The sequence below is a fragment of the Rhipicephalus microplus genome, chromosome 7, assembly GCF_043290135.1.
Source record: "Rhipicephalus microplus isolate Deutch F79 chromosome 7, USDA_Rmic, whole genome shotgun sequence".
NCBI lineage: Eukaryota > Metazoa > Arthropoda > Arachnida > Ixodida > Ixodidae > Rhipicephalus > Rhipicephalus microplus.
Genome location: NC_134706.1, coordinates 20,631,874 through 20,763,270, shown reverse-complemented (window position 1 = coordinate 20,763,270; position 131,397 = coordinate 20,631,874). Strand labels below are relative to the sequence as shown.

General features: G+C 46.7%; 4 protein-coding genes across 5 annotated transcripts; 1 reads left to right on the top strand and 3 right to left on the bottom strand.

The window, feature by feature from the left end:
- Nucleotides 1-30,878: 30,878 nt before the first annotated feature.
- Nucleotides 30,879-34,387, bottom strand: LOC142767324 (uncharacterized). The gene is made up of 2 exons (XM_075868809.1): nt 33,649-34,387; nt 30,879-32,889 (listed from the first exon to the last, which is right to left on the bottom strand). The coding sequence occupies exons 1-2, from the start codon at nt 34,125-34,127 to the stop codon at nt 31,296-31,298; spliced, it is 2,073 nt and encodes a 690-aa protein (XP_075724924.1). The 5' UTR covers nt 34,128-34,387; the 3' UTR covers nt 30,879-31,295.
- A 6,796-nt stretch (nt 34,388-41,183) lies between these two features.
- Nucleotides 41,184-48,028, bottom strand: LOC142766834 (uncharacterized). The gene is made up of 2 exons (XM_075868058.1): nt 47,467-48,028; nt 41,184-42,948 (listed from the first exon to the last, which is right to left on the bottom strand). The coding sequence occupies exons 1-2, from the start codon at nt 47,934-47,936 to the stop codon at nt 41,355-41,357; spliced, it is 2,064 nt and encodes a 687-aa protein (XP_075724173.1). The 5' UTR covers nt 47,937-48,028; the 3' UTR covers nt 41,184-41,354.
- Nucleotides 48,029-54,967: 6,939 nt separating this feature from the next.
- Nucleotides 54,968-76,667, top strand: LOC119179349 (protein disulfide-isomerase). 2 transcript variants are annotated; one of them, XM_075868808.1, is made up of 7 exons: nt 54,968-55,188; nt 58,584-59,044; nt 61,764-61,868; nt 67,290-67,415; nt 69,015-69,452; nt 73,246-73,329; nt 75,366-76,667. In XM_075868808.1, the coding sequence occupies exons 1-7, from the start codon at nt 55,041-55,043 to the stop codon at nt 75,519-75,521; spliced, it is 1,518 nt and encodes a 505-aa protein (XP_075724923.1). In that variant the 5' UTR covers nt 54,968-55,040; the 3' UTR covers nt 75,522-76,667. The 2 variants fall into 2 exon arrangements, with proteins under 2 accessions (XP_075724923.1, XP_075724922.1); XM_075868807.1 differs by having other exon boundaries at nt 54,969-55,188; nt 68,952-69,452.
- A 23,106-nt stretch (nt 76,668-99,773) lies between these two features.
- On the bottom strand, nt 99,774-108,662 carry LOC142766833 (uncharacterized). Its single transcript, XM_075868057.1, has 4 exons — nt 108,472-108,662; nt 106,887-106,946; nt 104,931-105,021; nt 99,774-100,430 (listed from the first exon to the last, which is right to left on the bottom strand). The coding sequence occupies exons 1-4, from the start codon at nt 108,656-108,658 to the stop codon at nt 100,103-100,105; spliced, it is 666 nt and encodes a 221-aa protein (XP_075724172.1). The 5' UTR covers nt 108,659-108,662; the 3' UTR covers nt 99,774-100,102.
- Between the last annotated feature and the right edge of the window lie 22,735 nt (nt 108,663-131,397).

The following is a 131,397-nucleotide window of genomic DNA, read 5'->3' as shown; positions in this document are numbered from 1 at the left end:
ACTGGACCATTCCGTATCGTTCGCCAAGTGACAGACGTCACGTACGAGATTGTTCCAACCGATCCAACAAAGTCATCGTCAGCTCCGAGCGACACCATTCACGTGGCTCGGCTAAAGCCCTATTACCCCCCTTCGACATCATCTGCGTAAATTTAGCACCGGGACGGTGCTTCTACCGCCGGGGGTTATGATACAAAATGCGGCTAAACACGGCTGCAAGAAAGAGGAGGACGAAGTGGGTTTTTTTTTCGTTGGATGCTGGTCTGACGCATATATATATATATCTGACGCATATATATATATATATATATATATATATATATATATATATATATATATATATATATATATATATATCGCACCAAGTGACGGCCGTACGTAGGAGCTGTTATCAGCACAGTGACACGGAAGTATGGTCCCGGAATTGCCATTGGCGGTACCGAAACTCCCCGTGGTACTAGCGCCGCCTGTACGAGCCCAGTGTTCCTAGGACGGCTAGGCAGTCGGAAGGTTTTCTAGAAAACCCACAGAAGGAGTGATATCAGGAGTGATAAGTCAATCACCCGTGCCGCTTGCGCATGAAAAAGGAAGAGAACGGGGACTGCAAAAGTTTCGCGTCTCGCTTGATGCGCGCATGCGCTTGCAATTAACGTGCCGGAAGTCGCCAAATATTTAGCTTCTCCTTCGCTAGGAGGCGATGCGAATGTTTGTGATGTGAAGGCTGCACGATCAGGACGTCATGGTCAACGTTAGTAGAATAAACGCTAGTAACGTTGCGTCAGGATATAGTGTACCGCAATAGTCAGGGCCTCTCCTTTGTTTTCTTTTCTCCACGGCGCCACGTGCTTCCGCGGTGATTCCGGGGTTTGTGGCGCTGTTTCCAGCTGGCGCTGCAATCCACAGGTTTTCGCGAAATTGGTCATGTGCACTGCCGCGTTTCAGAAAGCAGTTTCGCAACTGATATGATTCATCTACTATCGTGAGCAATATGAGCTCGAACACCCGAGCAAAAGACAAATAGCCTCAAAACTAAGATAACGTGATATGTGGATGGCACTGCCGTAACTGGATGAGAAAAGAGGGCTGCTCTTCTACTGTTAGTTGTCATTCCCTTTTCGTTAGTATTACGGGCAAATGTCAGCTGATTGCATGAAATATACTGCTAGCGATGATAACGCGAAGAAAAATGCACGGAAAAACAACATAAGTGAGACACGTGTATGAAAATGCGCAGAAAATACCACCTGCAATAAAACAGGCACAGCATCACGGCAGCATACGTCACAGTCGATATTGAAGCAGCGATGCATAGCCTGATGGGTTATTGGGCGAGAGTGTGTGCATTATGTCAGTTCACAGTCGCTGCTCGCAGCCACTAACGCGCTATGAGCCGCTGTTTTCAGTAACGATACTGAAGAGGGAGTGTCGACAGATTCCAAGAGTGCGCCACCCTTTCCACTTTGCTTCCAACAACGGCCGATGCGAATCAGCCAATGTAGGGTGCGAGGGTATTGGCCACGCACTCACATGTTTGCACTCATATTGCTCACGATAGTACTTTGCAGCCAACTAGCTCAGCTGTGTCATTATAGCTGTTATTTGTTTAAATATGAGCATTCTTACCGAACTTCAGTGACTTTGAGTGCATCTATCTATCTATCTGTCTATCTATCTATATATCTATCTATCTATCTATCTATCTATCTATCTATCTATCCAGCCGCCTGCGATTGTGTGCGGTCCAGACCATATCGGTAATGGAATTTATACTAAAATCAATATGGCATAACATGCCTTCATAACTAACATGAATTACTTGTCGTATTAAAATCAGGACTAAGTTGTCGTGAACATAATTAGTATTTACTCATCATGTACGGTGAGCCCCAGCCGCTGTTTTCTGAACTTGATCTATTAAAAAAATTGGCGTGATGAGACATTTCTGCTTACCGACATAAATTACAGGTGGTGCACCATGCAAATTATGACGTGCACATCAAGCATACCATGATTTAAATGCCATGATCATAATACGCTAAAAGCCGTTACGCTTGGTTGATATACTCGGAATTTTGCATTTCACCACATGGCTGTGTCACAAACATAACTAACAATGGTTCGTACGGAAATCATGACATGTCATGCGCACCGTGACTTGCATGCCGCGCTCATGCATTCTCGTGGCCGTTTCGCTAGCCTAATATAGAACAAATGTGATATTGCGCGATGTGACTCACGAGCATAAACTACAAGTTGTAATAGAAAAAATCATGACATGTCATGTGCAGCATAATTCGTAACTGCTAACGACCATCATTCGCCACTCACTGAAGTACAATCAGATGTGCCTCAAGGTTCAGTGTTGGGACCTTTAATATTTCTTGTATAAATTAATGATCTAACTTCTTCAATAACTTCTAACATACATCTGTTCGCAGATGACTGTGTTATTTACCGCGAAATTACCAATGTTGATGATACTAAAACACTTCAACCTGACCTAAATATAGCTAGTTGGTGTAATATCTGATTGATGGAACTTAATATTAAGAAATGTAAGATAATGCACGTATTAAGTACACACTCGAACCATAATACCTACCACCTAAACAACGTTTTCTTAGATTCTGTCTTGTCTTATAAATATCTTGGCGTGCACATCACAAATAACTTAAGTTGGACAACTCATGTAGAGTACGTGATTAAGAATGCCAATCGCATGCCCGGCTACTTACGACGTAACTTCTCCAAAGCACCCTCTTCCTTGAAACTAATACTCTATAAGTCTCTCATACGCCCTAAACTCGAGTACGCATCTGCCATATGGGATCTCAGTCATGGTAATCTCATCATCTCCCTTTGAACTAGTACAAAATAAATCTACTAGGTCCGTCCTCTCTAACTACAACCGCACTGCAAGTATGACTTCAATGAAAAATAATTTATCACTGATTCCATTGGCTCACCGACAAAACGTCACCCGTCTTTCACTGTTTCATAAAATTTTTTATCACCCTACACTTCATAACGACCTGATACTCCAGCCCCTGTACATCTGAAACCGTGTTGATCATCGCAATAAGGTAGGAATCGCAGCATGTCACATTAGGTCTTTCTTTCAGTCATTTATTCCCCGCACATCTCATGATTGGAACCACCTTCCCTCGAATGTCGCAACCATCACTGACTTCAAACTTTTTCACGAAACATTAGCTAACATTGTATAACCAAGAAAATGTTACCTATGCTTATTGCTTCTGTTTTTGTATATTTGGAAATAACTATTTTTGTACATTCTGCAGAAACGTGGATATTATCTGTCTTTCATTGTATTCTTTTATTTGTATTTATTGCACTGTTTTATTTCTATTTTTATGTATTTATACACTCCCCTTTTTAATGCCTTTTTGGCCCTGAGGGTTATATAAATAAATAAATAAATAAATAAATAAATAAATAAATTGCATGACATACTCATGGCACGCTTGCGGCCAGTTCGCAAACTTGATATACACTAAATTTGGTATTGCGTGGCATGTCCTAGTGGCAAATATAAATGACAGATCGTAGAATGAAAATCACGAAATCCATGTCATGTACAACATGATTTACGCGCCAGGCTCATTGGGCGATTACGGCTGTTTCGCTAACTTTATATACAAATTCGGTATTGCACGACGTGACTGTATGACAAGCATATATGACAAGTGGTAATATCAAAAATTATGACATCTCATGTGCAGCTTCATTTGCGTGCCACGCTCATGGTGCGCTTGGGCCCGTTTCGCTAGCTTGACACGCACCAAAATTGTTCTTGTGTGACATGGCTGAATGGTGAACATAAGTGGCTGATGGTAACGAGAAAAGCATGACATGCATGTAATGTACAGCGTCTCGTGGGTGGGTGGGTGAGTGAGTTAGTAAGTGAGTGAGTGAGTGAGTGAGGAATGTAGAGAGGGAGGGAGGGAGGGAGGGAGGGAGTGGAATGAGTGTGTGGAGTGAGCTTACAATAGCATGATTTAGCAGCAGTCGTAGTAAAACGCAATATACTAGGCCATCAGATGGGGGCAAAGTGATTCTTAAACGAGAGAAAGAAAAAAAAAAAGCCCCGTAACTGTCTGCACCATAGTACGACAAATCAACAGTAGCTCACGTGGGATGAAGGTAAGGAAAGATAAAAAAGAATAGGGAGGATTAAAAGGTATAGGGATAGAGAGAGGGGACGGGACAGAGATACCGACATACGGAAGTAAGAACAAAGGAAACATGGACACGGTCGCAGTAGTCCGAGGACGGGGCACCACTCAGCGAGAGCTCTTGTAGACGTCAGGAGATGGCACAGGGCGAGCCAGTCGGCCAGAGCTGCGCTGTCGTCGGATATCGCGGGAGCACAACCGTTCGGCACAAAATCCAACGAGCGAGAGCCATCATTATGCAATAAAGTGACATTTCATAGCATTTATATGTATTTACGGAACTGCACACTCTCTATTTCTTTATCTGTACTACTGTGATGGAACTTTATTCGTGATTTCTGAACTTACACATTTCTTGCAGATCTACGACGAAATATGTAAGTAAAACGTGCTCCGGAATGCGTACTCCAAACTCAATAAAAATGAGAAAGAGCGGGAACCACAGGACAAAAAAAAAACAACACGCATCTTGATCCGTCTCAGCTTTAGGGGCGAAGCTCCTTAGAGGCTAGCCTTGTTCGCGTCAGTGTCCGAAACGCTACACGAAACCGAAGTTGGGCGTCTTCACAAAGAGAAACGTCAACACATGCGTATGTGCGCATCAGTGAAGTAAATGGCATCACCGTGCATTATCACCTGTGCCATCAATTCGTCCGCTAATTCATGCATTCGTTTGTCTATCCATCCATCCGCCCGTCCGTCCTCTATACTAATTGGTAACTGTAACGTTGTCATTAGTCAATATAGACCTTGGACATACCTACCTTCCTCCACTTGTCATCAATCACTAGTGGAGATGCGTGGATTTTAAGTTTGAAGCATTTATTAGCGAACTTCAGCGACTTTGTGCGTATCTATCTATCTATCTATCTATCTATCTATCTATCTATCTATCTATCTATCTATCTATCTATCTATCTATCTATCTAGCCGCCTCGTACGTTTAGCTCTACTAGCCGTTCCGATGATGGTATCGATACCAAAATTGGTGCGGCATAATATGACTGTATGACGAGTAGATCTGATTAGTCATAACATGAAAGTCATGAGGTGCGTGTCATGAATTTCTTGATTTACATTTTCGATTTTGCTGCACTTGGGGCGGTTTCGCTCACATGACACATTGTATGGTATGACATGACTGCGTGGCGAACATAAGTGACAGACTCTAACGTGGAAATCATGACATGCATGTCATGTAGGTTATGACTATACAGGCCACGCTCATGGTGCGCTCGTGTTCGTTTCCCTAATTTCACATATACCTTATTTGGTACTACTTGACGTAAACAGATTACGAAGGTATATCACTGGCGCAAATATGATAATCATGAGCTGCGTGGAGATGATGATATGTCGGCTTCACCGTCTAAAAACTACCATATCATTGTGATAGACGCCGTAGTGGAGGACTCTGGAAATGTCTACCCCCTGGGGTTCCTTGACGTGCACCCAAATCTGAGCAAATGGGCCTACAGAAATTTCACCTTCATTTAAAATGCAGTTGCCGCAGCCAGGATTCGATCTCGCCACCCGCGTGTTAGCAGCCGAGTACCTTAGCCAATAGACCAGCGCGGCGGGGCGATGCGTGTCTTGTAAGAACACGACTACATGCCACGCTCTTGATGCGCTCACGGTCGTTCCGCTAGCTTCGCTTATACCAAATTTGGTGTAACTGGACGTCAATATGTGAAAAAAGTATATGACTGGTGCAAACATGATAATCATGGCGTGCGTCTAATATAAGAACATGTAAACATACTACGCTCATGGCGGTTTCACTAGCTCCACATAAACCCAATTAGGTATCACGGGACGTCGCAAAAGGCCGTCAGTCTATAGACCTTCCGGACCCCACGTGGGAGTAGCTGGGTGAAGCGAGGCAACCTCAGCGTCTGCACTGGACCATAATAAAGTTGTTCTCACTCACTGAGTCACTCACGTGACGCAGATGGACGACGAAGGTACTGACACGTCCAATAATAATAATAGGTATGATATGCGTGTGTCATGTAAAACATGGCAAAATTCTACGCTCATAGCGTGGTCACGGTGGTTTCGCTAGCTCCACGTATGCCAAAATTGGTTTCACGTGACATGAATAGACAACGAAAATAAAGACACGTCCAAAGATGTTAATCATGACATTGAAGTCATGTACGGCCTAATTTAAGCCCCCCTCTTGAAGTTGTGCTGATTTGAAAGTGATCTATCAACCTTCCTCATTCTTGCATGCTTCGCATATCATCGATTCCCACTGTGCCTGGGATCTGTCAATTCTTTTTTCTGTTTTTCGTTCACGCTGTTTCTCGTTTCCTTGAGCATGTGCCTACCGGCACAAATAAGCACTGCAGTGGCGTTCACCATACACTCCCAAGAAAAAATATGTGTTTTCGTGTGAGCATTATGTGCGTACGCGGATATTGATTTATTGATTACACCTAGAAGTCATTCTCACACCCTATAACAATTTGTTTCTATACGCTGAGAACTGTCCTTGAAATGAGTGAAGTACGGCTGTTCTGCAGTCAACAGATTACACTCGTTTTATTTTTATCAGTCAACTTATGTATTTGTTCATGTTTATTTCATGTTCCATCTATTCTTACTCCACTTTCAAATTCGGGTCGGCCTTTGTGTGCCTTCGCTTGGGATTTATCTATATGCTGTCTTTACTTAAGCTGTGCTCGGAATAAGTCCACCTGTGCGTTCATTCAATAAGCTAGAAGTTGATCTTTACGTGGGCTGTGCATAAGCTAAGTAAGCGTGCGTCTTTGCCTCGGCTAAAGCTTCATAACCAAAGTCGTCACAGATGCGTATACATCGGCTGAGTTGGCCTGTCGCTCCAGTTAAGCTTTACACAAGCTACGTTTACACTCAGGCTGTGACTGGCTAAGTCAACATGTGCCTTCACCTACGTTTTACCTAGGCTGTGCTCGGTTAGGCTATACCAGCACCTCCTCTGTTGGCTATACTTAACTTGATTCGGCATGTGCTTTCACTTGGGCTAAAGCTGCACTCTCTTACTGCCGGCCTGCTCCTGCACATGTCAATGGTGCATTGGCTAAATCTTCGCTTACGTTTACGCTTCTCTGGCTAAGTCGGCTTGTACGGATACGTTTATCTTCATTTATCAAGGAATTAAGCAAAGCAGCCAACAAGAAGCCAAGCTTGCACAAGCCTGCAGACATTGTCCTCGGTGCAGCCCCAATAAAACACGAAAGTTTTTACGGAAGCCAAATGAGGAAAGTGCTACGTACATTCCATCGGTGAAAATATTCGATTTGTCCAAGCTTATGATCTATATATACTGGTGATTAATAACTTCTTGAGTTTCGAGCGCCTAAACAGCTGTAAGATGACGAGGGAAGCCATAGGACAGATTACGGGATAACTTTGACTGACTGGGCTTCCACAGTGCAAGAGCGGGTGTCCTTGCACTACGTCCCCGCCGAGATGGTGCCGTCGTATCTGATAATAGTACCGATGACCTCGAAAGAAGCGCCATAGCGTACCTGCTAAGGCAACCACGGTTGGCAAATTTACTGAGACTATCTTCGCCGCAGAAGGGAATCCGTGAGCTTGTCTCATGCAGTTGTATTATGCATGTCATGTTTCACCCATTAGCCCTCATTTCTGAGCCGGCGCACGGCCAGTTTTTTACCTTCATTGTATGCGTTTGTAAGCGCCGTAAAAATTAAAAAAAAAGCTTCCAAGCTCCTGTTAAGAATAGCTCATTCACGTTGATGATGATCACTTCTTTATGTGACTAAGCTATTGTAACAGCTGCAGTTCCTGAGTGCCACGTAAGGGCAACCGAAGCATTCACAAACGGTTTTCCAAATATATGGCACTGATGTTTTCTTCTTCACTAATCGTGGTTCAAGGGTTCCAGAGAAATAACGCCGCGAGTAATGCTTTTTTAGTTTTTTTTTATGTGTTGACTTCCCGGCGTCTGGCAGCACCCGTCCTTATCAACGCTGAAAGCAACGGACATGTTGTCATCTCTTTTTTGCAGCTGCGCAAGCTATCTGATTTGATTGGCAGAGTGCTGTTCCCTTTCCTTTAGAGCTGTATTATCGGCCTAAAAGGCCGCCACATAAGCGGGGGGAGTCGTCTACCGGGCCACGGAGACACACCCATGCCACTCAGTTATTGCTTCTTTGCCGCTTAATTTTTGACAATTTTCAGTCCTTTGAAAAGCACAAGTTCGCTCCAATAAACCTCATTCAACGAAAGGCCAATGCGTCATTCTTGGTCGCGTGACAATATAAAATTAGGGGCGGGAAAGAATGAAAAAGCAGCAGATCACAGTTACAAGTTGCGTGCAAGTCGCATTTAGCTTTCACTCATCTTCAACGTGGTCCCCACGCTCGCCCGGCAGAACAACACGTCGCTGAGCAGAAATACTTGTAACACCGGAAGCACCGACATCATCATCATCATCATCATCATCATCATCATCATCATCATCATCAGCCTGACTACGTCCACTGCTGGACAAAGGCCTCTCCCATGTTCCGCCAGTTAACCCGGTCCTGTGCTTGCTGCTGCCAATTTATACCCGCAAACTTTTTAATCTCATCTGCCCACCTAACCTTCTGTCTCCCCTTAACCCGCTTGCCTTCTCTGGGAATATAGTTAGTTACCCTTAACGACCAGCGGTTATCCTGTCTACGTGCTACATGCCCGGCCCATGTCCATTTCTTCTTCTTGATTTCAGCTATGATATCCTTAACCCCCGTTTGTTCCCTAATCCACTCTGCTCTCTTCTTGTAACGACGTAGAAGGAGGCGATAGAACTTCTGAGTGTGCGTTTCGTGCGCTATAAGTTGTTTGTGGTGCATGCGTGACAAACAAATTCAAATCGACCCAGGTGTGAGCATTCGTAAACCTGCTACGCATGTATCCCTGTTCTAAAGTGGAACTCTTCGTTCCACGTACAGGGATGTTTTCGCTCCTTTATACGCTGTTCATATCGCACGGCCACTACCTCTTTGAAGACAGCCAGATGTCCGACTGCAGATTCCTGCCTCCCACTGTATTGTATAAGCCAGCCGACGCTTCGGGATACATGTACGACCTGGTGAGCATGTTCAGCATGAAAGGACTAGCGGCTGTAAAGGCAACGGGTGTCAAGGCATGCTGACAGTGTTGCCGTCCCCGCAATAGTGAAGGATCTTCACTGATTACTGCCACTCTCAAAGGCTGTACCCCAATGCCGGAAGTTATTCGAGAGAACAAAGGAAGTATAACACCCCATGTCTTAGACGCCTCTTTGGTTACACAAGCAGCTTATGCAGCGTCAAAACAAAATCGTCACTCTGTAGATAAGAGGTCCCTTAAGCGCGTCTAACAACTGCTGCAATGCATACACCAGTGGTTCTCTCTAAATTGCAGGAGCACGTCTTGAAGGCTATATTTCAAGTAACATACTAGATTAGGTGCCAAGTTACAGCTATGACCAATCGCTGACTTCAGCAGCTCATGGCGCGTCAACATCTAACCAACGTTACTACAATGAGTTACTGACTGTTTTGACCACAAGCGTGCCTGGGGTTCTCTATCAGAGGAGGGGGGCCGCAGGTTTGTTGCAGTGATTATATTTGGGTTCTTGATTATATGTCCTGTACCATCCAGCGGTAATGCCGTATAGCGAAACAGGCACTTCAGAAATAAATAAATAATTAAATACTGTCCATAAGAAATTTCGCGTCACTGCCGAATTGCGCACACTTCGCGAACGCTCTTGTACAACAGTGCATGCTGAAATTCTGAAGTGCACTATTTCCGTCCAGAGTGAGGCGACGTCGGCACTGCGGAAGGTTCAAATCGCCGGTGGTTCATCCGACTGGCTCATCTCGGTCGGCATGAAGGGTCGCTGGACAACTTCCGTTGACGCCGCGACCACGCTGAGCATCGGGTCCCGGTGCAAGTACGATGTGCACGCCGTCCCCTTCGGCTACTACGCTCAGGTAAGCCACCCATTTACTACGTCCTCGATTGCTATAACAGCTGATAAGAAGCGCCATTTCAGTGGAAAAGCAGAAACGAAAATCAGCGCCCCACGTCGCTGAATTTAGTTACCTCATTTGGTTGCGTCACTGCATATGGCTGTGGCACCAGCCGATGTTGTGGCGTAGCTAGGCTGGGTAGTGATGCAGGAGCCAGGTGGCCAATGTAATAAGAGCCCCGAAGCAGCATGGCCTATAGATGTGACTTCGTAGGAAGTATAGCAAATGGGGATACTGCAAGGTGGCAAGTGAAATACGGCCACTAATCAAGTCTCATGATGATCTCATGTTTCGGTACCACGTACGGGTTTGTTGTTCACTAAGCTGTACAACTCATCCGACAACTACTTGGACTCCAACTCAGGGAGCAAGGAAGCCCTATGAGGTTCCGAAACGTCAGATCATCATTGTACTTGGTTAGTGACCGTGTTTCAAGTCATCCAATGTCTAAGCAGATAAACATTTGTCGAACTATTTAGTACATGGCAAGGCAGCAATGTTCATGCCGATCGTTCTATGTATAGCCACTTCGTGTGTCGGCTCACTTCGTCGTAGGGCACATTACATTCCCTTTTTTTAACATTTCAATGAGCGCCTAAACGCAATAGTATAGAAAGCTAGGCGAGTTGCAGACGAAAAACGAAAGGCGAGAAGACAGTTTTGCTTCTCGCCTTACGTTTTAACACGAACGTGTTCTATACCGTGGTCCACCACGGCCCCGCTGACGTACTTCCGTCACGGAAGTGACGTTGAAAATGTATAATATTAAATCGCAAAGAAAAAACTTGAAAGCAAGCATCTTGCGCGTGGATTCGAACCAGCGACCTCTCGGATTCTCAGCGCGGCACCAATTACTACGCCAGAAAGCGATTGCTGTCTAGGATGTTAATGGAAAGCCACCTATATACACCATATACCGTATTGATGGTCTCAGAGCTTGGAAACTTTAGCGCGTTTTCGTTGTCAGTGGCTGAACGGCGCGACAGCCTCACTTTGGGCGCGCTCTAAAGGTCATCGCCTCCACGAAGCGCCACCTACATGGAGCGTCGTCTCTCCTGCGCGCTTATCAGACTTGTAATTTGGGAGTGGACGAACGTCACTTCGCACGCTGCCGCGACTACATGGAGCGTCGTCTCTCCTGCGCGCTTATCAGACTTGTAATTTGGGAGTGGACGAACGTCACTTCGCACGCTGCCGCGACTACAAACGAAAGGAGCGTTCTTCGGATACACGACGAAGTAATAATTGTGACATTTGTTCGCGCTTGTCCCGTGTCTTGCGCGCTCGCTTCGTGCGTCTTTCTTTCGGTATGAACAGTGGTTAGTACTTTTAGTTCTGAAGTCACATCTTGACGCGTATGTGGAATCTTTTTTTTTTTCACGAACGATTCTCGATTGAAACCACTGCTTGGTGGTCAGCGTTGAATGGAAAGTTTGAAAGAGCGCTTTAAAAATATAATATTCTACCCAATATTGTGAATGTACGCACGTTCACAAATACGTCCTCTACTTATTTCAAATTGCAAGCTATACCAACGCCACAATGGCGCCGATCTGTTTTTTTTTTATGGCCTACAGTTTTGTTTACATTATACTTCTTTGCACTTAGTTTCTGTGTCATGAGCCAAGTCACTGTAACCATGCTACCCGCTCCGTCATCACTATGATGGAGAAGAGTACTTCCAAATAAACAAAAATAACCAAAAATGTTTGTCTCTCTCTCATATAGTGTCAAAATATTTTTGACTACTTCCCTGGATTGCAGGTCTGCCGGGATGCCTCTCTCAGACCTCGCCTCCGGTACAACAACGACTACTACGCGATGGAGACTGGTGACGCGAGGAGGCACCGCATGTTTGTATACGACAACGAGGAGGGTATTTGTAAGAAAGTAAGCACCCTTCACGCTTGAATTTAGTGTCGCGCTCACAGCACTGTACATTCTTTTCAAACCCGGAGGACGATCTCCTGCACTTGGGGGGGGGGGGGGTATATAGTTACGGCCAAAGTAAAATACGTTTACTGTCGCCTGACCGTGTGTGCCATCACGCACGCAGGTTTGAAACTAGAATGTGCCCTTCAGTCATATCACTTGCTTTTGGTCTAAAGGTTGGGAAAGGTGATGCAGGATATGTTCTAAATTTACATCTTCGAACTTCGCAACTGGTGTTCGTTCGTATCTTTACATCGTCCGCTATGGCCAGCAATCAAATTCCCGTCCTCGAGCTGACCAATGAGACATCGTCAGCGTAGCAATATTGCCATATACGCCAGTTGGAAGGTCATGAATCATCCCTGGTGTTTGGGGAAAAAATCACTATATCCATGCACTCCGTACAGACAGTTTACCAGAGAAGCTGAAGAGTGTGGCCACAGGTGGTTGCACACGTCACAACCGAAGCGAAAGTGCCACTCGACAAAGTACCATCGAAAGCGTTCGTCGGCGCCGACGAAAGCTCTCCCCTTATTGCCACGCTGACACTGCTATGCCTGCAACACTGCTCTTTCGTCTCGCCGTTGTCGCTTGCAATTGGCTAGGAAGGCTGCCAGATCTTAGGTGCGTGATTGGTGCATATGCATCCCCACCCAGACCTCTTACACTTGTGCATGGACTGCTGCATCGGCCCAGCGGACATAAATTATGTCACGTATCAAGTGTCGGTGCTATTCTTGAAAATTTGTCTATTGTTCAGGTGTTCCTATTATGCGTGTTCTCAAGTGTATGTTGTTATTTAAAACTCCTACGTGTGGGCTCAGCGGCACGGCTGCGAAGGAATGAACGACGTAACTGACGGCGCAGCCAATGGAGGCCACAATCGTTTCTCGTGGTGAATGGTTTTTCGTTTTGCCTTTATATTGTCACGTCACTCCAGGGAGTGTCGACAAGGTTTATTGACGTCTCAGCAACAGGGCTCTAACCAAGCGCGTCGGTTGGGCTTGTTTGCCAGAGCGAGGCCCACGTGCACTTCTTTCTTCTCTGTGGTGTGAGCCTTCACCTTGGCATACGACCCACTACTAGAAGTAGGTGGCAATATTCCTCCTCAACAAAAAAAAAAGAGCGGCGTCCCGATGCTGTAAAGTTATTGCAAAAAAAACCAAAACAAAGTATATTAAACAATGAAAAAGGGCACCAATAATCAAATGTTAGGCGCGATAAGTTCACCAATGATGAGGCAATCATCGGAGCACAAATGAAAAAAAAAACACAGGAAAAGTGGTCTTTTAGGAACGCGCAAAATAAGGCTTCATGCGCACCACGTGAACTATGTCAGAGGTCGGTTGTTTTTGCTGTACCCATCGTGACGACGTTGCGTCCGGAACCACTTCGTAGTTTACGTCGCTCACGTGGCGTAATACTTTATACGGACCGAAGTATCTGCTGAGCAACTTTTCGGAGAGGCCACGGCGTCGAACAGGGGTCCAAACCCAAACTTGGTCTCCCGGACTGTAAGATACGTCATTGTGACGCATAATGTAAAGTCGTGCATCGACCTGTTGCTGCTGACCAATGTGTAGCCGTGCGAGCTGTCGAGTTTCCTCGGCACGCTCTGCAAATTCTTCTGCGTCAGTTGTTAATTGATCGGCGTCTTCACAAGGAAGCATCGCATCTAGCATCGTCTGAACCTCGCGGCCGTAGAGAAGTCGAAACGGTGTAAATCGGGTTGTTTCTTGAACGGCGGTGTTATAAGCGAACGTCACATCAGGCAAAATGCGATCCCATGTTTTGTGTTGGACGTCGATGTACATGGAGATCATGTTTGTGACTGTCTTATTTAGTCGCTTGGTTAAGCCGTTGCTGTGCGGATGGTAAGCAGTCGTCGTTCGATGCCTAGTGTTACTTAGTCGAAAAACTTCATCTATAAGCTGTGCAGTGAACGCTGTTCCTCTGTCGGTTATCACTGTAGATGGAGCACCGTGGCACAGAACAATGTGGCACATGAAGAACTGTGCTACCTCAGAAGCCGTGGCTCGTGGTATCGCCTGTGTCTCAGCATAGCGGGTCAAATAGTCAGTTGCAACAATGACCCATTTGTTGCCGTCGGACGATAAAGGAAATGGGCCAAGAATGTCCATGCCGACTTGGTAAAATGGCTTGTGGGTGGATCATTTGGCTGAAGTAATCCAGCCGGCTTGCTTGGTGGAGACTTTCGACGCTGGCATTCACGACAGCTTTTAACGTACTGCTTCACGCTTGCCAAAAGTCCGGGCCAGTAGTACGCCTTACTTACTCTGGCGAGCGTTCGCGAGTAACCTAGATGACCAGATGTGGGCTCGTCATGACACGCAGAGAAAACTTCGTCCCGCATGTCCTTCGGAACGACGAGGAGGTAAGCGCGGCTCGTAGAACGGGCGTTTTTTTTTTGTACAGGACATTATCTCGGAGGAAGAAAGACGTCATGACGCGAGATAGATGGGGAGGTATAACGGCGCTGTGACCCTCTGATAGTCGATGAGCGGTCTAATCTCTTCATCCTCTCGCTGGCGTCTGCTCAGGTCAGATGAGCTAAATGCGCCCAGGAAACCGTCATCGTCCTCTTCTTCTTGATTGACTAAAGGTGCACGTGACGGCGTATCAGCGTCTTCATGCTTCCGTCCAGACTTATATACGATGGTCACATCAAATTCCTGTAGACGCAAGCTCCATCGGGCCAGTGGTCCAGAGGGATCACGAATGTTTACCAACCAGCAGAGGGCATGGTGGTCCGTCACCACTTTGAATGGACGACCATAGAGGTACGGGCGAAACTTGGTGATCGCCCACACTACTGCGAGACACTCTTTCTCTGTGGTCGTGTAATTCACCTCAGTACGGGACAGTGAGTGGCTGGCATAGGCTATGACTCGTTCTTTGCCGTGTTGATGCTGGACGAGTACTGTGCTGAGGCCGATGTTAATGGCATCAGTGTGCACCTCTGTGTCAGCATCATCGTCAAAGTGCGCAAGAACAGGGGCTGATTGCATCCGCTATCGTAGCTCGGCAAAAGCAGCCTGTTGCTCAGTAGCCTATACAAACGGTGTGTCGTCGCGTGTAAGGCGAGTCAAGGGTTCCGCTATCTTCGAAAACCCTCTAATAAATCGTCGATAGTAGGCGCACAAGCCCAGAAAGCGCCGAACAGTCTTTTTGTTTGTAGGATGCGGAAACGCGGCTACAGCGGCAAGTTTGTCGGGGTCGGGTCGGACTCCTTTGTCGTTGACTACATGGTCAAGGAATTTGAGCTCTTCATAACCAAATTGACACTTCTGTGGTTTGAGTGTAAGATCTGCTGATTGAATAGCCTGTAGCACACTCCTGAAGTGGTGAAGATGTTGCTGGAAGGTTTCAGAAAAAATGACAACATCATCAAGGTATACGAGACAAGTTTGCCACTTCAGACCAGTAAGCACAGTGTCCATCATTCGTTGGAAGGTTGCGGGCGCTGAGCACAAACCAAAAGGAAGAACTCGAAATTCATACAGGCCATCAGGGGCCGTTTTCTCGCGGTCTCGCTCGTCAACCTCAATCTGCCAGTACCTGCTTTTTAAATCCAAAAAGGAAAAATAGTGGGCGCGGCGTAATCTGTCTAACGAGTCGTCGATGCGTGGCAGCGGGTACACGTCCTTTTTAGTCACGCTGTTCAGCTTCCGGTAATCGACGCAAAAACGTAGCGTTCCGTCTTTCTTCTTGACTAGGACGACCGGGGAGGACCACGCACTGTTGGAAGGCTCGATGATGCCGTCATCAAGCATTTCTCGAACTTGCGTACGAATGGCTTCTTGTTCCTTCGCTGACACACGGTAAGGCTGTTTGTGTACTGGGCGGGCGTCGTCGTAAGTGATGATTCTGTGCCTAGTGATCGAAGTCTGGCGCACCTTAAAGGAAGCAGCGAAGCATGACTTGAATTCAAGCAAGAGTTTTTGCAGTGCTGTCTGGTTTTCTGGTGTGAGGTTAGAATTATTATCGATATTGTTTAGAGACGTATCGGCGGCCTCCACTGCATCCGACGAGAAGCAGATGGGAACGGTTCCTAATTCATCTGCAAACACTAACGGAGTGCCACGGAAAAGATGTCGGTGTTCGTTGCTGAAATTTGTAACGAGCAGTTGAGATCGGCCATCGCGTAGCTGTATGATACTCCTAGCTACACAAACACTTTGAGTCAGCAGGTGTTCAAAATTACTTTCTGCAATCGCTTCACCATTTCGCAATCCACAGCATGTGACGTCGACAATAACACTGGCACTTGAAGGAAGCGTTATACTTTCAGCAGAAACACGAAGAACGTCGGTACGTTGTTGGTCGTCCTGCTTGTCGATTGCTTGGTCGGCTGAGAAGGTGATACGATTCTCTTGAAGATCAATGATAGCTCCATACTCCTGCAGGAATTCAACACCAAGAATAACGTCGCATGAACATTCACGGAGCACAAGGAAACTTCCTACAAAAGTATAACCGCAGACCCGAACTCTACTCATGCAGGTTCCAAGCGGAGAGACGGTGTGGCCACCAGCCGTTCGAATCACGGAGCCATGCGAGGGCGTGACTACCTTCTTTAGTAGTCTAGTCATTTTCCCGTTTAGTATCGAATAGTCAGCCCCGGTATCAACTAAAGCACCTACTGCATAGCCGTCTATCAGCACCGGTATATCCAGAGAAAGCCGCACATATCGCTCAGTCTAATCTACACCCTTTACTGTTAGCGTCGATCGGAGGTCTTCAGCACGTCCACTGCCAGCGACGGCGCCTCCAAGGGTCGCTTGCGTTAGTTTTCCCGTCGGGGACTGGAGGACCGTGCGCCAGTATGGCGCTGTGGCGAAGATGAAAAGCGCCTCGGCGACGGTGAGCGCGACTGCCGTCCAGAAGGCGGTGGCATGCGCTGTTGAGCCAGGTAGTCCTCAATATCCCGGGGTCGCTGGCCATACCGAGGAGGCGCTGAATATACTGAAAAGCCGCGCAGCCCGAGGCGCCGGTATGGACACTGGCGGTACAAATGGTCCGCTTCACCGCAGTGGAAGCACAAAGGTCGGCGATCAGGAGTGCGCCAAACATCAGATTCCCGAAGCGAAGCACGTCTGTCGTCAAGGTAGTGTGCTGGTTGTTCCGCAAGATGCACAGGGCTGGCGTAAACGAGGGGTGGGGGCATGCGTGTGTTCTCGTAGTACCGAAGAGGCTGCGCCGACTGAAGTGAAACCGTAGGAGGTGCCTGAAGAAACAGCGGGGAAGAGGAAGCTGGACGCTTCAAGGCTTTCGCATAGGTCGCACGGTAATAGTCAGCCGGGGCGGGTGTGGCGTTATTCAGACTCACAAGGTCACGAAGGGCACGATGCAGCTCGTTCTTGACGATGCTTGCAATGGAACTCGCCGTAGGTAGTGGTGGTGTGGCAGCCTTTTGCAGCTCCTCGCGTACTATGGAGCGGATAAGGTCGCGCAGACACTCGGTGTTGCTCCCAATGGTCGTGAGAACTTGAGCAGTGGACGTGTTCACTTGCCGCTAATACAGGGTGGATCGATGCTGAAGCATCTTTTCCATCGTGACAGCTTCGGACAAAAACTCGGCGACCGTGTTCGGAGGGCTCCGTACACGGCCAGCGAAAAGCTGCTCCTTAACTCCCCGCATCAGTTGACGCACCTTCTTTTCTTCTGTCATACTCTGATCAGCCCGTCGGAACAGGCGCGTCATATCTTCCACATAGGTCATGACAGTTTCATTGGGCATCTGGATGCGGGCCTGGATCGCTCGCTCCGCTCGTTCGTGGCGATCAGCACTTCTGTAAGTATCCAACAGCCGGCGGCGGAATTCGGGCCACGATGTGATCTGTTCCTCGTGATTCATGTACCAGGTACGTGCTCCATCCTCCAAATAGAAGTACACACGTCGTAGTTTGGCCACGTCGTTCTAGTCGTTCAAAGCAGCCACGCGCTCGAAGTCGACCAACCAGTCCTCGGCGTCTTCGAGCTCGGTGCCATGAAATGGTGTCGGAACCTGTGGACTTTCGAGAGTGTACCGAGTCACCATGGGGTTTGGCGTACCTGTTAAAGTGGTTTGAACGGACGTGCTCATCATACTGGTGTAAACTGTAGGGTCAGCTTCGGGTGGCAATCCCCTGATCATGCGGCTTGTCCGATGAACGGGAGTGTTGACTCGCACTGGGCTTGTGGTGCCGCTTCCAGGAGGGGTCTGAAACATCCGTGAGGGGCCTACCCAGCACCTCCACCAATTGTAACGTCACTCCAGGGGGTGTCGACAAGGTTTATTGGCGTCTCAGCAACAGGCTCTAACCAAGCGCGTTGGTTGGGCTTGTTTGCCAGAGCGGGGGCCCACGCGCACTTCTTTCTTCTCTGTGGTGTGAGCCTTTACCTTGGCATACGACCCACTACTAGAAGTAGGTGGCAATATGTACTATTAGTGCTCTGAAAATTAATGAAAAAGAACATGCAGAATGAGAATAAGGATGAAGGGAATGCATGGACGTTAACCTGGGCTGAGCTCTGCCCTGTTGTCACACCTGTCCCGTTTATTAGGGAGGCGATCGCCGGGCTAATTCCAAGAGCCGAAGTATCGGCCCCCCGAACCGCACCACGAAAGCGTGGACAATTTAGAAGTGGTCCTTATTGGTGCGCCAGCGGACGCCGGCTGTGGCCCAAAGAACAAGACAGAGCCGAGAGTTGATAAACAAACAAAATTATATTCTCATTAACGGCAGATCAAAAACAATACACACGTATGCACACTCCACAATAGTTACATACAATACGTCACCAAACAGACAATGTACTACACAGTACAATCAACCACACTTGAAACAACGGACACAGACAACAATACGCACTACGATGCAGTCACATGCATTGAACAACCAAGACACTTAAGGACTAAAGAGATAGAAAACCTATTCAGTCCAAAGTCCTTGGAACAAAAGTCTGAATGATACTCTTCCGAGAATCACTCACTCAAAGTCCAGCGTTGTTGTCGTTCCGCAGCTCTCTGAAGTTTCTCTTCCAGGAAACCTCCCGTCTTCAATTGGCCACTCTTCAAACTTCAACTTCTTCGCCGGAACCCGTCGGCTTCACACACGCAGCTGTTGCCCGCGTCTTCGCTCGATAGCGGTAAACCCACGCTCTTGCCTGTAGCTCGAGCCGTCCCTACGGACCAAAAACGTCGCCGACTACACGGCGGACTCTCTACGCACTCTGGCGCTCACTTCCGTCTCCTCCTGTTCTGTCACTACGGGCAGACCCTTCGCCGACTACACGGCGGAATTCCTACGCGCTCTGGCATTAACTTCCGTCACCTCCTGCTTTCTCGTCTCGGCCGCTCGATTAAATACCTTCCGCGCCACTTTCCAGAATTTTCTCGTCCTTTCGTCGGCGCGATACGCAGCGAAGGCTGGAGAGAGGCGAGACGGTTTGTCAGCCCTCCGCGTCGGGTGACTCAGCTCGGCGTAGCCACGCCTCCCTCGTTCTGGAAATTTCTAGCGCTTGCCCGGCCGCCGCTGTGGGGTGAGGAGGTTCGTCTGCGAAGCCGTGCTTCTGCGGGGAGAGCGCGCGCCCGGGAGCCTTGGATGTTTGCTTTCTTTTTTTTTTTCTTTTTACCTCGCGGCGTTTCTACCGCCCGTTGTCGCAAGGATTTGGCGGCGCGCTCTCTTTTTTAGCGCTCGTTCTGTGACACTGCCCCCCACTTTAAGAATATTATCTCATAATATTCAAAACCACACAAACGAGCGCGAACAGTCACCACACATTCTCACAGACTGTAACACAATCCGTCGCTCATGACACTTCACATTCACAATATATCACTCAATACAATCGTACATTGTAGTTCAATTCCACAACACATGAAATATAGCCACAGGTACATGCCTACAACACTTCATCACACATTCTAAACAATACAACCGTACAAAGTTCTGTCTATCCAACAATTATATAACACTATACATCACACCATCGCACAGAACACTGACTCACTCGACATACACTTGAGACACAGGATAACAAGAACAATAACACAACATATGGCACTCAGCCCTGCCCAACACATTCTGATTCGACCTCAGCACTTATCCTGAATACTTCGAACAGCGCTTGCGCCCCTTTTTGCGGTGCTCGCTCGATCTCTTCTTGTGCTTCCACGTTCTTTTTCGGCGAGCCCTTTCCAACGACGATATCTGGGGCGTCGTCTCAGCCATCGTTGTCTCTTCCGACACCGTTAACGCGTCATTACATTCGACGGGTCCTGTCTGTTTATTTACCCGCTTGATAATGCCTCTACATTTCGCCCGGCTGGCCAACCCCGTCTCCTTTGCACTGTCGGTCGGTTGAGGTCGTGCCGACGTAAGTCCGATTGCTCGACCCGTGAACTTATTCGACACGATCGTCTTCTCCTTCGCTGTCTCTTGCGCCGCGGCTTCGCCTTGGGCTCTAGTGAGATCCGTCACGGGATGCTCCTCCACTGTATCTCGCGGCCGCTGTGTTGGCGAGGGCTCTATCTTCGGGTCTTCTCCCAAACATTCTGGATCACTTGGCCCTCGCACCCCGTCGATGTTTCCGATGACAAGGTCATACAGGGGGGTCTTCATGCATAAGGCAGTAACCTTCCCGCTGAAGTACGGGGTTTCAACCTCAATTTCTGCTTCGGGAAGCATCCGGACCGTACGGTCAATTAGGCAAACCGGTTTCGTTCTGCCTGTCAACTCTCTTTCCCGTACCAAATTTCTCCTCACGATAACCGTGGAGCTACCGGTGTCTCTTAGAACCGTAATCTTCTTGCCTGCAATCTTTCCAGGAAGCGTTGGCATTCCCTTCGTAACACCGGTTGGCTGTTTTGACATTACAGCCCCCACAATAGGAATTTTCTCCCCATTCTTCAACTCTACGAATCCATCAGTGACGGCATTATTATCAGATTTCGGTGCTGCTTGCACACAGGATACCTGGTGAGTTTGACTCACTCCGTTCCGACATGCATCTGCTTTGTGCCCAGTCTGACCACACTTAAAACATTTTACTGCCGTAGGGCTCGTAAAGATCGTTCGACAGTTTTTCGCGCGATGACCCACTCGGTTGCACAGAAAACATCGCGGAATGCTCTCTGGTGCACGCTTCTTTTCTTCGGCAGCCAATTTCTTCGAATCATCGGGACAATCCTTCTTGACCTTGGCCAAATTAGTTCCTCCTTGCGCTTCTAAGAATTGATCAGCCAATTCAAGCATTCCTTCAAATGACTCCGCCTTCCTCTCTTTCAAATACAGCGACAGGCTTGGGTGGCAACTAGTAAGAAATTGTTCTTTAATTAACAGCTCTCTAAGCTCATCGTACTCCTGTGCTGTCCCTGAAAGTTCAATCCATCTGTCGAAATAATGGCAAAGTCGGGCGGCATACTGCGTAGCCGTCTCACCATCAGCTGGCTTTCCTGTCCTAAATCTGTCCCGGAATCCTTCCACGGTAAATCTAAATCGCTTCAGCAAAGCAGCTTTCACCTTTGCATAGTTGGCTGCATCGGTCGGCGTCAGCCTACCGTACACACTGAGCGCTTCACCACTTAAGCAAGTACTCAAAGCAGTTGCCCATTGATGTTCCGGCCAATTCTGGCTCTTCGCAATCGTCTCAAATCGGTGGAGGTACGCGTCTAGGTCGTCCTTCCTTTCATCAAACGCTACGAGCAGCTTGCTTGGGTTCAAGCGGAAGCCGTGATCCTCTCGTTCGCTGCTTTCAACTCTAGCTTGGACCGGAGTTTCACTTCGCTGTTGCAAACGGAGCCGCTCGAGTTCTATCTCGTGCTGTCGCTGCCGTTCCCTTTCCTCTCTTTCTTCTTTCGCCCTCTCAGCTGCCAGTCTTTCTTTCTCCAGCTCCAACTTCAATTGCAGCTCTCTTTCTTCTTTCAGCTGTCGCTCTTTTGCTTCTCTTTCTTCTCTCGCCCTTTCAGCTGCCAGCTTTTCTCTCTCCAACTCAGCTTCTTTTTCCGCTTTGGCTCTTTCGACCGCCAACCTCTCTTTTTCCAGCTCGGCTGCTTTTTCTTCTTTTTCCCTCTGGGTGACCCACTTCCGTAGTTCGGCGCCAGAAAGACCCATCTTTTCACCAAGAGCAACTAACTTTTCGAGATCCATGGTGTCTCGCAAATAAAACCTTGCCGCGTGCAAAAAGTATCTGCCTAGATCAGTCTATCGGAGCACTCCCCTGCACTCGTTAACGAGAACACTGAACAACACACCAAGTCGTTCCGATAGCACTATCAACAACTCGAGGCTCTTTCTCACTACTTTGGACACACTGTGCACCAAAAGGTCCTGTCGCGGACGCCAGATTAATTGTCACACCTGTCCCGTTTATTAGGGAGGCGATCGCCGGGCTAATTCCAAGAGCCGAAGTATCGGCCCCCCGAACCGCACCACGAAAGCGTGGACAATTTAGAAGTGGTCCTTATTGGTGCGCCAGCGGACGCCGGCTGTGGCCCAAAGAACAAGACAGAGCCGAGAGTTGATAAACAAACAAAATTATATTCTCATTAACGGCAGATCAAAAACAATACACACGTATGCACACTCCACAATAGTTACATACAATACGTCACCAAACAGACAATGTACTACACAGTACAATCAACCACACTTGAAACAACGGACACAGACAACAATACGCACTACGATGCAGTCACATGCATTGAACAACCAAGACACTTAAGGACTAAAGAGATAGAAAACCTATTCAGTCCAAAGTCCTTGGAACAAAAGTCTGAATGATACTCTTCCGAGAATCACTCACTCAAAGTCCAGCGTTGTTGTCGTTCCGCAGCTCTCTGAAGTTTCTCTTCCAGGAAACCTCCCGTCTTCAATTGGCCACTCTTCAAACTTCAACTTCTTCGCCGGAACCCGTCGGCTTCACACACGCAGCTGTTGCCCGCGTCTTCGCTCGATAGCGGTAAACCCACGCTCTTGCCTGTAGCTCGAGCCGTCCCTACGGACCAAAAACGTCGCCGACTACACGGCGGACTCTCTACGCACTCTGGCGCTCACTTCCGTCTCCTCCTGTTCTGTCACTACGGGCAGACCCTTCGCCGACTACACGGCGGAATTCCTACGCGCTCTGGCATTAACTTCCGTCACCTCCTGCTTTCTCGTCTCGGCCGCTCGATTAAATACCTTCCGCGCCACTTTCCAGAATTTTCTCGTCCTTTCGTCGGCGCGATACGCAGCGAAGGCTGGAGAGAGGCGAGACGGTTTGTCAGCCCTCCGCGTCGGGTGACTCAGCTCGGCGTAGCCACGCCTCCCTCGTTCTGGAAATTTCTAGCGCTTGCCCGGCCGCCGCTGTGGGGTGAGGAGGTTCGTCTGCGAAGCCGTGCTTCTGCGGGGAGAGCGCGCGCCCGGGAGCCTTGGATGTTTGCTTTCTTTTTTTTTTCTTTTTACCTCGCGGCGTTTCTACCGCCCGTTGTCGCAAGGATTTGGCGGCGCGCTCTCTTTTTTAGCGCTCGTTCTGTGACACCTGTGCTTGCGAAAGCGAAGATAATTTAGAGAAGCAAAGAAAAGTCCCTGTTGCAGCTGATGCAAAAATTCCGTGTTTTACATCACAGACGGTGAATCAGTTCGGTGTCTAGAAATAGCACAAGTGATTTCATTGCTCTTTAAAACTCTGATAAAATTCAAATGGTACTACAGCGTATGTGCTTTATTCCAGGTGATTCAGAGCAGCACAGAAATGAAGCCTTTCTTTTGCATAAGTCTGGTAATAACACAAGGGGCACTGAATATTCTCTTCGACAGTGTTCATTTCTACGTCTGCGGTTCCTACTGGCCTTTCCAGCGAGTATTATACGGTATTTTGCCGTCTGTAACAGGGTGTAGCATTAAAAAACGCCAAATTATTAGAGAATAAATTGGCCTGAAGAAGAACATAGTCTTTTTTTCAACAAACATGGCCTGCAACGGATATATGATAGACCTATAGAGGTCTTTTCGAGTGCCAGACACTGCATTTGTATTAAAAGGTCATTGTAAAAGAATTCGAAGTCCGCTTGAAAAGCTTTATTGTTGAACAAATAGTTCATAAAGACCTGCAGTAAGGTGCGCATTTGGCTGGTTGGTTCATAATTTCCAGCAGAAAGAGAGAGGATAAGTCTTGTACCGACTGCAGTGGAGCTGGCGGCACTACGCAGTTCGCTTAGGAGTCAACTGGAGTGACCACGAAAATGGGGCATATTCACCGACCCCAAGTCAGCCCTGTAGTGCCCGTCGTCGGGTATGCGTCTGTCACACCTGTCCCGTTTATTAGGGAGGCGATCGCCGGGCTAATTCCAAGAGCCGAAGTATCGGCCCCCCGAACCGCACCACGAAAGCGTGGACAATTTAGAAGTGGTCCTTATTGGTGCGCCAGCGGACGCCGGCTGTGGCCCAAAGAACAAGACAGAGCCGAGAGATGATAAACAAACAAAATTATATTCTCATTAACGGCAGATCAAAAACAATACACACGTATGCACACTCCACAATAGTTACATACAATACGTCACCAAACAGACAATGTACTACACAGTACAATCAACCACACTTGAAACAACGGACACAGACAACAATACGCACTACGATGCAGTCACATGCATTGAACAACCAAGACACTTAAGGACTAAAGAGATAGAAAACCTATTCAGTCCAAAGTCCTTGGAACAAAAGTCTGAATGATACTCTTCCGAGAATCACTCACTCAAAGTCCAGCGTTGTTGTCGTTCCGCAGCTCTCTGGAGTTTCTCTTCCAGGAAACCTCCCGTCTTCAATTGGCCACTCTTCAAACTTCAACTTCTTCGCCGGAACCCGTCGGCTTCACACACGCAGCTGTTGCCCGCGTCTTCGCTCGATAGCGGTAAACCCACGCTCTTGCCTGTAGCTCGAGCCGTCCCTACGGACCAAAACTTCGCCGACTACACGGCGGACTCTCTACGCACTCTGGCGCTCACTTCCGTCTCCTCCTGTTCTGTCACTACGGGCAGAACCTTCGCCGACTCCACGGCGGAATTCCTACGCGCTCTGGCGTTAACTTCCGTCACCTCCTGCTTTCTCGTCTCGGCCGCTCGATTAAATACCTTCCGCGCCACTTTCCAGAATTTTCTCGTCCTTTCGTCGGCGCGATACGCAGCGAAGGCTGGAGAGAGGCGAGACGGTTTGTCAGCCCTCCGCGTCGGGTGACTCAGCTCGGCGTAGCCACGCCTCCTTCGTTCTGGAAATTTCTAGCGCTTGCCCGGCCGCCGCTGTGGGGTGAGGAGGTTCGTCTGCGAAGCCGTGCTTCTGCGGGGAGAGCGCGCGCCCGGGAGCCTTGGATGTTTGCTTTCTTTTTTTTTCTTTTTACCTCGCGGCGTTTCTACCGCCCGTTGTCGCAAGGATTTGGCGGCGCGCTCTCTTTTTAGCGCTCGTTCTGTGACACTGCCCCCCACTTTAAGAATATTATCTCATAATATTCAAAACCACACAAACGAGCGCGGAAAGTCACCACACACTCTCACAGACTGTAACACCATCAGTCGCTCATAACACTTCACATTCACAATAGATCACGCAATACAATCTTACATTGTAGTTCAATTCCACAACACATGAAATATAGCCACAGGTACATGCCTACAACACTTCATCACACATTCCAAACAATACAAACGTACAAAGTTCTGTCGATACAACAATTATACAACACTTTACATCACACCATCGCACAGAACACTGACTCACTCGACATACACTTGAGACACAGGATAACAAGAACATTAACACAACATATGTCACTCAGCCCTGCCGAACACATTCTGATTCCCCCTCAGCTCCTATCTTGAGTACTTCGAACAGCGCTTGCGCCCCTTTTTGCGGTGCTCGCTCGATCTCTTCTTGTGTTTCCACGTTCCTTTTCGGCGAGCCCTTTCCAACGACGATATCTGAGGCGTCGTCTCAGCCATCGTTGTCTCTTCCGACACCGTTAACGCGTCATTACATTCGACGGGTCCTGTCTGTTTATTTACCCGCTTGAAAATGCCTCTACATTTTGCCCGGCTGGCCAACTCCGTCTCCTTTACACTGTCAGTCGGTTGAGGTCGTGCCGACGTACGTCCGGTTGCTCGGCCCGTGAACTGATTCGACACGATCGTCTTCTCCTTCGCTGTCTCTTGCGCCGCAGCTTCACCTTGGGCTCTAGTGAGCTCCGTCACGGGATGTTCCTCCACTGTATCTCGCGGCCGCTGTGTTGGCGAGGGCTCTATCTTCGGGTCTTCTCCCAAACATTCTGGATCACTTGGCCCTCGCGCCCCGTCGATGTTTCCGATGACAAGGTCATACAGGGGGGTCGTCATGCATAACGCAGTAACCTTCCCGCTGAAGTACGGGGTTTCAACCTCAATTTCTGCTTCGGGAAGCATACGGACCGTACGGTCAATTAGGCAAACCGGTTTCGTTCTGCCTGTCAACTCTCTTTCCCGTACCAAATTTCTCCTCACGATAACCGTGGAGCTACGGGTGTCTCTTAGAACCGTAATCTTCTTGCCTGCAATCTTTCCAGGAAGCGTTGGCATTCCCTTCGTAACACCGGTTGGCTGTTTTGACATTACAGCCCCCACAATAGGAATTTTCTCCCCATTCTTCAACTCTACGAATCCATCAGTGACGGCATTATTATCAGATTTCGGTGCTGCTTGCACACAGGATACCTGGTGAGTTTGACTCACTCCGTTCCGACATGCATCTGCTTTGTGCCCAGTCTGACCACACTTAAAACATTTCACTACCGTAGGGCTCGTAAAGATCGTTCGACAGTTTTTCGCGCGATGACCCACTCGGTTACACAGAAAACATCGCTGCATGCTCTCTGGTGCTCGCTTCTTTTCTTCAGGAGCCAATTTCTTCGAATCATCGGGACAATCTTTCTTGACCTTGGCCAAATTAGTGCCACCTTGCGCTTCCAAGAATTGATCAGCTAATTCAAGCATGTCTTCGAGTGACTTAGCTCTCCTCTCTTTCAAGTACAGCGACAGGCTTGGGTGGCAACTAGTAAGAAATTGTTCTCTAATTAGGAGCTCTCTAAGCTCATCGTACTCCTGTGCTGTCCCTGAAAGTTCAATCCATCTGTCGAAATAATGGCTAAGTCGGGCGGCATACTGCGTAGCCGTCTCACCATCAGCTGGCTTTCCTGTCCGAAATCTGTCCCGGAACCCTTCCACAGTGAATCTAAATCGCTTCAACAAAGCAGCTTTCACCTTTGCATAGTTGGCTGCATCGGTCGGCGTCAGCCTACCGTACACACTGAGCGCTTCACCACTCAAGCAAGTACTCAAAGCAGTTGCCCATTGATGTTCCGGCCAATTCTGGCTCTTCGCAATCGTCTCAAATCGGTGGAGGTACGCGTCTAGGTCGTCCTTCCTTTCATCAAACGCTACGAGCAGCTTGCTTGGGTTCAAGCGGAAGCCGTGATCCTCTCGTTCGCTGCTTTCCACTCTAGCTTGGACCGGAGTTTCACTTCGCTGTTGCAAACGGAGCCGCTCGAGTTCTATCTCGTGCTGTCGCTGCCGTTCCCTTTCCTCTCTTTCTTCTTTCGCCCTTTCAGCTGCCAACCTCTCTCTCTCCAGCTCGGCTGCTTTTTCTTCTTTTTCCCTCTGGGTGACCCACTTCCGTAGTTCGGCGCCAGAAAGACCCATCTTTTCACCAAGAGCAACTAACTTTTCGAGATCCATGGTGTCTCGCAAATAAAACCTTGCCGCGTGCAAAAAGTATCTGCCTAGATCAGTCTATCGGAGCACTCCCCTGCACTCGTTAACGAGAACACTGAACAACACACCAAGTCGTTCCGATAGCACTATCAACAACTCGAGGCTCTTTCTCACTACTTTGGACACACTGTGCACCAAAAGGTCCTGTCGCGGACGCCAGATTAATTGTCACACCTGTCCCGTTTATTAGGGAGGCGATCGCCGGGCTAATTCCAAGAGCCGAAGTATCGGCCCCCCGAACCGCACCACGAAAGCGTGGACAATTTAGAAGTGGTCCTTATTGGTGCGCCAGCGGACGCCGGCTGTGGCCCAAAGAACAAGACAGAGCCGAGAGATGATAAACAAACAAAATTATATTCTCATTAACGGCAGATCAAAAACAATACACACGTATGCACACTCCACAATAGTTACATACAATACGTCACCAAACAGACAATGTACTACACAGTACAATCAACCACACTTGAAACAACGGACACAGACAACAATACGCACTACGATGCAGTCACATGCATTGAACAACCAAGACACTTAAGGACTAAAGAGATAGAAAACCTATTCAGTCCAAAGTCCTTGGAACAAAAGCCTGAATGATACTCTTCCGAGAATCACTCACTCAAAGTCCAGCGTTGTTGTCGTTCCGCAGCTCTCTGGAGTTTCTCTTCCAGGAAACCTCCCGTCTTCAATTGGCCACTCTTCAAACTTCAACTTCTTCGCCGGAACCCGTCGGCTTCACACACGCAGCTGTTGCCCGCGTCTTCGCTCGATAGCGGTAAACCCACGCTCTTGCCTGTAGCTCGAGCCGTCCCTACGGACCAAAACTTCGCCGACTACACGGCGGACTCTCTACGCACTCTGGCGCTCACTTCCGTCTCCTCCTGTTCTGTCACTACGGGCAGAACCTTCGCCGACTCCACGGCGGAATTCCTACGCGCTCTGGCGTTAACTTCCGTCACCTCCTGCTTTCTCGTCTCGGCCGCTCGATTAAATACCTTCCGCGCCACTTTCCAGAATTTTCTCGTCCTTTCGTCGGCGCGATACGCAGCGAAGGCTGGAGAGAGGCGAGACGGTTTGTCAGCCCTCCGCGTCGGGTGACTCAGCTCGGCGTAGCCACGCCTCCTTCGTTCTGGAAATTTCTAGCGCTTGCCCGGCCGCCGCTGTGGGGTGAGGAGGTTCGTCTGCGAAGCCGTGCTTCTGCGGGGAGAGCGCGCGCCCGGGAGCCTTGGATGTTTGCTTTCTTTTTTTTTCTTTTTACCTCGCGGCGTTTCTACCGCCCGTTGTCGCAAGGATTTGGCGGCGCGCTCTCTTTTTAGCGCTCGTTCTGTGACAGCGTCGTAGTATTGGGAATAAGAAAACCTCATCATCGATTGGAAGACAAAGGGCATGACATCATTTTCCAGTGGCTTCTAGGCCACAGTGGCATCGATGGCAACGAACATGCCGATAATTCTGCCAGGAATACTCATGACACTGGTGTACAGAAATGCATTCCTAAATTTCTAGTAGCAAACGGGACCAAAAAGGCCACAAACCATGGCGCTAACAAAAAAAAGTACTACGTTGCGTGGCACAGTTGCGTGGTATATTTGTGAAGCGAGTGGCAACAATACCACCGCTACCTGCTGGGTTCTATTCGAAGTCGTTCTTGGTAGTTGCACTTTATTGTCACAGCAATCAATCAATGAACGCATAGGAGACCACCTCACATGCGGAAACGAAGTTCAATATACTTTCTTTTGGGTCATGATTTCGCAATCTGTGTAATGCTTCGATTTCGCGTAAAGGTTTCAGCTCTGCGCTATCAGGCAGAATTCGTCCTCCTTACCTTATCGTTGCAGACACAAAATGAGGTCTTAACGACTGATAATCGCGACAAAAATATCACTAACTTGACGTCACAAATCTTATTTCTTCTATATTCTTCATAGGTACTTCCTTGCACTTTCAAAAATATCGCCTGAAATGTCCACGCATGAGCAACCATATTATGTATTGGATACACTATCTGTAGCGGTGTGCCTTTAACACGCAACACACTAGTGAGGCTCATTGTGCGTACGAATCTATAAGCGAACCAGACTGATAATGATTGCGATGCGCGAATTTGCCCTCTTCGATTTCGCAGATTGTTGGGAAAACTCGCAGCATGTTGAGAAAACTGTATTAAGCACTGCTATTTCAAGCGGTCAACGCTCACACGATATTAAAAATATTGCAACAGTGCACATCACAGATTAAACCATGGCGTTGCTTATACATTTGGCATAAAAGCATCCATGATGCATTTAGCTTAAAAGCATCCTCGTAAGTTTACTGTGGTTGAGTAAATCTAATTGCTAAAAGCAGTGTTGACTCTCATGCAAGTGTTCTAGCCAAAACTGTGGCAATATCATGAACTGCGCACACTCCGAATGAAAATGCGCACGTCCGTTATTCAGCCATGCAGTTTCGAGTTAGGATTTATGATAACGGTATTATATTATTCACAATACGTCGAGAAGCGATGTCGTCATTCGAAATGAGGCATGGCGCAGCTACGCGGGTTTGTTCAGACACAGCCTTTATAGGTTACATCGAATTATCCACAACTATTTAAGCAAGCTAAATCACCCTATAAGTTGCAAGGCTGCCAATACAATTTGAAAACGGTTAATGTTTTATTATATGCTCAAACTACGCCGCATTTCTAGTTTAAGTGCTCCTCCACTCAACCAGAATGAATAATGCACTGATCTACATCGGAAGAGCCAGCACAAAGCGTCCATTAATTTTAAGCGATACGCACGGCTCCAGCGCTAAATTTCCGTGCAAATATTTGGTATCGAAGCATAACGAAGTACGCCAACGACTCGTAAAAGTTTGATAAGTATTGACTGCTTTCAGGGCCGTTTGAGGTGCAGCAGCAAAGCCTCGTAACCCATAGATTGTATTCTACGTAGTATGACACCGAAGCACTTCGATTGGAAAACTTAGTTTATTTCGAAGATGCACTGAAGACCTCAGGTATCGTCAAATATAAAAACGTCTTTTCGCGTATAAAAACATTAAAGAAACGTGAATGATGATGAACACAAACTGCAGTTAATAAAGGAGGCGCCTACAAATACAATAATATAATTAAAATGAGGCAGTCGTGGCACATCTTATGACAAATTAACATTTACAGTAGCCTACAGCAACAGGCTCAATTTATTCTTGGCTCAGTAACTGCGACAGTGCGCGCAACAAACCGCCTAAGTATAGAGACAACTGATGAAGTAATGTCTATATAATATCAGAGAATATTACTGCCCTCATCGTCTTTTTAAAGTTGCTAAAAACATGATTTCGATGCTAAAAGTCCCATGAAGCTATCAAGACTCGTAAAGATCTTCAAAGGTTGTCCGTGCTTGCGGCGTCCTCCATTAGTTCCTCGGTTTTCTTCGTGAGGGCGTTAGTGCCGGAGAGGACTACGAAGGAAGCTTCGCAACGCGGCGAGGAGTCCTTGCCCATGACGAAATGAGCCGCACGCGTCAGCATACCCGTGTTGAGTCCAATGGTGTTTTCAATGTAGAACCACTCGTCTCCGAAGCAGCCCGTGGATGTGGGGAGACGCACGCAAGTGATGGTGTCGTTCACGGTGAACGTGAAGGCGAGTAGCCGAAGGAACATGTCGTTTTCGGCCCAATTCCAGGACGCGAAGGCGATTTCGCATAAGCTCTCGCTGGCCGCCACCCCGGACACGCAGAACGCCAAGTTTTGATCACCCAGACCAAGCCCGTTCAGGCGCAGCGCTCGGATGGCCGAATTCTTGAAGATAGCCTCGAGGAGGACGCTGAAGGGTTGCTCTTCCGAGTGAAAAGTGCCGGTCAGATCTGGCTGGCCACATCCCCTCAGCGAAAGCTCTCTCAGAGAGTCGGCGGTACTCAGGCAGTTGCACAGCGCGCGAAGCGCGGGGATGTCCAGCAGGGTGTCCTGCGTCAAGTGGAGGTCGAGATCGGTGACTCGGTACAAGGAGCACGCGAGGCGAACAGCGATCGAAAATACCCTCGGAGTACGCTCGGTGAAAGATCTGATCACCACTTTAGACAGCGCTTCCGGATATTCTCGAAGATCAGTGAGCGCCGAAGAGTCGACGACGTGCACGCCTTCTATGCGGACTCGCCCGCTCATTGCGGTTTCCTTGATTACTCGGCAAACCGCCTTAAGTTTTTCCTGTGAAACGCGACTCAGCGAGATTGTCTTGAGTGGTTCGATGTCAATCGCAGTGTTCAGGAGAGGCCGCAGGTGTTCCGCTTCAAGGCCCTGGCTACTCAATGCTAAAAACGAAAGCTGCACAGGCTTAGTGCGGTCGAACACCTGAACCCAACGACAGCTGTTGGGCTCGAGACCAGGGTGACCCGACTGTTCTCCGTCTATAGCTTCAGCGTCACGTGGCAATTCTACTGGCGACTTGAGTCTCCAGGGGCACTCACGTATGTCCAGACTTTGAAGGCATCCATTGCTTGCTGTCACGAGGGCAGCGAAGAGGCAGGCACACTGGGCGCTCAACAGGAAGCCACTTAGTCTGAGCTTCTGGAGATTACTGCGAACACAGAGTGGTAGGATGATGCTCTTGATGTCTTTCAAAGTGCTTTCGGGACACATGTCAACACCGTCCACGCTCAACGAGGTGAGTTGTGTGCTGCTGGCCAGAAAGTATGAGAATCTGGCGATTCCGCTTGGCACATACGAATGTAGAACGCTGCCGTGCAGAGACAATTTCTCGATGGTTTTGTTGCGTCGGAGAGCGGTCACCAGGCGATTCCCACTCGCGTCGTCGAAAATCAGTCGAGGCATCGTCAGAGTCGTCAGACGTGTGGTGGCCACCAGAAGCGTACAGACCACGTCCACCAGGACCGACGCCTCCGCGGCACTGCAGGACACGGCCAGCTCGCCAAGGTTCACCATGGCGGCGACGGCTGCGAACAGTTCCTCTCGGATGCTCCTGTGCAGAGAAAGGTGGGCAAATGGGGGCCAAATCGGTTCATGTGAAAATTAACACACTCATCGGATCCAATTCTTGACAAAATCAACGCAAAAATTATCAAGCTGCTTGAAACAGAAACGAGAGCTGCGCATGTGCGCACAATGTCTCGCTAGACTGTGGGTAACGCTAAACGGTAACAGGTGGCTTTTCCAACACTGAAAAGTTACGCCTCCAAAACCTTCAGTCCATCAAATCGGTGGTAGTCTTGCTTGAAAAAAAATTCATAGGCCTACGCAGCAATGACGAAATGGTGGGGTAGATTGCTTGACGATAAAGGAGACAAAACAGACCGACAAAATAGAAATTGAAAAGAAAACATCGGCTTGGTTTTCATGTTAGCCAACCATACTGGGGTCGTGAGCAATATTGCAAATATAGGTGGAAGTGTCAAGATGCCGCAACTGAAGAGAATTTGGTGTGGAAGGAAGAAGGAGTTGGACGAGCGTCATTGCAGAGCTGCCAGAACGCTCCAGAAATTTCAGCCGCCATAGGTTTTTTAACACGAACCTAAATCTTAGGGCACGCGCCAGTGGGGTGTTGTCCTTATCGAAGTGCCGCGACCGCCATTCTATCCCGCAACCGTCGGTTCAGCAGTCCACCACCGCAATGGCTAGATGATCGTGTCGGCTTGCAGCTTCCACGATGTAGCAGCTGCGATTCGCTCCCCCGACAAGACTCTCGATAACTTCACAATGGTTCGACCAAAAGCGTGCTCACCTGTAGTCGCAGAAAAGGCTACCCAGAGTCAGCGTCCGTAGGCTCACGTTTTTCCGGAGTGCCGAGACGACGAACTCTCGGTATTCGCCCAGTCCGCTGCCCTCTATGAGATTGTGGTCCAGGTGTAGGCCCTCCACGCAGTTGTGCTGCACCAGCAGAATGCGGAACAGAATCCGGGCAAGGTGGCTGCGCGCTCGATGCGGGCGGCCACCACCGCCCCTGTAGAAGACATGCACAAGACATAGTCTTCCGGGAACACGAAGTTCTCGAAGCTGCAAGCCAACGTGCCAGAGGACGTAATTCCATTGCGGCAGATTGTCGAAGACGTGACATACAGATGTGGGACCACTGCCACCGTCTTCACCACCACCACCACCATCGTTCCCGCTGCAAGGAACATTCAGACCGAGTCCCGGAAAGCGTCGGTTAAGTTTCTCGAAATCCAGTTCTCGCACCACGGTTTGTAATTGACAGTTCATGGCTTGTTTCCAAAATAGCAGGCAGCCTTTGTAGTGCAGAGACGTAGTCGAGACGTTTTAGAAGACCCCTGAATCACTCCGAATTCAAAGGAGAGAGTAGCCTCTTTCTCGCCTTCACTTCCACTTCGACCGATACCATCTCCTCCTCGCCATTTATTTTGATAGAACAGTTGGACAATGATGATGTTCAGCTTGTCGTGATTTAGCTTTCTTTAGCTACGTGCGGTAATCTTCGCTTGCGTAATCGAAAACGCAAAAAAAACACGAAGTGAAGTCTGTTGTGACGCGAGGCAAGGCAGAAGGCAATTCACACCCGAAATCTGTCGTATACAGGACCAACCAAACGCTTCTCTTCTTGTGACGTCACGTGAACAGACTGCTCGCGTCATTTATTCTGCCGAAATGACAAGAAAGACTGTATAGTATCACACCCCTGTGCTGTGTCTTCAATGGTTGTTTAGGGGCCCTTTACCAGCATAAACCAGACCACACTATTTCACTATAGTATTTATCTTGCATGCGTATTTCCTTCTAGAGTGTGATAGCGGACACGAACATGCCCAGCTATAAGTATCGACGACAGAAGTAATGCTACGCCCGATCGCTTCATTACTACGCAATCGCTGCTGTTAAGAGCAAAAGCGGCGGATCGCTCCTGAAACCTTTCCCGTCGTAAACCGAAAAACTTGCACTCTTCTCTAAAATATCGCGAAAGGAAATTGTGCTTACTCGGCCATTACCGATAAGGTACTTTTATTTTCTTTCGACTTAAGCCTTGCCTTAAGTATGACTGCTGGTGTCGTTATGGGGTGTGATTACTGCTACTGTCTAGAATTCATTCGTTAAAACTTGCGCAATTCATACCTATGTTACGCAGGAAAATTAACGGTGGTTACGACCAGCCATTGTTATGCGCGTGGAACCGTGGTCAGTTCCAACCATGGTTCACCGATTTCACACAGTGCAAAAGCGTCCTCAGTTAAGGCGGCCAACACCACCTGGTGTACAATAAGCTGAGGCATCAATCAGCTGATCGCCGTTCCATGCACAAATGTGTCACTTATTTCTTGCATAATGTTCTTCAACCGTCCAATTATGCAAATACATACAAATATATGCACTCAACTCAGCTGTTATCGCCACGTACACCTTTCCTTTGAGTGACGGGCTCCGCAGATCACGCAAATGATTTTCCGGTAGCCCATACCAGGCTTTCTGTGATTGTTGCCGTTCAGTTCGTCCGTTTTTCACGCACGTTCGCCGGCATATATGCGCTGATCTCTCAAGGGCGCCACCATTTCCTCGGTCAACTGCCTCGCCGAGGGTGCCAATCTCGGTTTCTTGCAACCATGGTCATTGCCACTGCCGTGCTTTCAAGTACCGTGTAGCACAGGCTGATCGCGGTTAACGTAATCGTGGTTGAGTTAACCGTGTGTTAGGCTGTCTGAGTAGCGAGGGTATTATTGCCTCATTGGTATTGCAGCTGCATTTCAGGCCCGCTAATCATTGTCGCAAGATTAACACGGGTAATATTTCCGGCGCTCCTTATACATCTCGTATGGCTTCACATAAAAATTATGAATAATAATCCATATATTCGACGCCTTCTGTAAATCAGTGTGCGCCAAGCTTACGTAAGCATGCGTATGAAAATATTGATTGATATGTGGGCTTTAACGTCCAAAAACCACGATATGATTATGAGAGACGCCATAGTGGAGTGCTTCGGAACTTTCGACCCCCTGGGGTTCTTTAACGTGCACCCAAATCTGACCACATGGGCATACAGCATTTCCGCTCCCACCGGAAATGCAGCCGCCGCAGCCGAGATTTGATCCCGCGACCTGTGGGTCAGCAGCCGAGTACCTTAGCCACTAGACCACCGCGGCGGGGCCCGCGTATGAAAATAGTGTGTGAAAAATAAAGACGTCCCACGGATAACAATTCAAAACGCCAATTAATATAAAGGATATTGCGAGACGTCTCAATACAGAAATTGCGATATTCTTGTCAGGCAAGTCCTAGACGGATAATCTCTGCGTTTATTGGACTCCTGGGTTATTTAGCGCATAAGAAAACCTGACTTACCTGCTAATCTATAGTGGGAGTTGTGTCATGGCATATAGCCAAGTGACAGGGTGGTGACCTTTCAGTGCTTATGACAAAGTTGAAGGTGAAGGGCCAGAATTGACGAGCAGAGTCTTTACATCTCTTCTTCAAGAACCTGATATGAACTTTGCTACTACAAATAATCAGGTAAGCAGTTTCAGATAAACATATACTAGAGAGCATATATTCCGAATGCTTTCAGAAGGCCTACAGTGCTTTATCTCTACCATAGAGTTTCCGGAAATATTTAATACACTACAGAGTGGCACAGCGATCGTACAGCCACAATGGGGAAAATGGGTATATACGTAAAGTTGTTTGGCCTTCGTGCTCACGCCTTCAAACGCACTTGTGGCTTTTCTTGTTGCCATGTTTCGGGCTTTCCTTGAGATAAAGCAATAGCAATGGGTCCATTCGTTTCACCTGCACTTCGTGAACCGGTTAACGGAGGCGCTGCACTTTGGCATTCGTTTCACGAGTTGTACATGGCGGCAACGGCACCGCATGTATTAGTTTCGAAAAAGTGCAGCTGTCGTGCAAGGCCAGTTCACGAATTCCCTGCACCTGCTCGTGAGGTAATGCCGACTCCGCGCAGCACAAGATGGCTGCAGCTGCAGCAGACGACACAGCCGATTGATTGCATTCGTGTCTGTTTTAGCGGCGTGCAATATTTACGACAGTGAACATGTTTTGGCAGACACATTCCAATCAACGTAAGCGGCGCCATCTTTTACGAAGCGCAGCCTCGACAACCCTCGAGACAGCCGACATGTAGCATAGGGCTTGCGCGACACTGCACTCTCGTATTCGTTTTCGCATCTCGTTGCTGCTGCACTTGCTGAAACGTGATTTGCACGAAGACAGCACCCAGACGGTACCACCGTGAACTAGTTGTGGAAGTGCAGGCTGAATCGAATGGACCCGATTTGTGAACCCCACGAGCCGATCGGAATTGGCTCGTCTGAAAGAACCAGCGTGGTGAAGCGAGACTGTGCTGAACTTTTTAAATAAGTCAAGCTTTAGCGCCAAAATGTCACACGGGACCGAAAAAAAAAAAGGAAGCTTGGGTAAACCCAAGCACCACTCATCATGCTAATTCAACCTGAAAATTCCTTCGTTGCAGTTCGCCTAGTCTCCGGCTCTAGAATTTCCTCTGCTCTGCTATTTAAGACCCTACGACCTCTACAATGCAACTTTCTTATCGTACAAGTTTGACGAACATTCGGACGTTTTATCATGCCTGGTTGCGGGTAGCACGTCCATTTATTACATCCATGGGTTCTTGGAAGTGCCAAATCTCGGCCATCACTCACCTCCCCCGTATTGCCTTGATCACTCCCATACGATTGTGAAGAGTTTGCAACCGTGCTACGGAAGGACGTAGAAAAAAAGACACGGACACTGCGCTAACTTCAAGCGATTGTTTATTTTCGCTCGAACCAATAAACATATAAACCAAGAAAGCAACAACAGAAACATGGAATGAACATAGTGGCGCCCGTATTATATAGTGGGTGACATGCTTATGCAGAGGAACAGGACACATATGTAAGGGCAAGCGCTGTCTCGTGAATACACGCCCAAGTGACGAGTCTGGCAAGAGTCCCTCTGCTCTACCTCTGCGTTCAATAAACCTCACCTGGACCTCTAAAGTGCCGTGACAATAAGCATATCGCTCAGCCTAACACGTGTGGAGGGCAATATTGTAACATGGCAAAGAATTATTAGCGTGACAAAGCAAGATGTTGCCCCGCTGCTTTTCAGAAGCGAGAGGGAAGGCTGGCTAACGGACATTTCTTCTAATTTTACATTGGTGGCAAACTTACGTTCGGGATACTTATGTGCCACATTCACGAAATAAATGAAACTGGGTTGTCGATGGATTACACATTCCATTACTAGACACAGCCAAACGAAACCAGCATACAACGTAGCTTAGGAAGGTATAGGAAACAATATTTGTACGTTTTAACTGAAGCCTAATAACTGTGACACAAATTGAAAGCGACTATTGTCAATGAAATATCAACTTCCTGCAGGTAACATCCGATGATGCGCCACCGCGGTGTTCTAGTGGCTAAAGTACTCGGCTGCTAACCCGCAGGTCGCGGGATGGAATTCCGGCGGCGGCGGCGGCTGCATTTCCGATGAAGGCGGAAATGTTGTAGGCCCGTGTGCTCAGATTTGGACACACCTTAAAGAACCCCAGGTGGTCAAAATTTCCGGAGCCCTTCACTACGGCGTCTCTCATAATCATATGGTGCTTTTGGGACGTCAAACCCCACATATCAATCAATCAACATGCGATGCTCTAACAGTGAATCTACAGTAGCGGCCGCGTTTGGTCCAGTTTTCCACGATACGCAGAGTACTGCAGTGAAATGCTGCGATTGAAGTTATAATAATCTCTTGTTTTACGTCCCAAAAGCTCGATATTATTATGAAAGATGCCTCATAGTGAAGGGAACCAGAAATTTTGACCATCTGCTGTTCTTAAACGTGCAGTTACATCGCACAGTACAGAGGTCTCAGTTGCGAATTTGTTGGCCACACAGTCGTTCTCAAGGGCGTTTTTGCATTACGCTCACTACAAGACGTGTGTGCTCGGCTGCGAAACGAGCCCGCCTCATTGAGTGCGGCGCCGCAAGACATTCCAGCCACTGAGCTACCGCAATGGGCGTAGCACACGATCGTTAGGAAGTGCCTCTGCAACTTTCGTCGGATATACACAGTAAGAAATCATCACATAGCAAACGGGTGACACAACAAAGTGCGTAGCTTCCAATTCAGCGTAAACAAGGGTGCATAGCAAGGCTTTAAAAAGAAAGAAAAGGAAATGCAGGCCGAGAGCCATGTCAGCTGCGCAACTCGGCGTACTTATTGAAATATTTGTTTTTATGTGACATTCCGGCGTCGTCAAATTTAAGACTTTGACGTAGACAGAGGAAGGGAACAAATAATGGTAGCTAGCGTGACCAACTATGTCAACGACCTAAAGAAGTAAGAAACTAGCAAACACTAAAAAAATAACTTCGCTCTTTTACACTAACTTCAGGTCAATAAGATAAAAAAATTTTGTTATATTTCGCTTACCTAACCAGCTTCAAGCAAAAATAAACAGCGAAAATAAGTTTTTATTGAATCTTTCGATGGCTTCCCCCCCCCCCTAATGGCAAAGCCATGCTGCACAGCGATGCACAGCTACACACAACTACGTCCGCTGGCGCATTTCTGTAGAGCGCGCGAACAAGCCGGCTTTGCTCCGTGTGGTGGCATGTTGTGGCGGTTGCGGGCCCTCACGGTATGTGCGCAGGAGCATGCGTGCAGGGCCTAACAGACGTTATAATCTGGTCAGATTGCTTGATACCGTAAAGGACGTTCGCAAGCATCGCTCTTATTTTGCGGGCCGTGCGGATCACCAGTGGACAGCTCTTCGTGTGACTGCATATATCGTAACGGCCATAAAGCGCGCATCGTTTGCTCTGAAAGTGCCAGGTTCGTATATTCTCAGCCCCGATGCGTCCTTCTTTTGAATCGAGCTGCCGCATGCACCGTTGATATTGATTTATATGTGGGGTTTAACGTCCCAAAACCACCATATGATTATGAGAGACGCCGTAGTGGAGGGCTCCGGAAATTTCGACCACCTGGGGTTCCTTACCGTGCCCCCAAATCTGAGCACAAGGGCCTACGACATTTCCACCTCTATCAGAAATGCAGCCGCTGCAACCGGGATTTGATCCCGCGACCTGTGAGTCAGCAGCCGAGTACCTTAGCCACTAGATCATTGCGACGGGGCACTGCAAGCACCGTGAGCTCAAGTTCATTTGCTTAAACAAGGACAATTCTCAACGTCCCCACTGGTGTGTATCAGCTCTGCATGTTTATTAGGCTGCGCATATACCGCTGCGCGAACCACACCAGTTACCGAACTCACCAAGCTGCCACGGTCAAAGCGAGGCCGGCTGTCTGGGTGCTCTACAAGACATAAACGAGGCGGCCCACGTATATCGAAGTAATGAAGAACTTTAAGGTAACATGTAAGCTTCAAGGCATGAAAAAAAGTGACACCTTTGCCGCAAAGGCGGAGCAGTGAGCGCCATAGCAACAAATTGGAAGGTCGCGCGCAAAATGGCAAGCAGATCAAAACATGCCCCGTGTTTCTCACGCACAAATGACGCACGAAACGTACTCACAGGTACAGATGTACGCGTATGCGCGTCTCGGTTGTTGCTTCCCTGTGTCTGAAAAGCGCGCCCTATTCGCAAATGGAGGCTGTGCAACGATTACAGTGACCTTTGTGCGCCTCGTAACTACAACAGAATTGTTCCAGTCGAGTCCACCGCTAGCCAAGACGTACGATCCTCTCCACCGGGAGATAAGGGGGCTCCAGAGATTGTCCACTCCCTTCCGCAGGCCAAAGTTGATACGCGCAAGAGATGAGAGCTGCCATGCTCTCTCCCTCTCTGGGCCATCTTTCTGATAATGTTGAAAACACAATAGTTCCCCTCCGAGATGCCTGCCAAAAGCGGTAAGTGGTAGGTATAAAGAGCTTGCCCTTCGAATGTTGAAGGAGGTACCTTTCAGTGACTCAGTAATAAAGGAAAAAAAGATTTCTGTGGCTCATGTGAGAAACGCCTCTCAATCACGACGCGGAAGTCACACGTTCGATTGCGCGCGCTGAAGTCTTTTTATCTGAATTTTTTTCTTTCCTTTTCATATATATAGATACATATACATATATGATGCATCACTACGACGCCGACGCCGGCGGCGAAATCCAGCCGAGTGTCCATATAAATGCTGTCGCAATAAAAATATTTACACCAGCTGCCAGTGGAGACAATTTGACAAGCGGCATTTTCTTCGAGGTCGCAACTGTTCTGGCCTTGAAGTGGTTGCAGTTGAAGCCTTGAGTGAAACAAGACTGTTGATCGAGACGCTGAATCCAGTGGCACTGTGTATTTTTCTTTTTTCATCTCCAGTACATATACAGTGTCGGAGAACATCTCTTCGTCCTACTAAAACCATGCTAACAAGTGTAACTCAGTTTGAAAATTCCTAAAAGACTTTTCAAGCTATATTTTACGTTCAAGCTGTATAAATGTTCTGAGTAGTTCACACTGTGATGCCTCCCTTCGTTAGCTCCTCAAATTTTTTCCTCAAGGCCGGGGCGTCGCACAGAGCCTTGTATGCAGCCTCGCAACGTGGTGACCGGTCACCCAGCAGAAAGTGCGCCGCACACGTAAGGTTTCCTGTGTTGCGGCTGATGACATCATCGATAACGAACCATCGCTCATCATCTACGCTGTTCGAAGGTACCCGGACGTGCAACTTTGTGACGGTGTTGTTCCTGCGGAACTGATCGGCCAAGACTTTGAGGAAAAAGTCATTCTCGGCCAAGTCCCAGGACGCGAAAAATATCTCGGACAGTGTCTTGCCGGTGACGACTTGGTAAGCCAGGAACAACAAGTTGTCTTCGCCGAGACGAATACCACTTAGGCGCAGTGCTCGAAGACTCATGTTCTGGGATATCGCCTGAAGAAGAACGCTGCGAGGAGGGTCTGCTGACTTGAGCGCAAGGTCCAGATCGGGCTGCTTGTAACCAATAAGCGCAAGTTCGCTTAGCCATAAAGAGCTTCTCAAGCACTTGCTCAGCTTGGCAAACGTGGGAATGTCAGACAGGACCTCCTGCGTCAACATAAGCTTGAGCGTAGTCACCTTGTATCGTGAGCACGACAGATGAACCATGTCTCCAAACGCCTTCGGATTCACGCAGCCGACAGAACTGATCGCCATCTTACGCACTACTTCCGGAAACTCCCGAAGCTCCGCTAGCACTGACGAGTCGACGATGTATGTGTCTTCCAGACGTACCCGACCACTCATTCCAGTCTCCCATATGGCTCGGCAAACTTGCACCAGATTGTATCGCGAAACGTCCCTCAGCGAGATGGTCCGGAGATAGTCGATGGTTACGGCGACATTGAGCAGAGCTAGCAGGTCATCCGGCTTGAGTCCCGCGAAGCTGAGTGCGAAAAACGTCAGCTTCACTCGCGCAGTGTGGTCATACGCCTGAACCCAGGGGCACGTTAACTTTTTGAAGACTGCTGCGTCATCAGGTTGTTCGTCGCGAGTAGCTCTATCGACTCGTTGGTGCTCTGATAAGAACCTTGGTATACTCCACCAGCAGCCGCTGACGTCGAGGCTTTGAATTAGACACCCATCTTTTTGAGACACCAATCGCGCAAGCAGAGCCGTACACTCGGCGTTTAGGAGGAAGCCCGTGAGTCGGAGCTGCTCGAGCTCACCGCGAAGGACGAGTGCTTCGACGATACTCTCGATATATGCGCACGTGCCCTCAGGGTCTGAATTTACACCTTCCACACTGAGCGAGGTGAGCTGCCCGCCAGTGGCCAAAAAGTGTGAGAACGCGGGTAGTCTGTACGCAATGTACGAGTGCAGGATGCTAACGTGTACGGAGAGATCTTCGACTGTATCGTTTTCCATGAGAGCGCCTATTAGGCGCATGCTGCTTTCTCCGTCAAAGACAACTTTGGGCATCGAGAGAGTGGCTAGGCACATGGTATCCACGAGGAGCGGACATATGGCGTCTAGCAGGACCTCTGGCTCCACGCTACGGCCCAGGATGACCAGCTCTCTCAGGTTTGTCATTGAGGAAACGGCTGTGAGCACGCCTTCTCGAATGCTCCTGTGGGAAGAAACGTGGCGAATCGTGTCTGAGTGAGCAGGTCAAATAATAAACGGCCTACGTAAAAACTCATTTACAAAAGGTATGCGAAAATCCTCAAGACATATGATGCATGCAACAGAGAAATGAATGATTTAAAGAGCTCCGTGATGTAAGGGCACTGCGGTAGTGGCGGATCCAGACAGGAGGGGCGGTAGGAGCTATCGCCTTCCGCCAGAGCCTGTCAGCACCCCCTCCCCTTCCCTTGAGAGCATGCCGTCCGCCTGCTGTCCCCAGGTAGGAAGAATGAGTGGGGCGACACGTAGCACGCATTAACAGTATTTATGCCATTACACACATTCGTAACAATAAAAACAAAAAAGTAATGACCACGCCCCCCTTTTCAGTGTTAACCCTGTACTGCCGAGTTTCACGAATTGTCGACATTCCGAAAAACTTCGAGGAAGCAAGGCCCGAAATGCGTGTCACCTTTGACGTTGGCTGTCAAGTGCTCACTGGAAAAATAGATCTTACAGCACGAAAAATCTAACACCGTCTCGTCTAAGGTATCATATGCTAGAGCCAATTGTTCTTTAGCTGATGGCGGAGAACACGAACCACGTGCAACAGCTCTGACTTTGTTCTTTCTGGCCTGGGTGACGCAAGCTCTAGCTTTCTTGAATAGTTTTGTTTATTTAGTATTTTCGTTACGAAGAGCTGGCACATGACATGTTACGTGGTTCTGAAGTACGGTTTCTGTTCCGAAATCCTCACTTATAAAGGATTTGCGACATACTTAAAAGTATGCATTAAAGTTGCATTTTAGATTATTTAAGTGCGGAATCATTTAAAGGTTGCTATTTAAAGCTGAAAATGAATAAATTTCTTGTTCTCCAGTTACATATTTCAGACGTTCAAGCATTATTTGAAGCGACTGCCCCGATCACTAAAATTAGTGGCTGGATCCGCCCCTGAAGGGCGGGAAATCAAAACGGCTCTCAATGCTTAGTACTTGAGGAGCCAGGCTTGCTGGTCATCCATTCCTCTCCTGTGACATGATCACGCTTATAGGGTGAAGCACTCTACAGGCTTCACCCTAACAAGGTCAGCAGAGCTGAAACCCTGGTCAAAACTAATAAAGTCACTCTAAAATAACATATTTAAGAAAACTAGCCTAGTAGTAATCTCAATTGTTAACATCAACTCTTAAGTTTTCCAGACATATATGGCGGACTCCGAGAGAGGGCGCCAACATCACCGAGTTTGATTGATTGATATGTGGGGATTAACGTCCAAAAATTACTATATGATTGTGAGAGTCGCCATAGTGGAAGGCTCCGGAAATTTCGACCACCTGGGGTTTTTTAACGTGCACCCTAATCTGATCCCACTGGCCTACGGCATTTCCACTTCCCTCAATCTCACTGAAAGAGCGAATGCCTCTCTTCTTGCGTAGCATGGCGTTGGTGCTGCGCCGGAACAGCGCTGATTCCCTACGTGGAATCTGGTGGGGATAGCAACTGGACAGAACATCGCTGCAGAAAACGCATATCTAAACTGCGACAGCAAACAGGGTGTAGCGGCGAGAGAAGGAGAGACGTGAGATGACGTCGAAGGCGGCCGATGGGGCCGTGCCGATCTCGCCACTTTATTGCAGGCCTGAAGCGGAGCCAGGGTGTTGATAGAGCTCAGCAAAAGGTAGCGCAAACATCCCACACTTTGCGTGTGAATCTGCCTCGCAAAATTATATTTGTACCGGACAAACGCCACAAGAAGCTTACTTCAACCATTGGCGTCATTCAAGTACGCTTCGGTAAACTAAGCAAGGGGAACTCTGCGAACGGCCGTCGCTGGTTTCCAGAGCGACACATGCACTTGGCACTTCGTAGTATAGTCGAATTCCCGTACATATTTTTGAAAGACAAAACCTTTCCTTCGGATACTTTGACGCAGAAATTCTTGTCTGTCACACGATTCATCCGCCCGGTGAAAGTTTAAGCGCTTACTCAACGCAAAGCCACGTTGATCTAGTGGGTGCGTTCATACTAGTGAACATTGTCGATCAAAAAGCGAGTATTACGGGTATCTGATGCACGACATCAACACGTAAGCATTAGGTAGTGTGTTTCTTTAATAGAAAATGCATAGGGGCGTAGTTCTAAAGACCATAGCGTTTCGTATACGCTGTGCTGGCAATGCGACGTCGTGAGCGAAAAATCGGGTGTTCCCTACGCTTCCCTAAGACGACATGATGCAGAGTCAGCGTTCTACGCATGCTTTAGTATCTCGCCTTTACTGCCAGAGGGTGTCCATATATCTCACGTAGTGCCTTTGAACAGAAGACTATCGCATTTCGACAACAGTTTCAGCCAAGCACGCAAACACGCCGCCAATTGTTTGTCCCACAAGATTTATAGCCTTTTATCTCGTGGGCCTTATACCCTGCATTATCGCCACATGCCCGGTAATTTCATATCAAGAATGGCACGTGCCTTTTCAGCGTCGCATAGCCTACTATAGAGATATGATAGAGACGACTACCGAGTCTTCAAGAAAGTAAACACGAGCAAGCCAGATTACGGTGTTTGCTGTAGGATCAAAAAGCACCTTTTTCGCTCATTCGTTTCGCACACTCTATGGAAACTACGTTTCCGAAAGAAAATCAGACTTCAGTCGACTGCTTTGTTTAGGTTGCTTGCACGAAGACAAGTCCCCTCGGCGAAACGTCGCCAGCAACCTAACTACAACCGAACGTTACCACGCGTCTCCTGCATGCGCAAAATGCGTCATTTTGATCATCATTGTATGACTGAAGAGCTAAGAGCGCTCGACTGGGTTGCGACCTAGGCATAAACATAAGCACCACTCACAGCCTCCGCTCCCTCACCTGCAGAGACAACTCGCATAAATGACCTATCCAATCGCATCCGCTCACTTTCATGACGCCAAGCACCTTTCATGTATTTCAGTTAGTACAGGGCCATCTATACTGTTAGGGCGAACATGGTTCAATGTAGCAGCCCTCCGCAGAGTGCCATTGTAGCCGCCACGCATTCAAGTGCAGAGGCACTTGCACACATGAAGACATGGGATACACTTTACGTCGTCTGCTACGTTTGGCAACATTACTCGAGGGCGTCGATCTGCAGCAGGCAGGTGCTGGTCTTACCCGGCTGCGGTACAGCAAGAGCGGCGCGCTCGAGTGCGCCTGCGCCACTTCGATGCGTGGTCACGTCGGATGCACTGGCACTCCGTAGATTGCTGCCATGCTGAGCTGTGTTCATTCTAAAAGTAGGTGCCACTGTGAGCGATTTTCACACACAAACACACACACACGTGTTCCTGACGCAGACTTTTGGTCAAAAAGTGCAACTTCATGCAAAAGTTTTTAACGAAGATACCGGCAACAATGCTCTTTCACAGGTAATACCTTAAAGGTCAATTCCTGCGATTTTCTGACCATGTCAGAATAATGGTGCTTTTATGTTCCTTAGAAACTCTTCTCACGCGCCCAATGACTTAAATGCTCAAAATATTTGAAAATAATTTTAATGACCGAAAAACCGCAATACCTAAACCCAACTGAGTGCGCTTCTACGTCTGACGTAAAAATTTGCCTGACACTGCCGGAACCTGCCCAATTGTACATGATGTCCGCCAGATGGCACTACCTGTCCACGCCGTTCGCGGCGATCGGCTGAAACGCTTCCGCTGTTATGGTGAATATATGGCGAATCGTGTGTGGCTCACAGCGCAACACCACTGCACCCATCGCACACGAAAACTACATGAAAATAGTACTTGCCTTGGGGCCACGGACCACCTAGCGCCATTTTTTTGCCCACTTCTATGACTGGTATACTCACTAGGGGTTGGAACAGAGTTGCTGGGTACTTTTACGTTGCAACCGACTTCAGTAAAACACCCGTTGGCCCAATAATACGGAGCTTTAGAATACCGTTTGCAAGCGCAGCGGGTGTTGCGGACGCCATTTGAGCTTTAGAATAGCGTTTGCCCTGCTGCGAACCGCAACGCACGATCGCAGCGACACCGTAGCCTCGAAACCAGCGCTTGAGGGCGACACGCGAGCCGCCATCACCGCCCGTAGCCTCGAAGCCAGCGCTTGCGGGCTGCCATGACCGCACGCAATTGCGGATTTTTTGCGTGCGGTCCGCGAACGCCGACTCGCGTTACGACGCATGCGCAGTGGCAGCGACCGCACCACAAGGGCTCGCGGTGCGCTATTCTAAAACTCCCTAATCAAGTGCTGATGAAGCACGCACACTTATGCTCACTTGTACAAAATAACAAAAACGCCGACCAAGGTGAAATACACAAAACTTAAAAAGACGTTTCGGCTCCCCACATGGGAGCCTTGTTCACAGTGAAAAACTTGAAAAGGCGTTTCGGCTCCCGTGTGGGGAGCCGAAACGTCTTGTTAAGTTTTGTGTGTTTCTTCTTGGTCGGCGTTTTTTGTTATTTTGCACTATGTTTGTCCCCGACCAGACGGGATTTCGTCGGACTCCTGACTATGCTCACTTGTAGTCGTCGAAGAGGCTGCCGAGCGTCAGCGTCCGTAAGCTCGTGTTTTTCTCAAGCGCCGAGACGACGCACTCCCGGCATTCGCCCAGCCCGCTGCCTTCGACGAGGGTCTCATCCAGGTGAGCACTCTCGAGGCAACTGTGCTTCACCAGCAGGACGTGGAAGAGGATTCGGCCGAAGTGGCTTCGCACTCGCTGCATGCAGCCAGCGCTGCCCCTGTAGACGACCCGCACCAGGGACAGCTTTCCTGGGCAACGTGGTTCTCGTAGCTGCAGGCCGACGTGCCATAGGACGTAATTCCAACGGGACAGATAGTCGAAGATGTGACAGACGGACGTCGGAATACTGCGGTAGTCTTCGCCAACGCCCGTTCCACTGCAAGGAGCGTTGAGGTTTAGTCCCGGGATGCGTCGGTTGAGTTCTTCCAAATCCAGTTCTTGCGCTAGCAGGCGTACCTCGTGGCCCATGTCGTGAAAGGAGGATTATCCGCAGCTGTTCATCAAGGGTTCATGAAAAATACAAGCCGGCAAAGAACCAGCCTGCATCTTTTCTCACTGCCTGCTTGCTTATCTGCCTAAAAGTATTGAAAATCGGGTACCGAGCACTCTTTTGGGGGGTCTTGACGTCACAATAATTACTGATCTATGTCCGACCATTTCACTACCATGCAAAATATCAGCTGTCAACAATCGGGCAATATTTATTATACGAAACATCTTATCGTCGTTTAGGCAAACTGAGTTCTTAGTGGCAGCTTATCGCGATCATGATTTAAACTTACATTTTTTCGCTCATGCGCGCGACTGCAAGTAGTGTCACGGGCCTTCTTATGCTGCCAAATGTCTTGCCCGCGAATGAAAGTATTCCGTATCAGACACCCTGTCTTATCGGGGCAATAACAATAAAAATAGATCGTCCTCTTAGCCTAGCTGGTATGCTGCATTTCAAAGGCTTCTCGTCGCCGAATCTATAGAACAGAACCTATCTTGGCTTCTCGTGTTGTGTGTGCCTTCCGTCAGTCATCTTATGTACTATCGGCGTCAAATTAAACGCGAACAGTGGAATGCGTGACCCGGGCATTAGCTAACGCATAGTGCGCTCTGTCCAGTCATCACCTCTGACAGGTGCCCACGTCCGCTTCAGGCACACTGCGCGATGCCTCTGCAATGCATTTTTTTTTTTTTGCTTGCGTTCTAGCTCTGATTGGGTGGTGGTAGGGGCTGGGCGTGCCGGGCGCTTTCCGCTGTTTCACTTTTAATTTTCTTGTCTTTGTTTTGATTATCAGAACTACAACAGTTGAATATCATAACTAGAACTAGAACAATGGTAAGCGCTTAGAAATGGTCGGCAGAACAAAAGCTCAGCACAAGTACCGAAAAGTGTAGAGGACGGTACATTCTGCAAAAAACAGACTGCTATGATATATCCACAGGCTGGAATTTGCAGCTGTAGGAAACCCGTGCTGTAACATCACACAGGCAAATATCAAGACAGAGGGCCGGTCACTTCAAGTAATACCAAAAGGGGGAAGGAGGTACTCACTCTTTTTTATTGAAATACAGCATAAACGGAGTAGGTGTTGTCACTGCTACTTGGCGATGGCTACCCTTTTCCAACTTTTTTTTTAGCAGTTACTATCAGCATAAGAATCCGTTTACAGCATACTGTTGATTTGTGCACACAGGGATACCATTATTTTTGTTATTGTGATCGCGATTATATGGACACTCTCGAATAGTTATCGCTGTCGGTGTCACCGGTGGAAAGCATTGGTAAATGAAATTAGGACAATCGCTAAGTTGTCATTTGTGATAGACAGTGAAAGATTGTCAGTAGCACGGCTCCTTTTATAACCAGGCCTCATTCACTTAGCTCCAGGAAATCCTAGTTATTCTCACATTTACAATACACCTTCTGCAAAATTCCTGTTATCTGTCGGCCGTCGTGTGCATACTGCCATGACAGAGGCTCAAGCGAGGCACAGTCCGTACAGTCCACGAGTGTTTTCTACGAATACGCAAGGCGCATCGACGTCAGGCTCGTATTGGCTGATAATCCCAAAGCCGACGTACTGCTTCGTTCCTTGCTGCACACAGAGGAACTTATAGCAATGATGAAGGGACAAAGGTAAGCCGTAAGCTTTGCCCCCCCCCCCCCCCCCTTTTTTTAGGCATGTGCTTTGGCTATTGCTCCTGGAACACGCGTTTGCATTCTGCTTTCTAAGCAAGTAAGACGTGCAATAGCATTTGTACTCGTGTTCCCTTAAGCGGATGTACGCTGAAGCAAGACCGTTTTTACGACGTTTTCTCTAGCAACCCTATGACAAGTGAAGGCGACTCTTACGCTTCACGCAAAAGCCACCTTCACTCAACGAGCTTTATCGCATCTAATTGCGCGCGCCTACATTTAGTTGAATGTGCTGATTTGTTCATTAAAAGTGAGGAAGCTTGGGCTATAGTTAGCATGACATGACTATAGTAATAGCGCGAGAACAACACGACGACACAGAGACACGATATTTTCGCGCTCTGCGCAATAAACTCAGTTGGTAGTTAGCGCTCGTGTCCTTCTTGTCTCTGTGTCGTCGTTTTGTTCTCGCGCTATACCTATCGTTGTTCATTCAGTTTCGGTAACGGCACACGCTAAATTAGAAGCAAGTGTGAGTCATTGGTTTATTCTGAGAAAGGAGCCTAGGTGTTGATGCATGTTTGCGTCGTGTTTCGTTACCTCTTCCGGAGTGTGACAAACTGCCGTTTAGCGAAATGACTTGCGCATGACTTCGAACGTTTTTCGAGGATTCGATGTGCTCTGCAAACTCAATGGAATCCAGGCACGTGTAGTTGACCATTCGCGGAAGTCTGCAAGGCGGCTTTCCTGCAAGGTTATTTTCCAACCCAAAGGGGGGAAAAAAGCTCCCTTGCCCAGACTGCTCTTCTTGCTCGCTGTACTCTTACCACTCCTATCTCAGTAAAGGCACGCGAATGCTACAAAATGACTTCTGTTGTTGGTGGTGGGGGTTCGAGGAAGAATGAGACGCCTAATTCCTGCAGCCCATGAGGGAGCACCGCGCAGAGTCTTGGGGATGGGGAATACCTGCGGCCGCCACCTGCAAGCTCCAGGAGCCGCTGCAGGTTTTCACTGACGGATCCGCAATGACAGAAGGCACCACAGCCGCAGCATGTGTCATCCTGTCCAGGGCCAGCAGCAGTCAAAGGCAGCTTCCCTTCCCGGCGAGCTGCACGACTGCGGAGCTGAAGACTTTTCCCCCACCTGCTCTACCCATCCCGTCCACACCAAGGAGGATGCATATCCTCCTTGGTCCACACCTGCCAGCGCTCCGGAGCCTGGTAGAGTTCCTGGAGGAGACGGGAATAGCGGCCTACAGATGAGCACAGACCTGCCGACCCTGCCCCTGCCTTGTTTGCTGCTCCATCCATGACCTTGACATCCTACACACACCCCTCCTCCACCCCATCTATTCTCTTTTACTCGCCTCCCCCTTCCCCCACAAGGCACTGCGCCGTGTCGCCCAAGAGGCTGACCGAAATTAGGTGCCTTCTTCCTCTTTCAAGAATCACTCAACAACAATGACTAGTGGTTGTCCCATCTTGAACGAACCCTCGAGTCGCATGGTGGTCGAGACACCCGTCGTTCGTAAAGAAGATTTTGGATGATTTGTGGGGTTTAACGTCCCGAAACCACCATATGATTATGAGAGACGCCGTAGTGGAGGACTCCGGAAATTTTGACCACCTGGGGTTCTTTAACGTGCACCCAAATCTGAGTACAAGGGCCTACAACATTTCCGCCTCCATCGGAAATGCAGCCGCCACAGCAGGGATTTGATCCCGCGACCTGCGGGTCAGCAGCCGAGTACCTTAGCCACTAGACCACCGTGGCGGGGCACCGTTCGTAAAGAAGGAAATGGGGGAAGGTCAAAACACAATGAGTGAAAAAAGCATTCTCTGAAAGATGCCTTTTGGTTGGAAAACAACCTTGCAGGAAAGTCAGCTTGGAGGTTTGCGCAAATTGTCAATATAGCCGCAATAAAGCTTGTTGCGTGAACATGGCTTCTGCGTGAAGCCTACAAGTCGCCTTCACTTGTGAAACAGCTGCAAGCGAAAACGTTGCGAAAATTGTCTTGCTTCGGCATGCAGCAATTTGAAGGAACAGGAGCGCAATCACATCTTACTTTATTAAAAAGGTGAACGGAAACAAGTGTTTCGGGAGCAGTAGCTGGAGTACATGCTGGAAGCGTCATCAGTTTGAAAAATAACAAGGGGCAAAGTTAACGGCGTATCTTTCTTTCTTCAGCAGTCTGAGTTCTCTGCGTGCAGAAAGAGACAGAGCAATACGCCGGCCTTGCCATTATCATCCAATGCACGCCTTCGAAGCTCGCACACGGTGATAAGAATCTGCAATGCAGTTCGGTGTAGTTCGGGATTCGGTCTCGCAATAGTGATGGGTGCGCCTTCGTGCACTGATACGCTGACGCATTGTGGCGTGCCCATGACCACGTGTTCCTCTGGTACATACATTGTCGGGAATTTGAACATTCTAGCATTATCGCCAGTGGCGACGTAGGTTCCAGAATAATCTGAAAGGTTTCAACGTGGGCGTAATCTTAACAAAACAATCTTCTACAGCCCCGATGCCTCTCTAACACCGTAGGCATGGTTTGCGCTCAACATAGTGTAATGGGGCAATAACAAAACTTGAGGAAAAGAACGTGGCATTATGATTGTGAAACGTATGGTTCCCAGAGAGCAGTATGTCAGTCTTAACAAAGCCATTGTTTCATTCGCTTGTAACATTCTACACCTTCTATGTCATTTTTACAGACTTTAAAAGCTTGGGCTACATGGCCCATTAAATATACGTTCAAACTGCTTTAGGTATTATCAATGGCAAACGTATGCTAATTTGTTTCATCTTATGTCGAATTTCAAAGCAAATTATGTACCCTCTACTGCAATGTCCCTTAATCAGATGGCAGTATATCTAAATAAAAAAAATTCCGTTGGAGCTTTTAATGTTGTGCTTTGGTATGCACGACGGTAAACACACACGCAACTGGAAAACCTACCTAGTGAAATCGCATGCACCAATTTACTCGCACTTCGCTTCTGTCGAAATGCTGCTGGTGTTGAACATTCGACCTTGAAAATCAGGAGTGCAAGTCAACCGCCAACAAACTGCTGCGATGAAATCTACGTCACAGGGGAGCTTTGTTATGTGATAGAATGCAAGGTTTCCCGATAACTAGACCGGTGGTGACGCCATCCTCAACTTCGCAGACTGCTAATTCGCAGTGACGTCACCGTGGGTGTAGCCAAAGAGGATTCAACCTTGTTCAAAAGTTTAAGTTTTGCTTGCGCATATACGCACGCACACATGCGAACGCGCGCACGAGCGTGAAGCATAACTGAATCCCCCCCACCCCCTGTACTGGACGTCACTTATGTTTATTTTGCACATCGTAAAAGTTTTATGGGTAAAGAGGCCTAAGCTGTATTTTCAAAGGACTACAAACATGTCAGTTACAAACTCTCAAAAAATTTGCTTGCACCGGATCATAGGACACTCGATTTTTAGATAAGTAAAATAAACTGTTTGACCCATCTTTACTTGAGCATTACGGGTCTCTATAAACTCAGTTGCGTGTGGATTGTACACCGACAAATACGACTTACAACAATACGTTTTCGAGAACCGACCAGTTGAAAAGCTCAATTCTCTGCAGAACGCCTGGCTAAAAAATTTTCGATTTTTCTCTGTCACCTGCTAGCGTGCATTCTTTGCTGGGGAATATTACTGCGAGGCCAATGAGAAAGCATGTCAGTGAAATCTTGGTGAGCACCAGTACGTGTTTAAACACTTTCGTTTTAAAACAGAGAGAGGCAATGAGATGGTGCTAGTACTGCTCATGTTTTCCCACTATATTACCCACTGTGTAAATAACATAAACGCAGTTGATTTCGTGTGTGACTACTGCCACGTGAATATAAGCTGTTTTAACTGCATAGGTAGACTGCGCTTTTTCATCACCAAAACAAGAGTACTTAAAATGTTATAGCCTGATATGCTTTTCCTGGCTATTAATATTGTTTTATAGCATTAGGTGGGTTAAAAAGCAGTCACCTCAGCTGGAAACCTTGTTTTTCTCGAGCACGCGAAGGCTAATTATTTGTAGACAGTTTTATCTCGTGTTCCCAGTTCAGGCTTCAAACAGCTGGTTAATGCAAACGCACAGTCGCAACAGAAGCCATCACTTCGATACCAAGAACATTACATTTTCTAAAATAGGCCGGCGGACAGTAGCTAATTTTGCGGTTTGCCCTTCAAAAACCCCATACCCTAAAGAAAAAAACGCTTGTTCATTGTTTATCGGCAGATGCGGCAATGCACGTGATTTTTTTTCTCTCCTGTAGATACGAGCGACCATATCTGTATCGCAGTTGCCTTGAAAAAAGCTCTCGGGAGTGATTTCCAGCAGTCGCCCACGCTTTGAAAGTTGAAATATTCTTCGTACTTTCGATATCGGCCTGATCGCGAAAAACTAAGCCACGTGTCGCATTCTTGCAGTTCCAAAACCGGTCACTTGGCTGTGGGCCCGTGAGCTCAGATTTGGGTGCATGTTAAAGAACCCCAGGTGGTCGAAGTTTGCGGAGCCTTCCAATACGGCTTCTCTCGTAATCATATGGTGGTTTGGGGACAGTAAACCTCACATATATATCTAACTGGTCACTTGTGCCATTCCTCTATCGCTGAGACAGCCACAGCGTGCAACGTGAGCTATAAAAAACCACGTTTACACGAGCATAGTGTGGACAGCCATTTTCGACGAAGTCGGCCTGGCTGTCTGCAGTGTTGGTAACAAGCGTGACTCTCCGAAATTCCATGGCTAAGCAAGGACGCTCCAACCCTTTACTGCCGTACGAGTTCACAAAGAAGACTCTCCCTCTTTTTTTTTTTTCTGAAGGAGTGTGCTAGGATCAAGCGCTCGCAACGATCATGGCTGCTGTGCGCACGTCTCCTGCTCCGGTCGCATTGTTTTTTTTAATTTTTTTCTTGTCCCTTCATACCGGGAACATCAGTGTGTCACCACCACGAAACACAAACTCGCGCTCCTGGTGGCAGGTGTGTGAGGGATTCTTTTTTCGTATAAAGGAAAAAGGAAAAAAAAAACAGGCATATTCCTTGTGGGGAGGGGGTGATAAAATGAACAGTGAAAGGAGAAAGAAAAGTAAGATAGAAAAAAAAGAAAAAAAGGCTTCTGATTCGCGAATAGCTGAAGCGCTTGTAACTACTGCGAATGGCTAAAAAAAAGGTTGCAGCGCAGAAACCTACAATAAATACCTTGCGGCACAGCCCAATTCTGCGCGACACCATGATGCATGCTCGTTTCGCGGGAGTCGTCACACTCGTCTCGAAGCGTCATTGGTGCGAATGAAGTCACGTGACCGGGGTGCCGCATTCTTATGGTGGCTTTCTTGTCGTCGCATTGTCATACTCGCGGTGGGTTCTGCGGTGCGCTGCTGACCAGGTTCGCTTGTCGAGTTCGTACGAGGATGTTTTCTCTAAGCTTAATCGGACTAGTGTGCTGCTTAGCAGCGGCCAACTGCATCGAATACGACATTGAGGACCGGGTGCTCGTTCTCAACGACAGCAACTTCGACGTGGCCATCAAGGAGCACAAGCAAGTGTTCGTCATGTTCTGTGAGTATGACGACGCTGCCCTCTCATTCTAACTTGCGTGTCAGCAGAATAGAGTGGAAAGCAACATGCTAGCACTTAGCCGATGCTCTGCGGCGCCTGTCTACAGCACCACTGACAGAAGGCTAAACAAAACGCCCACTTTTGGCGGCATTGCCCATCGCCTAAACGGAGCAGGAGCGCAGTCAAGTGGCATTTGGCCATCGACCACGGCCACATGGCCACAACTCACTATTTCGTTTGCCAGTAGAATGTGCCAAAAAGCGGATTTGCAGTCTTGAATTGTCGGTTGATCATTCTGTAGGCAGACGCCGCAGAGCGTAAGCCGTGAGCCTGCGTGTTTTTGTTTGTTTTTTTTTCATAAGGAAAGCCAGTATAACTGTGTCAGCTTGTGACCGGTCAAGCAAACTACAGAGACAGCTTGAGATTTGCCTTCGTCACACCGTATCAATTCATTGATGGTAGTGTTTTTTTTTATTTTTAAGGCGCAGCTGCGAGGCTTCATCATAGCTTCTAGCTCGACAGTGAAACGCACGGCTGATCTCAACTGGTCACTTAGGTGCTTTGATCGGCGCCTGCAATGCGCTGCTGTAAAAACTCAGCACGGGTGTAACAGCTGTGCCGATTGGGCCAGTATGATACGATTCTTTGCTTCTGGACATAACTGAGCGAAAACCGTTAGATTTGTTAAAATTACCTTAGGCTCTGCCAAAATAGCGAACCCGCCTCAAAATGTTCTCGGTACTGCTAATTTTGGCAAGAAATGCAACATTTTAGCAAAAATTTTAGCAAGAAATGCAGAATGCGCTAATCACCTGCCGTTCGCGCCTCGTCATCCAACGCAATGAAACCACGAAGACCAGAACCCTCACTACTAGTCCATTATGTCATAACCTCACCGAGAATGCGCAGTGAGCCTTAATTCACAAGGTGGCAATATCGCCGCTACATTTTCAAGCTTCGTCCGCACACGCTGTCTAGCTGTCCGTGATTCTGGAAGGTGTTGCGGAAGTCTCGAGACATTCATGTTGCTGCACGAATCTCGGACACGGCAAGTGCAGCGAGTTTTCTAAGCAAGCGGCGAGCGCGCGGGCCCCTAAAATTGCGACCCCGATGCTAACGCAAGAAAGTGTTTAAGTACCTCCGTACTTGCTCCATTTGTTCGCGCTGCAAAGTTGTCATAAGGACACTTACAGTGGCCTTGCTGGCACGCAACACCTACCAGACGACGTTTTAGGAAGAACTCGTTCAACGGCGTTCTTTCGTCCCTCGCTCGTTAGTAAACAGGCCAATTTAGAATGTGTTCATGCACGTTATTGCATAAAAGACTGAAGTTCATACTAATGCCGCAGACAAAGGAACTCTCCATTGATTTTCCGAAAGAACTCCGTTGCAGTTTGAGAATCTACGGTGGTGGAATGTTTACGTCAATCGGAGGTCGTAGTGGCCCCTTTGTAACAGTCGAGGTTGTCGCCATGCGGAATCGTACCATGGCAGTAGTAGTAGCTCTCGGCATTTTTTGTCGCCAGTCATGCAGACTTACTTAGCTAATAAGTTGACTTTTAGATGGTTCAATGAGGTCTGACTGATAACTCTGGTATAGCGTATCAATTCTAGATTGATATACGAACAAACTCTGGATAGAAACGACGAACTTCTTTAAGAGGGTGCTAGGTGTCTACAGTCCGTCAAATTCTCAGAATAAATATCAGTTCCACCCATTTTACAAGGCAGAGTTTATTGAACCAGTGGAACTCATTGCCAGAGATGCCGTATAAACAGTTTCCATAGATTGCGTCCGTGCAACTTGCGCAAACTCGGGACGAAATCCTATGCATACGGCACTAATGCACTCCAAGCTACCTAACTACTCTACAAAAAAGCGTGGTAAAAAAGCATTCAATCAAACATGTTCCAATAATGCTCAATCAAGCATGCTCAAAAACACAGTCCAATAATCTTGCATCACTGCAACACCAAAGGTCCCCTATTTTGGGAAAGGACTTTCTTTTCTCTCGACAAATAGCGGAAGACGAAAGATCACTCATATCAGGCCATCTATCTGTCATTGGCCGATTCGAACAAGGTGCCCTTGTTCACTACAGAGGTCGCCGTGAGAGGCCGTTACTTGTCCACGTGTGCGCGCGCGATCACACTAGGAAAGCCCCTTATTCGAAGAAGTAAAGTACTCAAAATCACGAGGCGCGCGTGACGTCTTTTCTATGCCTGTCATCTTTACCTGCTTAGCTTCCAGCGCTTTCGTTGGGACGAGAGAAGAAAGAATGCCTTCGCAGCGTGCGACAAATCTTTGTAACTCCGCTCGTACTCGAAGGATCCTTAAGTTTTTCCTTGAAATTCCGTCACGAATTTTCACGGCGTTCAGTTCGTGACGGAATAAGATATTTTAGTGCATACATTCCATGGCTAGCTGAAAAAGTGTTTCAGGATTCTTTAGGCATAGCTACAAAAATTCCTACGAAAGCAGAACTCCAGCATGCAAAAGTCGCTAGAAGGGCTACAGGCTTGTCTGTCAAATCGCAGCGTTCTGGGAATGAAAAGGGACATCCTCGTTCAGAGCCTTTCAGATATCAAAATACTGCTTGTAAAATAACTACGTTCTTTTGAGATCAACTAGTGCAGCTATACAAACACTACGGAGGGTAATCTTTCCGTAGCACCGGAAAAACTAGGTCGAAAAAAGTACGTTGTCAGTCTCTGTAACACTTTCCTGTAAAGTGCCATGTTTCTTCACCATTTATTTTTTTATAAAACAGGTGGACAATATCGGCGTTATCAGATTGAGCGTATCAGGGTATCGCGCTTTCCGGCTACGCGCTGTTATCACTAACCATATTGACGTAAAAAGCAAATAACAAAATGATGTTAAATCGGCTGATCGCGATTGATAGCCGTGAAAAACAAAGCAAACAGAGCGTGCGACAGTGCATGACAAGCAAAATGGCAGGAAATTACCTGATATTACTTGCATATGAATGACTCTAGGGCTTGCTTCCTCATGACGTCACGTGAGCAGAATGCTGGCGCCACTAATTTTGCCAGAAAGATGAACACCGGGAGAAAACAGCCAAAACTATCTGGACTAGCATGGGCCTCTTCCTCTTGAGCCCACTTCACCACACTACGACGGGGTTGTTTGCCTTGTCGGTGCTTTCGGGAAAGGGGCAAACTGCGTGACCAAAATGAATTCGCCACGTGCCATTAGTTCGCAGCAATAGTTCTTTCTGAGAAAGTGCGCTTAGTGCCCGTTGTAATCTAATGACGTCACGGGGAAGTGATGAGGCCCTAGCTGGCATGAGGTCTTGGGTTTCGCTAATCTAGCCCGTGTTCGAATGGTGTGCTCTTTCTTTGTTTGAGAAAATGTTCGCCTGCCCTCACAGGCCTCACCTTCGACAAGTGTGAGGCCCTGGCAGCCGATTGTGCCAAGGCTGCTAAGCAGTTAGAGGAGGAAGGCTCGGACATCAAGTTGGCCAAGGTGCATGGCAACTACGAGTCCCAGCTGATTTGGCAGTATAGGCATGTCTTCCCGAGGCTCACGTTTTTCCGCGACGGACAACTTGTCGAGTACAAAGGTAGCTGCACGGTAGAGGAGATGACGCAGTGGGTTCAGAAGACCGAAACCCCGGCTCGGCTACTAACTACCGTAAACGATGCCAGGGCCCTCGTGGACAGCGCGAACGTCACCGTCGTGGGCTTCTTCAAGAACCAGACGAGTGTGGAAGCCAAAGAATTCTTCAAGGCTGCGTATACCATCGAACAGCACCCTTCTGCAATCACTTCGGAGGATGCAGTGTACAAGGAGCTTGGTGCCAGCAAGGACGGAGTCGTGCTCTTCGAAAAGGTCAGTGCTGCGTCAATGCAGCTTGGTAGCACACCACAAGTAAACTTACTGGTTGTGAACAGCGGGAGGCACCGTCAAGAAACTGGGGCGCTTGTAATGAGGTCGCAGCACATAAGTCTTACACCCGCGCATACTAAGTACGTCGTCGACGCATATCGCTGTTTAAAAAGTGATTACTTCTATAGTTTGTGACGACCTTAGAATAAAAAGAAACGTAAAGGGATTGAAAAAAACGCTAACATGTGGCATTTACATTCTCTGTCCTTTCCAATATCTTGAAGCTGTTGCGTCATGAATCGGGACAAAAATCTCTTATGAGAAATCTGTACACAGGGGCTGTGTTGAGCCGATGTGTATAGATTATCTATACACCTCGGCTCAACACAGCCCCTGTGTACAGATTTTTCATGAGAGCTTTTCTGCTCTGTTCTCGGCTCAACACATCTAAAATGTGTTGAGCCGAGAACAGAGCAGCTCTATTCAGGCCGAAAAGGCCGTTTGTCGAAGTGGCCGCTCGACACAACCCCTCATTGTGAATTTTTCGTCGCAAGCTTCCACTTACTACCGTTCTTTTTTTTTCTTTTTCACTAATGTCATAGAGTTTTAGCAAATTACGGAAACACGAAATGGTTCCTTTCCGTATGCGCAGACAATGGTGGCGCATGCGCACTTGTCAGCCGGTTTCGTGTTGCCGCCTTTCCGTAACGTGTTTCTGTAGCTTGCTAACACTCTCTCTATTCGTGATACAATCGAGAACCATCTAGTATCCTATTTCGGAGCCTGTAGAAAACGAAGTGCTGCGCTGTGTCTTTCTTTCCATTCCCCCTTTCTCCCTGTACCACTGTCCGCTCTTAAAATGCGCGTCCTTGCGCAGCCACTTCTTTCTACGACATAAAAGTTAAGTGGAACCAATCAAAGATGCGACATTGAATACATTAAGCCGTTTTATTTAACACGAGAGGTAACCCACACCTGCACTGGCAGCCATTGTGCCGATTTTGTTGTGCTTATTTTTTTAATAAGAAAAAAAATGTTTCTCGGTGCTTCTTGTACGTCACCAGTGGTTATTGGATGCAGTACAAGCTTGTACTCGTGGCGCTTTTGGTCTATACTGACCTAACATTCATATCACGCCGAGGTTCAAAATGATCCCTTGTTTATTATTTGTTCACCACTTAATGGCTTTGCCGTTCAAAGCCATCCAAGATAACGCGCTGTTCATCTTCTTGGGCAAGTCTTATCTATATTTCTTGGGCAGCAACTGTCTATATCGGGGTCTTACGCTGAATTAGCAGAGGTTCATGAGCAATCGAGTGAGTTGGCGCCCTGTCCATTCACGTAGATCTCTGATCAGTGCGACTCGGCTAGGAACGACCAGCAGTCTTCCAGACGCCAGGCCTAACGGCACCGTGCAGTGCCGTTAGGTCTAGCGTCCGGAAGACTGCCTGCACGCAGTATGCGTTTGCTGTGGACGGAGATCAAGGCCTACCTGAAGCACAACCGATGCTCCAAGGGTTTAGCGGACCACCAGAAAACATCTGAGAAATCTTTCGAAACTGCGATAGCCATTCACAGCAGTGGAAGCGGAAGCAGCACGAACCTTTCTCCTTCATCGTGCTCATACTCACGATTAGAAGAAAATTGTACCTTCTCTCAAGTAGAGGAAAGCATGCGTGGATACGAAGCAAAGCTTGTCTGTGGGGGAGGGGGGGGGGGAATCATACTGTTTGCGCATGCGTATTTTCATTTATCGATGGACCACCCGTTTTCTGTGGCCCATAACATCTTTTCAGTCGTACGTCCAAATTACGCTGCTTGAGCAAACGGATGCAGCCGCCAGCAAAAGCTGCTTCGTGTTTGAAAAAATAACCAGCATGCAGTCACTCCAGTTGCGATCGGGCAACACCCCCATTGAAATTGACGGCACGGTCACTCATCCCCTGTCATGGGCGAAAAAAAAAAGTCAATAGGTCGAGCACCGCAGTCCACGCAATATCGACTGCGGTGCGCCTCGCCCCTCGCTGACTATTGAATGCTTAAAACACAGCTGCGTTTTCGCATTCGGTCATTCGCAGCTGTACTTGGAGGGACTAAAACACGTCCCAATGCACGGGCTAATGCTATAGGCAGTTCCACGGTCTTTTAGGCCATTGCGATTCGTTCCTAAATGTAGGCTACCAGCGGCTGTAAACGGGGGCACACTAGTACTTCAGCATGCCTATTCAGTACACTCGTCACCTACAAGAACTCCAAATGGCAAGGACTGTAAATCCCTTCTCGCTTGTACAGCGCCCACTCACTCACCATAGAGACCTACTTGTGCAGTGTGCTTTTAACAGTTTCAGTTGACATTTAAATAAGTGTATACATTTCTGAACCAGATTACAACGTGGGACAAAAAATCCAGCTGCAAATATCCTTGTGTTGGCACCACAACCAAGCCGTCATAGTTGGCATGATGTCTTCAGATGCGACAGCCGTCATCGTGCCTTGTGTTGCATGTTCCCCGGCCACATGTTTGCACATGTTGTGATTTAGCTATACCGTAACTAAACGACCATATGCTGCACGTTCACTCGCAGCAGCTTTGGTACAGACTTCGTTTCGTGCACTACAGTTTCACCCTAATTTAAAGGCAAGGGTTCACTACAAGTGGTGCCTGTTTGTGCACGCTTGTTTGCACCAAAGTGAAGGTTGACTTTCTCTTCTATTCTTGCAGTTTGATGAGGGCAAGAACACTCTCGCATTGAAGCCTACCCGTGACAAGATTCGGTCATTCGTCGCAATGAACAGCCAGCCCCTGGTTGTGGAGTTGACGCGGAAAGTGAGTAGTAAGCCTTTTTCATAACGCTAGTTTGTTCACATGTAGCGGTGGTGACATGAAGTGCGCTGTTTTTTTTTTGTTTGTTTGTTTGTTTCGGTGATCACCATCGCAGGCGCATTTCGTACCTGAGAAAGGTGGATTTTCGTTTTTAATGTCAGTTGATCACTACCTAACTCTACCTCGTCCCAAATTCTCTGGCATTACACAGTTAGAGCTTCGCGTTATCGTGATACCACGTGTTCGAGAAATACCGGTACCTTCTCACCGAATTCCGACAATAGTACACATGCATCTTGGTCCCAAATAATGAACACGCATATCGGACTCTGACTCAAACACTTCTTGGTTATCTCAACTAAAACTCAAATCAAGTTATTCGAGGCAACTCCGGAGGGGACAACAATCTCCACCTCTGGTGGTCTCCCCGTCATGGTGGTGTAGTGGCTAAGGTACTCGGCTGCTGTCCCGCAGGTCGCGGGATCGAATCCCGGCTGCGGCGGCTGCATTTTTCGAAGAAGGTGGAAATTTTGTAGGCCCGTGTGCTCAGATTTAGGTGGATGTTGAACAACCCAAGATGGTCTAAATTTCGGGAGCCCTCCACTACAGCGTCTCTTATATTCATATGGTGGTTTCGGGGCGTTAAACCCCACATATCGATCAATCAATCAATCACCTCTGAAACTCAAAAGCATAATTAAAACGCAATACATGCTTTCGGAGGAGATGACGAGAAGCTGGCGGATAAACAGCGGGATCTGTGCGTGAAAAATGGCATTCGGACATCTACCACATGGTGTGGGCATGTCCCCCAACACCGAATCCTACACCATCCCACCTCAGAGGACAAGGAGGCTGCCCTGCTCGGACCTGGCCAACCAAACGACCATGTTCATGCGCGGCCTAGTAGCAGTTAATGCCAATGATCTCCTATAAGGAGGAGCCAACCGGGCCATGGCCCCCGTTCGCGGCGCCTCCACCTTTTTCAGCAACTCCTACACCCTCTACAACGCGCTTTAGGGGAGTAGTGTTCGGTACCCAAACTGTAACTGCAACGATTGCAGAGCGTATAGATGTGTTTAAAAAGAGGAACAAAAACTGAGAATGCTCGCCAGTATCGGCCCACGCTGCTGTACTCCTACTTGTTTTAGTAATAAAAGTGAATACGTATCAACCAAGCACCAATAGCGAAAATTTTGATATTGCCAATTTGTGTGCACTTATCTTCCAGTCAGGCTTGATGACTTCTGAAATAGGAAGCTGTGTCTAAACAACACTAAGTTATCCGTAATACTGGCTGACTGAAGCTACCTGAACGCGGGAAAGCAATATTTTATACAATAGTTTGCTACAAAAGAAGTGAATAAAACCACATAAATTTTGAATTCACTTCAAAGCGGACATCCAAAACTGCCGCCATTAGTTTTTGTTGCGCTACGTTAACCACGCACATACACTAAATCCTAAAAAAATATAGCGTTTGTTGTGTGGTAAACGCTATGGGTAGACGTGCAGAATACTGCGCATTTTGATCTCGCTCGCTAAGGAGCTAAACTATCAATATTAAGTGTTAATATGTCAATATTAGGCTATCAATATAACACGTGCGTACTGCCACGCAATGTACTTGTGAAGAACCTGCCGTGGAGGAGCAGGGGCTAGCGGGTTCGGCTGCTGTCCCGAAGGTCGTAGTTTCGACCCCCACCGCGGCAGTCGCATTTCGACGGTTGCGAAATGGTAGAAGTCTGTGTGCTCTGTGACGACAGCGCACGTTAAGGAACGCCACATGGGCGAAATTTCTGGAGCCTTCCCCTACGCCATCTTGCAAATTATATCTTGGTTTCGGGACGTAATACCCCAGATATTATGTTCCTCTAAAGCGTGAAGGTCGCCGTCGGAAAACGCTCAATTGGCGTGTGCAAATCTAATAGAATGCAGAGTAACCTCATTGCTTGGCAGGAAAGAGTAAATTTGTGAGCTTATTTTCTTCGCTAGGCACAACATAACGAGAACTAATTGACAATAATGCCAGGGAAAGCATAAGAGATGTTATTATGAGTAATTTTTATATGCATACAGATTCCTCTATTGTCGTCTGGTATGCTTTCCCTCGCATTGTCTTTTCTCAATAATGTTGTCTCATTGCTTTGTTGTACTTAGTGGCACTGTACGAAATGCCTAATCTTCGGAGATCCTGTCAGCGCGTACATTTTTTCTCTCCGAATTATTGAAAGGAACGCAGTCTCTCTCACATTAGTACCACAATAGACTTTATTTTTTTCAGTAACAACGATTTGCCCTGATTCGGTATGCCTATGGAATCACAGCCGTAGCTGATTCCATATGATTCCAAATAATTTGTGGTTGCTATATGACGCCTGCTTGCTTCGACAGCTTAGAATACTTATGTTGAATTCCAATGGCGGAGTCGGAGCAAGTTTTTCTGCTCCTTTCAGAGCAAGTGTCTTCCAATGACAGTGAGAGCAAGAGTCAAAAGTTCCAATGAGAGAGCAGGAGGGGATTCAGAGCGGGAGTCCCTCCATGGAGCAGGAAAAACTGCTCCGCCGAAATCGGTGGAGTGGAGTGGAACTCAGCGTGACGCATTTCCTTTAACACGTTTGCCTGCTTGGGGGCACGGCTGACGCCGCGCCAGCAAGTTGTGTTGATAATGGCGGACGGCATGGACGGCTCGGCTACCTCAGCAAAGCGTGCGGCAATGCTTCTGCTACTCGATAGCGACAGCAGGCATCGTGGACAATAGCTGTTGCACGCTTGGCGTGATATCCATTCCACACAGGTGAATAGCGCTGAACAAGCAAACGAACGATGCGGCGATGCTGGTAAACCACGTGGGAAACAGACAGCGGAAAAGACCACGCGCAAGGTATCCTGGGTAACGCGGCAGCTTCCGCCTTGCTCCAGCAGGGCGGGTTGTGTTCCGATGGCGGATTTGGAGGATTTGCTCTACGCCAGTGTCGAGTGCTCGCTCGTGAAGTCGGTTGGCTGCACCGACTCCGCCATTGAAATTCAACATTAATCCTCGGTGCGTTTCTTCGGTGCGCGTTTCTTTTTGTAAGCCATGTTTAAGTTGATAGTGAGTGCTCTGCGATGTGTGTGTGTGTGGAGAGTGTGCAAGTGAGTGTTAGTGAGATGTCCAAGTTTTACTAAATTTTACTTACATGACGAATTACCAACTGGACAAACTACAAATTCTACAAACGCAGCAATGTCACACACCATGAAAGACAACAGTGGACTATACCTTTAAGCAGCACACGCGCACACACTCAGTCAAAAATCTCCGGCGATTTTTTTACAATGCCAGTATAATGGTGGTTCTTTCGTCAGCCACTCTTCTCACGCGTCCGGTATCTGAAATACTCAGCAAGTTTGAGAATAATTTTTACAAAAAGGCGAAATACCGAAACCCAACCGAGCGCACGGTCTACATATGATGCAACGTTTGATAGGAACCTAAAATCGTATGTGGTTCGAGGTATGCTGGCCTTGCCGGCGCGGTGTATGAAATCTGTAAATACCGTGCCGAGCAGACGCTCTGGCTTCAGCTCGGAGCAGAGGTGAACGTGCCGAGCGTCAACTATCATGTGCGAGACTGATAGTGTATCAGAGCTGTCCGACAGCGACATCTCACGGAGGGCACTGTTATGTGGAAAGCCGTCACAGCAAACACACTGCGTCTTGTCAATGGTTTGTGCAGCCCGCAAAGCAACACCAACTACTACCCATCGCACACTGTTCCACAAGGAACAGAAAATCGCTCGTCAAACCAGCGATACGCCGTCCAAACACCACGAAGGAAGGAAGAACCCCACCGAACGCCGTCGCCTTGTGGCCAGCACAGTAAACGCTGCCGCGACTAAAGTTAGCATGCCATCGGTTGCGTCACTTCCTTTGACGCGCCAAACGGGACAACACATGGCCAGTGTTGCCAATAATTCTGGCAAGCCAAGTGAACAGTTTTGAACCTATTTTTGAAATTCATTTGCAATCAATAAAACAATATCTCAAGCCTGTAATTTAGCATAAATGACTGTAATGGGCACAGGAACGTACCCAGTGAATTTCACCTAGATTCTTTGACCTCAAAAAATTGCCGGAGTTGGCCTTTATTGTGCTGTTTCTCCCTTCTCTCTTCACTCTTTCATCTCTCCTTCCCATGCGCTGGGTAGCGAACCGGCTGCCTACATACTGATTAACATTCCTGACGTTCTTCTCCTCCTATTTTCCTTCCTTGGTTACGACTTGTTCCGCGTAGCCAGTGCGCTCAAGCTTACCTGCTTGTCTGCACATGCTTCTCTTAATCCTATATGACGACGCGTCTTCTTGAAGGCGGCCCTCAAGCAAGAGGAGGCTATTCCATTTTTCACTATTTTGGAGTGGCCTGATAAGTAGTTTAGAATGTCTTTTTTTTTTTTGGATCGTGGCCAATATTCCCAACAGAAATGTTCAGACATCACAAAAATCACCAGATTGAGAAATCTAAATTTTCGATGCTCCGGAACCTCGTGCGTGAACTCAAGGCCCATACCTTCCTGCTTCAGCAGTTTTAAAATTGCATTTATTGTGATCGGACTTCGACTTTCGTGAATAAGGACCAAGTAATCATTTACGTACCAAAAGATCCCAATGTCCTGACCTTCAATACACCGCTTAATAGCCTCGTCTACGCAGCATAAAAAAAACATTGCTTAAAACTGGGGCGATCCTATAGACCTTATAGTACAAACAGCTTGTTTTTGTATAATCCACTTGGCCTCGAAACCAACAAGTTTACGTTAAAGCACGTTAGTTTCAAGGAGATGCCTCAGGAATGCCGCAATTTGCTAACAATATAAATTCATAAATATTTAATTCAATGCATAATTTCACACATGCCGTCAATCGCTTCTGTGGTAAAATAAAATAATACAAATCTTGCACGTCCAAACTTAACGCGGTGTAAGGGCCCGGTTCACATCTCCTTGGGTGATCTACCGTGCCTTCTGGATCAGATATCAAGAAAGAATTTGGGACACCCAGGTTTTTTAAACAATTCTTAAGGCACTTTGAAACAAGCAGCTACCATGAACCTTTCTCCGAAACAATGTTCCGAAACGGCATCCTTTCCTTGTGGGTCTTCACTGTAAAAAAACGTCTCCAACACCAGGCCTTTTTCTTTCTTCACGCTCGAGGCTAATTTTTCTAGACGTCTGTTCTTCAAAAGTTCCATAACTTCTCTTTTGACCCTCGCTAATTTCACATTTACTGTTTTCAAGTTTTTATTGACGGCTGCCAACGCTTTTTCCGAAAACATCTGTCTTTGCCAGCTACTGAGGCCCTAAGGTCGTGGTCTACCAGATAGTCAGCCTAGTGTTTGTGTAGTGACGGCCAGTTGAAGCCATTCGGTTGATTGCGTTATTTCAGAATACCCAGAACTTGCTTAGAGGCCTGATCCAACAGTACAGCCTGCTCTTCTTCACCAAGGACATTGCCAACTTGAAGGAAGTTATGGAGAACTTCAGGGAGGCTGCTGCTGCATTCAGGCTCCAGGTGAGGCATTTTACGCAGTAATTACTTCTGGAAAGGTATCCTACCCAGTTCATTTTCAACCGCATTCTGGTGTTTGTGTAATGATGGCCAGGTAAAGCCGTTCGGTTGATTGCGTGATTCCGGAGTACCGACGACTTGCTTCGACCATCGATGAATGTCGACCACGCTTACAATTTTACAAATATCTGCCGAAATTTTACCAAAAATATTTTATTTTCGATAAATCAATAAAATTGTATGATTGTGTGGCCTTCGCGATTGGTTACGGCGCATTGCCATAGCTAGTCATAGAGGGACAAAAACAGCGTTGTGCTTTATTCCCCCACTAGCTAGGAGAGAACAATATGCACTGGTGTTATCATCAAACTTCAAGTCCAGGTTCTCAATCACTGATCATAATGAAATGGGTGTGTGATAACAGCAGATGTTCACCTATATCGGTTGCACGACGAAATTTTCTGTAACCCCACAAAAAGCACAGAGCTCTATCACACCACTTTTTTTCTTATGTAATTTGTTGACAAGCCCGGACTGCTGGGTGAGTTGGTATTTCATGTTAACTGAATTGGCCGAAAAATGTTTTGGCCAGCAACTGTTTAGGCTGTGATTGCACGGCTGTTGCGAGGAGGATCGAGGGTGAGCCAGGTCAAGCACAGGGTCAAAGAGGTTGACCGCGCCGTCGCTGTGGTGTACGGCACTCCTCCATCTTATGGGAAGCATTACTCTGGACAGATGGGGCGGTGTATCAGTAATATAATTATGAATCACAAAGCTTCTCTAAAGGTATAACCACGCTATAACCTATCATCTTATTGTAGAGAGTGCGGCTGCTCGCCCTTGTTTGGCGATACGGTAGTTGAAGCTAGATTCAGAGACAAAGTAGCGCGGGAAACTGAAGACGCGTATCTCGCCAACAAAACTGGTCATTCATGTGTCGCGCAGCCCTCGGTTATGTTACTTGCCACTGAGGGAGCTTTTCTGGACGCGCATCACTAATACAATATGTCTGCTCGTCTAACCATTTTCTTCCACAACACGTCTTCTCGTAACCGCATATATATGCCCGATTGCTTCAATAAAGTTTCAGTTGCCCGTGTGCGCTTCGTTCAGATGTCTTTCTTTTGTACTTCAATTTTTTTCGCATAACTTAAGATGCAATTTCTTCTTTTGTCTTCATAAAGAAGGTTCGATATCGATTGCAGGTCCCTGTAGTTCCACGCCGTGAAAGCCGCTGGGTAGTGCAGCTGTAAATGGGTGATTGTATTCGATCGGCCTTGTTATATCGAGGTTTAAATTCGGTAAATTTCAAAATCGCCTTTTTTTACTGGCAGTAGGAGAGTGCGTGACCTGCAGGCTCGGGCAATATCATTTCAGGCAATGCCTTGCGTCACATGACTTGTGGTTGGCACAGCCAGAAACGTGCTGCGTGTGGTGTCCCCGTTTCTTCTCCGGTTGATTCCGCCCATCTGTGTAATCTATCCGCGTTTACTGCTATACTGTGCTTTCATACTTTTGACTACTCTCTTCGCGTGGCAGGTTGTCTTCGTGGTCATCGACATTGATCAGGAGAACCTCGAGATCCTCCTCATGTACTTCCAGATCTGGAAGGACGGCGTTCCTGCCCTGCGCTTCGCCAAGCGCGAGGGTGCAGGTGTGACCAGCTTCAAGCCCGACACGAATTCGCTCAAGGTCGAGGACATCAAGACCTTCGTCCAAGGCGTGCTGGACGGCAGCATCAAAGACGACCCCCTGTTGCCGTTTATGCGGGACTCGAACGCTCCTTTCGCCCAGGTGGTCACGCAAAAGAACTTTGACGAGGTCGTCTTCGACAAAACCAAGGACGTCCTTGTGCTATTTTACTCGCCCTGGTGCAACCTCTGTGACCGTCTGGCGCAGATCTACGATTCGTTAGCCCACGAGTACAAGGACCACAAGAGCTTGCTCATCGCGAAGATGGACGCCACGACCAATGAGCTCGAGCACACAGAGGTCCACAGTTTCCCCACCTTGAGGCTGTACAAGAAGCAGACCAATGAGGTTAGTTTCTGGGCAAATGTCTGCTGTCTATATACTGCAGAAGCTACGTGAGGCTATACGTTGAACAGGCAAACTTTTTTAAGGTGACGCACACTAACATAAAAAATATTATGGCAGTGTCCAGGCAGCCTTCATTGTTCATGTGCATGAAATTGGCATTCGGTGGACTAGGAAGACCAAACTTGTTGCTTATAAGATCCTATTACGCTCACAGATTGAATCCGCCTCCTTAATTTTTATTCCGAATCAGGCCTACCCCATACAAAGGGTGTAGTCTGTATTAAATAAGGCTGTTCGCTTCGTCGCAAAAAAACTACTTGCGCACATCAAGCACAACTTGCACCAAATCTTTACTCCATCTACCTCCTCCGGCAAAGTGCAGAATTCGGACACTATTGTCTTTATTTTAAACGCTTCACTAAGAGTCGTCGAGCGATACCTTCAATACCAGTTCAGCTTGTCGTGTATCTGCACGACCTGAGCACCAGTATAAACTTGAACCCATTTTCGCCCGCACCAATCTGTTTTATGACCCGCCACTACTTGTCAGAATTCGTTATTGGAACATTCTGCCTACTGACATTGCACACATTGTCAATCATGACTCTTAACATCATTTGTTACACATAGTCACTACTTTAATACTCTAATCCGATCATTATCAAGACCTGTGTCCGCCCTTGAACGCCAATACTATTTATAAGTGCTGGAATAGACGTTGCTTTTTTTTTGTTGGAATATTAAACAATGGGTAGGGAAAAACAATTAAAATACCTTTGTTTTTTGCTCTTGTTCATCTATCCCCATTTCTTGTTTCACCCCCTACGTAATGTCTTCTGGGCCTATAGGATTTCTCTATAAAATGAAAAAAAGTCCACGGAAATTTAGGCAGTTGTAACCTTACTAAGTTGACAACTCCGCCCACGCAACGCGGTGCTACTGCCCTTTGCTTGCAAAAGTCAACCATGCTAAATCGTTTTGATTCAACTATATCGACTTTTTTTTCTCGATAAACGTGCATACTAAGCACATTTAGAGCTAAAGGTTCGTCTTTACTCTATACAACCCAAAACAATGCTTGGCTGAGCCGCACCATCAGAATTCCCAACGAAATTCGCCATGACTCAAGTTTCTGATCTAAAATAGACAAAAAATTGGGTCTCCATGATTAACTATGACTGAAGCACTCTAGAAGCGCTTGATGCCGCGAAAGGGCCATTAGGTCTTTATATGCAAACTCTCCATGTGAGAGGAAGTGCGATGGCTGTGGGCAAAACGGACAGCCTTTATTTCTAGGGTTTACAATAGCTCATGTCAAGTGTAGTGAAATGTAGTTTTCAAGAGCACGACCTTGTGGCTGTTTGCTAGAACGTTGCCTCCTGCCGCAACAACTTCGGTCAATGCTTGACGAGTCAGAAGCAACATAGCGCCTGTCAAGCCAAAGTTTTCGCACTTTAAATTTGAATGCATTCTGATGTGTCAAGTATTTACAATGTAGGAATAGTCAAGCAGTATCGATTAGTAGTTTTTGTTTCGTGCTCTCACGACGGGAGCGAACTGGTGCCTCACTCGCCATGCACACTTTTCCCCATAGTGTGCCGCGCACCACAGCATAGACTGATCTGGGATTGCTCTACACAGTACTATGTGAAGAACAGAAAAAGCCCTGTTTGTGTTGTGTGCAGTGTTCTGTAACAACTGCCGTGGTGTTTCGTCTGCCGCTTAAGCGTTTGTTGCTGTCTGGAAACAACCGCCGATCAGGGTCACCAGCTAGGTTTAGTTAATGCGCGCCAATTTGCCTAAGTACCTTTTTAGACTGGTGGTTGCAGACAGTCAGCTTGGCTGGTTGGTTTCTTTTTTTATACTTCTTTCCCTTTGCAGATTTGATTAGACTTATCATCTGGTGACATCGCAGTGATGGTGTTTGAGTATATGGTGTCAAACATGTATGGTTGTCAAACTGCGCTTTCAGCTACCGAAATTGTGTTAGGTGATGTGATTCAGTACCCTAAGCAGATGTAACGTTCAATGATGACGACGATAATGTAAGCATAAGAAAACATCAATGTAAACTGCCATTAAAGTATTCACATAAACACTCACATGCTGGGACACAGCGAGAAATATTGCATGAAGCCTCATTCTGCAGATCAGCTATTGTTGAACGTGGTTTCCTTCAAAAGTTGGAAGTGAGCAGGAGCCGAAAGCACTTCGCATCCAGCGTGACCTACCCTCATGGACATTATAGATCAGATATGCCATACGAGTTCAGCACTGAAAAACTATTACACAAGATGCGAAGTTGGCAGCGCAAGCACTAATTAAGAATGGTTGCTGGTGAACACTTTTAATTGCCAGCTTTGGCTATTGTATTTTCGTTTTTAGTGCTTGGTTTAGTATGCCGTACTCTCACCCAGCATTCAATTATTCTTGGATATCTGGTGAACTACTTGTATCCTTTGTTAGGCTTAGGTATGGTATGCGAGGCTCCATGGCTTCATCATGGTGAAAATTGTTATGTGGTATGAATAGGTTTATTCTTGTCCTGAGTATCAGTCCGAGACTGAGAAAGGTGACAATTTGTGCTCGGATACCAGAAACGGCGATTTTGTACGCACTCGGCATACTGCAGCCGTTTTTATTGTTTCAACTTCTATTGATTTCAAGAAAGGTCATGCGAAAAGCATAAAAAGCCACTTTTTTTTCAACCACCCCAACAATACGTCATTATGCAAAAAAAAATTGCTAAAGTTAACCATGTGTAGTGCAACTTCAGCAGTTATCATTTGAAGTGTTAGTCTTGCAAACAATATCTTCATCAAAGGCTGTTGCATTTATTCACCAAAAGTTTTTGCAAAGCGTTCTTTACGCATACGTCGCTAGTTTAAGCTGCTTTTACTGCCCTTGATTCCAGGTGGCTACTTTGGCAAGTTTCTCAGATTTTCTGGCTCCTTTTTTCCTTTCCGACCTGGAAGCTCTCACCAATGCACGTATTCGAATATTCGTGTCGCGCAGGGTACTAAAGCATCTATGAACGGCACAAAATGGCCGTCGCCATCTACACGGAGAGGATGGTAACGAACCGCAGTACTCATCCGAGAGCGGTAAGGCTAACACGTAAGAGAGCCACGGAATTTCATATATAATAGAGAGAGCCGTGGTATTGCTCAAACACTGAAGCAAGCGATGGAGGGAGAAACCGGAAGAGCTGTAATTCACCGCAAGCGCTAACGCAGTAATCCACTGCTCTAGCTGACCAATACACAATTTCACGTGTTTTATTCCAACGCGGAAAAGAAATGAAACCAGCGTTTTATCCCGGCTCGCAATGACGGCTTCCAGAAGCAATTCTTCGGGGTTCAAAAGCAATCGTGTAAGCTTGTATGCAAGCGCTGCCTGCAGGTGCAATGCACTCGACATTGGCGTCACGTTCACGCAACGACAGCACCACCTCAAGCAGGGTGAGTTGAAGACCGCTGTTGACTTGTAACCCAGTAATTGAATATACGCAAACGTGTTCAAATAAGGTTTGCTTGCGCGCTCTTTATACACGCACATGCAGCTAGGACCTCCTCCCCACTTGATTGATGACATTCGCCGCCATATGGAACCCAAAGAAGCGCACTTGTGGATTGTGGAAAATGCATTTTCTTTAACGATACCTATACTTTATGAGAAAAAAAAAAGATTGGTCTCGTTTTCGTATCTGCTCGACTGCGTTGTTGGTGCTTTACTTTCACTGATCTATTCGTCGTCGTTCATTCCGTGCATTATTCTTTCTTCTCCTCTCCAGGTTGTGGAGTACAATGGCGAGCAAACGCGAGAAGGGCTCTCCGATTTCACCGACGCCACGTGCGGCAATTCCCATTCTGCAGAGGTATGTAATATACATGTATATGTGTATATATGGCTCCAAAAACAATCAAGGCTGCTTCAAAGCACCGTAATTCCTGTTTATGTTCCAAAAATTAAAATGTCGCTTCCATCACTGCTCTTGTCCTTGTGGTTGCCAATGCTACAGTGGAAACGAAACATGTTCCCAGAGGCCCTTCAAGCAGTAAATGAAAAAATGGCAGCATATCTACGGGGTGAATGATGGAGTGTGGCCAAGCATCCGTCCGTCCATTCGTTCTTGCTCCCGTCCATCCATGCGTGTGTGTGACCGTCCGTGCGTCCATCGCCTGTTCGTGCGTCCGTCCATGCGTCCATCCGTCCGTGCAGCCATCCGTGCGTCCGTCCATGCATCTGTCTGTGTGTCCGTTCGTCCACCTATTCAACACTGCAAGTACCACAATCTCGCATCTTTTCATCATATATTCCGCATATAGAAGCACCGCCATCCAGCAGACATTCCAAGGACTAAACAAGAGGTGGCACACGCACACTTTCTTACGGCTGGCGCTTCGTGTCTACTTCCCACCTGTAACCACCTCGAGTTCATAGTGTATACTAGTTCACTGTATTTATGGCACTGCGGCGCAACGATAAAACCAACGAGATCAGGCCCAGCGAGTATAACGTAGCAGCCTTTTTTTTTTTTGTCAAGTAGTGCTCAATGTACATGCCTATGACTGCTAATGGCGAATGAGAGACAGGAGAATCCGACTTTTAGTTAACGGGCACGCTGCGAATTTGTTATTGTTCAACAACGCACAGGAGAAATCTCCCGCCGGCACCACCTTGCAGGTGAAAGCCTAAAACATGTTACGTACAACGACGAGGGACGAACGGGTGCTGCTTTAAGGAGCTTCGCCCCTAAAAAGGGGATCGCGGTTTGCTCATTTAAAGGACTAAGTGGCATGCCACACCCATTGCTTCATTTTTCGGAATGACTCCGGGATCTCAAGGTTACTCCTCAAGGAAATAATACTTATTTGAACAAAAGAAAAAAACTGACTTTAACCAGCCTTTCAAAGTATGCAGGCATTTGATTACATGCACAATCAATTTGAAAGCATCACATTTAGAAATTTAGAAAAATCTGCAGCAAACACGGGGTTTGAACCCGCGACCAGTCAGTCAGCGTGCACGTACACTAAACACTACACCACACTACGCTTGCACCGTCTGAAAGGAAACAGGCTTGTGCAGGCACCAATGAGTTGTTTGCACTTGGCATGAACATTCCTGCAGTTACTCCGAAGAACCGCCGCTTTACTCCACGAGGAGGAAAGGAGGACCCCTCTTTGCCGTGCCCTGTGCAATCTTTCGCGCATATTTCGTCTTTTCGAAGATCAAAGAGCCCTTCTCGAGGTGACCACGTACTTCCTCCGGAAATCTTTTAGGGTGTGTGAGTAGGATGCCCGCCCTCTATTGACGACCCCATTCGCTGTATTTTTTTTCCTCCGGGCCTCTGAAGCGAGGCTTTGGCTCCGACTGGCCGGAGCTATATGTGAAGCAGCCGGAGTACTTTTTAGGTGGTGTTTCCCTCCGGCCAACCAGAGTGATTGCTGTTTCCTTGATGATGCTAGCTGTTGTGCTTGTGGTTGCTAGTGCTACACTGTAAAATGATGCTCATGGGTTGAAGTGAAACACCTGTCCTGTAACATCCCCCCCCCCCCTTCGGAGTAGTTTTTACTCTGGCTAGCCGGAACGATTGCGGGGCGCTGCCGGAGTATTTTTCCTGATATTTTCCTCCGGCCGCCAAAGTATTTGCTTTTTTCTCGATAGTGCTAGCTGATGTTCTTGTCGTTCTCGCTTCTGTTTCAACTGTCGACCCTCATTAATTCACTGCGAGATCAACATCGGCGCAGAACTAATGTATGAAAGCAATGATGTGGCGGAGTTTCATTTAAGCCATAATACCATTTAAAAAAATTGGTTTACTGCTCTACGAATTTTTGCTTCTTTCAAGGTCTATAAGTGTTCTTTTTGTTAAGAGTTCATTTTTCAACGTGATAATTTGCTCCGCAGGTTGAAAGTGAAAATGACGAGAATGAGGAAAAAGAAGTGGATGACGCTGTGCACGCTGACGTCTACGATGAAGTGGACGAGGACCGGAACGAAGACGTAGACGAGCTCGCAGATGACGGAAGGGACAATGAACACAAGAAGAGGGATGAACTTTGAGCGGACAGACATTGCTATACACCGAGCCAGCACCCAGTGCTGCGCATTATCACGATATAGGGTGTTCCCCGCACGCACAGAATGGTGCATGTGATAAAATCTCCGGCACCGCTGACGGCCGAATTACCGAAGCAATATTGTCAGCCTCCGCTAGTTAAAGCCGCGTCGAACCCTAATTTTTTTATTTTTAGGTGGAAAGTGATCTCGAGTGCACGCGGAGTTCGAGCCAATGGTGTTCGAGCCAATGGTGTTCGAGCCAATGGTGTCTAAATGACTGTCTGCTTGTAAAGCTGCTATTTTTAATCGCACTTGGTGCAGCGAACATTCCACCAAAACATAATATAAAGGTGCATATTTTCATCGCATAGTGTTGCTCAGCAAAACACAATGTAAAGTTACATATTTTCATTGCATAGTGTTGCTCAGCAAAGCACAATGTAAAGGTGCATATTTTCATTGCATAGTGTTGCTCAGCAAAGCACAATGTAAAGGTGCATATTTTCATTGCATAGTGTTGCTCAGCAAAGCACAATGTAAAGGTGCATATTTTCATTGCATAGTGTTGCTCAGCAAAACACAATGTAAAGGTGCATATTTTCATTGCATAGTGTTGCTCAGCAAAACACAATGTAAAGTTACATATTTTCATTGCATAGTGTTGCTCAGCAAAACACAATGTAAAGTTACATATTTTCATTGCATAGTGTTGCTCAGCAAAACACAATGTAAAGTTACATATTTTCATTGCATAGTGTTGCTCAGCAAAACACAATGTAAAGTTACATATTTTCATTGCATAGTGTTGCTCAGCAAAACACAATGTAAAGTTACATATTTTCATTGCATAGTGTTGCTCAGCAAAACACAATGTAAAGTTACATATTTTCATTGCATAGTGTTGCTCAGCAAAACACAATGTAAAGTTACATATTTTCATTGCATAGTGTTGCTCAGCAAAACACAATGTAAAGTTACATATTTTCATCGCATAGTGTTGCTCAGCAAAACACAATGTAAAGTTACATATTTTCATCGCATAGTGTCACTCGCTATTGATTTTAACATTGTGCTTGTGTCGAACATATCAGTGTGCTGTAATAATCATCACCATATCACCCTGCACCTAATAAATGTCTTACCTGAGCACCAGCGTCCTTGCAATGCTACGATTAAAATTTCGGCGCATTTTAAATCGTGCAAGTTTGGGCATGTTGGCATTTATTTTTCAGTATTTGGCTCGCACACAAGATGAAGACCACGAAAGAACCACTGAAGATCAACTTCATATGGTCCTTACACTACCCAGAGGTCTAGATTCAATTTTGTATAGTGGGGAAGTTCTGTACGTGCGTACAACGACCACAGTACCATGAGATTATTTTTTTTTTTTTTTGAAACGGCGCGGTATAGTGGAGTTAGACAAGTTTAGTTAAACGTGGTGATTACTTCTTTCGCTATTTCCTTCCCTACTTTTCATTCATATCCTCTCCCCAAAGTAATTTGCGCCCTTTCAAATCTCTCGCGGCATACGTCATCGCCGACGCGCTGCACGAAACGGTCTACTTCCGGTGTCTAAGACTCTGTCCCTCTTAACGTTCTATAAAAACGTTGGTCCCTCCATCAACTGTGTGCTTGTTGGTGTAATAAATTCTTTTTGTTTGGTGCGTGGTTCATATTTATTAGCTTTAATTATTAGTAAAATAAACTTGTAACAATGCTTCACGTGGTGCCGAAGGCAAACATTTTCGTTTTTTTTTCTTTTTGACCATACCTTATTAACCATCCGATGGGTGGCGCCACCGTCCCGGCTGGTGCACGTAAACCCCGTAAACGCTATCCCGCTAAACTATAAGCCGTTGTCCGCAACGAACGTTTGCTGTGCAGTAACGACATTCGCTTAACCTGCGCTATCACGTTAGCCATAAGCTGTGTTACGGGCCGCATTAGACAGTTATAGTTTACCGTTAGCGTGATAGCGGAAGTTAAGGGAACGACGTTACCGTGCAGCGAAAGTTCGTTGCGGACAGCGTCGTATAGTTTAGCGGGATAGCGTTTACGTGCCCCAGCTGAAGTGGCGGCGCCACCTATCGGAGGTTTGAAAAGTAAGAACAGTGAAAAGAAAGAGAAAAACAAGAATGTCTGCCTGTTTCAAGTTCATTTTAGTAATACTAAAAGCAAATAAATATGAACCGTGCCCCAAAAGCGCAGGCGCGTATCGGCATGCGCACGCGCAGACGCATATTAGCATGCGCACGCGCACTCATTTGGGAATGCGCATGCGTAGGCGCATTTCGGAATGCGCACGCGCATAGAATGCCGCCGAGATGGCTGACCCCACTCGTTTTAGCGCCATCTGGGAAGGCACCGCTGAAGCTGATAACTGATAAGGGCGCGAACATTATTTGGATGCACTAGAATTGCGCTTTTTAAGGCATTGTGGGGATAGTGTCAGTAGCTGTAAATTCTTCCACCGTGGCTACGCGCACATGCCCAGAGGCATAGCGAACACATAGCTGGATGGTTCACACTACACTATCGCGAAGGCTTGCCGCTGTTCGAGTTACATTTGCCGATAATAGTACATACTGAAAAGAAACAAACAACAAGGCGGGAGGTGTGGACGACACCATCCAATAACAATTGTTCCTAAACGTGCGCATTTTTGTGCCGTAAAACCTTAGAGATAAAAATTTGTGGACCGGGAGAGAAAGAGAGAAACGAGAAAGAAAAGGAAGGCAGGGAGGTTAACCAGATGCTAGTATCCGGTATGCTACCCTATACTGGGTTGGAGAATAGGGGGTTGAAAGAGGACTATAAAAGTGCTATCGCGGTAAAACCACGCTGCATGTGTATACAGTTATGTGGATGAGCGTTGTTTTTTTTTCTTTCTTGTATAGCTGTTTCTGCTCGACTCACTATCCTACCTCGCGATGATTTTTTTTTTTCAGAGCGCAATACCGCGCTCAATGACACTTCACAAACAAAACAATGGCAGTAGCTCCGGTGACGATGACACATTCTCGCCCGCCACCACGGCCCTTGCGTATAACCCATGTGAGGCCAATCCTTGCAGCCGCTAGGGCAGCACGTGGTGTCCCACTCTAACTCCTTGTTACTATATTTTATACCGTTACCCGTGCGGTCCTATATAGTGTGTCGAATAAAGAAGTCCTATCACCACTATACGAGGTTCCCAACACGAAAAATAAACGGGCTATGTCGACCCGACTTTAATTCAGCTTCGCACTAGAGGTACCGAGTATGAACTAATGGTAGAGCTAGACGGCCTCTGTTGTTTCTATCTACCTTTCTATTCCTTTGGTCCTACAGGCGCCCGTGAAGACGCCTGTGGGAGCCGCATGTTGAGTTGGCATTCGTCCTGTTCTTTCGTCCATTCTTTGCTCCTCATCCCGCCCTACGAGGAATACTGCTGCCGGTAATATTAACCTTCCTCCCACGAACAACGTTTGTGGAGAACGGCGTCTGCAGTTCGTCGGTACCAAAATCTGGAATAGATTACCCCAGGATATAAAATCGGCTGTTAACTTTCCTCTGAAAGTAAAAAAAACACTTCCTTGTGATTCCTAATGTGTCTCCGTAACCTCCTTAATAGTAACAAAATCGTTCAATTCTTGTATATAAGTATCACTACGTCCAGTGAAAGTTTACTGCGTAGTTGTTATTACTCATTGCCTTTCTTTTGTATGTGTATAAAAATTACATGTTTCTCAGGTTATCTTACCCAAGTTCGAGTATCTGAATTTATATGTCTGTACAATGCCTAACCTTCTTTACTATATCCGCAATGTTTAGCATCTTGTATCCTGGTTCAATGCCTTGTTCTATTGTTTTGCTACATGTGCTATTGTTGCCTTGTGCTATCGTTTGGATACTGTGCCTTTTCATATCGCATTATTGGACCCTATTCTAGCCTTCGGCTATGGGTCCAAACAGTTTTTTGAGCTATCATGTTGGAATTAAAAATAAAGTGAAATGAAATATTACGACAATCACGCTGACGTCACTGCACTGTTAAAATGTTGGCTGAGGGGCGGCGCTGACGTGTTCACGCGCAGCGTTTCTTCGATAACCACCGCAAATGCCGTGCATGTGTTTCCAACGCAACGCGCGTTCTTGTAGCCGTTTGTATCACCGCTGCTATCACGTGCTCCGCGCTGTCTTCATGCCATGGCCGCCGTAGTGCGACCTCTGAGCAAACTCGTCTGCCCGAGAAGCTCGGGTCATCCCGCATAGCACCCCTATATATCACTTGACGCTGGCGGTGCCGATCTCGGAGGCCATGGAAATATCAGCGTGTTTTTTTTAGCATTTCCAGCGATGGCGCAACGAGCGTGCTCGGTTTAGCGTTCCTCGATGCGCGTAGCCCCATCTGCTGCCAAGGGGGCGCGCGCATCGAGGAACACTAGCTTGGATCCTCGCTGATTGCAACATGGCGCCGCGTGCTCATACGCTCACCTCCCACGCGTGTTTCGCCTCCCCCAACCTCTCAGGGGAGGAGGGAATACGCTCATGCATGTGCGCGGTTATATCGCAGTCGGGGAGAGTCGTACGCCTTCGGCTTTCACCGGAACGATTGAGTGGTCGGCACCGGGCGCACATAGGTCACTTGGTTCATCCATAGAGCCCACGTTTCCGAAACGCGCGCGCTTTTCAGACGCAGTGAGGTAACTGTGCCACTTGCTAGTTCTTTTTCGCCTGTAGCTATGAGAACGTCCCGTGTGTCGTTTTTATTTTTGCGGCGCGTTTAGTGTCGAGTTTTAAACGTTGTTACTTCGCTATCGTACTGTGTGTGTTGTTTTCGTGCGTCCTTTTGTGCGTGACCAGCGCGCTGCACGTTTTATCTGCCTGTCATTCTTCGAGCGATTACAAATTGTTGCTATCGCATTCATTGCTTCGCCCTTGTGGTTTTTCAGAAGAAACTTCGTTACCTCGGTCATAGAATTGGCGCAAATGGCATCTCGGCAACGACGGAGAAGCCTGACGCTGTCCTCAAGGTGCCAGCCCCTGACAACAGCCAGCAGCTGTAGCCGTTCCTGTGAGTCGCCAACTTCAACGGCAAACTCCTTCCTAACCTAGCAAAGGTGGCGCAACCATTCTTGATGTTGCTGCGTTCAAACATCCCACGGCGGTGGGATACGCATTTACGGGAAAAGTTCACCAAGACAAAAGAGCTTGCTAGCTTTGCTACTTATTTTGGCATGCTATGACTCTTGTGAACCATTCCAACTATGATGCGACACATCGCAGTATATTTTAGGAGTGATACTTTCACAAGCTTTAGATAATTGCCGCGCAAAGCCAATCACTTCCTTTTCGCGCACGTTACCGATGCCGAAAAAAATACAGCCGACTTCAGAAATACGCCCTTGCAATACTATTTCGTGCTAAAAAGTTTAATGTCTACGTTTGAGGTCATTCCTTCACATTATAGTTACCAACCGTAAGCCGTTTGAATAAATCTTGGATTGAACAACCGGAATTATGAACATCGCAGCGGCGCGTCTGCGGCGCTATATAGTTGCCACATCATCAGCTTTACGGTATTCGCGTATCTTCAGACGATCAAGTGAGAACGCTGAAAGTGATTTCTGCTCACGTGTCCCACCCTCAATTGTGGAAGACGAGGCTCAATAACGAGAGGGAACGTTTTATTTCTTTGCGGTTGGAACCAATGCCCGATTCAGGCCAAAATATTGCCGGAACCGGGCCATCGAACAACCGCACGCCTTCATTGAAGATGTTGCCTGAAGTCTTACGCTGTAAATAAAGAATACGTAAAGACACACTGTGATGCAGTCACCAGTTTTTTTTTTGTTGTTGTTGTGTTGTATTGTAATCAGCACTAATCCTTGTATGCTTAATCTTTTCACATCAAAACCTATCAACAAGCTCAGCTCACCATATTCTATCTTCCTATTTCTTGTCCACTAGACTCATGAATTTGCAGAACGCAGCTTGCATCCCAATGTGCACATTGCACCTTAATGAATTCAATGACATAACTAGTTCACTGAATGACGTCATTCATAAGTTAATTGACTGCTCCTCAGAAGCGTTGACTGTCTTCACTTCCCTGACACCCTGTACCACATAGGCAGAAGATCACCTCATGGACATCCTCACGGCATTTCCTCGAAAAAGATCGTGCTTCATAGGATCTCTCTCTCTTCCTCGAGTAAGCACTTTCTCAACCCTCAAGCGATGTTGAACAATAATGTTACTTCTGGTAGATTCAATCACAACAATAGTTTCTGAGAAAATTGTGATTGACATTCCATAGTGCACTCGTTTACCTAACGCCCACCATACTGGTCTGAGGGCTATGCGGTCACGCTGATACGAGCCATTACGCGGGTGCTATGGTTGCCGGCAATCTTAACCGTAGCTAGGATAGCGCGACAGCTATGGTACCGGTGGTGAACTTTTTTCTGCTTCATTGCACAGATTTCGTCTACAAGTGGTCGTGCCCTGCTTCTGTGGCGTCAACGATTGTATCTACGTTAACGGCCACCCTAATTACTGTCCCTGCTGCTCAACCCATGCTACAACTATTCTGATGGCACCGTTCCACCTTTTGGGCCGGCCGGATCCTTCTTCGATATCAGCACGTTCTGCTGATTTAAACATCCGCCCATCATCCACGCTTTTCAGTGTCCAGGAAAGGGCGACAGCTATGGGACCAGAAATGAATTTTTTCTGCTTCATTGTGCAGGTTGGTGACCACCCGTCTTTGTACTCGAATCGCTATAGTGATGTATGTCTGCTGCTATTCCCTGGCACGCTGCTGCTACTCCCTGGCACGAGTATTAATCATTACAATACGTTTGGGTGATTTTATGTCCTTCAGTTACTCCTGTGCGGGGACGTTGAACTCAACCTAGGGCCGGACGATAAGGTGCTGTCAGCTATTGCCAGCCTTTCAGCTAAGGTAGACCCTCTCCAAGCTAAACTTTTCGCCGGGCTTATTAAAGTTCAAACCAAACAACCTCTATTTGAGCAGAAAGTAACTGATTTTTCTAGCATACTAGCAACGGTTGAGACAATAGTAGAATCATATCACTCGGGTCACTATGTTCTCGATATTCCACAGGCAGTAAGAAGCGAAACGGATGCTCTTCATTCCAGACTTGACGAGCTGGAAGATCGGCCTCGTAGAGATAATTTCATATTTCTTTTATATTGCCGACAATTGTTGAGATGTTTGACTGCACCCAACTAATAACCGGCCTTATATCTCAAAAACTTGCCCTCAACTTATCGGATGAAGCAAAACAATGTGCGCATTGGCTTGGCGCTTATGTTCCCATTAACTGCCGGCGTGTTATTTTCAATGCCAATCATAAAAAATGAAGGATAACGCTTCTTTTTTTCTTAGAGGAACTAATTCTACCCACATAAAGTGTCAGTGAAGACTTCTCAAGAGCAACGCGACGCTATACCGAAAAAGGGTACATAAATTTCGCAAGAGCTCTTGACAGCCATACTGGTTACGCGTAAATATTACCAAAACTTCTCATGTGTACTGCTGTAGGTGTCCTCAATTCGACCGCACTTTCTGCACTAGTTCAAGAGTGCTGCACTTTCGCCCTCAATTTGTTGAGCGCAGCTCGCGCCACCGGCATTTCTGAACTCGATTTGGCGTCTTGCTCCACGAGTTCATTGGCACTTCAGCACTAGCCTTCTCACGAGTTCTCGTTTCCTGCAAGTAGCGCTAGGTAAATGATGTTGCTGCACTTTTGCACTCAACTTGACCGCTGTGCCAAAACCGATGATGTCGGGCGACACTAACACTAGAGGAACTGGTGCGGCACTTGCACGACACTTTCGTGAACTGTGCGAAGAAAGTGCAGCCAAATCGAGTATACCTTTCCTCTAGCGTTGGTGCAGCAGAGAAACTTGGCAATCCGTGAAATTGAAATACTGCACTGCGGGGGTCGGGTTGCAATATTTATAGTTCGGATCGTACTGATTGCTTAGTTGGTGGTGCGACACTGACTTAGAATCGATTAGCGCATGTGTATTTGTAGTACAGGTATTTTGTTTATTACGTTTCGGTAACGACACACGCTGAATCAGAAGCGAGAGTGCGTCATCGGTTCATTCTGAGAAGAGAGCCACGGTGTTAAACCATGTTTGCTTCGTGTTGTTTAGCTTTTCTTTATGTAGTGTGACAAGCTGCCGTTTAGTGAAATAACTTTCGCATGACTGGCGAACATTTTTCAAAGATTCGATGTGCTCTGTACACTCAATGAAATCCAGGCACGTGCCATTAGCCGCAATAAAGCTTGCTGCGTAAACGTGGCTTCTGCGTGAAGTGTACGAGTCGCCTTCACTTGTTAAACGGATGCCAGTAAAAACGTTGCTAATACTGTATTGCTTCGGCATGCAGCAATTGGGGGAACACGAGTACAAATGCTATAGAACGTCTTACTTGCTTAGAAAGGAGAACGCAAACACGTGTTTTAGGAGCAGTAGACGGAGCACATAGTATACAAACGTCATCAGCTTGAAAAAATACCAAGGGGCGAAGCTATACGGCTTATCTTTCTGCCTTCAGCGTTCTGAGTTCCTCTTTGTATGTAGCAAGGGACGCCGATATACGTCGGCATTTCGATGATCAGCCTACACTCGCCTCACGTCAATGCGCCTTACATATACGTAAACACACATGAACTGTGCGTACTGCACCATGCTCGAGCCTCTAATATGCATGGCGGCATGCATACGACGGCCAACATATTGCACCAATATTGCATAAAATATATAATGAACTTGTCAACTTCATGACTGAATATATGCCGGGTTTTTATGCCCACTTCATTCATGTTTCATGTTCGAGCAAAAGGAAGCTTTTTGATCGACTGGTATACATTAGAAAAAAACCAGATGATTTCTTCTTCCGAAGCTCTTTGATTTAACATCTATTGGAGCCCACCACGGTGGTCTAGTGGCTAAGGTACTCGGCTGCTGACTCGCAGGTCGCGGGATCGAATCCCGGCTGCGGCGGTTGCATTTTCGATGGAGGCAGAAATGTTGTAGGCCCGTGTGCTCAGATTTGAGTGCACGTTAAAGAACCCCAGGCGGTCCCAATTTCCGGAACCCTCCACTATGGCGTCTCTCATAATCATATGTTGGTTTTGGGACGTTAAGCCCCACATATCAATCAATCAATCAACACCTATTGGAAGCACCTACTAAACAAGAACAAAATAATTTTCCGCCAAGAAAAAGTGGTGATGACACCTGGGCGTTGGCACGCGTACTTCGTTGCTGAACACGAGTACGAAAACGTAATTGCGCAAGCTAAAAACTATTCCACAATACCACCCTACCTGCCCTACTGAAAGATAATCCTCGGCAATTTCGGAATGCAGTTCGAGGCAGCAGATCTACAACTTTTCATTTACGCGATAGCAATGGTGATGCTGTTTTTAATCTTGACGGCTAGAATGTGGTGAATGATGTTTTTGTTTCTTGATTTTCTGGAGCTACATCATTTTCCCTGCCTTTTGTCTAGCGCTGCGTGTTCTGGCCTCGGTAAATGAAGGCATTTAATTGACTTAGTTGTGCATGAGTATAGCATTAGTGCCTCTTTTTGGTCAGAAGCTAGTACATAACGATGCTGCTGTTACTAACCAGGAAGGCTCCCCTTGTACTGTAGAGGGTAGCTTGAAGTTCCTGCTTCGAGTGTTGACACTGCAGCTGCTTCAACTTTGCTTAAACACGATGGCTCTATTCCGTTCAGCACAAGATTTCGCGTGGGCCATAAGGAATGGTGGATGCTGGGGGCTGTAGAAGTTATTTTCCAGCGAATTCATAGCTTATCTTGCATTCGAGCATTATTTTACTATACAATCTTCATATATGCACAAGCACAATAGATTCTATACGTCTATATTTTGCCGAAAACTACAAATTGTTCGGTATCACTGTCATGGGCCCATTCAGACAAAAGGAGACGAGCTTTAAAACGTTGTACAGTCGTCGACTTGGTTCGCTTGCGGCTTTGCTGAAACGTGTTGCCTTTTCATGGTCCTGGCACACAGTGACCTTGTAGCTACGACATTGTGCCGATCAGCGCTAGGACGAAAACTATGTACAGTGACTGCATTTAGCAGGAACCAAAATGTAGATACTTGTGTAGTTCCTAATTATGAGCAGATTAGCGACTCCACTCCATTAAACAAAGAGCCCAAGCCCACTATGCATGTCTTCTTGCCTTGGTTTAGGAAACAGACTTAAATTTTACTATTCATACTTCGTAACTACCAGACATGTCTATGCAGAAATGCGAAGTGGTGGCGACACCTGGACCGTGGACTGCAGAACCGAGAATAACTGACGAGGAGACAAAGAGGTGCAGAATCGGCCATCCATCAAGGACCACTGAAACTGCCATCGTTGCCGTGGGCTTCGTTGGTGGAAAGAACTTGACAGGTGATCCCATTATAAACTAAGGTTGTTTCGTACTGGTGGTATGTTGCCACTTGCCGTCGTTTCCTATTACTACCAAACGCTTTAGGTTGCACGATAGTTTAACATCTTATGCAATGCTTGTATCATTACCTTGGCCAAGAAGCTTCCACATCGGCTTGGGTTACTTGCGTAAAAAGTGCATCGCGATGTTCTCTCTGTGGCACTTGTCACTGACAGTCTATAAATGCGTGAACTTTGCCTAACTTCATGCCACCGTTCTGGAGAACAAATTTACAGTAAGTGGAAAAGTGTTCAGATGAATTGCTGCATTATACAACCATTCCGACTATAATAATAATAATAATAATAATAATAATAATAATAATAATAATAATAATAATAATAATAATAATAATCATTCTACGTCTAGGAAGTCTATATTTATTCATAAATTTAATTGGATGATTCGCTCAAATCATATCGTACAGCTGTGGCGGCAAGCATTTTCTAACAAGTGACAAATCTTGAAATTCCTGCCAGAACGTCCTCCGTCAAATGTTTTATTAAACAGTGCACAGCCTTTATGCGAGCATACCTTCTTAAAACAGTAAGCATGAAAAAGCTTGAAGCAACGAGAATGCCTAATTCAGGTCAAAGTTCCTGGTTGTTTTCCTGCCAAGAGTGCACAGAATTAGTGCACGAGTCTCCCAGTGAGGGCCCCGTTGCAGAGCGCTATGTGCAGTCTACCCACCTTCAGTACTTTGCCTATTTCCATCAAACGGGTGCACCACGTCTTGCCATGATTGGCAAGTGGCTGGCTCCTTCTTGCAGCTAGACGTCTGGTGCACGCATTGGATGATCCCGCAGGTTCTTCGTGAATTTCGTCGAGCCCTTGTGCCACCGGCAATGACGTCTCTGGTAGATCGTTGCTCGGCTTACGCGTTTTTCTACCTGCTGAAGCTCACTGCGATTTCTTGATGTACTTTTCACTGTCATCTGTAGTGATTTGTGTGAATGAATTCACATTGAATAGAGATTAGAGGGAAGAAGACAAAGCACAGACTCGCAACTTGGTTCATATTATGCTCAGTCTCACGCAAGAGCACACATGAAAGTTACTAAACATTCATGAAGACTGCGGCTCAAAAGTGCATAAAGTAAGATTTACCTTATGCTTCCGAAAGTGCAAGCAATCTAGTACCGAAAAAAGCATATTTTTTTTGTTATGTCATAGATAGACTTCCCAACTTAGCGCATCTCTCCATGAGTAAAGTTTCATTTATTCTCAGCTCTGTTTCTTTCGTAGACAGATTAGATCTACGTTTGTCAGACCAACACATCAACAAACTGAGTTGAATCAGTGCTTGTCCTCTGCCCTCGGGTGTTTGCTGTGAGCATTTTGGAACACTTGTCACAATTATTACCGATACTCTCCTAAGTTTTCGTACTGTCACAAGAATAGTGATCATGAATCCTCATGCGACACTTTAGGGTTACGCAATCGACAAACTTCGGTATTCAGTCCTCAGTTATTATCATGCTAGTGCGATTTTGATGTGATCACTTTCTTCAGACCGGACTAGGGATGTGCGAATGTTGAAATTTAAGTTTGAAGCAAATGGTGATTCAGTTGAATCATTCAGAGTCAACTTTGAGTTGTCTATATAGCATTTTAATGAAAGATGAGCAAAATTAGCATATTTGTAATGACCGAACTAGCTTGCAGAATGTTCTTTTGAGTTCAAACAAAACATGTGCAAACGTCATTTTTTTTTAGTCCAAAGGGAAGTGGAAACAACCTTGAATAGTAGCAGGGTTAGACTTTCGGTAGAATAAAAGTGATAACCTGTAAATGCATTTTAAAATTTACTATACATGAGCACATAAGCTCAGATAACAAGCTTTTAAACTTGAAAAGTCAATATAAGCAAGAGAGATTGGTTTATTTAATCATAAATTTGGGTTTCGTAGCAGTGTGTATTTATCGTGGATAGATGTACAAGTGATGAAACGCCCCTCTCTTGCATAGAAACGATCTTTACAAAGGTTTAAATTCACCTTCTCTACTCCTTCATTTCGAACACTTTGGATTCGATTAACCACAAATTTGAAATCGAAATTTGAAATGATGTAATACTGGTTTGAGCATCAAAGCTCCCGTATATTCGCGCACGCCTAAACATTACCTGTAGTGGCCATAATCTTAATGACATGGTGAGGTTATCTCACAGTTGTGCATACTGGTGGTATTCAAGAAATTTCGGTGCCCTTTCAGTGGCACTTCACAAGCGTAATGAACGTGGCTCACTTTTTCTTCTACCTTGCCAGTCTTTACATCTTACAGATGCAAGTGGCAATCCCACCATGGTTCGTTGTCATCCAGCCCTTCCTGCAAAAAGTCCCCGGTGGACCATTTCTCAGCAGGAAGTTCTTCATCTCCATACCATCGCCCTATGCGTTCCCATGGACCTTCGCTTCAAGATTAGCAACGACTCGCGTAAACATATGTACTACATTGAGTAACCAAAGCAATCTGCAACAGTTGTTTATAAGTTGAAAAATCTTGTGTTCGGGCCATTTTGGTGTAATTTTGATGTGGAGCACTTTAGCTAGTCAACACTCGTAGAGACATGAGCGCTGGTTACGAGAGTTAGACAACACTAGTAGAGCAGCCGGACTCGTATAGAAATGACATGGTTGTCTACAGTAGCCATGCGTACCACAACTCTTAGTTTTATTCACGATGAAAGTAAGAAATAGCTTAACGGAGCTATAGGTTACGAGACATCACGTTTGTCACGTTTTGTTGGTTGACTACACCACTCAAAACAGTACTGGTAATTCTTTTCTTTTCAATTTAGCAAAGCAGGTATTCAAGTTCGCTCTGCACTTCTATTATTGAGATTGCCTCACCCTTTTGGCAAAAATTTTGGCAAGATATAGTGCTACTAAGTGTACCTTATGACATTCCTTTAATTTTACATTGAATCTAATTCTAACTCTACAATCACACATGCATTTCACTGATATTTTCAGTCAGAGTTCTCAGTCTATTCAGGCTAACTATAAACATCCTTCCTTGCAATGTGCGACAGCTAATATATATAACTGGTGTCACGGTGGCAAGTGGTTATTTTTAACATTGGTAAAACAAGTGCACCATGTCTCTTAATGATTAAAAAGTGCTTTTTTTCTAGCTTGAGAACCTCTGCAGATGGCGCATGCAACTTGCAAGCTCTAGGATCGTTCGTGTACATCATTCAGCCTTTGCTTCGTGAACTTCCTAGGTCAATCGTCCCTCATAAGAGTACTGTATCTCTCTTCCGGGCTTTCGGCACCAACTTGGGCAAGTACTGATTTTCTGGTAACTTCTTTTGCAGGTTTTGTTTGCATACGCCTAAGCATTTGTGAGCATTCATGTGATGAAATTTTCTGCAACATTGGAGACTATAATCTGCTGGAAATAATTCCTGCCAGGTAGTGTTGAAAAAAAGCTGTGGAAGTTTTGTATGGTGCTTGAGCGTGAACTCTCATGGCCTTGCAGTTCGTGTGTGTTCGTCCACGTTACAAGAAAATTAGACAATGCAAACCACCGGGGAAGAATAGGCGAAAGAAAAGAGCGTCATCATTTTGTCCAACTTTTATGTAACATGCACCAACTAGCCTAACAAGTTTTACGAAAGTCCAACTTCACGGTGGGCAAGCTGTGCTACAGTCGAGTCTACTTACAACAATACTTGAGTGCCACGAGCATTTAATTGTTATTACCGGTAATTACTATAAACAGGCTGTACAAAAAAGAAAAAAAATCGCAGCATATCCACGGAGTGAATGATGATGAGAGGGGCCAAGCGTCCGTCAGCCCGTTCGTGTTTCCATCCGTCCGTTCGTTCTTGCTTCCGTCTGACCATCCATGCATCCGACCGTCTGACCTTGCGTCCGTTTGTGAGTCCGTCCGTCCATCTGTCCGTCCTTGCGTCCATCCGTCCGTATGCCCGCGCATCCGTCCATCTTTCCGTTTGGCTGTCCGTCCGTCCGTGCATTCAACTAGTGCAAACTCTAAGTACCGCCATCTAGCATCCTCTGTAGCAAATACCCGCTCTAGAGCGGGTATATGCCACTAGTGGCTACCTGCTAATACTACTACATACTTCGGAGGATGTACAGACCCATGCCTTAAAGGAGCTTCGCCCCTAATTGGAAGATGGCAAGTGGTTGTGAGAAAACTGTAATATCGAATGATATGCCAACAGACGTCACTGACAAGGATGACAAAGCAGCGAATTTTTCGGACATTGTTAGAAATAAGGACGTTTCCATGGGACGGCCACCAGCCACATGGAGCCAATGTGTAACGTCTGAAGTTTCGTACGGGACGCGAAAATCTTTACAAATGTAAATTTTTTTACTGGAACTGAAAGTCCGAAAATGCATTAACAGAAGCCATCACCACCCAAGCGTTGTAGCTGATTTAGAAAGTCAGCCTTGCTGAAGTATTTCATCACTATCCGATATATATATATATATATATATATATATATATATATAGAGAGAGAGAGAGATAAAGATGCAAGGAAAGGCAGGGAGGTTAACCAGACGCACATCCGGTTCGCTACCCTGCACTGGGGAAGGGATAAAGGGGAGAAAGGAGGTTGCAGAGAGATGAGAAGGTACACACACTCACGAGCACACTCGGGGAGCACACACAGTCTACAGGCGGTCGCTCAGGTTTGTTGACTTTAGGTTAAGTAGCAGTGCTTTAGTTGCTTTCTGCGCAACTGAGGCAGACGCCCGAGGTCCTAGTATCTTCTGCACACAAATTGGTCCGGGGTCAAGTTGATTCAAAACCATCCGGAGCTGGCATCGCTGTGTGTCGTAGCAAGCGCAGCTGCACAGGACGTGTTCGATGGTCTCTTCAGCTCCGCAGTAGTCGCATGTAAGAGTGCCTGCCATACCAATGCGAAAAGAGTACACCTTTGTAAATGCAACACCCAACCAAAGGCGGCATAACAGTGTCACATCGGAGCAGGAAAGTTGTGATGGTAGCTTTAGCTTGAGCGAAGGATCCAGTTCATAAAATTGACACCTTTGGAAGCTGGTAAATGACCAGAACGTGCGTGTGAAATAGCTTACTGCGAATCCTAAGGGGTGATAAAGGACGTTGTGGTTGCGGCTAGGGGTTCGGCCACTCGAACTTCTTGTATTCGTCTTTCCTTTCAAGTATTTAGCAGTTCATTAGGTTGGGGCACGAGCACTGAATAGGCAAAATTTATTGTTGCAACTGGTAATGCAGCATGCGGGATATCCTGCAAGGGGATTATTTCGCCATACGAAACATCAAAAGTTCACGGTGAAGCATCTTTTCATTGGTATAGCCGATATATTGATAAAACTAGTATCGTTATAAATTGCTTAGACTGTAATCGATTTTAAAAGCATACGTGTCAGCTGAATGATGTCGATGTGTTTGGGCACCTGTATCTACTGTCACACATATATACGCGCTTTGTCCATAATGAAACAAATCTGGTAAAAAGAATATGTTGTGATATGAATATACAATGAGTATTGGTTTCTTCGCACATGGGTACACCGCAGTCAACAAAATTTCTACGCAAAAATGACTCTCTGAAAGTCGGGTTCATGACTTGTCGAAGCCCGATGGCCCATAATATGGTAGGAACAACATAGAAACTGGTCCAGCACACTTCTTTTGATCACATCATGGCTAAAGCAGCCCTTACGCAGTCCTTATGTGAACCTGGTAAACTTTTTTCTCTTTACAAAGCTGAAGAAAAGCCTGTAAGGGCAGTTTTTACGGAATCTCCATCATGTAACGGTGATAATTTAAATGTGATGAAGACCAGATACCTGTTGGCTTTGTTAGGTATCTCTGATTTGCCCGCGCCATTTGTCGTGAAGGCGGTGAGTGGGGTACTTTTCACAAGAGTGTGGCAGATGGCCTTTGCGCAACATGGCTGCTGAACGATAAACCCCTTTATGCTAGCCTAAAGTAGGAACTCGACAAGGTAAAGTCCGCGATAAGAATAAAGAAGAGATTTTTCAAAGACCTATTTCTTCGTTAGACATGACCAAATCTAAAATATTGGCCAATGAAAGCATAAGAGACATTGTTGTGTAGTAATTGCGAGTTGAATTTATGCGAATCAAATGGGGCCAATTCAAACCCACAACCTTACCGTATCGCAACCGATGCTCTACCAATTGTAGATAGGGAAATCTTGTTCTATTATTCATTCTTAGGCCTAGCAAAAATTTGGCATTCTTAAATAATGTCTTACCGGAACTTGCACTACCCAGCGTATGGTATTTCTTCGCACGACATCTAATGGCAAAATATTGGCATCCTTACAGCTTTTCGACCATCGATGGATGCTACAACCAAACTCGCATTGCCTGCCACGTGCTCCCTTCCTCTCTTGGGTGGGCAAGACAGTCGTCCGGAAAATTCCTGTCCTGTGTCCATGGCGTACCTTCATCCACAAGGATTTACCTTCTGGTTCTTGTCTCTTGCTTGTCTTATGGGGAATGCATAATGCAAGTAGCCCATCACTGTGACCTACTCTTCTGTATTCACTGTTTGCAAGGACTCTTTAGAGTTGCTTCTAGTTGTCATTCCGCTGGTACCACTAGTGCATAACCATTGGCTGACGGACTGGACCTCGCATTGCCCCCGCGGGGCGTGCAAGCGATATATAGAACCACACTTGGCTGCAGCTACTCGTGAAATGCTGTGGAATGTACTTACGGTGATATATTGGATGCGAAGCAGCTCTTCACTATTTTGTGTAACGCTGTCTGTGTCTCCGTGCCAACGAGCCGCCCCGCGCTCTCCTCGTCGCATATGTTAGGGCAGTTTTATGTAGCTCACGCCTTCCGTCGCAGTGCGCGGTGACGTCACTTTCTCCCTACCCTGCCATGCGCTTACCGCGTGCCACGCCTCCCTCGCTTCACCCTCTCCACCGCTTGCAACGTTAGAGCACACATCGAGTGAACACTTGGCTCGTTTATCTGCGATTTAGTTGGTGGTGGTGGTAAACATATAATAAAAACCGAGTGGTTGCCGGGGAAGCCAGCCCCTAGTGGTTCAGATTCATTACAGTACTAGGTGGAGTCCTTAGTCAGGGACCCTATTGGTCGTGGCCGCTGTCCTGGCACGTTGGACCATGGCTTGTTGGGTCTGAAGGTCCTGGCAACCGAGAAGGACCGCCTCTCAGTCCTGTCTAGTTGGATTTAGATTGGGGGGAGCGGGGGTAAAGAAGGATGAAGCTGGCATGTCCATGCCATGCGGTAGGTGTCAGCCACCTCCGCGCAGTACTGACAGAGGCCGGAAAAAGAAGAGTCAAAGTATTTAGGCACTGCCGGTATTTAGGCACAGAAGCTTGTTGGTTAATAGACGGAGAAGAATTCTCTGGTTCGCCTTCTCGAGTCATTTGCAGGACGGAGGAAAGCGGCAGTGGAAGTCCCGGTAATGGGTGATTATCTCTCTATAAAATGGGAGAGGAACGTTCTGTCCTGGAGCACAAGTGGGATTGGTGGGCGAGGCAATGGCCCGGGGAATGAGTGCGCGGGTGGCAGCAGGCGCCACCTCATTGCCTGTGAGGCCCTGATGGCCAGGAGTCCAGATAATTGAACGCGGAGAGGGGTAACCTACTCGCGGACAAGATTTTGGGCAGCTAGGCTGGAAATTCATCCCAGTTGAAAATTTTGGCAAGCTCCTTCGGAGTCTGATAATATAAATTGAGAACTGTCGTGTGATATAGCCAGAGCTATGGCCACCTCTTCAGCATGGATAGCATTGGGTGCGTGGAAGGAGAGACGATGCGCCTGCCTGTCTTGGTGGACCACGGCGGCCGTATACAACCCCCACGGTAAGGGCCGGCAATGTCCGTGTAAAATACAATTTGTTTAAAAGCCGAATTGGCGCCGGGGAGCAAGAGCCCGCGCCTCTCGAAGGCCAGCGTTTGACTCACGTGACATATTGGTGGAGAGGGGTCAAACATGAATCGCGTATTTCCGATGTTCGGGCACTCATACCCGCTCCTCTGTGTGGAATTCATTCCCAATGTGTAGGCGATCTAGGAGTCGTCGCGGGGTCAAATCCCGGCTGCGGCGGCTGCATTTTCGATGGTGAAAATTTCGTAGCCCATTTGCTCATATTTGGGTGCACGTTAAAGCACACCAGCTGGTCGAAATCTCCGGAGACCTCTACAATGTCGTCTTTAAGTCATATACTACTTTTAGGACGTTCAACTCCTCATATTATTATTGGTGGAATCAGAAGCACGTGTTGCTTAGCGCACTTTGCATGTTGATAATTTTTGTCAGATTTGTTTTCTCAAAGCTATTGGTGTTAACCATGTGTTTTTGTCATAAATAGAAATGTAATGAATGTACACTTTTCTTTAGTCTATGTTGATCACTATATAGTTGGACAACCTTTAAAAGACCAGAGGCCTACCCAGATAGCCAAAACATGACAGCCGGTCACCATGGAAACGAAAAAACTGTGACTAAATAGACGACTAAAGTCATTTCCATGCGCTCGGCAGTTTTCGAAAAGAGCGGTCACTGGCTGTCAGGCTATTGAAGTCGGTCTTGAGTGCATGCTCATTGATGCACCGGGCTTGTGTGCATCTGTCTTCAAACAGGAAATACCACTGACTTTTATCCTCTAGTATAAGAGGGTGCAAAATTTCATTTGAAGCCTTTACTAGTGCACCGTTATTCAATGACAATGTTTAGAAAGATATAGGGTTGTATTTAATTGCTTGGTTGCTACTCTGCGCATCTGCTGCTGTACAGCGTTGTATAGCTCCACATTTACCAATTACATTTAGGCCTATATTTTTGTATTTTTTTCTACCTTTAGCTCAAATATATTGTCGCTATATGGTTTGTTCAATTGCGAGTATGTATCCGTATGTAATATATTACCCATTCTAATCCATATTGCTATCACATGTAGCCTTTGCCCAGTAAAATGGGAATTCCCTCGTAACTACCACATTAGTGCCCAGACTGTACTTGCAGCTTCCCAAACTGCATTCTTTGTCAAGGGTGTTTTGTTGCTGTTGTTTCAAAAATAAATTGTGATTGCTGCAGTGTGTTCAAATAAACTGTACACTGTGTTCCATTGTCTTTCTTAATAAGCGCTATCTTGAATTCAAGTGCTCGAGAACTTTACTGGTACTGCAACCGCGATTGTGCAGGCAAGGTGGAAAACAGTTGCCCTGTATGAGTCGTTAATGACATTGTCTGTCAGACATTGTAATGATGCATGGTTGAAATGAAAGTGCATACTCCAGGAATGCAAATCCAAAGCCAAGAATATGGAAACTCTACGAGATGAATGTTCAACACTGGGTGCTTCTGGTCTTGTTTTGACAAGTGGGCTTATCTTCATAGCAAAATTGAAGAGGGGTTTACACAAACCTATTTGTTGCACGTATCTTTCCGGTGATGCGCATTTATTTACTCGTAAAACAAGACTCTCAGGTTGAGCACAAATGTTTGCTTGTCATGTGCATTCCCTTGTGTAGAAATATCCATTTTTTTATTTATTCGAAGTCGTGATTGTTCAATGTCACATACTGAGCTTCAGCGGGTGAGTTATCAACTGAGGATTCAAACACAATCTCGCCACTTGGAATCGACATCTCTGCTGTGTCACAGTAAGCACCGCATAGTGTGGCCTGGTATCACACAATAGTTGTTCGTAAAGCACTGAAAAAGCAACTGCCTTTTCGGACTGGGCTTACCTGAATACTGCCATGTTTGTCATACAGCTCTTCGATGCTGTCTGAAAATGTTACGGAAATGAGCAGTTTGGGTTCCAGAATAAAGTGGAAGGGGGTTCAGGCATTCTTAACTAAAAATCTATGAAGCTTGTTAGGCTTCTTTAGTAGTGTGGAGAGTCGCTAAGAAGCAGTTGAAGTGTCGGAAGTAATGTTTCGTGGGCTGAAATGGGCCATAAATGCAAGCATACATCGCGAAATATACCGAAGAAGCTCTTACAAAGGTAAGTTTGGCCTCGCATTGTTACTGGAAGTTACCAATCAAAAGCTACACCACTCCACCTCTGGAGTAGCTCTGCCTCCCCTTCTTTATCCCCTCTTCCCCTAAGAGCAAACATGTTCAAAACACAGTGCATAGGTTCCCGGCTTGCCTGCCCCTTGAAGGAAATCTGTTGTAGTGGGGGCTGCCATACAGTTAAAAAAATCTTCGCTACACCTTTGTTTTCATTTGCCGATGATTGTTGCTTCACACAAACAAAACAGATACTTCTAAATAACATTTTTTGTCGATATGTGACGTACCATAGCCCTTCGCTGATATACTAAACTTCGACTGTACGCTACTGTAAACAATCTCTGTCAACAAGGCACAGTCAGGCCGTCACCCCGGAGACCTGGTTTAGATTCGCACCTTAACCTAAGCTTTTATTCATTCATCAGCATCTTTCTCGACCTTCCGCCCGCAACCAAAGACGCCGACACCAGAACTTCTGTGAATCAACCTCTGACGTGTTTCATACAATAAATTTCTCTAATTCACTTAGTTTTATGTTCGTGTTACGTGACAAAGCGTCAGAGAACTCAGCTTTCTTTTTTGTTAAGGCGGTGCTGAATATTTTATTTAATTAATACCGATACTAGTACTAGTATAATAATTATAGTAAGTGTCTCCTATGTGACAAAAATGCTGGTGAATAGTAAAGCACAGCTTGGTTGTTGATGCAGCATAGATTCGGCATTGCTATGTTTCAATCATTTAAAAGTGCTCGTTGCATTGCCAATACAACCCATTCATACTCTTCCTACATGCTCACCTCAAGCAGACGCCAAAGTTTGTCCATTGGACAGAATGCCCTGCTTTTAATCACAAGGCCATAGGTTCAAACTCGGCACCATGTCCAGTTTCTGTTTACCCCATTTATTATTTTCGTGCGTGTTTAGTTGCACGTCACAGATGAACAGACGTTCCACTGTAATGTTTACTCTTGATATCACCATAATAATCGATTCTGCAAATACGCGCACAACCGCATCAAAAGTACCTCTAAGGTGCGCTATCTGCTTCCACTCTGGATATCTACGCTACAAAACGACTGACTGCATCACGTCGTTTTCAGTGCAACGAGAGTATACAATAATGAGTTTAATTAAAACATTTCGCCCTACTCCATTGCTCTCAATTGCTGGGCAATGGTGCACATCAAATATGAAAAGAAGAATCTCAGGCGAAGGTTACACTGATGCGTTGGCTTCACTGCTATAGTTGCCCAAAACAGTCGAAGAGGTTTAGGCTATTATCACCTCCAATAAGGCTCAACTTTTGTCTGACATCACACCTCGCAGCGATGGACCAGCTACGCATCCTTTTCGAACTGAAGGTTCCCCTGGTAAGTTGCCTTCAACGCAGTACACGCCCAACACTGCCAAAAAAGGTTAGACCCTTATCACCCCCGATAAAGCTCAACTTTTGTCTGACGTCAAATCATGCAACGATGCGCCATCTATGGGCTCTTCCCGAGTTTAAAGCTCCCCTGGTACGTTGGCTTCACCGCACGAAGGGCCAAACAACGGTCGAAAACGTTTAGCCCCTTATCACCCCCGATAAGGGTAAACTTTTGTCTGACGTCACACCTTGCAACGATGCACCATTTCTGCGCTCTTTCCGAGTTAAAAGTTCCCCTGGCGATTTCACTTCACCGCGCAAATGGCCAGAAACGGTCGAAAATTTCTAGACCCTTATCACCACCGATAAGGTTCAACTTTTGTCTGACATCACATACTTGGAGTGATGCGCCATCTATGAATTGTTTCCGAGTTAAAAGTTCCCCTGGAACGTTGCCTTCACCGCACGAATCAGCAAAAAAGTCTAAAAAGTTTAGGCCCTTATCACCCCCAATAAGGCTCAACTTTTTTCTGACGTTACACCTCCCAACGATACGCCATCTATGCGTATTTTTCGTGTTAAAGTTTCCCTGGTAAGTTGGCTTCATCGCAGTAGACGCCAAAAACCGCCAAAAAACTTTAGGCCCTTATCACCGCCGATAAGGCTACACTTTTTTCTGACGTTACACCTCGCAACGATGTGCCATCTATGCATATTTTCCGAGTTAAAGTTCCCTGGTAAGTTGGCTGCACCGTAGTAGACGCCCAAAACCGCCAAAAAAAGTTTAGGCCCTTATCACCCCGATAAGGCCCAACTTTTGCCTGACGTCACACGTTGCAACGATGCATCATCTATGCACTCCTTCCGAGTTACATGTTCCCCTGGCACGTTGACTTGACCACACGAATGACCAAAAACAGTAAAAAAAGTTGAGCCCCTTATCACCCCCGATAAGCCTAAAGTTTTTTCTGACGTCACACATTGCAGCGATGCGCCATATATAAGCTCTTTCCGATTTAAAAGTTCCCCTGACACTTTCACTTCACCCCACAAATGACCAGAAACGGTCGAAAAATGTTTGGCCCTTATCAGTCCAGATAAGGCTCAACTTTTTTTCATACGTCACACCTTGCAGCGATGTGCCATCTATGTAATCTCTCCGAGTTAAAATTCCCCTGGTACGTTGGCTTCACCGCACGAATGTGCCAAAAAACGGTCGAAAAAGTTTATGCCATTATCACCCCCGGTAAGGCTCAACTTTTGTCTGACGTCACACCTTGCAGCGATGGGCCAGCTACGCATTCTTCACTAGCTGAAAGTTCGCCTGGCAAGTTGTCTTCCCCGCAGTAGATGTTCAAAACAGCCGAAAAATTCAGGCCGTTATCACATCAGATAAGGCTCAACTTTTGTGTGACGTCACATTTCGCAGCGATTAGACTGCGTTTCGAAACCCCGGCACGCATTTCCCCGATTCTGTGAGGATTAGCAGACTGTTGCGCCATCTCGGAGCAACAACGAAAACACAAAATAATTGCATTCAATAAAGGGTTTTCTGATCAACAGGTGGCGCGACAGTCTACACACTCGTAAGGTCAATTTATTGACGGACTTCTCACACTCGCGCCATTTCGGTCAATAACGTGTCGTATTTTCATACATGGAGCCTATGGGTAGTTTCGCAACTCGTATGATCGAATAACTCTGGCAGCAATGGGCCTGCTGGCGATCTTTCCGAGCTAAAAGTTCCTTTATGCGTGAAGGTCACCGCAAAGATGCTGAAAAGCAGTGAACAAGATGAGGCCATTACTGCCATTACTGAGCCGTTTCTAGGATGGGTAGGAGGTAGTTAGGATGTTCTGACACCTCTTCTCTCCGACATGCTGCCATGCTATAACCTTTCGCGTCTGCGGAGGCGTCTAAAATATTTATACGCCTTCACAGGGCCCATCAGCTACAAAAGTTAGCCGTCCTACTATCCCCTCCTCCCGCCTTGCGTCTCAAAGACACTTCTGGGTGCCGCTCTGGGCCCTCATCTGCCAGAATAAGGCTCAACGAAGAAAACGAAACACTTTCATCGGATCGTTGATAATCGAACCCTGTCCGAGAACCGCCGCTTCCTTCGCTCGAAAGCATCTGAAACATATGAATGCGCCCTGCCAGCGAAAAAAATAATGAATTTTACCGCAGCAATGGGATTCGAACCTAGTCCACCACGATCCTAACGGAAGCGTCGTTAAAGCTGAACACCACCGCTTACCTGGCTTGAATTTATCTGAGCGATGTGAATGCATCCTATCAATGAAAAAAAAAAACAAGACAAAACACATCTCAACGTAAAGGGAACACTCATCGAGTCGCATGCAAGCAGCTCATAGGTCGACTTTTTATGGATAGTTGCCGTTTTTTTTTTCTTTATTTACTCATCATCGCCGTAGATAACTTTATGCTCAAGATTGGGTTTTCCCTTGAGTATGACTGCCTTGTGGCCCATAAAGCTTGGTGTCAAGGGAATGTTGTCTTGCTGATCTTGCTGCAGACGTTGTAGCTTGAAGTTGGAGAAGATGAGATCTACGCAAGTTCTCCTGAATGTAGTTGGGCTGTCCATGCACGAAAGGCATTGGGGAGCGTATCGGAACGCCATACGCTGGACCAGCCAGTCGTCGTTGATGATGTCAACGTTGAAGTCCCCGGTGAGTACGAAAAGGTTGTCCTAGAAGGTGGACTCACAGTGCAGCATAGCCTTCTCGATGTACCTTGCCACGACTTGTCGGGAGCGGTACGGAGCAAGGCTGACGCCGGCGCCGACTCACGTTGCCGCGCCTACTTCGACGTTCGCTTGCCAGCGTTGACGTCGTGCTTCGGCTGCGCGAGCCCTCGTGGTTTCCGTGGATTCTGCCAGGCTGCGTTGACGGCGCCCTTCCACCTATCTCGCTCGAAGCCCATCTGAAGCCATCGTGAGAGCCGAACAGTGAACTCTTTCGAAGTACATGTGAAGCCATTGCTGCGAGGTGTCCTTGACCTCCTCCTTGTGTCCTCCTTTGCACGCCCTGTCTTCGGAGAGACAGAAAGGGAGAAAAAAGACTGTAAGGTTATCCAAGTAGCTCAATCAACCACTTTGACAAAAGGTTATCCAAGCTTGTCTTTGTTAGCTTGGCACGGTTAACCCGGGGGGGGGCGGATAATTGGATAAGACAGAACACCAAGAACAAGAAAAAGAAAGAAAGAAAAAAAGAAAGGGAATGAACAGTTAGTAATAACACACGCAAGACGAACTCGCGCTGGTGGTTTACAGACGCTCGGTCACCTTCCGGTAGCTCAGTAGGACTTTTGTATCATTTTTTTATTTAGATTTGGCAAAATATGGGAAGGTAGGCGCTACGTTAGAGCCGGATATCTCAACATCATGGCAGTAATGTACAAGATAAACACTAACATACGAAAAATTAAAAGTAAAAGAAGGATAAGATATTCAGAGGCACTATGTACAAATATACACTATAGAGCGTATAGCGTATGTATTGCGCATCCAAGGAATGTATATGCACCAACTAGCTGAGCTCTAATATTCTGAGCCATAGGTGATCGACACTCTCAGCATGGCTAGGTCAGCTAATATACCCCCTAGGTAAGCGATAATTGCCTCACTACTGCCAATTTGTCGCCTGGTGTTTGGTAAGCCAAATAGTGAAACGAAAAAAAAAAACAATAAAACAGTGTTGTTGCTGCTACGGCAAAGCTTTTGTTGATGAGAGAGGAGGAAAAGCGGAGCTGCTTGTTTGCCATTCACTCGACAAGCGGGTGACTGACATGTCAGCTGCAAGCGGAAACAGCACCACTTGCCTTTTGTTTTTCAGATTGTCTTGCTGTTGCGAACTATCAGCACGTCCACGACACATTTGTTTGGAAATATTTCTCAGTTTAATGCACGCTAGACAAGCGAGCCTTCAAGAATGCCAATTTTCTATGCGTAAGAAAGGAGTAGTCGGAAAGTGTGGTTCATTCCCCCGATTTTATTAGCGACGTATAGCAAACGATAAAACTCTATACGCCACAATAGCACCGAGAAGTTTATCTAGCGCAGTAAATACAAAGGTTCACATTCTGCATCGGTAACATGGACGTGAGAAGTATTTGCAGAGTTCATCGTATGTAGGATATCACGGCAAAGTCTTCACATTCATTGGCTGTTCGTTACACAATTCTCCAGAAAAGACGATTCATAGGAACATGTTCACGTTCGTGAATAATGGACTGATCATGCTGTGCAGATTACCAACACATTGAGCCCTACACTATTAGTTTCCTTTTCTTTTACTAGGAAACTTGCTAAACTAAATAACCTTCTATAGCAAGCGAACTTACCATATAACTCAGCTTATGCTTCTACCGTTAGTTATTGAGCAAATTTCATTTACAATTTAACACGCGGCTTCATTTTTATACACATCACGTAAGCCCTGGTTTAACGCCTTAGCATTGATAACAGGGCATCATTACAGATTTTTACACTATGTACTGCAGTTATTAGTCACAATTTGTAACGCACATGTAGCATACCGGATACCAGCATCTGGTTAACCTCCCTGCCTTCCTTTTTTTCTCGTTTCTCTCTTTTTTCTATTACAGTTAAACATGATTATCACAATCCTACATCAAACATCAAATGTCACCTTGTATACAGAGAAAAATAAAGGCAGTATAGGCAGGTGTAGACGGTTAATCATCAGTTTGGCTAGGGCAGACTGATGCGCAAATGTATCACGTAACGGGCACCCTCTGGATATGAAGAAATGTTCACAAAATTAACTCACATCGACTGCATATAATGAATCAGCCTGGGTAGATACCACAGTGCTAGTCTGTACTGACTGCTTTTCATGACAATTCTCAAATATGCCTTAATCATATCAAGTATTTTCTTTCACGGATCTTGTAAGCGCAGCTTCGTGCGTCATGTTCGATGCGAAGGTCAAATCTGAGCTGTACTATTAGTAATGCAGTTAATTAGTCACTTGACTTTTGAAGACGCCTTAACAAGCCGGTGAAAGCCCCCCCCCCCTCCCAACTTTTCTGCTGCGCTTGCTTTTGACACAGCATGCTTTCTTGGCTTAGTAAATTATTTCTGGCTTTTCCAGAACGAGCTCACTCTTAATTTGATAATAAAATGAAAGTGCTTGTAGCAAGACTGCCGAGTAGTGCTTGTGCAACTTGACAGCATCAAGGACAAGATCTAAAATTTCGTGTATCGCAGCAATGAATTAAGGCGCAACAATGTGAGCTGTGAATATCTGCATAAATACAATAACTTGTACGCTGTTTGCGCAGACACGGAAATTCGCTAAAGTGCCTTGTAAAGATAGCCCATTCACGAGAATACCCAAAGAGATACTGCACTTAAAAAAAATAAGCTCTTAGTAAGACCATTTTGTCCAATATTAAAACTTCTAGAGCTTCCTTTTTGCAGCGGACTTTCTCTCACGGTGTTTTTTTTTTTTGAGGGCCCGATTTATGTCATATATGTGCTGCCTCAGCCGCTATAGTAGCGAAATCGCCAAAGCAGGCCCAAGCGACACTTCCTCCCATGCGCAGGGTAGCAAACCGGCTACCTATAGATTGGTTAACCTCCCTGGCATTCTTTTACTTCTATTTTCCTTCCTTCCGTCCTTTCAGAGCAAAGTATTTCTTTAGGCAGACCGCTGCTTAGCTTAAGTTTCAGCACTGTAGTCACGTGGCACAAATGCGCGGCCACACCTATATGTTCCACAAATCATACTCCATGTCCTTCACTACCTCGAAGAAAAAAACAACAGAAGGCAGCGTCGAACAGGCAAAAATGCCTCCTTCTCAACCATGAGACTTAAGCATGGCTAAAGCTTTGTGGGAACCATGACAATGCCCGATCGCGACTCCTTAGGAATGACTCACAGATACAGTCTGCTGGCCTATTCTCAAGGAATCGCTGCGCAATGCCACCCGCAAAGCAGTACAAAGCATTCTTTTCCGTGATGTCAAGAAGGTCGTCACCTGAGCCCTTGAGAAAAGCGTTTCTGTTATAACAGCCTGTTAAGCTCGAGGCTCACATATAGGGGCAAACGTTCAAGTAGGTACAAATCCACAACTTCGCAATTGCCGCGCTATGACAAGTTTGGCAGTTTCCCAACGAAAGCGTGTTTCAACGCAGCGATAAATTAAAACACATTTGGATGCTCACTGCAGCCATACTTCTGCCTCAAAGTGCCCATAGAATCTCCAGCGAGTCTTGCTGGAGGCGACGAGTCGGGAGGCGAGTAAATTTAAAATTTTTATTTTGATGAAGGTCTTCCCACAGCATAAGGACAGCCTGTATGGTGACTAGCCAGCCACGAATGGTGCGCGGCTGCCAAGGGCTGTCAAATCACCAGCCCGATATCCATTTTATTGCCTCTCCGATAAGCCAGCGGCTCGGTGGTGGCCCTTAGAGCGCAATTTCTTTTACCAGGAGAACTGGCAGTAGCAGTTTTGCGTCGAAGGCAGTCAAATAGCTTGTTCATTTGTTATATGAAATCTGCAGTAGATCTGGCAGCCACGAGTAGCTTACCAAGAGCAATAATGACTGACATTGCTATTAACAGACTCCCCAAGGAGTTGTGCCGCGAACTGGACCTTCATCTAGTTGAAGGTCTTGCTGTATATATGATCTTATGCTATTTTTTTCGTCCATTCCACTTTAAGTGGGTCAGAGTACTCGTAGAGTTCACAAATGTAGCTTCAGTTTGAAGTTTCTGTGCCAATCAAAAGCCTGTGATGGGCTCGAAGGTTACTTCTTGTGCACTTCTATAGGCATGGAGTGTCGAAGAAGAAAAAACCTTTATGCCCATTCCCTACAAAATACGAATTTTCCAGTGTGGTGGCCGATTCATCAAATACTTTATTAGTACTTGGCCCCTGATCGCACTCCACGGCTTTTAGATACAGCTCACATTGTGCAAGCGGCGCTATGAAGGCCAGTAGCAGTCCTTGATCTTTTTGCAGTTTTGGCAACAGTGAACGCCACACGCGTCACGTACGGTCGCGAAATTCCAGAAAGGAGTGCTACAAACGCTACATTTGCCACCGCTGTTGTCCTCTGAGCCATCGTCTGAAAATCCAATGACTACATTTCAATGCCATACTATAAATTTCGTCTCACTGAGATTTATTCAACTGTAATTAACCATACCCGATCTTCTGCTGGCCAATTTATTGCTGCATGCTAAAGAATGTCCAACACATTAGAAATGATTTCGGGAGCCGTTGGAATTTCAGACTCCCACTTTAGAAGCGACCTCGGTGATGGCATAGCCATCACTTTCGAGAGTTGGTAGTAAGAGCATGGCCCATGAAAATACATATTTAAGGCGAATTTTTTTCAACTCTCAAGACCACCTCCTTCCCTTCCTCTTGCAACAATGGAGGGCCACTTGGCTACCCAAGAGTTTGTATAGCTCAGGGCTCACATCATGCTTTAAATTCTCGACTGCTTCCCACACAGTAATCTTTCGGTGACTTTTTATACTAGCTGACTACCAATACCTTTGCGCATCATTCTTTAGCCGCTCGATGACAGCTGTGGTCTCGGGTGAATAGATTGTTCTCTTTGGGCCTCGGTGAGGTGTTGTGGAAGCTGTAAAAAGGAATGCATACCACATAACTTATGTCTGGGTCAGCATAGGAACACAGGACGAGCCCAAGATCCCGTCTATAAGCAAGTATCGTCTACTTTGATGAGAGCATTTCGTTGGCAACAGATGAAGACTAAATATCATTGCTCCATAATATTGATGCATATAATGAAGGTTTGTGACAAGCGTAATTCCTAATTCGTGATTGGTTGCAGTACGTATGAGAATTTTACACTAAATTTGATACAGATAGCTGTAGTTGTCAAAACCAGCGTTTATAATTACAGTGGTTCGTGATAAGGCATGTTACATAAACGACTGCATGAAATGCTATTTTTGGCAAATTTAGTCTGAATAATTTTTCGCTCAGACTTCTCTTCACAAATGCGAGCTATCACATGTGGAACAAATATTGTCATCGTGCCCTTGCACGATGACAATATTTGCTGATGCACTTGCTGATGCAATTATGCTCCTATTATTCCTTGCTAAAAAGTAGAACCCACTGTGTTCGGCTAAAAAAGATCAAAATAACCAAACATGAAGAACAGGCAAACAAAAAAACGCGTGATTTTTTGTTTTTTCTTAGATGGATATTCCTGGGCACGACACACACTGATCTTAACGGCCGCGCACGGAAAGGCCAGATGGTCCAGGTAATGGGTAATCAGGGTTAACCAATGTGTGGCTGGAATCTACAGACAGGAATAACATCGAGTGCTAAACGTTTATGTTTGCTGACAACAATCTATGGCTTGGGGCCACGAAACCATTATGTATACTAACAATCGTTATAACACTTTTTGCTTAGTGCAAGTTACGGAATCTTAAGGTTTGCTCATTGGTGCCACGATAGAAAAACAAAATAAAAAAGAACACACAAGGGCAAGGAGCATTTTATTGAATGGTATGCAGACGAATAAGACCCATACCCATTTATATTTCTGTTTATTAACCTATCAGTGGCACGTATGCACTTGTCCCCGTCTTTTATTTTTTCTGTCTCTGTTAGTGTCAAACAGCGAAGCAAGTGAGTGAGTGAGAACTATTCATCGAAAGGATCAGAGATTAGGGAGGCTAAGCCAAGTAGGCAAGCAAGATGAGCAGCACCATTTCGAACTGATCTGGGTGCCCGCTCTTTTGGATCATCCCTGGCAACGAGAAGCTCACCAACACGATCGAAGAATCGTCGACCGAGCGGTAGACCCCTCAGTGCTAGACGCCCCGGTGCTGGAGCCCTTGGTCACTTACCAAGACATTACCCAGCACTATGGCCTCGAGCGACACACCTATCAAGCCCCCCACGTCAGTCTTCCCAAGTGGTCTGAGATCGCCTGGCGTCGCCTATAGACCAACACCTTTCCGTGCCCTCTCGTTTTTTCCTACATCCACCCTGACGTCAATCCACGCTGCTGCCTCTGCGGTGGTATGGCCTCACTGAACCACGTCCTCTGGGGCTGCCCGGATGACCCCCGGTCACTGACCTCTTCCACCCACCCCCTACCAAGGAACAATGGGAAGTTCTTTACAGCACCGACAGGGACATACAGGCAGCCAAGCAATTACGAAATGGAACCCCATAATCTCGCCCTAATATTTACGCTGGTAAATTATTTGTTATACATATACATGGCCTTCTCAAACAAACTCTGCTGACATTTTTTTACGCAGCACTGTTGAGTACTTTATTTTATTTTAGTAAATAAACAAAATCTTGTTGACTTCATTTGTTATACCCTATTCAACGTTAACCGGAATACATCGGCTCTCCCTCCTGAAGGCCTCCAAGTAGCAAAGATTAAATAATGGTCGCTCTTCGCAGAAAGAAATGCATTCATTAATATTTATCGATATTTCTAGCACTTACCGTAACCAAGGTGCGCCGACGATTTAGAGCAGGTTGAGCTGGCTGTTGTGGGAACACCTTCTGCAAATGCGAGAAAAATTAGCGGGACACCTGGGACACCTTCTGCAAATGCGAGAAAAACAAGTCTCGATTTTCCATCAAATGACGCTTCCAACTCGTGCGGGTCCACCGACATTGTGTATATTTGCATGACTTAAACTTAAATATTCATCTAACAGACGTTAAGTAAAGCATTGCCGCTGTTTTATTAGATGGCTCAAAATAGTGTGGTATTGCCGTTTTTTTTATTTACTTTCGCTTAGCCACAGTTTACTCTGCCCACAAGATGCATTAGGTCTAAATAATTTAAAAGCTGCTGTTGGTCGGCACCAGCACGCCTCCTCCTATAAATTGTATGCTATACAACAAAACTTAGAGATCGTTGCAACGCGGACGCGTGGCTTGGCTTTGTCGTATTAAATTGTTCGCTTTGAATGACCGCGATATGTGCGGAAGACGTGCCGTATAATGAGCGACTACGAGCTATTTCGACCACCGGAGGCATGCGCCAACTTCGCCCTTCTCGAAACGCGATTTCATTCCGTAGTTCGAGAAGGGCTCATGTCCGGTATGTCCGATGCGTAACAATTGCGGGTTGTAGATGTATTGTTTACAGCAAGTATAGTATATTCTAGTACACTGTACAGCAAGGCTTATAGCACTGCGGCTTAGGAACGTGAATGCTGTCGTCAAAAAAAATCACATCTTTCGCTGCGCAAGGAAGGTAGGAAATATTCGCATCGCTATCTACACCAGCAATATAGAACACCGTTTACCACGCATGATCATACGATAAAAAAAAACAAGCGAACACAATTTCCTGGCGCACGTCGAACAAATTTATTGGCGTAACATCCCACCAAACCGTAGCTGGCGACACGAAAAAAAAAAGTACTAAATGCTGTCCACTTTTGCGCGGTACCCCGCATGATAGTTCGACGCAAAGCAAGGATACGCGTCCCCTTCTTTGATGCCCAAAATCAGCAAGCCGGTCAGCGCATAGCTGCCACCTGGGCGACGCTCTTTTGGCTGTGGGGTTCTTGAACCAAGCATGCATGGCTTCCGCCCGGGAGGGTCCTTGAAGATCGGGTATATATCAGTTTTTGTTTAAGTACATAGCGAAGATAGGCAATTGTAAAGTAAATTAAGGCGGTTGCATGAAGCCCAATGTAAAGACACAGCTTGAACTTACGCCCCGCCACGGTGGTCTAGTGGCTAAGGTACTCGGCTGCTGATCTGCAGGTCGCGGGATCGAATCCCGGCTGCGGCGGCTGCATTTTCGATGGAGGCGGAAATGTTGTAGGCCCGTGTGCTCAGATTTGGGTGCGCGTTGGAGAACCTCAGGTGGTCGAAATTCCCAGGGCCCTTCACTACAGCGTCTCTCATAATCATATGGTGGTTTTGGGACGTTAAACCCCACATATCAATCAATCAGCTTGAACCTACGCATAAATATGGAACGTGAATTATGCGTCAGGCAATAAGGTGCGATAATGCATTGCAACGGCACACATATTCGCAAGCAGCAATAAATTGTCTTTCTTACGTTCGCCTATCGGGGATCCTATACTTCCCCTGCAACCTTGGAAACAGCCGTCCACAAGAGCCACGTTTGGGCAGGGTTCGCGCAGGCGATTTCGGCGAAGTGGTCCGAGCAGAGGCGGTAGTGGCCGCCGTACAATTGCTCTCGTGCGAGTACCTCCGGGACAAGCCTTTTGGCGTAATACCGCCATACGTCCACACCTTGAAAACAAAACAAATACCGCCATAGACATTGATAAACAACACGTAAACGCGCCACAAATATGAGAGTGCGAAAAGGAAAAAAAAGTAATATGTCACAGGTTTAAAAGTGAAGCGTAGCTCGATTTTAGCGGAGGTAACACTAACTTTTTTTAACACGTATAAAGCAAGCAGTCACTATCAGGTAAAGGATTTTCGGGGCTCCCTTTTTAAACGTTCAAAAGTGGTAATGCCAATGCAAGGAACTGGTCGTTGTCGGAATTCTCTTAAGCCAAACGAGTTCGTCGAAGAGGCGCATTCAGCGAGCGTACTTTGCGAGATTTCTACGCGAATAAAAACAAATGAAGAGCCGCCCCAAGCAAAACCGATACCGAAGTGAAATTTCCGACTGCGCGTCAGCTGGCATCAAACGGATCACGAGAAACTGTCCACAAGTAGCTTCACAAGCTTACAACATTACTGAAAATTGCGCAGTACCAAACGAAAACTCACAGTAAAGCAGCAAAATGAAAATGTTGGCTTGTCCTGTAGCTGCTTTGATAAGGATGACCGAACAAAACGTGTGCATACTTTCGTCATGCTGGGAAGCGGAAAAATTTCGTTGAGTTGTTTCTTTCGTAGTTGTGGCACCACAAAGCAGCGCAGCATATCTTGCGTCCTTTTCCTAGGTTCGTCAACATTTTAAACGCGGTGGAACTCACTAAGACCGATTTTTTTTTACCTTCAAGACATTCTGAATGTTTCCACACGTGCACAATGAAAACAAACGGCAGGACCAGACAAACGGCACAGTGGTCGAAGAGATAAGAGCAAGAGCGCCGCCCGTCGGGACAACCAATACAGCGCAAGGTCAATCTAAACAGGTCTCGTACGTCGGAAACGCGGTGCAAGAATACTTCAGGTGAGTGAACGACGTGAAGAGAGCGCTTGGCGGGGAGGGACCAATCGTGTTCTCGTTTGCAGCGTTCCGATAGATGGTTCGCCGGACCGTGGTAGGCTGCTGCCAAATTCTTAAAGTCACATGAGCGACGGTTTCTTACCCCCGTATTCACAAACGCTCCTCGACTCGACTTTCACCCTTCATTTGACAGAGTTGAGCGCTGCGCCACAGCTCGGCTCAAAATAACGCTGTATACTTGAGAATCGCAGCAGATTATTGCTGATATGCAGTGACTTGTCGTGCCTACAGACGGCGCTCCCATCGGCTTTCTCAAGTGAAGGTGAAGCGTTGCGTGAAGGCACGTTCTATAATACGGGGGTTAACCTGAAAAAACCGAGTAATCGTGCGATATCAACCACGCGACACGCATAGAGCAGCACCGCGAAAGAGAGGGTGATGAGGGAGGAGGTACACGGTGCGGCGAGGGTGTTGTGGCGACGATAAATGAGCATCGCTACTTTCCCACATCACGGGGCTTTCCTACAACGAGAAGGGGGGAGGGGTAGACGGGGCATAAAGCCCCTCTTTACCTGGGCATAGAGCGCCATCTCCCAGGCTCCTTGCAAAGCAGAGCATTCCCGGGCAACGGATTGTCCCAGCGTTCGCTCACCTAAAGTATTCTTGCGTGCACCGTGGTCAAAACAAAAAGTGGACTGAAACCGATTGCGACAAACGTCAACAACCAGGTGACGATTGAAGCGCGACTATAGATGAGGAAGGACAAACAGCGAAAACAAAAATAATAATTAAATGTTTATTTTCAATAGTTTAAATTACATTTGTTCAAAAATTAGTAGATTACTTTAATAACGTTTACTTTCAATATATTTATTTTATTAGTTAGAAAAAATTTTAGATTATTTTAATAAAGCTTTGGTATGTGGTTGAGCGCGTTTTTTTCGTTGTGTTTTAGTAACAGCGGGAAAATGCAGGTAGTTTGATAACATGGCCCATCAGATTTGGGGGCGTATCCAGGCAATATGTTATCAGAGCTTGTGTTTAGTTCGGCGAGAGCTGTCTCGATCCGTTGAAGCGCCTGTAGCTGTTGCCCTAAGTCCTGAGCCGTTAGGGCACTGGCAATGTCCGTTGGCAGTCTGCCTGGGTGGGCCATTGCTTCTTCTGGATTCAGTTTGCAATCGCACAACGCGTGAGCTAGCGTGGCGGTCGCACTGTTACACACAACACACTTTGCACTCTCGTATAGACGTCGTGGCACATGAAGCGCACGAGTGCAGGCGTGACCATCGAGTTCGTTTGCAGCTGTCTGTAGAGTACCGCCTGTTCTCTGGCGAGCTGCGGGTGTGGGTCCGCCAAACGCGCAGGGACTCGCCTGACGGGAACCCAGGGGCGACAGCCTCGTGGAGAACGTTCGGTTCCCCGGCCTAAACATCGAGACGCAACTTCATGACTACATATAGTGGGGTAGCAAGAGGGGTAAGAGGGCCCTGTGCGGCACCCTTCTACCTCCACCGGTGCTTTAATGAAGTTCACTTCTTTCTCTTGTAGGCTTATGCCACAGGAGCGAAAGAAAGACACGCCTGAACGATAACCGATGCCAGCCCGGAACGTGAGCCGTGGCTTCACGTGCCACGGCCTAGCACCTTCTTTATTTTCTTCTGTCGCCATCGCGCGCTCTCCGGTTAGCGCGCCGCCCGAATGAGGGCGCTACAGGGCCCCCCGTATAGACTGGAAGTCGGAATGTGACATGCCGTTTGTGTTATTCCAACGGAAGATCAGTCGTAGATGAGAGGCTTTCTAGGGCGGTCTCCAGGTACGCCGGCTTGAGTCGGACCAAGCTGACTGTCTCTTCACGGCTGTTCTGAAGTAGAGTGGCAGTTTTGGGGGTGCGGTGAAGGACGCGGAATGGTCCGTCGTAGGCTGGTGTCAAAGGTGGTCTGACCGCGTCGAGGCGCACGAAAACATGTGTTGCAGTGGCCAGATCAGGGTGGACGAATATGGTCTTGTGTTCGGAAGGTTTGGGTGGAGTGGGCCGGAGGTCTTGAACGCAGTCGAGGAGGCGTTGTAGGAATTGCTGTGGCTGGTCTGGTAGCTTCGTTGACGTGAAGAAGTCTCCCGGAAGCCGTAGAGAAGTGCCATACACCAGCTCTGCTGTTGAGCACTGCAGGTCTGCCCGGATGACAGCTCGTAAACCTAAGAGCACCAGTGGCAAGGCATCAACCCAGGTGGCTCTATTGAGGCGGGTAGTCAAGGCGGTCTTCAGTTGTCGGTGAAGGCGTTCCACCATGCCGTTGGCACAGGGATGATAAGCCGTGGTACGGCAATGTCTGGCTCCGAGGATGCGATTAAGGCAAGTAAACAGCGAGGACTCAAACTGACGTCCACGGTCTGTTGTCACGGTGCCAGGACAGCCAAAACGGGATACCCACGTAGAAATGAAAACGCGGGCAACTGTCTCGGCTGTGATATCTTGAATTGGAACAGCCTCTGGCCAGCGTGTGAAGCGATCGACCATGGTCAATATATAACGGTACCCCTGAGACACTGGTAGAGGGCCCACAATGTCTAGATGAACATGGTCGAAACGACAGCCGGGTGGAAGGTAAGGTTGGGGCAGCGTCTTAGTATGACGGGAGACCTTTGTCATCTGGCAGGGCAGGCACATGCGCGTCCAAGCGCGCACATCACCGTTGATTCCGGGCCAGACATAGCGCTGGGTGAGAAGACGCTGAGTAGCCCGAATGCCAGGGTGACAGATGTCGTGTAAGGAGTGGAAAATGGTGCGTCGTAATGAAGCGGGAACGAAAGGACGGGGAAGGTCAGCTGAGACATCGCACCACAAGCGCTCAGATGATAATGTATGAGGCACCAGGCGTAGTCGGAGAGAACGGGGGTTCTCCCGAAAAGCGGCAAGCTCTCTATCATCCTGCTGTGCCGATGAGAATGAGGCCCAGTCGATGGTTGGCGGTGGAGAGTCAACCGCGGCTATACGAGAAAGGGCATCTGCGGCGGTGTTGTCAGCTCCTTTCACGTGGCGGATGTCAGTTGTGAACCCCGATATATAAGCCAGATGGCGGAGTTCACGGGGCACGTACTTGGATGAGTTAGTGCGGAAAACATACGCCAGTGGCTTATGGTCAGTCAGCACGTAAAACGAGCATCCTTCCAGGAAATGCCGAAAGTGCTGTATTGCAGCGTAGATGGCTAGTGATTCCCGGCCATAGACGCTGTAGCGGGTCTCAGCAGGAAGTAGCTTCCGAGAGTAAAACGACAAGGGTCTCCACTCGGAGTTAATGCCCTGCTGCAAGACGGCTCCGACGGCCACGCTGGATGCGTCCACCATCAACCGAGTAGGGGCGTTGCTGCGTGGATGAATGAGAAGCACGGCGTTAGCGACCGCTTGCTTAGCAGCAGCAAAGGCGGCCTGGGCCTCTGACGACCAAGGAATGGCGGAGGACGGGCCGGCGGTCGACCGAAGGAGGTCGGTGAGTGGTCGTAGCAGTTCGGCACAGTGTGGTATGAAGCGCCTGGAAAAATTCACAAGCCCCAGGAATTGGCGTAATTGGCGCAGTGTTGTAGGCTGAGGATAATCCTGAATTGCTTTAACGTGGGACCGGAGAGGGCGTATTCCTTTGGATGATATGTGATGGCCCAAGAACTCGAGCTCAGATGCGCCGAAAGTACACTTAGAGGCGTTCACAACGAGGCCGTACTGCTGAAGACGTTGGAACAGAGCGCGTAGATGGTGCTCATGATCTTCAGGTGTGCGGCTGGCGATGAGGACATCGTCAAGGTACGCAAACACAGTAGGAAGACCCCGTGTGACCTCAGAAATGAACCGCTGGAAAGTTTGAGCCCAATTGCGGAGTCCAAAAGGCATCCGCACGTATTCAAACAACCCAAAGGGCGTCGTGATGGCGGTCTTAGGTATGTCGGCGGGCTCGACAGGAATCTGGTGGTACGCCTTAACAAGGTCCACTTTGCTGAAAATTGTGCAGCCGTCGAGGCGCGATGTAAAATCCTGGATGTGAGGTAGAGGATAGCTGTCGTGGACAGTCTTGGCGTTCAACGCTCGATAGTCCCCACAAGGACGCCAGTCACCAGGATCACGCTTTGGCGCCAAATGCAGCGGGGAAGCCCAAGTGCTTGACGACGGGCGGATAATGCCGAGCTGCAGCATGTGGTCAAACTCCCGTTTAGCAATAGCTTGGCGGTCTCCGAACAGGCGGCCTGGCCGAGCGGCTGCCGGTGGACCCCGGGTGACGATGTGGTGTGTCACCGTATGTTTAGGCGGCTGAGTGAGGTTGCACGGTTTAGTTAACTCCGGGAAACTCGCCAAGATTTTTTCGAACGGTGAGGAAGGTATCAGCATGCGGATGGCCATTGGAGAGATGTCGGACAGGACTCCCGAGATGGAGAGACGAGTCTTACCATCTATGAGGCGGCGCCGCCGCACGCTGACGTCCAAATCAAAGTATGAGAGGAAGCCCGAGCCGATGATCGGTTGAACCACGTCTGCGATGACGAAAACCCACCGGAAAATGCAGCGAAGGCCGAAGTCGAGGGTGAGAGATCGGAGCCCATACGTTGGTATAGACGAGGCGTTGGCAGCACGAAGCACTTGCCCCTGTGACTTTGAACGATCAGCCTTAGTCAGGGGGCACAACGCTAATTTCCGCGCCCGTATCTATAAGGAACCTGGCTCCCGATAGCTGGTCCGTGACCATGAAAAGGCGGCTGGGACGAGAAGGGAGATCACACGCCACTGTCAGTGATCCCGGCAGGCGTTTCCTTGCCACGAACATGGGGGTGTACACTTCGTGGCTCGGTGTCGGAAACGCCGGTGGTACCAGCAGAGGGGTGGAGGGCTGGGACTCCGAGCATCTCGTGTGCGTGGAAGAGCTCGACGACCGGAACGAGGCGAACGAGTCTCCTGCAGGGGGCTCCGGAGTGCGGCAATGGAGGCGGCGAGTTCGTCGATGCGGGCCTCAAGGCGCGAAATCGCTGTGTCTGCTGGTGGTAAGACAGCGTTGACAGATGGGGAGGTCGCTTCATGAACCTGATCGGCGAGCTCCGCCAGGCGGTCGAGATTGACGTCGCCGGCCGCCGCGAGGACGAGGCGGACGTCGTGTTTCCCAAGAAACTGTCGCATTCGGCGCAGTAGTTGGGAGGGGCGCCTGTCGCCAAGGTACCCCTCTGCAAGGAGCTGCTGTAGGCGGACGCGTTCCGAAGGCATGAATCGTTCCAGCACCTTGGTTTTAAGGTGCTGATATGGCGTAGTGTCCGAGGGGTTGGAGAGGACGTCGGAGAGCTCGCTGGCAACGTCAGGAGGAAGGACGGAGGCTACGTGGTAGTAGCGTGTCGTTTCCGAGGCGATGCGGTACAGGGAGAATTGCGCCTCGACCTGATTAAACCAAACTTGCGGGTCCTGTGGCCAGAAAGATGGGAGACGCAGTTGCACGGCCGAGACGTCCTGCGGACGTGAGGCTTGTTCGGTTGAGGGTGCATTCGGGTCAGTCATTGTCTTCGTCCGGGTCACCACTTGTAGGCTTATGCCACAGGAGCGAAAGAAAGACACGCCTGAACGATAACCGATGCCAGCCCGGAACGTGAGCCGTGGCTTCACGTGCCACGGCCTAGCGCCTTCTTTATTTTCTTCTGTCGCCATCGCGCGCTCTCCGGTTTGCGCGCCGCCCGAACGAGGGCGCTACACTCTCTCTAGTTCGGCGTGTCCCATAGAGTTTCCCAATATACACTAGAGGGAACTCTGGCGCGAGTGTCTATGGGAGCTGTCATGCACGGCGCTTCAGCGAGCTTGGGAATGATGGGTAGTACAACACATTTGTCTAAACTTCGTACTTTTGACCTGCTTTTGGCTCCCTGTGTGTTCGTGTGGCTTGAAGCTGTTTTCTCACGAAACAAAAATCAGCAAATCTTCTGCGATTGTGCTTCACCACTTCATTATTTTAGACTTACCTTTCCAAAATTTGGTCACGAAGTTCAAAAGGGTTGAATCTTTCTTTCAAAACGAAATCGAAACACAGCAATAAACAAAGCCACAAGTACGCTTCGCCGCCCGCAAGTACGAAGACTATAGGCAAATGTGTGTACTACCCATCATTCCCATGGTCGCCGAACGATCGCAGCGCCAGAGTGCCCTCTAGTTAATTTTGAGAAACTCTATGGCGTGTGCTTTGGTTCGACGCATTACCAGGTGAACGAGGCATCACTCACTTTTCCGTAGTACCTTCTGACGTTTGCTTATTTTTTATGGGCACTTCATAGCTCAACTAGTCCACAGAGCGCGTAGATAGCCGCTACTGTGACGGCCGACTGCTTTCGCTGGCGCACGGCCGGCGTGCCTTCGCCTTTGGTGACTGTGAACGCGACAGGCTAAGCAGCATGTGGCTCACATGTTGTCGTATTTGCTAGAATTGATGCACAAATACTTTTGCTCCAGATTCTATGGAGGCGCATCAAGGTATTTTAGTTGGGGAAGGAGGAGGAGGGGTGAGGGGCTCCAATCTGCAGTGCGTATATTGTGAAGTACTGACTGCGCTTCGCATAAAGAGTGTCGAGAATCGAAACACGAAAAATCACAGCATATCCGTGGAGTGCACAATGATGAGTGGGGCGAAGCATCCGTCAGTCCATTTGCGCTGCCGTCCGTCCGTGCGTCCGTCTGTGCGACCACCCGTCCGTTCGTGCGTCCGTCCGTCCGTGCACTCGTTTATCCATGCATCCGTCCATACGTTCGTGCGTTCATCCGTCCGTCCGTTCTTCCATGAATATGTCTGTCTCTTCGTCCGTGCGTCTTTCCATTTGTCTGTCCATCTAGTGAACACCAGGTACCGCCATGTCGCATATTTTCATCATATTGAAGTAGCGTCATCCAGCAGACATTCCAGGAACTAAACGAGAGGTGGCATGGCCGGACTAGAGGAGAGGCACATGCGCACTTTCTTACAGCCTGCGCTTCGTGCCTAGTTGCCACCTTTCGCAACCTTCTAGTTCATGGAACTGTGGCCCAACACTCGCTAAACCTTGCTGAAACCAAGGAGGTTACGTCCAGCGAGTTCAACGTGACAACCACATAGTGATCCAAGTGGGTCCTTCTGATACTAGCTTTTTATATATATAGCAGGCATCAAATTCAGGGCAAATGTTCTTTCAGAATAACTCACCTATACTCGCCTCTGTAGGTTATTTAATTAGAAACAACTATCTTTTTATTTATGATTAACGTGCGTGAGTTTCCTACTCAAGTCATATGCTTGCGCGCGTACCGCTCTTCTAGCCCGGCTGTGGAGGCGACTACGTACTACTACGACGCAGTACAACAACAACAACTACTACTACTACTACTACTACTACTACTACTACTACTACTACTACTACTACTACTACTACTACATAGATCGCGGATGCACGATCCATGGCTTAAGGAGCTTCGCCCCTTTAAAAAAAAGAATAAATTAAGCAAGCGACGTTGTGAGGATGTTTCCTTTCACCCCTCTCTGTTTCTGGGCAACGAACCAATTTTCCATCACGCATCGGTATTAAGCTTTTTAGAAGACGCTGGAATATTAAAGGTTATCATTTCAGACACTGGTCGCATATCTTGTTGGAGGGGACGCTGTTGCGCCAGTGCAGATTGCAAACACTCACCCCAATGGCTCTTCAAAGAAATATCTATCATTAAGGTGCGCGTTTTCTTAACCGCACATATTTTACATTCGCTTCGCCCCGCCGCGGTGGTCTAGTGGCTAAGGTACCCGTCTGCTGACCTGCAGGTCGCGGGATACAGTCCCGGCGGCGGCGACTGCGTTTTCGGTGGAGGCGAGAATGCTGTAGGCCCGTGTGCCCAGATTTGCGTGCACGTTAGAGAACCCCAGGTGGTCGAAATTTCCGGAGCCCCAGTCCATACGGCGTCTTTCATGATCATATGGTGGTTTTATAACGTTAAAACCCACACATCGATTTCTTTTCGCTTACCAATCATCGTGACATTATAATAATTTTAATACTTCTACTTGATCTTTTTTACAAGTAAATCTGGCCCAGCAACTAGTTTTACTATTGGGCATTTTTTGTAGTCAAAATAAGCTCTAATGCAACTAACTGTACTTGAAAATTTCATGATAAGACAGATATTGGCCATAGGACTGCAAGTGAACCCTGTATGAAAGACTTCTGGATGTTGACTGTAGTTAAAGTATTCTCTAAAACGACAAACCGCACCTAACTCTTCATGAAGTCACAGATATCGGTCATAATACTGGAACTGAACCCTTCATGGAAGGCAGCCAAAATGTTCTCCAATGCAATAAAACACACCCGACACATCATGATGCAACAGATATTAGTGATCAGATTGGAACCGAACACATTGTGGAACACTTTCGGATGGTATATTTATTTATTTTCAAATACGGCAGCCCAATGTGAGGCTACTGCAAAAGTGGCGTACATATATACAAAATGAAAGGATTTAAACAGTAATATCACAATAAGTGTGCCAAGGTAAACAAATATAACTACCCTTGAGTGCACCCCAGTAAGAATCAGAGAAATAGAACATTATTATAACACAAGTGCCTCCAAAAAGTCAGACACACTGGTATTAGGAATCCAACCAAGTAGATCAATCCAGTGTTTGATAACTTTATTTGAACGTGTTAGAGAGCACTACAAATGACTTCTAAGCTGGATGGTGATTGCAAATCAGTGATGTGTTGAAGGATTCAGCACTTTGCTGGTAGTTTAAAATATCCTTTCACATCTACAAAATGCATCTGACACTTCTTGATGAGACAGACATTGGTTTTGAGATTACAGCCAAGCACTGTGGCTTTCTCATGCCATCAATTGTCAAAATACCCTATAATGCAATAAAGCATGCCAAAAATTTTTGATGGGACAGATACCGATCAAAGTATTGCACCAGAGCACCGTACATAAGTTTTGGCAAGTTTTCCAACAGAGCTAAACTGGATATGATTAAATGCATTCATATATATAATCCAAGTTAATGCATATATAAAATAACTGAACAGAAATGAAGCACTCCTTGGAAACACATACAAATATTCAATGTTCGAACCCATCGAATAACATCTTCAGCTCATTACAGTTTGGAGGAACAGATAAATACATGCACAGTTTTGAAAGGTCTCATAAGTCACATGAGGTACTTTTTGCATTTCTTCTATACAAAGTGCAATACCATACTAGTGCACCTCCATTCATTCTGTGCATATATGTGGGGATCTTCTCTTCCAACTATCGTGTCATCGTGCAGCTGATTTCAAATCAGGTGTTTCTCACAAGGTTTTCAGTTATCTGTCCAGCTGTAAACAAAACGCGTGTTATAGTAAACTGTAAAACGACGGAGAAGCGCCATTGTATGCTTATAGCTATGAGTATCAGAATGAACTATAAATTACGAGTGTGCGTGTTAGAATGCCTCCAAATAACGTATGTGCTACTGAGCGTGGCAGAGAAGCAGAAGAAGCAAGAAGTGAAATAGCAGGTTATACCAGCAGCACTTAATTATGCAACTTTCTTTTTTGATCACCACAGCAACGCACGCTCGAGTTTCTGTCTTGTACGTGAATAAAAATGAGACCGCTGACAACTGAATGTTGCAGCGTTGGTGGTACCCGACACGAAGTCACCTCACACTGCTACCAACCAACGCACGCTTGTTATTAGCTTGACAACACACGAAAACGATTTGCACCGAAGCCAACAAATGTGTCAGCGTCGTACAATCCGCGAATACGCTTCTATAGGTACGTACGTTTTCAGATCACCGAAATGTGTTGGCTAGTGCGAGGTTCGCTTTCAGCGATGATGAATACCGATGTTGAAAAGAAACACACTGCAGATAAAAACTCCTCCGTATGAACTAGGCGATGTTTCGGGCGTCGTATATGGTGTCTATGTTGCGGCAAAAACTACCGTAGAGTTTTTTCAGCCGAGGTTCCTCGCATGTGCTGGTTCATACGAACTAGACGGTAGAGGCCTGCGCTGGATGCAGCTAGATGACACCGCTCTGAATTGCCTCCACGGTAGGCGAGGGCTCACGCTCAAACTTTCGAACCTCCGAAGTCTGTTTACACTTGTTTCTAGCACAGAAAGTCGCAGATCGAAACACAAGAACACCGACATGCTCCTTTCGCTCGGCCGACGATCGCACTCGGGACCGGCGCTAGCATAGCCGGCCGACATTTGCTGTATTTGTCGTCGTCGCTCGAACTCGGCACGAAACCGCGTCACGCTGGTAGCACTCGCAGTCGTTCGTCGTGTCGTTGTCGTTCTAGATTACGAAGCGGTCATTCAAAAACGTTTGGAGTAGTTTCCGTGCTTGCATCCAGCACTTGGCTGTGCCTTCGAAGCGGCGGCCATTAGGCATAACGTTCCGAGGCATCGCGGCCTCTGGTTGGTTGGCGCGCGACCCTTGGTTGGTTGGCGCCGCCGTACGCGTGGTCATGACCTACTACACTCCTGACCTGCCCAGAGAGCACCTCTTCCAGCGCCCACGTTCTAGTTCATACCTTCTGCCGCTAGGGCCGTCACCTACGAGCGGCGTGGCGCTAGTCAGCACCTGCTCGCTGACGTCATCTTCACTCTTTGTGGTCAAATTTTGACCAACAAAGCACTCGTAGTGCGTATTTATGATCCAAAATTTAGAATTATTCAGAAATAATAATACTAAAAGACATTCAGAATTTTTTTGCAATAAAATGCACGCTACCACGCATAGGCTGCCCTACATCGTGTAAATCTACGGGTTCCCACGTTTGTCAACCAGTGTGCTATAAATACTCAAGCGCTCTGAACACCTTGCTTAACCAGCAATGTATGGGAAGAAATAGTCACATATATGCCGCCAGTTCACTACAGAATGCAGGCATTCTTATACCAGCGCCTACAAAACAACCGTAAAGAAACAGACGAACAGGTTATAGGTAGCGCCACCAATGGTGAGCGGTTGAACGAGAGCGGGGACACACGCTCCCATAGGAACCCCGCTATCTGAACAGGTCAGGAGTGTAGTAGGTCATGCGCGTGGTGACGTAGCGTACGCGTGGCAAAAATATCAAGCCCGGCTGACGACCTACTGTACTCCTGACCTGCCCAGCTCGCGGCAGTCTACGGAGCTGCCTGCGCCGGCTCGGATGCCGAACTTCACCGCCTAGGGACGCTCGAGTTACCCCAGCAGAGCGCTGGTGGATGCATGGAAATGCATGGGTTACCGCCGGTTCGAGAAGAGTTTCATCATGCATTGAGTAAATATGGCGGATATCTTTTATCATTTTATTTCATGTGACTGAGAATGTTCTTTTGCATTTTAGTTGACATTTCAGTGCATTATTTTTCCAATAGGACCGAAAACCAGATACAAACACATGTATCAGCGTGAAAAACAAGACAGAGACAGGTTGTAAAAAGTGCTGGCCCTCCAAATCTTTATTTAACTCATGATACCAGCCATACGTGTATACAATGGTAGACTTGCTGTCGCACACTCAGCTGGATTCAATTTACTCTCTGGACAAGAAAGGGCAAGGACTGTGACATTTGACTGTGGCCGCGGCATCCAGCGCGCATAGAAAACCCAATACAGACAATTTTGCGCATAAATACCTTCGTCTCAAATGACAAATGTAGATCACAGGTACATGAATAATCAATAAAAGAACACTCTGCAACTGTTTTGAAACGAAACAGCAAACAACAACAGCAAACAACTTTACCTGCAAGACTGCAGCGTTTGCTCTTTCGGAGAGCAGATTAACCTCTGCAACTTCACGGTTCAGCTTGGCAATTTGCGCTTTTAATTCAGCATTATTCCTTGCCATGGTTTCGCATTTCCGGTGCTATAATTTTGCGGAAGTCATCACACGGCGCATCTTCTGGCTGGTTATAGTTTGCGTGGTCAATGAGCATTAGTCAATCTTTCTTTATTACTTTGTCGCCAGGTGCAGTTTCAGGTGGTTCTGTGCGTTCAAATTCGGTGAGAGGGTGCAAAAAGTCTGAGGATGGTCCCGAAGTTATGTTTGCGGATGGCACTGATGACATATGTCGCTCGATGTCAAGCTCTGCTGCGCGCCGGGGCTGAACCTGTTTTCTTCCTGCATTAAAAAATTGTGTTCTGTTATACGGCTTTCCTTGAAATTCGTTTTCATGGGTCCAATTCGTATGCAAGAGCCCTCGGGAGACGTCAAGCATTAAACATTGTTAGTCACTTTTTTTTCTTTGGGCAGGGTCCATGTTCCTGAACATTTGAACGTTTCAAGGTGCGGCGGACTTTTGCCACGGGCGGCACCATGTACTTTGGATAGTGTGGAAACACTGACGGCACAGCATTCGCTTTCAGTCTTTTTATTTTTAGTCCCGGCTTATAGTCGGTTGGAGCAAAGTGCACACTGCACACCTTCAATCTGTCATTTGGGAGCCAAACTTCATTGCCAGCACCTTGAAAGGAAGAAGATGAACATTCATTGAAATATTGTGAATAAAATACAAAAGTTCTTGTTCTTTTCTAAGGAGTATATCATGCAATTAGAAGTTTATACCATGGTGGCGAAGTGAATAAAACACAGTTATGAAGTGAGCGTATGACTTCACCTCGTTAACCGTGTGACACACGTAACTGGCTGAGATACATTAGCACTAAATAAAACGGATGACCACAAACAAGAAGACAAGGACACACGCTACTCGCAACTTTTCATTGGGAGAAAAGTTTTCACGTGTGTGTCCTTTTGTCATGCATGCGCGTAGACGCGTAAACTAATACGTTTATATCACACGCGGTAGCATATTAAATTCAAGTTCGTGGTCGAACTAATTAAGCGACAGAGGATAAATATTCACTGTATTCACTGAGGGACAAGGGCCTTTGTCAGGCTGTTCGCCTTTAGCCCTTTGCCCCTGCAGTGAGCTCTGTATCTGGCTTACTGTAAATAAAAATACTACTACTACTACTATTACTACTACTACTACTTATGCAACGATCTCTGCTCTTTTTGTTAATGTAATTAAACTACCGAAGCAATCTCGAAGAAGCTGCTTCTTCCCACAATAGGTGTGTTTGAAAACCTAGTTGCATAACCACATGTAGTGACATGGCTCCCATATGTGCACTCTTGTCATCTTTTCTTTTTTTTGCTAATAAAAAGTTGTGAGTATAGCACGTCGTCATTTACTTTCTTGAGGTTGTTAGTTTATTTTTTTGCGTTAATATGCGCCTCAGTCTGTCATGCACCACCAACCAGCCCAGCAACTCACTCTTTTAAAGACACGTAGTCGTTTACAACCCATAATACATCTTCAGCATGCCAGACAACGCCTAATTGAGCAAACGTACCCTTTCTAGAAATCACCTTGATTCATTTTTCACCAACCTCGATCACTGGAAACTCATGAAAAGTCACATCAGAAGTCTTCCCTTGTCTTGATTCGCAGAAAGGCACGCAGCACACACCATTGTGATGGTTCATTTGCACCAAGAAACCTCGCTTCGCTGGTGTTGCTTTGTGGGGTTTAACGTCCCAAAACCACCATATGATTATGAGAGACGCCGAGCTTCGCTGGTGTACAAACTGCACCTACCTGCACGCTTCTATCGCAGCTCGGCACGAGGAGACGGTAGCAAAAGATCTTCATTATACTTCTAAGTTTATTGAAAAAGAGGCTTTTATTCTTTTTTTTCAATCGTCCAGAGTGTATGCACGCGTAAACATTGCTGCTTTTCTCCCAGTGTCGCGCGAGCAGACGACAAAAAAAAAAAAAGCGCGGCGGCCTATGTTTTGGTCGTCAGCAACCGGTGCGGATGGGGTAAGTTGTAGCGCCACAAAGCGCATAGCGGCAGGTGCCAGTACCAGAAAGAGCGTGCTGGCGCTTTGCTCGCAGGGCAGGTCAGTAGAATACAGTAGGTCGCGGCCCGGCTTGGTCTCTCGCGCTCCTCGCGTATGCTCCTCCCACGACCTACTGTAGAATACAGTAGGTCGTGGCCCCTTCGACGCCGACGCCGGGAGAAGCATTTGACGCGTAGACGCGAGCATACGCGAGCCGGTGGTTGGCACTTAAATGATCGAGCCTCATAATGGATGGTGTGAATTCCCGCAATCAATAAATAGCATGGACAATGGTATGCAGCGTGCGCCTAATGTCGCGCGAATGTTTTCTATCCAGGTTTAGTGTAATTAGGCACCTGTATTTGCTTGATTACACGATTCAACTTTTCTCTCAATGTGGCTCATCGTTCGCGGATATTTCCCAAATTTTAACAGAGACCGCCTTTAAACGCTACAGCTGCAACGGTCACAACAAAAAGGTGTCGCCATCTGTCATCGCTACAAAACGTGAGTTTTCAAGGCTTTGAAATTGCGTGCAAAGATGGCGCCACATGCCCAAAACTTTCGAATGGACGTTTGTTTTTTTTTTATGCCTCCTGCTTTGACTCGATCAATGTTTCATTCTCTCAGTTTTTTATTTACATGTCTCGTGGGATTTAAGGACGATGTATAAGTGGAACGCTGCTGTACCAAAGCTTCATTTCTTTGACTGAGACCAACGTTTCACATCATATATTTGTCAAACCACCAAGAAACTCGGCAAATACACATACTAACCGTGGACATTCATGATAATCATGAAGTTTTTTGTCAATTTCTCATAGTAGGTACGAAAGAGCAAGTAACTTTACGTGACAGCTAATTGCTCCTTAGCCGGCGCTTTCCCGCGTTCACATGTCGCCATATTTGTGGCGCGTAAATCTAGTTTTAACGCTTTGTGTGGACGATTTCCCGTTCAGGCAACCATCCGCGCTAGTGTCGTGAAATATTACACGGAAAGAAGTTCAGCCAGTCTCTCAGAGAGAGTGGGCGCATCGCTGAAGCCTGATTCGACATGCCACCACCACATTTGTGTGTATCTGTATGTGGTGTGCGGGTCAAGAGGAGGGGACCAAGCAAAAGGGAAAATAAAAAAAGGAGCCTCTCTGACGTGCCACCCGTCAAGCACATCGACCATGTTGCGATAGGAGCCAGTTACGCAATCTGTGAGCGGTGACCGCGCAACGTGCAGCTCGAGTACTCAGTGATGAGTGAACCGTAGTGAACTCGTACGCGGTGTAAAACACCGGTCTCCTGGGTTTCTGAAATTGCAGCGACTGGCGCCGCACCTTGTCTTGATTAACCGAGTGAGGTTTACCTCAACTCATCGTGCTCACATGTTTCGACGGGATTTGAATGGCGCAGGCTGCCTTTCCCAGACGTTTCACCCCTGTAGGTAGCCGAGTGTCGGGCCGGGGGACGCCTGTGCCCATTTTGTAATACCGGTGGGTATCCGGCGGCACGTGGATTTGAACCCACGACCTCCCGCAGCCGAAGCGGACACTCTACCACTAGGCTAAGGCTGCGGTCACGTGGCTGTGGATAAAATGCGCGTTTTGTATATGTCGCTTCGTTGTGAGGATAACAGATGGAGCCAGCCATTCTGCCAATCTAGTTAGAGTTTTGACAATCTCACAAGCTCAATTCAGCGTTTTCAGATAACCAAAACGTTCTAAAACATTGGCTCCTTGCCTAGAGTTTGAATAGATTTTGATTCAATAATGGCAGAGACTGCTGCGCCGCGCGGCGCCTGAGCCACCCCCACACAGAAACGGCTCCTGTGCCGCACGGAAGTGACGTCACAAAATCGTCACGACATACGTCAATTTCGAATTAGCGCGTTATTTGAATTCAGGAAAATTAGGCCACTGCCGCTAAGGCAGTGTAAACATATGGCCTATTTAGACTGTGTTGGACATTCGCCATAACTATGTTTTAGCCGGGAGTGCATTGAAAACTGGTACACAATAATGATACACTACCGACTCGGCCGACCTCATCTACATACTACAGTGTTTCGTGACAGTGGACCCTTCCATATCCTAATATGCTTTGTTGCATAGCACGTTTGTTTTGCGGAAAAGCTAACTTTTAAAACCCGCTTCGCAACAAACGAATTAGCAAACGACAGCAGTTCTGGCGTCACATGATGTCGTTTATCTCCTGAAATGAAATCATAGTGTGCAGGAAGTGAGGAAAATTGTATGGCAAATGATTTTATTCGTCCAAAATCGCTTCCCTACTTTCATCACCGGTCTCGCTGAGTCACTGCACTGTACACCCTGTAATGAAAATTTTCCTGCAATGCCCAAATGCCGTAGAAAAATAGTTCTGGACAATCACCGACACACTCTCCTTCTCACTCGCCTACTACCCCCACTATTTTGCAGACTCCCACCCATCCTGTGGGTGGGAGTCTACTAGAATCCTGTGTAAACCCCTGCCCATGCTTTTAAAGCATCTTTTCTATTTTTATTTCATTGCTAATCAAGTACGTGCAAAAGTGAAGATGATGCAGTTTCTCTAGTCCCCATTTTCAAACTAGCTATTACTGTTCCAAACAAACTGTTTCTATCCTTCATGTGTGACAGCAGTGTTCAATTCTGTAGACAGTTTTTCACTGTATTTCCAAACATATTCTGTTGCCCTTGAACAATGCAGATAAATGTGCCTCAGTACTGCCCTAATAGCTTTTGCCCAGACTTTCAGCATTCGACATGCCAGCTGTGTAAATAGCTAATAAAGAGCATTTTACTGGGTTTGAATAAATGCCTGCTGACAAAATGCATGCTCAAACACTTCTCGCCATTACAACGAACCATGCCACACATCATGATAATCACCACTGCAGCAATCAACTCGAGTTATCTTTTGAGGACTCACTTGTTGCTACATGGGTTCACATCTTGCTTTTATGTATTTCTGCCCTAACAGAGACATCAGCTCAAAATCATAATGTGGGCGTGTGTTGGAATGTGGCTCACTAACTGCACATAGATATGCCACCATTATTTATACCAATAACACACTCCCTTACACTGTTCCATTTTTATTACAGCATTTACCTCACATTTTATTATCATAAATCTATGCACGTTATACTACTATCATGACATGTCTTTGAATTTGCATCTCTGAAATAGTTTCCGACATGCGCCTGAAATACCATTTCTCAAGCTTACACTATGACGGTGCTTCTTGCATAGGTTAGTACTTCTTGCATAGGAAGAGGTACTTTTGTAATTCACTGCTCTATTTTTTTTCACCCACTCCTGCTATAGCCCTTAATGGGCTGCAGTATGTGAATAAAAAAAAATAGGTTGGCTAACTCACTCAGACTCAGATACAGCCATGAGTCTGAATAAGTCCAGACCCAAGAATATTTTGGCGAGTCTGAGTCCAAGTGAGCCTACAGCACAAGACACATTTTTGAGTGAGTCTGAGTGTGTTCTTTTTTTTTATACGTACCGACTTATGGTCCGAAGTGTACACTCTTCAGCATTACTATCAATCTTAACTGGACTCATGACTACCCCCACCTATTTCAAAGCAGTGTCATTTATACACCATTTGAATAGTTATTGATCAGAGGCGTGCATTAAGAATAGGGTATTTTGATTTCTAGCTCACCAGCTCTTTCAGGAAAGTTCTTGATAAATATATCTTATGTTGTCAGCTCTTTGGAAAAAAATGACCTTACTCATAACTCACACCTATTTGAAGGTACTATATCAATCGGCACCAAGAGGAGCACTGATTATGTGAGATATTGGCGTTAATTAGCGAAGACACGAGGTTTGAAAAAGTTCATTCAAGACTAACTGACGCCTGAGTCGACTCACACGGTCTCAGTTACACTCAGGCCAAGCAGTGAGCCTGAGTCCGAGTGAGTTCGGGTGAGTAACGTTTTGGTGAGCTTGAGGCCAAGTGAGTTCGGTGGAAGAAAGTTTTTGTGAGTGTGAGTTCGTCTCAGGAAACGTTTGGTGAGTGTGCATTCAATTTATTCGAAAGCGCAAAGTATGTTTATAGAGTGAGTGTGAGTGAGCACCACAAGTTGTGCCGACCAGCTGCATGTACTGTACAGAAATGCTTCTTTTTTGCCTGACCTCATATTGTGTAAATTAAAATTTAGCGTAACAAAAAGTGCCAAACAAGCCTTCTATAGTTATGCATGTTGCACTTAAGACAGTGTGGAACATGCAGTTTGGCTTCTTCAGGTATATGCAAATAATAAATATCAGCAGCAATAAAAATAAATACAGGCAGACTATCATACAGACAATTATCAGCTTTTGAACTCCAACTGCTTCAATTGGGCATAAACTAGTAAAATAACTAATAAAACATAGTCAGGCTAACACCACTTAGAGTTTGTGAGACTTTTTGTGTGAGACAATATAATGTACCTAAACCAATAAACAAACAAATGAATTCTAGGAAGCTAGGTTTGGTTGGTTCGATTCTACCTGGCAACTTGCACGAATCAATGCTATCTTTCCTAATTACACAATAAAAATTTATGAGCTAGGTATAGGGCTTCCCTGTGACAGTGCAGCATCTTGAAATACAAAGCTGAAAGCCTGAAAGACAAAAAAAACTAGCTATTTCATGCAGTTTTATTCTAACAACCACCCGGTTCTAAAGAAAGTATTGTACTACTACTCCACAACATCGTTGCACCTATTTTCTGCTTTAGTGGATGAAATAAGCCTTAGCAGTATCAGCAGGGGTTAGCCAAGTATAGCATCCCTTCTTGTCCTCTCCCATATTATACAAAACTTAATTTACTTTGTAATGTCGGGAAGGTGCAGCATCGATTTCATCATTCCAAAAATTGCTGATTGTACCTTAAATCATTCTGTCCCTCTAAATTTTCTATTTTAGCCACTGGTATATGGTTCTCACCACACACTATTTGTGCTAAGCAAAACGTACAGCTGTAATACAGACCAATTATACTGTATTGATAGAAAGGACATTGCAATACCAGTTTTCTACATCACAACATTGCTTAGTTTAGCATAGATGCACGCTGAAGGCCTGAGCCAATGAATGAACTAGACGTCACTGAATTATGCTTCTTCACGTCACTTATAGCTACTCTTGTCGTACTCCTGAATCAACATTAACATAACAAAGCTCGAGATTTGTGTTCATGTGAACACGGTTATGTCCCTATTTTTAAACACAATAACTTAGGATAGAGAGGGATGAAGTGCTGGCATATTGAGGAGATACTCTTTTATCCAATTCGTAAGTGGTCCACAAGCTCCATGTAGTAACACAACTTCTTGCTGAGGTCATATGTAGATGCCTGAACACTTTGCACTTTGCTGTTACTGTTGATTCACTCTGAAGATGCTAATAATGAACACCCAAACAGGGAATTAGCTGGACACGCAGGAGAGGGCCAGCCTTATGTTTGCAGGTTGAGGTTTTATTTTTCTACCTCCAGCAGCACAGTCTCAGTAGCTGCTGAGCTTGCTTTCTCCAAGCACTTGCTTAAGTATGCTGTGTGACAAGTCTTTCCAACCAGCTCCCACCCATGAATGCAAACATAAACTTACACCTCATGTGATGCATCAAGAGCAAAGACGGAAATAAAGAGTTCGATGTTTCCAGTTGTCCTACAGACCTCACAATGCTTGTTATTTCTTTAAATGCGAGCCAGGTGCGTAGCCATGATGGAGTGTGGAGACTTGATGTGTTCACCCCTTCCCCCCTGATGCTTTTTTTTTCACTTTTGCTTGCATATAATGAACGTACACATACGAATGCATGCATAAACATACATAAAGTATGGTTGAACACTCTCCCCCCCAAACAATTTCTGGCTATGCCGCTAGCGTGAGTGTGTTATATATCACAGTGCAGTGTTACATTAATTTTCCCACACAGACACATAATCATGTCACTGGTTTTTTGTCAAAAACATAAAGACTTGGCAAACTTCAATGAAGATTCCAATATCACTTCTTTGGCAAGCATTATGCTTACAGTAGGTATGATATACTTTAATTTTTCAATGTGTGTAGCACTTTCATTAGCTGTGAAAAAGTACTTATGATTAGAATAGAAGTCACGTACCACGACTGTTGTACAGATTAATAACACAGTTCTTTTGGCTCAGCTTGTATTTGCTCTTAGGTTGTTATTGACTATAACTAGAAACCTGTGAAATCCTAGGAAGAACACTTATGGAGAAATTTTGCTTGGCGATTCAAGGTGAGCTGCTTTTCTGGTTGCACAAGTGAAAACTTGGATATAAACTTTGAGTGTAACCTCAGCTGACTGACATTGCTTTACATATAATGGACCTGTGAAATCTAATTGTCGACTTGAAACAGCTTTGCTGCTCAGCTACGAGCTCATTGGAGCATATTGCCCATTTGCAGTCTTTGCGTATCTTTCTGAGAGACAGCAAATATTAATGATTCAGTTACTATCTTGTCAAGCACAAATGACCCAGTATGCTGTCAAATCTGCAACACATTTCTTGACTTGGTGTTTCTGGTGTCTATACATATTAATTCCTTTAATTGAGTCATCAAGATAAAGCTGTTCACTTTGGTACTGGTAAAGACGAACGTAAAAAAGCACTATGTAACAGCATCTTTAATCCAACGGTGTTTAAAGTCATCCACACATACTTTGTGCTCGACATGATAGGTTCAGAAAATTTCTGTCTTGTGTAACTTGTGTGTCAAAACTGTTTCACTGTGCAGTTTATGAGTACAGTGGCATAAACACACATAGAGGAATGTGCAGGTATTTACCACAGAAATTTCTACAGCACAGTGTAAAGACAGGTATACAGGAAGGGAACACACACAGTGCTGTGTACGTTTCTTTCCTGTGCCCTTCTGTTAATTTCACTGTCTGTTTTATAATGTTTCGCCAACAAGCCCAAATTCACTCCTTAAAACAAGGGTATCAAGCTTTCTTGTTCTTTCAATAAATAAATCTTGCGAGTAATTCTCTTACTTTTTGATGATCTGCATGCTCACATGTGGCCCTGTAGACCAGATTAATTTTGGCTGGGGCAACCATTAAGTCCACTTCACCAGGTACATGCATGTTCCACCCTTACAAACACATACCTAGTCAATAAACCTGATGGGTTGTCTTCAGCTGCGTAGTAGCGCCACAGTACTGGGTCAGCAACTACCATGATTTCAGTCTCTCAACACTTTACATGCTAACCTAACTTGTTGTGGTCACCCCAGATCCGGTTTTAGAACAATTAATCGTAAGTCTGTCTACATGACGGGGGGAAAGTGTGTCAAGAGAAGAGAGAGAAGGAATGTAGGAAAGGTAGGGAGGTTAACTAGACTATGCGTCCAGTTTGCTACCCTACACATGGGGAGGGGGAGAGGGGAGTAAAGAGAAAGAGAAGGATAGACACATGTCACATCACACACACAATGCCGAGTTTCACAGGCGGTCGCTCAATGAAGTTGTTGACAAGTATCTCAGGAGGGCTCGTGTGGCTTTCTGCGCAGATGTGCTGGGCGACCAGGCTCCTAAGATCTTTGCTTCATTAAATGGGCGGTCATCGAGTCTATTCAGGGCACACTGGAGAGTCCGGCGATCTTCATCAAATTGGGCACAGTGGCACACGAAATGTTCAATAGTCTTTATACAGTTGCAGCTTTCACACATGGATGAATCCGCCATGCCAATGCGATGGCTGAATGACTTAGTAAACGCTACCCCAGTCCACAGCCGGCACAGCATTGTAGCGTCACGTCGAGAAATCTTGGATGGCAGTTGTTTCTGAAGTAATGACTTCAGATTCTTAGGGCGTTGATTGGAGTTAGGTGGAGAATTCCAGTGCGCAAGCGTGGCATTATGCGCGATGTGACGAAATTCTCTAGCTGCGTCTACTCTTGACAAGGGTATTAACAGTGTGGGCGCTCCATCG

What these genes read in the sequence shown, in the direction of transcription:
- LOC142767324 (XM_075868809.1), bottom strand. Translation starts at nt 34,127, where the DNA reads ATGAACTGTCAATTACAAACCGTGGTGCGAGAACTGGATTTCGAGAAA. An exon ending in AGCCTTTTCTGCGACTACAG is followed by an intron (nt 32,890 to 33,648) that starts GTGAGCACGCTT and finishes TTCTCTGCACAG; the next exon opens with GAGCATCCGAGAGGAACTGT.
- LOC142766834 (XM_075868058.1), bottom strand. Translation starts at nt 47,936, where the DNA reads ATGGGCCACGAGGTACGCCTGCTAGCGCAAGAACTGGATTTGGAAGAA. An exon ending in AGCCTCTTCGACGACTACAA is followed by an intron (nt 42,949 to 47,466) that starts GTGAGCATAGTC and finishes TTCTTCCCACAG; the next exon opens with GAGCATTCGAGAAGGCGTGC.
- LOC119179349 (XM_075868807.1), top strand. Translation starts at nt 55,041, where the DNA reads ATGTTTTCTCTAAGCTTAATCGGACTAGTGTGCTGCTTAGCAGCGGCC. An exon ending in GAGTCGTGCTCTTCGAAAAG is followed by an intron (nt 59,045 to 61,763) that starts GTCAGTGCTGCG and finishes CTATTCTTGCAG; the next exon opens with TTTGATGAGGGCAAGAACAC. An exon ending in CTGCTGCATTCAGGCTCCAG is followed by an intron (nt 67,416 to 68,951) that starts GTGAGGCATTTT and finishes TTCGCGTGGCAG; the next exon opens with GTTGTCTTCGTGGTCATCGA.
- LOC142766833 (XM_075868057.1), bottom strand. Translation starts at nt 108,658, where the DNA reads ATGGCGGTATTACGCCAAAAGGCTTGTCCCGGAGGTACTCGCACGAGA. An exon ending in AGGATCCCCGATAGGCGAAC is followed by an intron (nt 106,947 to 108,471) that starts GTAAGAAAGACA and finishes TCGCATTTGCAG; the next exon opens with AAGGTGTTCCCACAACAGCC. An exon ending in CTAAAGAATGATGCGCAAAG is followed by an intron (nt 100,431 to 104,930) that starts GTATTGGTAGTC and finishes GTCTCTCCGAAG; the next exon opens with ACAGGGCGTGCAAAGGAGGA.